The sequence below is a fragment of the Ovis canadensis genome, chromosome 23, assembly GCF_042477335.2.
Source record: "Ovis canadensis isolate MfBH-ARS-UI-01 breed Bighorn chromosome 23, ARS-UI_OviCan_v2, whole genome shotgun sequence".
Taxonomy (NCBI): domain Eukaryota; kingdom Metazoa; phylum Chordata; class Mammalia; order Artiodactyla; family Bovidae; genus Ovis; species Ovis canadensis.
Window position 1 is genome coordinate 64,090,046 of NC_091267.1, and position 131,869 is coordinate 64,221,914.

General features: G+C 43.0%; 1 protein-coding gene across 2 annotated transcripts; it reads left to right on the forward strand.

Annotated features, from left to right (window-relative positions):
• Window positions 1–16,182: 16,182 nt before the first annotated feature.
• Window positions 16,183–67,792, forward strand: SMAD4 (SMAD family member 4). Of its 2 annotated transcripts, none has more exons than XM_069568588.1 (12): window positions 16,183–16,608; window positions 36,348–36,726; window positions 37,623–37,797; window positions 38,223–38,252; window positions 43,066–43,278; window positions 46,572–46,691; window positions 46,786–46,902; window positions 48,352–48,405; window positions 54,880–55,063; window positions 56,064–56,232; window positions 64,607–64,745; window positions 66,262–67,792. In XM_069568588.1, exons 2-12 carry the CDS (start codon window positions 36,478–36,480, stop codon window positions 66,471–66,473), a joined length of 1,662 nt encoding a protein of 553 aa, XP_069424689.1. In that variant the 5' UTR covers window positions 16,183–16,608; window positions 36,348–36,477; the 3' UTR covers window positions 66,474–67,792. The 2 variants fall into 2 exon arrangements, with proteins under 2 accessions (XP_069424689.1, XP_069424690.1); XM_069568589.1 differs by lacking the exon at window positions 16,183–16,608 and adding an exon at window positions 16,676–16,909.
• The last annotated feature ends 64,077 nt before the right edge of the window (window positions 67,793–131,869 follow it).

The window sequence follows — 131,869 nt, forward strand, 5'->3', positions numbered from 1 at the left end:
GGTTGGGGAACTAAGATCCCACATGCTCTGTGGTATGGCCAATGAGTTAATAAGATAAAATAAGTAAAATTACTTAGAAATGTTTAAGACTTTATATGTGTGTATGTGTGCGCGCTTACGTGTTACCATTCTTTCATCCTTTGGGTATGTCCCACCAGGCATGTAGAGTCCAATTGTTTGTTTTAAAGTCACTTGGAATAGCACCTCCCTGTGAGTAATCAACTTGATGCACAGTTAGGTTTTGTTTCAATTTGTTTTCACTTTTTAGGGATTGCCTTTTAATATAAATTGAATTTTATTATGTTAAATGTTTACATAGTTCTACAATAAAATCTGCAGAACAGATATATTTAGAGAATTCTAGCTTCTCTATTATTGGCTCTTCCTCATAGGCAGCTTTTAAGTATTTTTTTATGATTTAGTCTATTATTTTTTAATATAAGCAAATATGTATATACGTTTGTATCTGATGGAGTGAGGGAATCACATTATGATTTCACAATTTTTAATGGTTATTTTTCTATTCAGACTTGTTTCTCCTTGTATCATTAAGTATTTTATGTTTTTCCAGCTTTGAATTCCTTTCATTTAGATTTTCCAATTTATTAGCATGCAGTAGTTCATAATCTTTCTAAAACTATTTTGACTGTAAATTATTTCCTCATTATTTTTTACATTGTTTGTATATCTTTCTACTTTTTCTTGGTCTTACTACAGAATCATCTAGTCTTTTCAACAAATTGTTTTTTATTGTTATTCATATTTATTGCTTTTCTTCCCTCTCACCCACCATCATCAAATATCACTGATTTTTTTCTCTTAGCTTTTGCACTGAACACTTAGCTCTTCGGTTTCAATATATCTTGTTTGTCAAATAAATGTGTGTGGTGCTATAAATCCCTTTTAAGTATTATCTTACACACACTTTGACACTTGGTGTTTTCATTGTATTTTGCAGTTTCCTTTATTACAATTTCTCTATTCTAGTATGTAATGGTATTTTTTACATTTTCAGATTTTTAGGAATTTTAAGCTACCCTTTTGTTATTGATTTCTAAATTTATTGCATTATGATCAGAGAGCATGGCCTACATGATGTTAATTCTCTGGAATTTATTGAAGGGCATGACTGATCTTTGTGACTATTCCTTATATTCCTTGGAAAGAATATGTATCCTTTATTTGTTGAGTATAAAGCTCTCTATTAGAGTGAACTGACTAATTGAGTTATTAAAATATATTTTATCTTCAATTTTTAAATATAAACTATTCAGTCTATCAGCTTCTAAGTTCATACACACAATTCCCGACTTATGATGGTTCAACTTGAGACTATTCAGCTATGTGGTGATGGGAAAGCGATACACTTTCAGTAGAAACTGTCCTTTGAATTTTGATCTTTGATCTTTTCCTGGGCTATCAGTATTCAGTACAGTATTCTCTCCTGACACTGGGCTGTGGCAGTGAGTCACAGTTCCTAGTCAGTCACAAGGTCACCAGGGTGCACAACTGAGGTATTAACAACTGTGCTGTACCCAAACAGCTGCTTTGCTTTTCACTTTCAGTACAGTATTCAGTGGGTTTCCAAGGTGGCGCTAGTGGTAAAGAACCCGTCTGCCAATGCAGGAGACATAAGAGACGTGGGTTCAGTCCTTGGGTTGGGAAGATCCCCTGGAGGAGGGCACGGCAACCCACTCCAGCACTCTTGCCTGGAGAACCCCATGGACAGAGGAGCCTGGTGGGCTATGGTCCACGGGGTCACACAGAGTTGGACACAACTAAAGCAACTTAGCATACACACACAGTATTTAATAAATTACATGAAATAGTCAACACTTTGTTATAAAATAGGCTTTCTGTTAGATAATCTTACCCAACTGTTGGCTAATGTAAGTATTCTGAGCATGTTTAAGGTAGGCTAGGCTAAGCCATGGTTAGTAGATCAATGTATTAAGTGTTTTCAGTGTTTTAATGTTTCAGTGTTTTCAAGATAAAACTCCTTCGTAAGTCAAAGAAGATCTCTATATTAAGTGTCCAATTATGCTTGTTGATTCTTCCATCAGTTGTTGCTTTATATTTTTTGAGGTGATATTGTTGGGTGCATATAGTTTGTAATCTTTATAGCTTCTCAGTGTTGTACTGCATATGTCCTCTTTGTCCCTTGTGAAGGTTTCTACTTTAATGCCTATTTTGAGTGATATTAAATGGTTTCTTTTGATTCATATTTATCCTGTATCTCTTTTTCCATCTGTTAATATTTGAATAATGATTCACTGGGCACTCTCTTTGGCAGTGTCACACAACAGCATGACAAACATCAGGATGCCCCCAAGTCCAAGCTCAGCTCCAAGTTGCAACAAGTAGCCTCAGCTGTCTCTGATCCTGCCCTGTACCCTGCTCATTTTCTCATCATTTTTCTCCCCTACGATGGTCTTGTTCATTATTATATTCCTATGTTGTAGCACTGTACCTGACATTTAGCAGGCACTCAGTAAATATTTGTTCAGTATGAATGCCCTCAAAGAACATACAGCCTTGTTAGGGAAATAAGATCCCTTTAAGAATAATTGATGGAGCACTTACTATCTGTGAAATCTTTCCCACACGTATCACCTCTCTGATCTCATCTCCAACCTTCCCCCTCCCTCTGACTCTGTTCCATCCGGACTGATCCTACCATTGTTGCGTTTACCAAGCTCATCTCTGCTTCAGGATCTTTATACCTGCTCTCCCTCGCCTTTTCACAGCTCACTCCTTCGCACTTCAGGTCTGCTTGGATGGCATATTCTCAGACAACCTTCCCTAATCGTCCTGTTTAAAATACTACCCTCTCTCCCAATCTAGTCATTCTCTGTGGTCGTTTTTTTCTTTTTAAGTAACAGTTATCACTGTATAATATTACATTATTTGTTTGGCTACATGCTTACTATCTCTAGAATGTAAGCTCTTTAAAGACATCTAGAGCAGTGCCTGGCAAAGAGTAGACACTCACTAAATTTTTGTTGAGAGAATTTTCAGTTAATTCTCAAGGAAAAAGCTTTAAAGAAATGCGAGGGTACCTATTTTTATGGATGAAGTAAATAAAGCTGCTGTTGCTGCTAAGTCGCTTCAGTCGTGTCCGACTCTGTGAGACCCCATGGACTGCAGCCCACCAGGCTCCTCCGTCCATGGGATTTTCCAGGCAAGAGTACTGGAGTGGGGTGCCACTGCCTTCTCCAAACATAAAGCTGAGAAGTTTCAGTAACTTGCCTAGGAACACAGCAATGGAGCAGGATGTGAACGTAGGTCCCTTTGACCCCACAGCCCATCCATAATCCCCACCACCATGTTCAGTTCAGTTTTCAGTTCAGCCGCTCAGTCGTGTCCGACTCTTTGCGACCCCATGAATCGCAGCACACCAGGCCTCCCTGTCCATCACCAACTCCCAGAGTTCACTCAGACTCATGTCCATTGAGTCCGTGATGCCATCCAGTCATCTCATCCTTGGTTGTCCCCTTCTCCTCCTGCCCCCAATCCCTCCCAGCATCAGAGTCTTTTCCAATAAGTCAACTCTTCGCATGAGGTGGCCAAAGTACTGGAGTTTCAACTTTAGCATCATTCCTTCAAAAGAAGACCCAGAGCTGATCTCCTTCAGAATGGACTGGTTGGATCTCCTCCCAGTCCAAGGGACTCTCAAGAGTCTTCTCCAACACCACAGTTCAAAAGCATCAATTCTTTGGTGCTCAGCTTTCTTCACAGTCCAACTCTCACATCCATACATGACCATTGGAAAAACCATAGCCTTGACTAGATGTACCTTTGTTGGCAAAGTAATGTCTCTGCTTTTCAACATGCTATCTAGGTTGGACAAAACTTTCCTTCCAAGGAGTAAGCGTCTTTTAATTTCATGGCTGCAATCACCATCTGCAGTGATTTTGGAGCCCCCCAAAATAAAGTCTGACACTGTTTCCACTGTTTCCCCATCTATTTCCCATGAAGTGATGGGACCAGATGCCATGATCTTCGTTTTCTGAATGTTGAGCTTTAAGCCAACTTGTTCACTCTCCTCTTTCACTTTCATCAAGAGGCTTTTTAGTTCCTCTTCACTTTCTGCCATAAGGGTGGTGTCATCTGCATATCTGAGGTTATTGATATTTCTCCCAGCAATCTTGATTCCAGCTTGTGCTTCTTCCAGCCCAGCGTTTCTCATGATGTACTCTGCATGTAAGTTAAATAAGCAGGGTGACAATATACAGCCTTGACGTACTCCTTTTCCTATTTGGAACCAGTCTGTTGATCCATGTCCAGTTCTAACTGTTGCTTCCTGACCTGCATACAGGTTTCTCAAGAGTCAGGTCAGGTGGCCTGGTATTCCCATCTCTTTCAGAATTTTCCACAGTTTATTGTGATCCACACAGTCAAAGGCTTTGGCATAGTCAATAAAGCAGAAATAGATGTTTTTCTGGAACTCTCTTGCTTTTTCCATGGTCCAGTGGATGTTGGCAATTTGGTCTCTGGTTCCTCTGCCTTTTCTAAAACCAGCTTGAATATCTCTAAGTTCGCAGTTCACGTGTTGCTGAAGCCTGGCTTGGAGAATACTGTCTCCTAATGAAGGAGATGGAAACTCACGAAACCATAGGGAATCAAGTGTGAGCTGGGGGCTTGTGGTTTTTCTGATGAGATCAGCTGGGATGAAGTCACTGCTCGGCAGAGGGCTGGGCACTTTGGATGACTGAGAGTTGGAAAGGTAGGGACGGGAGTGAGGGCAAATCCTTGGCTCAGTCCATGATTGCCCACCATAGCCTTTTCCTTGGCTGAAGAATCGGTTCTGATTTGCTCCCTGGGGTAGCAGGGAGGGTAGAGGGTAGGCTGTAGGGGAGAAGGGCATGAGCCTGCCTTCCCGGGCCTTTGGGTTAAACAGTTCAACAAAGAACCCTCACCAAGGAGCCTTGTGGACTGCGGTACAGATACGAATTCTAAGGAGTGCAGCCTCGGGTTAAGTTCAGACCAGGTCTAAACTCCCCTTAGAAGCGGATTATCTGTGTTGGGGAAAGCAGTTGTGGGGGAGGCATCCAGGCTGTAGGGGCTTCTGAGCCAGAGCTTGTGTTTGTTCATGTATTATTTTTGGCTGCGCTGGGTCCTTGTTGCTCCAGGCGCGCTTTCTCTAGTGGCGGCGAGTGGGGCTACTCTCTGGTTGCGGGGCATGGACTTCTCATTGCAGCAGCTTCTCTTGTGGAGCGCAGGCTCCAGCTGTAATGGCTTCAGCAGCTCTGGTGCACCAGCTCAGAAGCTGTGGCCCACGGGCTTAGGCATCCTGCAGCATATGGAATATTTCCAGCTCAGGGATCCAACCTGTGTCCCCTGCGTTGGCATGCAGATTCTTAACCATGGGGCCACCAGGAAAGTCCCAGGGTGTCTTATTTAGAGAGGATAGGGATTACTGTTGAACCAGGTAGGAGCTGACCTGAGAATCAGCCTCCCCCAGAAAGGATGAGGGCGAGGAAACAGCTTCGACCACGAGTGGCGTCCATGGCCTTCTCATTTCCAGTGATAGAGGTGGCTCGCTTGGCCTGGGAGGGGGCTGTGGCCCCCGGACGTCTTAGGAGCAGGCCGTGGCTCCTGCCGCACTTCCTCACTGGGGTCACCTTGCAGGCCAGGCTCCAGCCAGTTCTGGGTAACCAAGGCAAGGAGAGAGCAGAGGGCAGGAAGCGTGTAGGGACAGTTCAAAGGCAGCAGCTGGGGGCAGTTTCTGGGAAGTGAAAGTCAGCCAGGCAAAGGAAAAGGGAAGAAGCAAAAGCAGAGAGGCATCAGCTACCATCAGGAGAAAGGGAAAGAAAACTCTCAGCGGGCTCGAAGTGTTCTGGGAGCCTCAGCGAGTGAGGGTCCTGCGGGCCACTTCTCCCTCTTTTTCAAAATTGGCTACCCTGGGCCTCTGTTGCTGGGTGTAGGCTTTTCTCTAGTTGCAGAGGGCATGAGCCACGCTTCAGCTGCAGCCTGCAGGCTCCTCACTGCGATGGCTGCTCTTGCTGCAGAGCACAGGTTCTAGGGTGCAGCGGGCTCTAGCGCAGTTGTGTGCCTGGGCTCAGGTGCCCCACAGCAAGCAGAATCCTCCTGGACCAGGGATCAAACCTGTGTCCCTTGCATTGTCAGGCGGATTCCCAAACACTGGACCGCCAGGGAGGTCCCTGGCCAAAGGTTTTCTTGGAAGAATGGGACTGAAAGGCTGAGTCTTGGAACCAGGTATCCTTATCCTTTTCAGGGCTCCTTCCTGAGAGGTAGATGTGAGGTATATGTTGCTCAAATGCTCATAGCATCCTTCTTCTTCAAATTGTTGTTTAGTCGCTAAGTTGAATCCGACACTTTGCGACCCCATGGACTGTAGCCCGCCAGACTCCTCTGTCCATGGGATTTCCCAGGCAAGAATACTGGAGTGGGTTGCTATTTCCTCCTCCAGAGGATCTTTGCAACCCAGGGATCGAACCTGCATTATGGCTCCTAAATTGGCAGGCGGATTCTTTACCACTAGGGAAGATCCTGCTTCAAATGCCTCTTCCCTAAAAGGTGGCACTTGATTATCCTCAAACCTCTAAAAAGGTAGTAACTGTAATTTTGGTCCTCAGTTCAGTTCAGTTCAGTCGCTCAGTCATGTCCGACTCTTTGCGACCCCATGAATCACAGCACGCCAGGCCTCCCTGTCCATCACCAACTCCTGGAGTTCACTCAGAGTTGTGTCCATCGAGTCAGTGATGCCATCCAGCCATCTCATCCTCGGTCGTCCCCTTCTCCTCCTGCCTCCAATCCCTCCCAGCATCAAAGTCTTCTCTAATGAGTCAACTCTTCGCATGAGGTAGCCAAAGTACTGGAGTTTCAGCTTTAGCATCATTCCTTCCAAAGAAATCCCCAGGTTGATCTCCTTTAGAATGGACTGGTTGGATCTCCTTGGACTCCAAGGGACTCTCAAGAGTCTTTTCCAACACTACAGTTCAAAAGCATCAATTCTTCAGCGCTCAGCTTTCTTCACAGTCCAACTCTCACATCCATACGTGACTACTGGAAAAACCATAGCCTTGACTAGATGGACCTTAGTCAAGGTCAATTGTTTCCCTCAAGGTTGTCTCCCAAGAAAAATGCTTTAAAATAACAAAAGATGTTGGCGATGTTAAGGTAAGATACCTTGCCCCTCAGAGCTGAAAGCTGAAAGTCCTTTGTACAAACACTCATTATAAAATTCTTATGTCACTAAAATGATGCCACTGTTTTTAAAATGTTTTGTTTTTGCTTTTGGTGAAATCATCATTTACAGGGCTCCCTGCCTGCAAAGTTCTCTCTTGTGCCTGTGATGCTAAGTGAGACTGTTGGATGACAAGTTCACTTGTTGGGCTAAAAACTGTCTAGATTTAAGGCTGATTTGGAGTCTCCTAGGACAAGGAAAGGCTGGATAAATTATAACTCTTTCAGTTAATGTTAATCACCATTCAGTTATTTACTCTAAAGTATGGTGCCCCAGTAGGCTCACTCTGTGTCTTTATTGAATGACAGAATGCTTGAAAAATGAAAGCTTTTGGTTGAAAAGCATTTAAAGTACATAGAATCACAACTGTGGACCGTCTCCTAAATGTTCCTTTCTATTCCTCCCCTTCCCCATAAATTTTGCATTTTAGGCCCTAGAGTTATGGGTCCTAGAGTCTAGGGCCTCGCCTTTGGAACTCTGATCCAGGGATCAGCAGTATCTGCCTCATCTGGAAACTTGTTAGAAACATAGACACTCCATCTCCACCTTGGATCCACTGAAGAAGATTCTGCATTGTAACAAGACCTCCGAGTGATTTGTGCGCATGTTCAAAGTTGGAGAAACACTGCTGTAAGGCACCTGGGCCCCCTCCTTCCTGAGGCATCAGGTTAGGAGGCCCTGCTGGGGCCTGGCTTCAGCAAACAGCTATTAGGGTCACTGGGCAGCTCCACAAAGCACAGTGTGGGGAGGGCTGGAGGCTACAGAGGGTTCAAATCCCTGTGGTACTGCTGAAGGAACTTTATCACGTGGGCAAGTGGCTTAAAAAATTTTAATCTTACAGAAAAGTTGCAAGAATAGTACAAAGAACTTCCATATAGCCTTTATCACTATTCACTGATTATTAACATTTTGAAGAATCCGCCTGCCAATTCAGGAGATGTGAGCTCAATCCCTGGGTTGGGAAGATCCCCTGGAGAAGGCAATGGCAACCCACTCCACTATTCTTGCCTGGAGAATCCCATGGACAAAGGAGCCTGGCAAGCTATAGTCCATGGGGTTACAGAAGAGTAGGACACAACTTAGCAACTAAACAACGGCAGCACAATACAATACTACTCAACAATAAAAAGGAACTAGGTACTGATACATAGGATAATATTTTGGATCTCAAAAACAACATGCTGAGTGAAAGAACCCAGTTACCAAAAAACACATACTATAAGATTTTATTTATGTGAAATTCTAGAAAAACCAAAACCTTAGCAACAGGAGCCAATGTCAGTGGTTACCTGCGGTCTGGAGTACGGAGGTGAGGACTGACTGCAGAGGGGCAGAAGGGAACATTCTGGAGTGATGGGAGTGTTCTAAAACTAGGTCATCACGGTAATCGCACGATGTATACATTTACCTAAATTCACTCTCTATTTAAAAAAGGTTAATGTAGATTATAGTCTAATGCAGATTATACCTCAAAAAAACTGTAAACAAGACCCAAACATATCCGTCTTCCGCTGGAGTTCAACTCATTCATGAGCGTGTCTTCCTTCACAGCCTGGCTCCAAACCTATCTTCCCAGTCTTAGCTCCCACCTCTCCCCTCCGCGCATTCACTCAACAAACATTCGAACATTCCATGAATGGCCCAGCATTAGGCATTCTGCAGAGGGCCAGAAAAGAGAACCTCTGTCCTCAGGGAACTCACAGTCCAGTCTAGGAGCAGAAAGAAAGGGTGCCCAACATGGACAAACACCAGGGATCCTAGAGGATCACTGAGTCTTAAACAAGACAAAGAAGAAGATACATTCTAGTCACTCTGAATTTCAAGTTTCAATTTAATCTTTTGAACAGAGACTATGGATTCACACTCCATTCACATTCCCCTCCCTACCCCATCCCCATGCTCCACTCTGGGATTCTGATAGCTTCTGTTCACAGCTGCTCTTGTGGCCCTTGATAGATCTGGCTCTTACAGCCATTTACTAAGGAAAGAAAAAAGAGAGAGGGAGGGACGAAGGAAGGAAGGGAATGGAGCCTTTGCCCCATCCGTCTACTCTCTTCCTCATCGAGCCTGGCTTTGGCCACCTAGAAAGCTAAAAGAGGGCTTCCCTGGTGGCTCAGTGTAAAGAATTTGCCTGCAATGCAGGAGACACAGGTTCAATCCCTGGGCTGGGAAGAGACCCCAAAGAAGGAAATGGCAACCCGCTCCAATATTCTTACCTGGAAAATCCCCAAGGACAGAGGAGCCTGGTGGGCTGCAGCCCAGGGGTCACAAAAGAGACTTGACTTAGTGACTAAACAAAACAAAGCTAAAAGAACAAATCGCTTGAAAAGTCAAATGCACATCAGTCATACTTTAAGTCAAAGGAGATGACAGGGTTCACTATAGTGCTTTTAGGAATGTGAGAATCACTTCTAGTATTCAGGTTAATCAATGTCAAGTGATTTTGCAAAAGCAACTTGGATAACTGTAAAAATAAAACAAAATGCTGGGTTAACTCTAAAATCTCTATGTACTAACTCTTGCCTGGAGCTGTGAGCTGTTAACTGCTAGGCCATTTCCAGAGGAATACTGTATTATCCTATTCCCTCCTAGGTGGGCAGTGCAAGAGGTGAAAGCTCTCTGTCTCCACTTCTGGGATGAAAAGGTTAAAGCTCTGGATTCTCCTTACCCTGTCGTTGTTCATGTTAAGTTGTGTCTGACTCTTTGGTACCCTGTGGACTGCAGTAGGCCAGGGTTCCCTGTCCTTCACCATCTCCCAGAGTTTGCTCAAACTCCTGTCCATTGATTCAGTGATGCCAACCAACCATCTTGTCCTCTGTCGCCCCCTTCTCCTCCTGCCTTCAATTTTTCCCACCATCAGGGTCTTTGGGGAAGTTCCATTTCACAGGAGGTGGAGCCATCAAAAATGACAAAAGAGGAAGAAAGCTTTCAAGGCTTTGCCTGCCCAGGACAGGATGGATCTGGGAAATGAGACATGTCATTCAGGGAGGTTTCAGGAAAGTTGGCAGGTTAGCTCCTCTGGGGCTGTGGTCTTCAAAATTCCTTACTTACCTCCTAAAGGAAATTTGACAAATTATGTTTCTTCTTGTATTTTTAAAGGTCATATGTAAAATGTTCCATCCTAAGTTTAAATAATTTCTGGCATATTACAGGTGAAAGTGAAAGTGAAGTGGCTCAGACGTGTCCGACTCTGAGACCCCATGGACTCTACCCTACCAGGCTCCTCTGTCCATGGGATTTTCCAGGCAATAGTACTGGAGTGGATTGCCATTTCCTTCTCCATATTATAGGTATTGCCATTTAAAAATAGGATTGTTACATCATTCTTTAAATGTATCCAAGGGAATCTAAATACCATGATGAAACTAGCGTCCATTTAAAAAAACACGAACAAGCAATTCTTTAAGAGAAATTTAACACAATTCTTTTTCTCCTTAACTTGTATTTCTATTCCACTTGCCCCTGAACATTTTAATGTGATATTTTAGGTTGCAAAGTCTTTTATTGATCAGCCTGTTGCATTTCCTTATAAAAAATTGAAAAAAGCTCTGAGTCCCTAAGTTTAAAACGTTCATCTTGATCGTATTACCAATACAATTTTGTTATTTTTGGTTCAATTTTGAATATCTAGTTTATCTAAATTACATATCATGAATTTTGATCAACTGTGAAAATCACAGCAGAAAGGAACCCAACTTTGTAAAGCAATTATCTTCCAATTAAAAAAAAAAACTGTTAAAGTGTAAAATATTTTTGCTGGAATAAAATAGGGTTCAGAGTCAACTCTATTTCTAGTTTACACTTGTAAGGATAGAAGCATGAAACATTTTGTTCATTCATTCAACAAATTTTTATTGAGCGCCTCCTACATGGCAATAGGAACTCTAGGCACTTGGGATAAACTAGTAGACACTGCAGACAAATCTCAGCTCTCGTGGAGCCTACATTCTAGGGGAAATGACAGACAATAAGCAGTACATGTAACACATAAGGAGACAGTGCAGTCTGTTAGAAGATAAGAGCTATGGGAAGACAGAGCGGGGAAGGGGAGCCTGGGGTTTAGAGTGAGGGCTCAGGATAGGCTGTGATTTTAAAAAGGTCAGGGTGGGCCTCAGGGAGAAGATGGTATTTGACTAAAGTAGGTGAGGGAGTTAGCAGTGCAGATATCTGGGGAAGTGGGTGGCAAGAAGAGGGAACAGTTAATGCAAAGGTCCTACCTTGAGAGCTTGGCTGGTGTCTTCTGAGGTCAGGTAGGAGGTCCGTAAGGCCACAGCAGAGTCATCCAGGAGAGGAGGAACAGAAGATGAGATCAGAGAGGTAAGGATCAGAAGTGTGGCAGTGCTGCAGAGCTCATAGGACCCTGTAGACTATTGTAAGGATATAGACTTTTAGGCTGAATGAAATGAGGAGCCACAGAAGGGATTTAAGCAGACGTATATTTTAGGAGGATCACTCTGGCTGTTATGCTGAGAATAGACTCTAAGGGGCAAGCATGAATGCAGGGAGAGCTTTGAGAAGAGTAACTCTAGCATTAGGTGATGGTGGAACGGACCAGGGGCCAGTGGAGGTGGTAAGGGATACTTTGGCTCTGGACTAGACATGGGATGGATAAGAAAGAGGGAAGTCTAGCATGACTCCAGGGCTTTTGGTCTGAGCAACTTCAAGGATGGACGTGTCATCAACAGAGATAGGGAAGTGGTTGGGCTGAAGAGATCTGAGGGAGAAGACGTGTAGCAGGCTGCTGGTATCATCATCTGGAGTTCAGATGAGGAGTTGGAGATAAAGGGATAAATTTGGGAGTTGTCATCCTATATGATGATATCATGTATCTTACAGGGTACTGCAAGTCAGGAGACCTGATTAGATCACCAGTGAAATGTGAGTAGATAAAGAAAAACAGAAGAAATCCAAGGAATGAGCCCTGGGCCATTACGAGGTCTGGGAGAAGAGACAGAATCAACAAAAAAGAGAGAAGTCAGGGAATGAAGGATCTGATGAAGTGAAGAGGAGGAAAAGCAAGAGGGGGCAGTTTTGTGTTTTTTTTTAAAGAGTGAATCAAGTGGTTAGCTGTGTCAGCTGTTACAGACAGGTCAATTTAAGATGATAATTGAGAATAGGTCGTTGGACTTAGGCAATGTGAAGTTCACTGTTGACCTCAAGAAGAACAGTTTTGATAAAGTGATAAGGATAAAAGCACGAATGGAGGGAGTTTAAGAGAGTGTGGGAGACCCTCTCGGCTCAAGACATAAAATACACACATATGTAATCTCATGTGTGTTGATCTGATTCTATTACATATGTGTACAGTCGTAAGATACACATATTTGGCATGCTTTTGAGTTTTATATTAATTGTACCATATGGTATATGTTCTGTTGCCCTAGAGTGGGAGAAGAACAAGAGACAGCACAGGAAACTCTTAGGAGTTTTGTTGTATAGGAAGCAGAAAAACGGGAAGGTTATTGCTAGTGGAAGTGAATCAAATAGAAGATTTTATAGGACTGGAGAAATAAGAGCTGTTTATAAGCTTATGGGAATCAGCCAGTAGAGACGGAAACACTGATAAAAGAGGAGGGGGGACAACTGGTGGAGTCATGGTAATAATCTTGATTAAACAAGACAATATTGAGGTCTCCTGCCTTTAGCCAGGGGACTAGCTTTAGTTCAGAGCATGGAGAATTCACCTATGTAATGGAAGGGAGGGTGGAGAAGAGGTTACAGAGGCTACCATGTGGTTTATGGGTAGATGAGATAGTGAGATTCTATGGAAGTTTTTGTCTCATGGGTTCAACATTCTCAGTGGAATAGGAAGCAACGTTGTGAATCAGTGAGGATGGGAGGGAAGAGGGTACAGGTTGGAGGACAGAGGAGGTCTGACATCTAGAAGAACGGAGGAGGGAAGGAGGATTCCTGGGCAGCAAGCACTAAGGGCCCACGTGCAGTTCACGGTGATGAAATCAAAGTGAAGCCAGTTAGTGACTGTGTTCTTCTTCAGCCACACTCAGATGCACAGGGCCGACATGAAACAGATGGCAAGCGGGCTTGAATCAGGGCTATGGTTTTGCCCAGTAAGCACGATGAGGCGGGAGGAGGGGAGAGGGTTGAGTGTGTGTGCAAGAGAGTGACTGTGGGATGACTGGCCAGGAATTTAAGTTGGGTAAGGATGGGACTGGCTCAGCTGGTAAAGAATCTGCCTGCAATGCAGGAGACTTGGGTTCGATCCCTGGGTTGGGAAGACCCCCTGGAGAAGGGAACGGCTACCCACTCCACTATTCTGGCCTGGAGAATTTCATGGACTATATAGTCCATGGGGTTGCAAAGAGTCGGTCATGACTGAGCGACTCACTTTTAAGGATGGGAGAGAGTGGTAAGTGGGTTGCAGAACTGTTGGAGTTAGAGTACTACAGGGAAATATGGAAACAAGAGGCAGTGTTCAGAGTGAGGTGGTTGAAATTGTGATGATGAAGAAAGTTGCCAAGTTTGACGAGGCTCCCATGATTATGCCAAGGGAATGAGAGGTGCAGTGAGGGTAGGATAGATCCTCGGAGGAGAGGTCAAGGAACTGAGAGGTTAGGGAAGGCGGATGATCATCGGCGTATACATGCTATAGGATAACTGCCGGGGATTAGGACTGAAGTGGTGTTGGAGGGCCTGATGACAGCAAATGGTGAGAAAATGAGGGGGAATGTGAGCAAGGATGAGGACACTGGATGACAAGATTTAAAGCTGCAGGTGAATCGGGAGGAGAGAGGATGGGCTAGAAACACTGCACAGGTGCAAGCTGGACGCTCACCTCACCTCCAAGCCCAGTCTAGGAGGCTCCCGGTTGAAAAAACAGGACCTACTACTCAGAGGGGAAGGGGAAACAGTGCCCCAGGGAAGTCAGGTTTCCCTTAAACCAGGACCTGAAAGGAATCCAAAGAAATTCTGGGGAGGTTGAGCTTATAGGAACCGTCCCTTGCATGAGTAAACAGACAGACTCTAATGCGGCCCTGCAGGACCTGGCCTCCAGGAATACATGCCCCGTGTGGTCTCCTTCCCTTGGATGGGGGTGGGACTGATGATTTGCTTCCAATAGAGTACGGCAAAGGTGACAAGATGCATGTGTATAGATAACTACTAGAGATAGGAATGGAAGAGGTGAAGATTTAGCAATATTACTCAATTCTCTAAGTTCTTCCAAGTATACTGCCCAAGAATCACATGGTGATCTGTTATCAAGACACGTAAAGTTTCCTTCAATTTTGTTGATAGCAAAGAACTGGAAGCCACCTGACTTGTACAACTTATAACCCACTTGTTCTGAGTCACTTTTCAGCAGGACACCAATTTCTGAATGTTCCTCTGAATTGTCCTAGAGGTTTTTTACATCTTGCATCTATGCGTCTGAGTAATGGGTGAGTTTTTACTTGGGTTTGTATGGTGGGAGTTGAACAGTTTTGAAAGGGGATGCTGTGTCTGCAGGTGCTTTCTTAAGCTGAGCAATTAAAAAACAAAACAAAACAAAACAAAACTGTGGTCGCATGCAGGATCTTAGCTCCCTCACCAGGAATTGAACCTGTATCCTAGAGGCTTAACCACTGGATGGCCAGGGAAGTCCCAAGCTGAGCAGTTTTAGATCATAGAACACATGCTGGTGAGGCATCTGGAAATGGACACCTTAAAGCTGGTCTTGGAAAATCTTCATAAAGCCCAGGGAACACCAGTTTGCACATGACAGTTTTAAAGGCTGTTGGGCAGAAAAGGAAAGAGCACAGGATGGGGTTAGGACCCAGGGAGTAAAACCTAGTTGGGGGAGAAGACAGATTCTGAGCGACAAGACTTAAGAAGTGACTTTAGAACCTTCCCATAGAAATCTTGGTGGGACCCCCAACAGAAATATTTCCTGGTTGGTGAGAAAAAAAATATATGTATATAGTATGTATTTTCTGAAACTTTAAAAACATTGAGGAAATGCATTCATCTTGTAAATTTTTCAAATAACACAAAGTGAAAGAAAGTGAAAGTGAAGTCGCTCAGTCGTGTCTGACTCTTTGTGACCCCATGGACTGTATGTAGCCCACCAAGCTCCTCCGTCCATGGGATTTTCCAGCCAAGAATACTGAAGTAGGTTACCATTGCCTTCTCCAGGGGATCTTCCCGACCCAGGGATCAAACCCAGGTCTCCCGCATTGCGGGCAGATGCTTTAACATCTGAGCCACAGGGAAGCCCAAATGACACAAATATAAGGTCAAAAGTGGAGTTTGCACCTTTCCTTTACCCAGCAGGTAACCTACTTAACAGGTGTGCTGTAGGACCCCGAAAGTCCCTTCCAACTCCGAGGTTCCGCCTAAACCTCTTCCAACAGGAACCATTCAGGAACTACAATACCTGTCCAGGCTCTCAAATCTGTGGTTCCATAGCTGTTCTGCTCAACCTAAGAAGGCATCTCGTGAGTTGAAACACCTCTGGATCCAGGGACCCAGGAATGGCGGAGAGGGAAGGTACGGTCACCCCAGTTTCTTTCCCAAATAACCCGCTACGGCTACGTTCTCCCCAAAGCAAGCTGTTAAAAAGTCTCTCTTTTTTTTTTTTTTTTTGCGGCCACGCAGGTCCTCAAAAAACAAAAACAAAAACAACAACAAAAAAAGAGGCCCGCCTGATCGTTGTTTATAAACTTACTAGACACCCACTAACACGCCGAGCTCTCCGGCGCTGTTTGGGTACTTTGTGGCAAAGGGACGCCCACGGAGCAGCCGCTCCCCCGATCTTTGGGGGCAGCGCACTCCGCCCGGGCCCGGGACCAGGCCGGGATTCGGAGCTCCCCGCCGCCGGCGCTGGCCCGCGGGCGCCTGCGCAGAGCGACCCTCCCGTCCCTCCGGCGGGGGGTTCGGGGCGGGGGCAGCGAGAGAAAGGAAAGCAGCGCGGGGAGGGGGGCAGGGTGGGGAGAAGAGGGCCAAACCCTGAAATTACCCGGATGTGGTCTCCGCACGCGCATGCTCAGTGTCCTCCCGACAAGTTGGCAGCAACAACACGGCCCTGGTCGTCGTCGCCGCCGCCGCCGCTGCGGTAACGGAGCGGCTCGAGTGGCGGAGCCCGCGTTCGTAGCCGCCCGCTGTCCGCCGGAGGCCCCCTTCCCGCCCTCTCCTCGGCTCCGCGGCCGCCCAAGGGGGCAGGAGCGGGTGAGGGGAGCCGGGCGCCCCGCGAGAGGGGCAACCCCCCTGCCCCGGCCCTGCCGCGGGGCGGCCCGGGAGCTCGGAGGCGGCCCGGCCCGCGCGGGCAGCGGCGCGGCGCCGAGGAGCGGGCGGCCTGGCCCGGACGCCTCGGGGCGGGGGGCGAGGAGCGCGCCGACGCCCGCCGGGCGGAGGGACGAGCCGCGGCGGGAGAGCGGAAGCCCCTCGCCGTCGCCCGGGCCCAGGTAACGCGCCATGTCCCCCTCCCCTTCTCCCGGGCCGGGCCCGCGCGCCCCCGCCCGCGGCTTCCCCGCCCCGGGGCGGGCTCCGGGCGGCGGCGGGGAGCGCGCGCGGGAAGCCGGCGGGCCCGGCCCGGAGAACCGGCGCGGCCGCCTGACGGGCCGGGCCGGGCCGCGGCGCCTCGTGTCTCTCGGGCTCCGGAGTCGGTCCTGCGGCCCCGAGCTGCCCGCGGGGTCCGCGGCGGAACCGAGTGGAGCCCGCGCTGGGCGTGCTGCCGCGGCCGTCGCCACTCTTTGTTGTTCTGAGGTAGTTCCCCCGTCCCTCACGGCGGAGCGTGTCGGCCCCGGCGGGAGCGGGCTGCCTTCGGTGTGAATGAAAGTTGTCAATGGTCTCTCTTCATTTCTTTTCTCGAGCAGTTTTTTTTTTTTTTTTTCCTCTTTGTCCCTTATTTTCTCTTCCTGGTCGTGTCACTCCAGTTCGTGTTTCTGGCTTTGGTTTGTTGACTTTACTTTTTTGAGTACCGTGGGTGACGGCGGTGTGCAGGAAACATCATTAACACCTAACTGACCAGGCCGCCTCCAGCCCCCCGCCCCGCACTCGTGATGAAAAATAAGAGTCAACTTATTTTATTGCTCCGACTGCAAGTACTGAGCGTGAAATCGGTGTAGGCTGTGCAGGGCGGTGGCTCCATCTCAAGCCCCAAACTGCTCTTGTAATTTCTCAAGCTGAATTTGAGATTTTCGAAGAAGTGGGTGTGTTTCGTTAACTTGAAAGATTTTTTTTTGGGGGGGGGGCGGGGGAGTGCAATATAGAGAGGTTAAAAAAAAACTACTGAAAATTAATGATTATTAATATTTCCCCCTTGAAAACCGTAGTAAAATTTTTGAAAATAAGTATATTTGCCTGTTTCCAAATAGTTTATTTTGAATTTAGTTTCTTGATGCCTTTAGTTTGGGGGCTGTAGTTTAAGGTGAAACTGCTAGTTTATTTAGAAATTGTAAATATAATGGGGAGTCATTTAAATTAGTCTGAATTGACTTTCTAAAAGCACATTGTCCTCGCTGATTTTAACAACCTTTGACTTTTGCAAGACTTAGCATCCTTTCAGTCTCAGGGTGTTTAAAAAGTAGGTTCAGTACTTTTTTTCTGGCAGAAACTATTTAGTCCTATTAGAAAATACAGAAATAAATACGTTTACGAACTTTACTAGGTTTAGTCCATTGCATTTCAGTAAATTTTTATTGCAGTTTTCATACGTTGTCTTTGCTATGTTGTACTTAGACCAAATTTATTTCAGCTTGGGGAGTGCTAGTGTGCAGCTTTTCTTTTTCTGCTAAAGGATTTATTTTCTCTTTTGGAAAGTTCAGATATGAGTAGTATTTGACATTTCAAGTTGTAAATGATTGATATCATTACCATCTTAAAGTATGATTTTTTAAATTAATGTTTCTTCCTTAATGTTACATTTTACTTTCTTAAATGGGTTTGTTACAGTACAAATATAATACAGGTAGGCCAGGAGTTTAAAATTTGAAGTCTGTTTAGGTCTAAGGGTGGTGATGAATTATGTAGGTTTAAGTTGTTGGAGTTAAAACTAAAACTCTTTCTAGAGAAAATTGATACAAGATTTTTTGAGTGGCTTTTTCTTTGCTTTCCAGGTTTTGGGGGGAACTTGCTTTAAAGAGGTATTGCATCTTAATTTTTTAATTAAGTGCCTATGTAGAAACTTCTTTGTTTAGTTAAGTTCCTCAGTTGTATATCTTAAGCTTAGAAAAAACTGCAAATCGGTTTCAGATTTAATGAAAACCTGTGCTGAGAAAGTCACCATGAAGGTTTTTGAAATAAGTTTTATATGCATCATTGACTGTTTTCGATGGCTTTGCTGTTCGAAGCAATTCTGCTTATACTGGGAAGCAGCAAGTCTTATAAAAACTGTGCTTCACTTTCTTAAGCTACATTTTAGTTGAACTGTTTCACCATTTGTGTGAATTTATTTTTCTGCATTCCCCTTCAGATCATCCCCTCCACCCCCAACCCCCGCCCAAATGTTGAACTAATTTATGCTGTTCAGTCACACTCCAGCTCTCTGGCTTGGAAGTTTTTTTTTTTTTCCTGATTGAGCTGGTGTTGTAGTAACATCATTAGACACTATTCTAATTGAGCTGTGAATTGCTGAAGCCTCTACTAGGGCAATTAACCCTATAGGATCTGCCTCATTATATGTAAAATGCATATTTAGTCTCATCTAAAATTTTGTCCATTTTGGTGAGAACATACATTATTTTTCTTATGTGTAAACTTAGTTCTATTGTGTCCCCCTCTAGCTTATGCTGCTGCTTTCCCCCCCCCACCCCAGTTTTTTTCATTCAGTGAACATGTTAGTCATTTCAGTGCTCTTTGTACATGTTTGGATTTCCTTTATTTTTGTACCCTACAAGATTATGTAGTTAGGCAGAAATTTTTGTTTTGCTTTAGTGATGATTAAAAGTGACTGTTATGTGTAAAACTAATCTGATGGAAATGGTTTCAATTGATTTCATTGTTTTCTACACCAAAGTTAAAGGACTTGGATAAACCTAACCCAGAATTTAATACCATTTTGTTAAATTATTAAATTTTGAATTTTTTGCTCCACAGTTGATGAAGATTTAATTGTTTTAAAAAGAGAAATTTAAAAAAATCAAAAAAGAAAAGAGAAATTCAAGCGGTTGACAAATATGTCTAGATATTATTCATTTGAGCAACTTTCAGTACTGTTAGCATAGATAATATGCCAAAACATATGCTTAGTAATGAGTCATATTTAGAATTTTTGGATTTTTTTCCCCCTCTTCCTAAAATGTGTAATTTTGGTGATAGGAAATGTGGCTAAATTCCAGCTTCTCAGGAACAAAGTATTTTAGGTTGTGTCACCTTGACACTATTACGTGGTGTACTTGGCATCCAGGAAAATTTGTTTTAACCGTAAGAGTGGATAAAAACTAGGGTAGCACTTACCTATGTAGAACTGAGATGGTAGATCATTAGAATCTTGTAACTTAAGTTTTGATTATTTACTACTGCACATTATATAGGTCAGATAGCTACTACATACTGTAAAGAGTCTGTTTTTATATCTTAATTTAAAAGTGATAATTCTAAATACCTTTAAAGTCTATACTTCATTATTTACATTTTAAATGAGAATTGTTTGCATTTTGGAAAACTTGTTACTGTGTGGGGGGGTCATCTTTTTGTTGTTGTTGTTGTTTTTTACTCTCAAGGTTTAAGGCAGTGATTCTCAACCTTGGTTGTGTTTTGAAATCTCTTGGGGAGTTGTGCAAAATACTGATGGCTGGATCGCACTTCCAGAAATTGTGACTCAGTTGGCTTGGGGTGCAGCCAGATCAGAGTTCCAAAATGGTTGAGCTATAGGGTCCTCTGACTTCTTTTTTAAACTTTTTAACTGTTTCACTGTGTCACCTTTACATTCTTTAATACAGTGATATACACAATCACATGGTTCCTTGAAGGTATTGCCATATTTCTTTTGCTTCCAAGTCTGTCCCTCTGTCTCCTGTTTGAACCTTTCTTCATTTCACAGTTCATTTGAGTTGTCTGGTATCAAGTTTTAGGAAGTTGTATTTCCCCTGCTGAGAAGTTGGTTTATCATTTCTATCCTAAATAGGAAGTTGATATTTTAACATATTCTAAAATGCTTACTTGGGCTCCTTTTAAAGACTAATGACTTGGGTTAGGTGCTGAACTTTGCATCTAAACTCCCAGTGGGAATTTGGTCTTCATAGGGGGTTGATCTGTTTGGAAACCACCACATTTTGTTGGCAACAATTAACTGGTCACTTCATTGGTTCCTGAGAAGCGAGTTGCATTGAGTTAGATTTTACTGTCAGAGGTTAACTTACACACTTTAATGAGACATTTGTTCAATAAGCCCAACTTGTTCTTTTAAAAATGAATTATTTAGTTTTGGCTGCGCTGGGTCTTTGTTGCAGGGCCCAGGCCTTCTCTGGTTGTAGTGCAAGGGCTCCTCTTGGCCGGGGCTCCTCTTGTGGCTGAGCTCAGGCTCTAGGCATGGGCTTCGGTAGCAGTGGCGCCCATGTGGGATCTTCCTGCATCATGGGTCAAACCAGTGTTCCCTGCATTGCAAGGTGGATTCTTAACCACTGGGCCATCAGGGAAGCCCCATTAGCAGTTCTTTAGAGATCATCCAGGAGAGCATGATCAGTTTTCCATTTACATTACCTGAAGTAGTTCACAAGTGCTGGTTTACCAGTAGTTGCATCTGGACGAGCTATTTAAAAAAATAAAACAGAATATTCTTTGTCTCTTCTGTACGTCCCATCCCCCAAACACACCGATTCAGGATCAGAATGGAGTGGAGGAGGCATGGGAATCTGTATTGTTTAAAAAAAAATAATAAAAAGAACCTCTTGATTTTAAAGCATTTGGATATGTTAGTATGCTTATCTTTATTGCTTCATTTGTTTTGATGCAGTAAAAGCTTTATTTTGCAGTCCTTGATGCACTGGAGTAATTTACTTAAAATTCATCAAACCCCAGTCTGTGTGTTTAGAATGCAAATCTTCTTAAAAAAAAAAAAGGACTTTTAAAGGATGTTTTAAAAGGATGTTTAAAAAAAAAAGGACTTCTTCTGAATATTTGTCTTTGGTATGAGTAAGGTATAATATTTTTTAATCTTAATGTAGATGAATGTGTGTAATTCAGATCTTTTACATTTTTTCAAAATGTATTTCTGAATGTAAGACTGGGTTAAGGTTATTTATCTGTGGTTTTCACTAGTGAATTCTGGAGCATTTGATATCAGTAGGTGGCCAGTCATTGTAATAATTGAATCATCTGCTGAGAGGACACCTGAAAGTAGTGCTTAATGTGATGAGATAAAGAGGAATTACTGTTTAAAGTAACACTCCGTGCATCTATGTCATACAGGTCTACCAAAACTAGTTGAAGGGAGAATTTTATGTGTCCAGATGTTGAAATCAAGCAGCTGGCTAATAATAAAAACGGCACAATTTCTGTGTAATTAGTCTTTTTAATAGTTTCATATATCTGTGACATTGCAGTTTGTTCCACTGTCTTTCTGGTAATTTGTAAAGTGAAGCATGTAGACTGGTACAGACTACATCAGTGCTTTGTGAAATTGATAGCACCTCAGACTCTTGGTGCTTTTAAAGTTAGGGCTCCACTCAGTATAGATTTAGTGGGGCTGGTGTGACCTGCGGGGGAATTCTGGTATAGCCCCTCTTTGAAAGAATAAGCTTGATGACTTGATAGTCTTCAATTATGAGGTTTTGTGAAATGTATTTTTCAGTTTCCAGTTATTAAAATCCACCCTACTTTACAATCTTTTAAAACAGTGTTTTCCAAAGTGTGATTGACAGACTCCTGGGGATCCCCATGTCCCTTCTAGGGGTTCATGAAGCCAGAATCATTCTTATAATAAAACAGACATTATGGGCGCTGTTGCTGTGTTGGCATTTGCACTGAGAATGAGGAAGCAGTGGTGGGTAAACTACTGGCACCTTAGTTTGAATCAAGGCGGTGGTACCAAACACATGTTAAGTATTTGAAAAAAAATGTGAAAATTTGAAAAAAAATTTTTTCACTTAAAAATTTCCTTGGTAAAGCAGTAAAATGTTTTAATTTTTAAAATCTCTACCCTGGAGTGCATGTCTTTTTAGTATGATTAAATAAATGTGTGGAGACTTCCCGGGTGGTCCAGTGGTTAAAAATCTGCCTTGAAGTGCAGGGGACATGAGTTCGATTCCCTGGACAGGAAACTAAGATCCAGCGTGCTGAATGCTGTGCACAGAGCAAGTAAAACCCTCCTGCTGTGGCTGCTGAGCCCATGCGCCACGAGTCTGTTCACCTGCATGCCGCAACTAAGACCCAACACAGCCAAATAAGTGTTAAATAAGCTAATAAATAAATTGGGCTTCCCTGGTGGGTCAGTGATAAAGAATCTGCCTTCCAATGCAGGAGACCATAGAGTTCGATCCCAGGGTGGGAAAGATCCCCAGGAGAAGGAAATGGCAACCCACTCCAGTATTCTTGTTGGAGAAATCCCACGGATACAGGAGCCTGGTGGGGCTACAGTCCATGGGGTCGCAAACAGTCAGACATAACTTAGCCACTAAACAGCAACTATAAATAAATAAATATTTAAAAAATTGAGGTGTGCATAAAGTTTTTCTGCACATCTATGTACAAAGTTCATCTCTAGGAAAACCACTTGCCGCGTTTTAAATGGAACACTGCTTTTATTTTTACTTAAAAGAATAATAAACTGTCATTACTTAGACTTGGATATTTGGCAGGCGTTTTCCTTGAAAGTGAGTGAAATGAACCTGCCATTCAAGGATAATCACTGGTTGCTACCAGTGATAAGAATCTAGTCTTTCAAGTGAAAATTAGATTTCTGGAAACCGTGTACCTGTCACCGTGGGCTTGCCAGCTTCCCCGTACTTAAAGATTTTTCTGATGGTGGTGATATTTAGGAATGTGATTTTTAAAAAATACATTCTATAAGAAATGTGTCAACCCTGGGAAGGTCTGTATAACTCATTGAACCAGTATTTTTCTAGATGACCAATGCATGATGTTACAAATCATGTGTGCATAGGAGAGCCAATCAAAGTGTAATATGAACCAGTGGATTTTTGTGTAACAGAGCCAAGAAGTTCCATTGATAACAGTTTCAGATTCCACATTGCAGCTAACTTTTAGGAATTGCCATTTGTTGCATTTTGCGTTGAATGAAAGATGAACAGCCATCATTATATAAAAGGGCCATTAAATATTCTTGTCTTTTCCAATTACTTATCTGTGTGAGGTGTATTTTCTTCATAAACATTAAACATCACAGTGGATTGAATGCAGTAGCACTTATGAGAATCCAGCTGTCTTCTCTTAAGCTAGACATTAAAGAAATTTGCAAAAACAAAAATGATGTCATTCTGAATATTGACTTTTTTGTTTTCGAAAATACTTTTCATAAAATTTATATTAATATGTAATGGGTTTATTAAGTTAATTGGATAGAGTAAACATTTTTAATTTGTGATATGGTAAATATTAATAGATATAACTCACGTAAACAAAGGTTGTTTGGAATTCTCAATAATTAAGCATATAAGTAAGTGGACTGGAGACCAGTGTGGCAACTGCTATTTTAAAGTAACTCGTTATCTGTGTTACTGACAAAATTATTGTTTATTATCGTTGATATATGTGGTTTGTATTATATTACTTTTATCTCTGAGAATGTTATTAACTCAGCTTTAAAGAAAATTGAAGCATAGAGTTGATTTACAATATCGTGTTAGTTTCAAGTGTACAACACAGTGATTCAGATTACATATATGTTTTTTCAGGTCTTTTTCCCTTATAAATTATCATAAAATATTGAGTATAGTTTTCTGTGCTATACAGTAGGCCCTCAAGTCAATTTTTGTTCAGTTAATTTGGGAAATACGTTGCAGTCAAGTGAAAAGGGAATTGATTGATTTGGTCTGGAATCAGAGCTGGGCTCAGAGTGCTGGATCTGGGGTCACAAGGAGCCAGTATCATCAGGATTCTGTCTTCTGGCTGTGCTTCCCTTTTTGTTAGTCTAAGTCTCAGGCAGGGTCCCAGGTGGTGCTAGTGGTAAGGAATCCACCAGCCAGTGCAGGAGACATAAGAAACATGGGTTTGATCCCTGGATTGAGAAGATCCCCTGGAGTAGGAAATGGAAACCCGCTTCAGTATTCTTGCCTGGAGAATCCCAAGGACAGAGGAGCCTGGTGGGTTACATTCCGTGTGGTTTCAAAGAGTCAGACATGACTGCAGTGACGTAGCAGGCAGGCGGGCTCCAGACTGACTACTCCCAGTTTCAAGTTCAGGTCCAGCAAAGAAAGGCCTTTTTTTCTTTTTTCTGTCTGTGGTTCCAACACAAGTCCTAGGGCTGTCATTAGCCTGACTTGGGTCCTCTCCCATTTTTGAAACAGCTGATATGCCATGGAGGTAACTCTGGTTAGGCAGAAGTGGCATTATCCCACCTGCCCGGGTAGATTCTCTTTGGGAAACCAGAGTACTGTTAGAGAAGGGAAGATATATGCTGGCAGACAAAAAACATGTCAACTAGAGGAGTTTGTTGATTCCTCTTTTAGCAACCTTTAATATATTCATTCAGAAAAATTAATTTTACAATAAGATTATTATTAAATTATTTAGAAAATCGGTACACCAGTATGACATTTAAATCAGCCCAGAGAGTGGACAGCAAACATTTTAAAATTTGTCCCTTGTAGTTCATCTTAAAAGTTATCACAAAAAATGTTCTTTTTGTTTCTTTGTATTATTCTTATCTTAAATCTTTATAATCATTGAAAAATGTTAGTCACTCAGTTGTGTCCAACTCTTTGTGACCCATGGACTGTAGCCTGCCAGGTTCCTCTGTCCATGGGATTTTTCCAGGCAAGAATACTGGAATGGGTTGCCATGCCCTTTTTCAGGGGATCTTCCCAATGCAAGGATTGAACCTGGGTCTCCTGCATTGCAGGCAGATTCTTTACCTTCTGAGCCAATTAGTACTGTGTATATAATTCCTTGTACTCTTGGAGGTTTTCCTCCAGCTGCCCTCATTTTGATGAGGCTCAGTCTAGGCTGTAACTTGTGCTTCAGGTAACTTGTGTCTTCAGGTAATTGAATTAAGCTTGCCCCACCCCTGGTGCATGCCTGCTTAGAATTCTTCCTAATGATACTTCACCAGGCTAGGCTGGTTTTTTTTTTTTTTCCTTTGTTAAACTTAAGCAGTTTCTCAAATATTCCCATACTTGATCCTTGACTAAGATATGTATAACTTCTAGAAAATATGCCTCTGTGTTTGTTTTACAAATGTAATCATCCAAAAGTAAACAGACATCTGAGAAATTTAAAAATGGCAACATTCATTAATTACAGTTCATGAATCTCCGTGAGAGCCTCTCCAGGCAGCACTCAGCCTGTTCAGTTTTACTGAGTATTTTAATTATTGTGGCTTTATACTTCATGGAGTTGCTTTTAGATCTGTGGTCAACTTCAGGTGGCACCTTATGTTTAAGAGCAAGGCTAGGGACAAAACACAAAATAGGTGGATGTAAGAACAAACCTCTCCCATTTGGTGACTTCCTGCTTCCCATTAATTACCCCATTGCAGTGGGATTGTTGTTCTATTACCGTGACTTTATCTAGTATCTCTGTGTTAGAGACTTTCACATAGGCTTAACATATTTAATGGGGTGTTAATACAGCATATTTAAAGCTGATTTTGTTACTTAACCACTTTTAAATCTTTTATTCTTTCTCCATCTTTCAGTAGACCTATCTAGGAAATGGGCCATCTTTTGACTGTTTCTTCTTTTCACTCCTTGTATGTAGTTGACTAAAAAAATTCTCTGCCTAAAAGTGTCCTGCCTAGAAGTGTCCTGTTTTGCCTAGAAGTTTCCTTTTGGTTTCCATTGCCCATGCCTCTAGTCTGGGCACACTCATCACTGTCTCCTAACTGGTGGTCTTTTCCGCTTTGCAGAGCTCTCTTCTTGCTGTCACAAAGGTTTTCTTTCTAATGCAGATCCAGTGCTGTTTCTCCCCCCGCCCCCCACCCTTCTACCATAAACCTGCTCAAGGGGAAACATCTACACTCCTGTCCCTCTGCTTTTTCCTATGATTTTCCTTCAGCCTGGGAAATTCTTATTCACATGTGGTGGTACTATTCCGTCAATATTCTCATGGCTCTTTTGGTGCCTGGTAACATTGTACTTCTCTCTATCTCCTTCCCCAACCTTGAAATTAGCCTTGGTCCTGGGCTTGTCAGCTTCGGCACTATTGGCATTTTGGGCTTGGTAGATTTCTGTTATGGGGCACTGTGCTGTGCATTGCACGATGCTTAGCAGTAGCCCCGGTCTTGACCTAGTAGAGACCCAGTAGTACTCTGCCCTCCACCACCGCCACCGCCCCACCTCCCCCACTCCAGTTGTAGCAATCAAAAATGTCTCTAGACATTTCCAAATGTTCCTGGAAGGACAGAGTTGCTCTGGTTGAGAAGCACTGGCATGGCCATATGACTGGCTATCAAGTGTGAGCAGAAGTGATAGTCAGCCTTTAAAAGCCAGAGTATGAGTTATCCTGTCTTTTCTCCTGCTTATTTAACTTACATGAAGAGTACATCATGAGAAACGCTGGGCTGGATGAAGTGCAAGCTGGAATCAAGATTGCTGGGAGAAATATCAATAACCTCAGGTATGCAGGTGACACCACCCTTATGGCAGAAAGTGAAGAAGAACTAAAGAACCTCTTGATGAAAGTGAAAGAGGTGAGTGAAAAAGTTGGCTTAAAGCTCAACATTCAGAAAACTAAGATTATGGCATCTGGTTCCATCATTTCATGGCAAATAGATGGGGAAACAGTGACTTTATGTTTTGGGGTTCCAAAAATCACTGCAGATGGTGACTGCAGCCTTGAAATTAAAAGATGCTTACTCCTTGGAAGAAAAGTTATAAACAACCTAGACAACATATTAAAAAGCAGAGACATTACTTTGCCAACAAAGGTCCATCTAGTCAAGGTTATGGTTTTTCCAGTAATCATGTATAGATGTGAGAGTTGGACTATAAAGAAAGCTGAGCGCTGAAGAATTGATGCTTTTGAACTGTGGTGTTGAAGACTCTTGAGAGTCCCTTGGACTGCAAGGAGATCCAACCAGTCCATCCTAAAGGAAATCAGTCCTGAATATTCATTGGAAGGACTGATGCTGAAGCTGAAACTCCAATACTCTGGGCACCTGATGCGAAGAACCGACTCACTGGAAAAGACCCTGATGCTGGGAAAGATTGGAGGCGGGAGGAAAGGGGGACGACAGAGAATGAGATGGTTGGATGGCATCACCGACTCAATGGACATGAGTTTGGGTGAACTCTGGGAGTTGATAATGGACAGGGAGGCCTGGCATGCTGCAGTCTATGGGGTCGCAAAGAGTTAGACATGACTGAGCGACTGAACTGAACTGAACTGATCTTTCCCCCTGTCATTTAAGAGCATATGTAGAAATGGAGCTTTCTTAGCCTAATCTGTGAGAGATGACAAGGAGCAGTGATGAACATTGCTATTCTGGGCATAAATTTGTGATTGACGTTTAGTTTATGCAGAAAACAAAGCTTTGTTTTAAGCTGCTGATTTGGGGAAGTTGGTTGTCAGTGTGACATATACTGGTCTTGCCTGACTGATACATCATGCTAAGACTTAGCTAACTTGTGGATTTTCCATGCTTTCCTATTTCCAGATCACTTTAATTTCTACCTCTTTTAGGCATCTGTTACTTAGTATAATGATATGTTTGGATTCTCTGTCAGTCGTTCTCAGTGGAGTAAATACTGAAACTCCCAGCACTTTGGCCACCTGATGCAAAAAGCTGACTCATTTTAAAAGACCCTGATGTTGAGAAAGATTGAGGGCAGGAGAAAGGGGTGACAGAAGATGACATGGTTGAATGGACATGAATTTGAGCTAACTCCAGGAGATGATGAAGGACAGGGAAGCCTGGCGTGCTGCAGTCCATGGGGTCACAAAGAGTTGGACATGACTAAAGGACTGAACAACAGCAGCTGTTCTTTAAGAGATGTTGTGGAAGCTAGTGGGAGGAACTTTGGTGCATGGGGAATGAGCCTGACATCCTGCATGGGGGAGACTGTGAAGAATCTTTTGCTTTCCACAGTGCTTTCAAATGCCCGGAATATTCACGTAGAAGGAAAACAGTTAGTCTAGACCTTAGCTCCATCTTAATATATATTCAGTTTTGGGGAATTAAGTTTCTTTGTTTGTTTTTGTTTACTGTTTATTGGAGGATAGTCGATTTACAGTGTCATGTTTCTGCTATAGAGCAGAGTGGATCAGTTATACATGTATACACTCTCTTAGATTCTTTTCCCATATAGATCATTACAAAGTATTGCATAGAGTTCCCTGTGCTGAACAGTAAGTTCTTATTAGTTATATATTTTATATAAAATGGTGTATACATGTCAGTCCTGTTAATTCATTTTCTTAACTGAAGTTGTTTGGAACTTTATCAGCAGTCAACACTTTGGAAAATCCATGTCACCGACTACAATGCCATTGTGTCAAAACAACACCCCTGTCTTGGAAGGTCTAAATTCATAGCTGTCATATTTAGGATGATGTACCATATACGCCCTAGCATCTAACCTCTTGATTATACTTTCTAATTTTGTTGATATGCTTGAGCATTTTTCTTGAAATATATGCTGCATTATATATTAATCTTCCCCCCTTTATATTAGGGTATTGTTTATTTTAAAAATTGTAAGTAGGTTAGAACTTTGTTTCAGGATAGCTAATGAGGCGATATAAATTGTTACAGAAATGGGATGTTCTCAGTAGAGCACCGTTTTCTGACTACCTGTTACTTGTTTTTGTATCTCTGAGTGCTTTGTTCAGAGGGGATACAGTGTTTGTTGAATTGGCCAATTTATGGTCCCCAGGTTGCTGTGACCTATACACTGTTGGATTTGATTACCATAGCCAGTCTGTAAACTTGTTAAGGCAGATACTGTTTCCATTTTATAGACTAGAGAATTGAGAGAGATGTTAGCTTATAGTCGTGCTACTAGAACTTTGGTTAAAATCTATGCATTTGTTTATGCCACTTAAATGCTCTTGTCTACTGTTGCTGAGGTCCTTTAATGGACCGCAACCTGTGGAAAGTGAACTCAGAGGGCCTCTGCACTCCAAAGAAATAGCCTGAGAGAGAAAGAGAAAGAAAGACACGAGGACCAGAGCTCTGACGGAGCAAAGGTGTTTTAATCAACATAGTGTGGGCATATATACTGTCTTACAAGGTAGTTATTCTCAGCAAAGATAAAGATTAAAATTCCAGACTTACAAAACATAGGTGATCCATATTAAAGAGAGAGAATTGTAAGCAATCACTTTTACCGTATGGTTCACAGAGGAAAGAGGGTACTTATCACCATATAGAAACACTAATGAAGGAAATGCCTGGATCCTCAGTCCTGGGAGAGGCTTGCCTCTCCTCTTAATTCCTGAGTATTCAGGAATTTATAAGGAACAGAGAATTCCTGACAGATCCAAAACAGCATACAGGAAGCCTCCTGTTAAATGCTTCCTGACATACTGTCATTCCATATCACTCTTTAAAAGATTGTAATCTAGAACTGTTTAATTTAGGAGAACACCTGTATGGCCTCGCTGGTATTGTTTTTTTTATACTAGGAGCTTTTACATTATGTTTCAGACACTTGTGGTCATAGGAATATTTCTACTAGTTTTCAGAGAAATGTGCAATTAAAAAGTTTTCTGAGGTGTTGTTAGGGCCAAAAATAGCTTACATTTTAGAGGTGGTTACATCTCATAGTGAGATTGTGATGAAATAGTTACACTCAGGTGCTTTGTTGTTGTTTTTCAGTGTATCTGATGCTGCTGCCCCATTGACTGCGTCATGCGAGGTTGATCACGTCTGTGTTGTTCACTATATCCCTGAATTTGCTCAAATTCATGTCCATTGAGTCAGTGATGCCATTCAACCATCTCATCCTCTGTTCCCTTCTCCTCCTGCCCTCAATCTTCCCAGCATCAGGGTCTTTCCCAGTGAGTCTGCTCTTCACAACAGGTGACCAGATTGTTAGTGCTTCAGCTTTAGCATCTGTCCTTCCAGTCAATATTCAGGGTTGATTTCCTTTAGGATTCACTGGTTTGATCTCCTTGCAGTCCAAGGGACTCTCAAGTGTTTTCTCTAGCACCATAGTTCAAAAACATCAATTCTGGGCACTCAGCCTTCTTTATGGTCCAGCTCTCTCATCTGTACATGACTGCTGGAAAAACCATAGCTTTGACTATACAGACCTTTCTTGGTAAAGTGATGTCTCTGCTTTTTAATCTGCTGTCTAGGTTTATCATAGCCCCCCCCCCCCCCCCCCCCCCCCAAGAAACAAGCATCTTTTAATTTCATGGCTGCAGTCACTGTCCACAGTGATTTTGGAGCCTGAGAAAATAAAACCTGTCACTGTTTCCACTTTCCCCCATTTATTTGCTATGAAGTGATGGGACCAGATGCTATGATCTTCGTTTTGAGTGTTGAATTTTAAGCCAGCTTTTTACTCCTCTTTCACTCTCATCAAGGGACTCTTTAGTTCCCCTTCCCTTCTTACCATTAGAGTGGTATCATCTGCATATCTGAAGTTATTGATATTTCTCCCACCAGTCTTGATTCCAGCTTGTGCTTCATCCAGCCTGGCATTTTACATGATGTACTCTGCATATAAGTTAAATAAGCAGGGTGACATTGTATAGCCTTGATGTACTCCTTTCCCAATTTTGAACTGGTCTGTTGTTCCATGTCCAGTTCTAATTGTTGCTTCTTGAACTCCATTCAGGTTTCTCTGGAGACAGGTAAAGTGGTGTATTATTCTCACCTCTTTAAGAATTTTTCTACAGTTTGTTGTGATCCACACAGTCAAAGACTTGAGCATAGTCAGTAAAGCAGTAGCAGATGTTTCTCTGGGATTCCCTTGTTCTTTCTGTGATCCGACAGATGTTAGCAATTTGATCTCTGGTTCCTCTGTGTTTTATAAATCTAGCTTGTGCGTCTGTAAGTTCTTGGTTCATGTGCTGCTGAAGCCTAGCTTAAAGGATTTGGAGCATTACCTTCATAGCATGTGAAATGAGTGCAATTGTATGATAGTTAGAATGTTCTTTAGGATTGAAATGAACACGGACCTTTTCCAGTCCTGTGGCCAAGGCTGAGTTTGCCAAATTTGCTGACATATTGAGTACAGCATTTTAGCAGCATCATCTTTTAGGATTTGAAATAGCTCAGCTGCGATTTCATCACCTGCACTGGCTTTATTTGCAGTGATGCTTCCTAGGGCCCGCTTGACTTCACACTCCAGAATGTTTGACTCTAGGTGATTGACCACACCATCGTGGTTATCTGGGTCATTAAGATCTTTTTTATATAGTTTTTCTGTGTATTCTTGCTACCTCTTCTTAATCTCTTCTGCTTCTGTTAGGTCTTTGCTGTTTCTGTCCTTCATTGTGCCCATCTTTGCATGAAATGTTCCCTTGGTATCTCCAATTTTCTTGAGATCTCTTGTCTTTCTCATCCTGTTGTTTCCCTCTATTTCTTTGCATTGTTCACTTAAGACTTTCTGATCTTTCCTTGCTGTTCTCTGAAACTCTGCAATCAGTTGGGTATATCTTTCTCTTTGTCCTCTACCTTTCACCTCTCTTCTTTTCTCAACTATTTGTAAAGCCTTGTCAGACAACCACTTTGCCTTCTTTCATTTCTTTTTCTTTGGGGTGGTTTTGGTCACCGCCTCCTGTTACAGTGTTACAAACCTCCACCCATAGTTTTTTAGGCACTCTGTCTACCGGATCTAATCCCTTGAATCTCTTGGTCAACCTCCAATGTGATCATCAGGGATTTGATTTAGATCATACCTGAATGGCCTAGTGGTTTTCTCCACTTTCTTCTGTTTAAGTCTGAATTTTGCAATAAGGAGCTCATGAACTGAGCCATAGTCAGCTCCAGGTCTTGTTTTTTTATTACTGTGTAGAGCTTCTCCATCTTCGGCTGAAAAGAATATAATCAGTCTGATTTCGATATTGACCATCTGGTGATGTCCATGTGTAGAGTTTTCTCTTGTGGTGTTGGAAGAGTGTGTTTGCTATGACCAGTGTGTTCTCTTGGCAAAGCTCTGTTATCCTTTGCCCTGCTTCACTCTGTACTCCAAGGCCAAACTTGCCTGTTACTCCAGGTGTCTCTTGACTTCCTACTTTTGCATTCCAGTGATGAAATGGACAAGTTTTTTTTGGTGTTGGTTGTGGAATATCTTGTAGGTCTTCATAGAACCTTTCGCCTTCAGATTCTTTGGCATAAGTGATTGAGGCATAGACTTGGATTATTGTGATGTTGAATGGTTTGCCTTGGAAATGAATTGAGATCATTCTGTTGTTTCTGAGATCACACACAAGTACTGCATTTTGGACTCTTGTTGACTGTGAGGGCTATTGCATTTCTTCTAAGGGATTCTTGCCCACAGTAGTAAATATGATGGTCATCTGAATTTAATTCATCCTTAATTACATTATAAGCTGGAACAAGTCTTTTGGATATAATGTCAGAATGAATTCAGCGACATAAGTGTTTGCATTCTTCCAAATTTGTTGCAAGGTAATGATACTGAATAAAAAAACTATAGTCAACTTGTAAGCATTTGCCTACTATATGAAAGGAACAGGGCATTGTACTAGGAATTTCTAAAATGAGAAAGTACTGCCTTTTTCTGAACTTTGGCAACAGGGTGTGAAGCAAATACATAATAAAAAAACTACAATATAATGTGTTGAGTTGTAATTGGGGTGTGGTTTTGAGAGTGGTGTCAAGTAATATAATAGGCACATAGTAAACATCCCAGGGAAGTAGTTCTTCAGAATTGTGGTGAGAGGAGACAGTGTGTTAGGGGAAGCTCTTGGAGGCATTGAGACATTTACACTGCACTTTGAAAGGTGGCTAGGAATTTACCAAGTAGATAAAGTGAGACTGGATATGAGACTGTTAGGCGAAAGAAATAGCCTGGACATGAATCTTAAAACACAGGCAGAACTGCATTCGTTTAATAAGAAGAAGCACTTATATGTCCTATGGGCATATAATGATTAGTAAGACAAGTATTACTCCCTGTCCCTGAGAGCTTTCAGTCTAGAAATTAAAATTGTTATGCAGTTGGCTTTCTGAGTTTTCAAACTGATGATTCTCTTGGGACAGATTGGAGTGGAAGGTGTGTTTGGTTTGGTATTCATAGTAGTTTTTCTTTCTCATTCCTTCCTCCCCTTCCCTGCCAGTAAGTTGCCAGTACTTATTTTTGACATACAAATGGGCTTTGAAAATGTGGCAACTCAAATGCTACTTCTGCTGGGAGTATGGGCTGCTCACTTTAGATGGACGTGCACGGGCTTGCCTTAGTACTTTTCTTTACACCTGCTACATTTTATTTATTTATAAAATTTGCCTGACTCCTGTATGCCTTTGTGTTGTGAGTCCTGGATGGGTGGTTTACTGCTGTTCCTGCCCTACTAAATTTTCCTGGACAAATTTTAATAAGAAAAAATGCAGAAAAATGCATAATGTGTTGTAGGAAAATCTCTTTAAAACAAATATTCGGAAAGTTCTCCTTTTCACTCAGCATTTTGTGCTAGACACCTTTATATAGATTTTTCCACTTTGAGCTCTGTATATGCTCCTTTTAATCCAGGTTCGGAGAGAGAGCGTTTAAGTAACTTAATTTGTCCCACTATTTAGTGTGAGACTTGGGATTCTAATCCATATTTCTTAACTTCAGAACCCGCCAGGCAGGTAATCTCTGGTAATCTGAAAAGTACACCTTCAGCATGTATTTATTGAATGTGGGCAAGTGGCTCAATATTCAGAGATACACGAAAAATGTGTTTCTGTCTGCCTGGGACAGGTGTTTATATAAAATAGATAACAATAGAAGGGAGCACATGTTAAATATCAAGTAATATAAATTTAAAGGAAGCCCAGAACTACATCAGTGTCTGATAGAATAGGAATTGGTAGAAATGACCAGGGTAAAGAATCATGTAACTTTATGAGAGAATGTAGGGGAGGTCAGAGACAGGTAGGTCAGAGATGATTAACCAGGCTTTCCAGAGCTGGGTAATTGAGTGATGTTCAAGCTGTACATGGAGAAGGAAATGGCAGCCCACTCCCGTATTCTTGCCTGGACAATTGCATGGACAGAGGAACCTGGCAGGCTACAGTCCAGGGGATCGCAGAGTCGGCCACGACTGAGCACATCACGCTGTGCAAGTAAAGGTTGTCAGAAGAGGAATCGATTTTGGCAGACTGATGAGTTAGTTTTATTAATTTGGTAGTGGAGAATGAGTTTTAAAAATTCAAGTAAACAGCCAAAGAAAGTAAAAGTAAAACAAGCATGGGACGCAGCAACGTCAGCAAATGCGTGATGGCCTCTGCTCCTGCTTCATCGCCTTTGTTCTTAGGCTGATGGCCTTTTCTTAGTTCACATGAGATTTTGAGGTTAGATAAGTTAATTTGTGTTATAGATGTTGAATGGATTATTAATGAATATTTCCTATATTTTAATTTCTTTTGAAAGGAATTTACCTTGTTGCCTTTATGGGTAAAATCTTCTGAGGAATTCAGTGGTGTCTCTTTTTTAATAATAACTTTATTGATGTGTTAATTCACATACTATAAAAGTCTCCCTTTTAAGGTGTATGATTTGATGGTTTTCCCTATAGTGACAGAGTTATGCAGCCATCACAAGTATCAATTTTAGAACATTTTCATTACCCCTGAAGGACTGGTGGCTCAGTGGTGAAGAATCTGCCTGCATTGTAGGAGACACCAGAGATGTGGGTTCGATCCCTGGGCTGGAAAGATCTCCTGGAGAAGGACATGGTTACTCACTCCAGTATTCTTGCTGGAGAATTCCATGGACAGAGGAGCCTGGCACTTTATATAGTTCATGGAGTTGAAAAGAGACAGGGCTTAGCAACTGATGCAAAGGAAACGCCATACCTATTAGCAATCATTCCTCACCCTCCCCCACCTAAACCTTTGGCAACCACTAATCCACTTTTTTTTTTTTTTTTGGTGCTTTGCCTGTTCTGGATGTTTCATATAAACGGGGCTATATAGCAAGTGGCCTTCTGTGACTTTCACTTAGCGTGTTTTCCAGGTTCATCCATGTTGAAGCATGTACCAGTACTTCATTCTTATTGATGACTAGATAATATTACATTGTATATATTGATACATTCATCAGTTGATGGGAATTTGAGTTGTTTTGGCTATTAGGAATGATACTGCTGTGAACATTTATGTACATATTTTTGTGTGGGCATAGGTTTTTGGTAATTTTGGATGGAATTGCTGAGGGTATGATCCCTGGATTATATGGTAACTTTGTGTTTAACATTTTGAGGAATTGTCAGAGTCCTTTTCCAAGGTACCATTTTGCAATCCCATGTGCAGTGTATGAGGGTTCCATTTTCTCACGAATGCTTTTTGTCTGTTGTTTAGATTTATCCACCTGGTGAATGTTAAGTGGTATCTCTTTGTAGTTTTGATTTGCAGTTCAGTAATGATTAGTGATTTTGAGTATCTTTCATGTCCTTATTGGCCATTCTTCTTTGGCAAAATGAGTATTAGAATCCTTTGCCCATTTAAAAATTATTCATCTTTTTATTGTTGTCGGTGATCTCTTATAACAAAGATGGCTATTGCTGATGGATAAACAGCATTTGGTGCCAGGTGATGGCGAATTTTTCATGTGTATTAGTGGTTGACTTTTAGTTTTAGTTACTTGTTAATCAAGAATATTTTAAAGTGCTGCTCTTCAGAAGTAATCCATTTTAAAGGTTCTGTTAAGATTTTACTTTAGGGTGGCTAGTACAGTCAACAAGACTTGATTGAACATGCCTCTATAATAATAAGGTCTAACTTTAATATTTTGGGAATGTCAAAAACGGCAACATTTTAATTAAATCATTTAAAACTCTAAGCACCACATTTAATTATGTGCATTGAGTCTTTGACTTAATTGAAGCAATTCCATCTTTTCCAAAGTAATTGAATCTGCTTTATGAAATGTGTTCTGATATCTGTCTCTCTCTCTGTTTTTTTTAGATTATCCTGAATACTACATGTCTAACAGTTTTTCTTGCAACGTTAACTGTTGTTTTTTGCTGCTTCCAAAAGATCAAAATTGCTCCAGAAATTGGAGACATATTTGATTTAAAAGAAATAACTTTAACAAATGGACAATATGTCTATTACGAATACACCAACAAGTAATGATGCCTGTCTGAGCATTGTACATAGTTTGATGTGCCATAGACAAGGTGGAGAGAGTGAAACATTTGCCAAAAGAGCAATTGAAAGTTTGGTTAAAAAGCTGAAGGAGAAAAAAGATGAATTGGATTCTTTAATAACAGCTATAACTACAAATGGAGCTCACCCTAGCAAGTGTGTTACCATACAGAGAACATTGGACGGAAGGCTTCAGGTTAGTCTTGTTCCAAGGTTTCTTCTGTACTTTGTAATGGCAGGTTTTTACAAATCCTTGTTTCCTCTTAAGTTACTATGGAAATTTCATGCTTGCTCCATCTCTTTAGATACTGTAGTACATCCTATAGTACAGATATTATCAATACAGGATCCTGTACTAATACACTATATGGAAATAAATGGAAGGATGTATCTTCTTTCAATAGAGGTATAGCTTAAAAGTTTTTAATAATGTTTTGACTAAAGAAAATGTTCAGTATAGAAAATTTGGAAAATAAAAATCAGAAGAAAACCTACGTCTTTAGCCCTTTGGTATTCATCCTTGTAGCCTTTTTTTCTTTTTGGGTTAGGGTTAGATGTGTACAACTCAGCTTGCTTTCTTTCCTTTTTTTTTTTTTATAATTTAGAAATTTGGTATTGTATGTCTGGTACTTTTATGTGAAAAACAATCCAGAAGAATTCAACAATATTTCTAAAACTTATGGAGTTAACTTAAATTTACAAGTCTTTACCTTTTGTTTTCAGGGATCAAATTTTTCATGTAGAATTACATCATCTCATGTGTTTGATATTTTTAAAGAAACATATAGAAAACATAATGTTAGGTTTAAAATTTTTTATTTCTAGATTTTAGGTATTGTTTCTTCATTAAACGCATACTTTTTGTGTGTATTTTTAAAACCTGAGCCTAAGCCTTGAAATCATACTTTAAGTTTACTACTTTGTGGCCTTGTCCAATTAAGTTATTTTGCGCTTTAGTTTTCTCGTTTAAGAAATAGGAATTTTAATACTGACTTTGTAGGATTGCAAGGATTAAATGAGAATGTATCAAGTGCCTTGTATAATGTGTGATGCATAATTGATGCTCGTTAAATGGTTATTTACTTTTCTTAGGTGGCTGGTCGGAAGGGATTTCCTCATGTGATCTATGCCCGTCTCTGGAGGTGGCCTGACCTTCACAAAAATGAACTAAAACATGTTAAATATTGTCAGTATGCATTTGACTTAAAATGTGATAGTGTCTGTGTGAATCCATATCACTATGAACGAGTTGTATCACCTGGAATTGGTAAGCAGGCTTCACTTCTATGCTTAGAAGCATAAAGGGGAAAGATATCAATAGTGTTTTAATTTTTCTAAGTTAGATTGTAAATTTGGAGATAGCCCAGGATTTCAACTAATTTTAAAAATCAGACATTTTTAATGAAATACGTGTATTTAAATTTGAATTCTGAGAAAGCTTATATTTTGACTACTAAAATTAAGTGTACATACTTGGTATTTTTCCTGTGTAGAACACTGTTATTGAAAAGTAAGATGGAAAGCACTTTTGCATTGTTAGATAGCATTTATACTACTATTCTTGAATTGAAATGGTTCATGGAAATTTTGAATCTCTGGCTTAAATTTATATTCTGTAATTTTAAATATGGTGGAAATTATTTTCATTATAATGATTAATATTTTATTTTTTTTCCCCTTTAAAAATTTAAGATCTCTCAGGATTAACACTGCAGAGTAATGGTAGGTAATCCCTTTCTTTTAACTTTCTCTCTTCTTTTATCCCATGCCCTTTATTTTTTATTGACTTAGAACTAGTCTGTATGGGTGGGTGCTGGTAACATTTACGAGAAAAGTACTTACTGCTTTGAAAATGTACATTTTGCAGGGGTTGGGGGCATGCATCAGCATTTAAAACTGGATTTAGTAGGCTATTGACTCTTTGAATTTGAACTGCTATTTATGATTGCAAGTAGAATAAAAAATGTGATGGGGAACATAAAACATACACAGAAAGAGTAACTTTTGAATTGGTAAAAACTGGCCATTTTAGAAGTAAATCTCACAGAACCAGTTTCAGTAGTTATAAATAACCTGTTTGATAATTTAGAATCATGTGTAACATAGTTTAAAAACACCCAAATTCTCAGTTTTCTTTATTTCAGCTGAACTTATTTTTATGATTGATAATTTTGTGAATGACTTAAAACTGTATACTATATTAATTTTTTTTCAGTCTTGTTATATTTTGAGTAAATAAAACAAGGCTACTTTAAAGTATATGGTAATCACAGATGTTCTAGGCCTATTTTTAAAAGGAGAAAGTTTTGAGATAGGAAAATGAAACAGACAGGAGTGTGTTTTTTATTTTTCATGTAGTATTTGAGAACAGAGATCTGTTAAAACTTTAGCTCTGTTCCTTGGAACATGTTAATGAGCTAAAATTTCTGTAAGAACTAGTTACTTTGAACAGAAACTGATAAAAAGCCACTGTCACCTTAGAAGGCTTCCCTGATGGCTCAGATGGTAAAGAATCTGCCTGGAATGTGAGACCTGGGTTTGAACCCTGGGTCGGTCAGGAAGATCCTCTGGAGGAGGAAATGGCAAACCACTCCAGTGTTCTTCTCTGGAAAATGCCATGGACAGAGGAGCCTGGTGGGCTACAGTCTGGGGTCGCAAATAGTCAGACACCACTGAGCAACTAAACCAATACTATCACCTGAGAAAGGTGTGCCGTTGTTCTGAAGGGGAATTAGTGGTTCAGCAGCACTTTTGCTACAGAATCCTAGAAATGTGTCAGAAGTATCATCTGACCTTGAAATTTGGGAAGAGCATGAAAGGCTCCTTGTTTTTATTCTCCACTTCTCTTCCATGTCAATAATAATAAAGGAAGACTAGTGTCTTTTGGTATTTGTTGAGGGTTAGTTGGTTTCTGAGAACAGTGGGTTAATAATGGAAGCTGTTGTGGTCTGAAAGGGTAGCTTTAAGATTAATTGGGTAAAGCCCAGCTTATTCATCACCCAGACATTGATATCATGTCACCTCTTTTTGAAAGTTAACACCCTTTTGATATTCACTATTCTCGATCTGCATTTTTGGAGAATGAAAGCTTTTAACTCAGTGGGTGTTAGTGGTGATAACTGTATTAGAATCCCCCTAGGGAGCGGTTGTGATGGGATCTAATTCTGAAGACTCATTACACTGCTTCCTGTCCTAAACTATTGCTGTTATGAGTGCTTGTCATTGATGGACTTGTGTGGGTTGATAGCCCCTTTTCAGTTGCTCTAGCCCTGTATTCAGCCTTATGGATCCCCCTAGTGGTGGCTGTCTATAAAAAAAAGGCTGGCCTCAGTGGCTTCTTTCCTCAGAAAACGACAGGTGTTTCTCACAAGGTCCTTTCAGATTTGGACAAAGTATATAAAGCCAGGTAGCTAAAAGTTAGGCAAATGGGATAAGTCCTTCACTTTTGAGTTGGGATCTTGGTGGTAATTATTTCCAGCCTATCTCATCTCTTTTATGAAACTTTCCATGACCACATCCACTTGTGTATTGATTTTAACAAATATTTAATGAGCATGTATTGCCTGGTACTGTGTTAGGTTCCAGGGACGATAGAATAAATAAGGTATGTTTTTTTTCCATTCGAGGAAGCACATACTCTAAGGGAGGAAAGAAAAGGTAAATAAGACAGTGGCAGTACCATCAGACAGGCTGTGCCCTGCTTGCTAGTAGTGTTAAAGAGCAGAGACCTAGGACGAGCTCAGTGTCTTCAGCTCGTCTGTCCACTGTGAGTTCTCTACTCCTCATAGAGCATTTTACAATTTATATATGTGTATGACTGCTCTAAAAATATGGTTAAATCATAATGGCTAACGCTTGCTAGGTACTTATTCTGTGTCAAAATGATCTACAAATATTGTGTCATCATTTTCATAATACTCCTACATGGTAGGTGGCATTATCCACATTTTATCAGATACAAAGAAACTGGTTCCTGGAGAGGTCAGGGGACTTGCCCAAGATTAAGGCAGCTGGAAAGGGCTCACTGTTTAAACGTTTAAATACCTAAGTATCATAAAAGACTGTAAGCTCTGCTAAGGCAGTAAGCTTTCTTTTGTTTATTGATGTATCCCAAGTATTAGAACAGTACCTGGAACATAGGTGCTCAATAAATATTTTTTTCAATGAATTAATTTGTTGACTGCTAGTCCATAAAGAGAAATACTTAGTAGTTTGATGTCTGTTTCCTGGACTTTAAAAATATATACTATATGTTTTTTTAATTTTATTTTTTTGAATAGGCAATACATGGTCCATAAAATCAAAATACTATAAAAAGGTATACAGTGAAAAGAAGTGCTCCCACCCCTGTCCCCATTCCCCCCTACCTCAGGTAATCACTTTTATTAGTTTCTGGTGTTTCCTTCCAGGGTTTCTTTGCGCAAAAATACATGTATTATTTCCCTCCTTTCCTACACAAACAGCATATTGTGCGCTGTTCTGGACCTTGCTTTTTCCCTTAGAGTGTATGATTGTTTGAAATGTGAGTATGATTATAGTATACAGCAGTTTTTTAACCAACTTTTTTGCTCCTAGAAAAAATGTATTACAGACATCTGTCCTTGTTGATACCCAGTTTTACCCAAGAAGCTTGTTTTAAATTACTTGATTAAAGAGACACGTAGACTGGTGGAAGTCCCGAACTTACACTTGGGAAGGGTTAGTCAATGTGTTAGGCAAGAAAAAGTTATGAGATAACTTTTTAAAAGCAGAGTTCAATTATTTTACAGATCTTTTTTTTTTTTGGCTGCGCTGTGTGGCTTGCAGGCTCTTAGTTCCTCAACCAGGAATTGAACCTGGGCTATGGCAGTGAGAGCACCTAGTCCCAACCAGTGGACCATCAGGGAATTCCCGTAATTCAAGTGTTATGTTCCAGTGTTACGATTACACTGTGAGCCAAAATGTCAGTTGGAAAGCAGAAGCAATGAATATCAAGTTAACCAGCTGTATCTTCAAATTAGTAACTTTCTCCTTAGGTACTAGCAATACCAATATCTTGATAAAAAGATTCCAATCACTGTAAACAACAAAAGCCCTAAAGTTTCCAAAAATTAAATAGAGATATTAGAATCTTATGGAGAAAACTATAGGACTTTGTTGACAAGTGTAATTTTAAAAAAATTGAATAAATACAGTCATATCCACATGGGTTTTCCTTTGCATTTTTATAATTTGGCCAACGTTAGTGATGAATGGTTAGAGCCACTCTTTTTTTTTCTTAAACTGACATACAATGATATGTTAAGCTCCTTTTGGTTGTCTTTTTGTTTCCATATAATTTTCTAAAGAGAAACCCTTTGGAGTGGAATTTATGGGTCTTAAAAATATCAATGTCTTCATTATGATACATGACAAAGTCCTTTTAAGAGATTATATGTCGACATCTGAACAATAGATTATTCTTACCTCTTTGAAATGTTCTAATTTAATAAAAATAGCCATGTAATGAATTAATATTTATGTGTAATAGATTTTTTCAGAGATTGACATAGAGAAAGATAAGGAGCATTACATGCTGATTCTTAATGGAAAAGAGAATGGCTTTTTGTGGATCGTTGACTGCTCTAAGAACAGAACCTAGTGTTAAGAGTTCAGTAGATAGTAAAATTCTAGGGTAGTGTTAGTTCAGGTGCAGTAAAGGATTGCTTGCTAAAGATAAAAAGCAAACCCCAAAACTATTACCTAAAAGGAAGTGGGACCATTCTGGGCAGGGCCACTGATACTGTAAACGAGATTTCAGTTTTCTTTTTTTCCTCACAGTAAAGCTGACTAACTATTCCTGGTTTGTTCAAGAAAAAGTTGTTGTATCAAGTAGGGTCAGTTTACAGGGTTACATTAAGGTGTAACCATGCAGGAGAAAGATGTTGTTTATTGAGTTTTTTCACACTACATATTTATCAAGCATCATTATTTGGATTGGGTTTCTAGAAGGAAATTTCAGTTTGACTTACCATTTGAGATTTTTCTGCTCATTCTAATTTTTTAGGGGACATTTAGTATGCTTCACTTTCAAAGAATACATTACTTAATAATGCTAGATCCTGGCATTAGATAGCTGTAAGATCCCACTCATATTTTTACACTGTGAAATTGGCAAAAAGAGGAAAAAAATTAATTAGTCGATCTCCAATTTGGTCTTCTTAGTGAGGTAAACACTTTCTCTAGCTACTTGATTTTTGCCTATGTTATATATTTAAGGTGATTATTACCTTTAGATTATTAATTGGGAAGCTCAGAAATACCTTTTCAGGACCACAGCCGGAGGTGGTTGTAATTTAGTCGCCTTCAGATTTCAAGGAGTTAATCAGATTGATCTGATGCCACTATCTCTAAATAAATAGCTTTTGCTGATAAAGTAGAATGCTTTTAAAGTAGTATGAGAAAATTCTGAGTTACACTCTAGTTGACTTTAGGTGTTCTTATGTTATTTACAAGATTTTTTTCCCTGGGAATAAAAGCTTATAAGATTTTAAAATATGTTTGTTTTTCTGTATAGCTCCACCAAGTATGTTGGTGAAGGATGAATATGTTCATGACTTTGAGGGACAGCCATCATTATCCACTGAAGGGCATTCAATTCAAACCATCCAGCATCCACCAAGTAATCGTGCATCGACGGAGACATACAGCACCCCAGCTCTCTTAGCTCCATCTGAGTCTAATGCTACCAGCACCACCAATTTTCCCAACATTCCTGTGGCTTCCACAAGTGAGTTGTAGAGTCAGAATATAGTCAGCAAGATGAGTTTTCCTAACAATTGAATATTTATAGGTAGTCACTTGGAGGGGATGTCCGAGTAAGTGAATATTAAAAGTACTGTGGTTATCTTTCATGGGTTAACAAGCATCAGATAGGTTTTTGAGTTGTCCTGGAAAAAAAAAATATTTGTAATTTTAAAAAGTTTAAATGTATCTTAATCTAACACAACATAAACCGTCTTATGTTGATGTATAGTCCCTTGGAATTTAAATAATGCTTTAAATTAGTGGTCTAATTTGTACTTTATTACATGCAGAAGAAGTCTATTGAGCTTTCACATAAATTTTAGAGAAATGTTTAAGTAGAGAACAAATAGTTTTGAACCAAGATATTTATAGAAATCTGTATTAATGGAATTGCAAACTTGCCTCTAATCAGTGTTTTTATTTTGCTTTATCTGGCAGATTACTTTATAATCGTCATCTCAGTCTCCAGTTGTACAAGCTTATTAGAAAAAAGGACCTTGACAAATTTATTTGTAACATATGACCCTCAAGATAGATGTTAAGTGTTCTAGTCAGTTTTGAAATAAAGCTAAATTATATGTATCTTTTTTTTTTTCCTAACAAGAAGTGTATTTTAAAAAGATTCTTGGGATCGTATGTACACCCGTGGTGGATTCATGTCAATGTATGGCAAAACCAATACAGTATTGTAAAGTAAAATAAAGTAAAAATAAAAATTTAAAAAAAAAAAGGAAAAGATTCTTTCCAGTTTAGAGGTACTGCCTTCTCTGCTGTGTCATGGAAGCAGAGGGCTATTAGGTTCAGCTTTTCTTGGGGCCTGGTCAAGGCAATAATGACCTTATGTTGGACAGTGGAGTGGCCTTTTTTTTTAAAAAAAAAAAAGGGTACAGTTGCTTTACGGTGCTGTGTCAGTTCCTGCTGTATAGCAGAGTGAGTCAGCCACATGTATGTCTGTCTTTTTTCTTGGATTTGCTTCCCACTGAAGTCACCATAGAGCACCGAGTAGAGGCCCCTGTGCTGCGCAGTAGGTTCTCACTAGTTAGCAGCTTCATGCATCGCAGTGCATGTGTGTCAGTCCCGGTCTCCCAGTGCGTCCCCACCCTGCATCGCTCCTGTTTTATTTTTAATTACTCACAGAACAGGGTCTTGGCATTTGTATTACTGTGTTATTTGTACATCGGTGCTAAGGAGATTGTATCTCAGCCCACAACAGCAGTAAATTATTGATGCATCTGGACTGATACTTTGTATATTGATATCAAAGGAAGCATATTCTATTTATTTTAATATCAGATCAAGTTCAACATAGAAATTTGATCTTTGGAACAAATGGAGGATTTATTTCTACAGTTGAATTTCAGATAAAGTACACCAAATTTCCCCTGCTTTATTTTACCTTTTCAAATAATGTCCTTTGTATTTCCTACACAAGATGACAGTCTTCATACAGACAGCATATTCCAAATAGGTTGGACCATATAGGTTAAACACATACTGTAGAGCCTGAACCTTTAATCACTTGGTGCTTCTGTTATCTCTGTATTAACCAGTTTGGGAATATAGTTGATAAACGAGTGGGTGGGGAAGGAAAATAAAAGAAGATACATTATAGCCACTTGAGCATAGATTAATGCCACTTACCTCTATTGATACTGTCTGAGGATTGAATTGGCATGCCTTTGTTGATGATTGCTCATGCAACTTCATTTTAACCATTAATGTTACTGGGACCAAGTCCTAGTCAAAATCAGAAAAAGTGGTATGAATGAAATATGGGTAATTTTGTCTTGGTGTTTTTTTTGGATGTATTTTCACAATGAGTAGTAATTAACTGTAAGTTTTAGAATTTGTTGCAGAATGTTCCCTTAGATCTTAAAAGATATATTGATAAAATTAGAAAAAGGAAATGACTAAAATAGAGGAATTAAAAGACTTCATGAGTTGTTTAATTTCATTTTATGTTCTTGGAATTGTGTAATGAAAGTATTCAGTATAGATAACTGTAGTGGGCGTTATGTTCAGTTGGAACCTGAATATCTACAGGGATTCTTTCTAAATTAAAATAGTTCAAATTCTCCTGCATAGTGACAATTTTTGTAAGATAGCTAAGAGTATATAACATGTACAGTTGTGAATTAACCTTCAAAGATAACCTGTAAAAATTTGAGGGGGATGAGTAAGAAGGGAGGTTGCTGAAAATATCATCTTTAAAAATAAATAGTTTAGGGAGTATTGAAATAGTCTCCTTAGCTTTTAATTATATAATCTTAGCCTTACAGAAATCTGATTTGTAGCAGGAAGAAAAGTTTTCTTTTTTCTTGATACTTTGAGCTGTTCGTTGCATATTTGGACAATGGTGTCATTTACTCCCTTCTATCTGATTATACTCCTATATGGATGAGAAAAGATTAAGGTAATGCCAGTAACAATAATTATGGAATTTTAGTGCTTTCCAAGTGAGATGCACAGTTGACTTAATACTTGCTTGAAAAAATTTAGCCTTTTTCACACAAAAGATACAGCCTTAAAAATGTAAGCAATTTCATAGAATGGTTTTAAATGGAATAGTTCTCCTGTTTTATTACATACAGAGAGGGCAACTAATTTCTTGTAAATCCAGGAATATGATAGTGTTCTTAGAGGCAATTCTTGATATTTAAAAGTACATGAGAAAATATCACAATAGACTGATTTTTTTTTTTGGTTTGTTTTATTTATTAAAACTCGCAGATGCTGCGTTAACCGGACAGTGGAGCTTACCTTTTTTCCTCTTAACTTTCTCACCTTACCATTACATTCCATTTAAAATACTTGTCTGCTCTGCTTTTTTATTGAACTTTAGCATTCTGCTATTGCTACCATTGCTGATAATAATGAGCTTTCCAATTTTCAACATTTCCTTGAGCCTGGACTTTTGGAATCCTAACAGAAAGATGCAAAAGCTAGATGGAGTGGCTGTGGGTGAGCTAATGTACTTCTGAAGAAGTTATTAAAGTAGGCTAGACCTGTACTGGGGTTTTGCTAGCATTTGGAGAATATTTATGAAGAATGGGCCACTAAAATTAGCTAGATATTAGAATAATTTTGAACTTCTTCAGGTTAAGGTTTGCCTTTATAGATGACTGCAGGGTTTTTTATTTTGTAGGCCATGGGTGACTTCACTCTTTGCTCATCTTTATAGTTGTGACTTTCAGGTATAAAATCCTTCATTTACTGTATAAAGCCATAGGATTGCATCTGCAAATGTACCATATTAATGTCTTCTTGTTCCTCTAGGTCAGCCCGCCAGTATACTGGCAGGCAGCCATAGTGAAGGATTGTTGCAGATAGCTTCAGGGCCTCAGCCAGGACAGCAGCAGAATGGATTTACTGGTCAGCCAGCTACTTATCATCATAGTATGTACATGCTTTTTAAAATCTTTTAAGTAGTTGAGAAAAAATAGGCAGACTTTATAAAAGCCAATTAATCCATGTGGGCCTTAATTTTTAGACAGCACTACCACCTGGACTGGAAGTAGGACTGCACCATACACACCTAATTTGCCTCACCACCAAAACGGCCATCTTCAGCACCACCCGCCTATGCCGCCCCATCCCGGACATTACTGTAAGCTCTTGTTTTTGTTGTAAGGGCCTTTTCTTTTTTGAAGTTTGTTTTCTTTCTGTTTTTTAAAAAAATGTTTTTACATCTTTTGTTCATCTTACAGTTTAGTTTCATTACATGATTAGTGCTTTTTAGTTTTTCATAGTTATGTTATCATACCTTTGTTTTTGAGGATTGATATTTACAAAACACTTTTATTTCTTCCTTGCTGATGTTTCATTAACACCACATTGATTGCCATTCATTTGTTTGTTTTGTATATGTTCTTAGATCTCATGTGTATCTGTATATCCATCCTAAGTGGACTGAAACTCCTTGAGAGTCACGATCTCAAGGTTTCTCTCACTGTAGAGTTCAGCATACCGTAGACATACAGATGTTGAATCTGTCATTATTCTGTGCAGGCTTGATTGGGGTACCCTACTGATAACCAACCGTAGCTTGTAGTTTCAGGCAGAATAGGAACATTGTTCATTTGGCTTAATAAAATCAAGAGTATAAATCTTTCATATATATTAAACCCTTTTCCTCCATTATAAGAGTAGTAGTACCAGAGGAAACTTGGAAGATAACACAGAGGAGTACATAAGAAAATAAAAATTACCCAGAATTCTACTACCCAGAGATATCTACTCCTAATATTTTGTCACATTTTTCTTTCCAGTCATATAATTGGTATATGTGTTAATTTGGGGGGAGGAGGATATCAGACTGTGAATATGTTACTGTACTTTGCTTTTTTATAGTTATGTTACTATATTTCCTTGCCTTATGAGAGTGTAACTTTTACTGGCTGCCTGGCAGCATAGTTGTTAAGGGTGCTGAGTGTGGATGCTTAACTACCTGTGTGACCATTGGCTAGTTATTTAACCTCCCTAAGCCTTAAGGGAATTAATAGTAGTGTATGTCTCAAGGGACGCTGTAAGAAGTAAATGTATTAATTCATGTGATTCGTTTAACACAATGTCTTAACACATAATGATCTCTCAGTTATTGCCAGTTTGTAAATATTCTTAATTTAATAAATCATGAACACTTATTTTAAAATGGATCTAACAGTTTGGATTATAATTATATCTTACAGTATGAAATATACTGTATTACATGTTACATGTTACATGAATAATTTACTTAATTTGCATTGAAGTTTGCGTATATTTAAGCTATTTGCATGTATAGTTATTATAAATTAATAGTTGGCATATGGTATTAAAATGTTGGCTATTAAATGTCTACAAAAGCAATTCAAGAAAAAAGTGATTCAAGAGTATTTGCATACTACAATTTTAAAATAAACCAAGTTTTTAAGTTCTTAGACATTGTATAAACTTGATCTAAACAATTCCTAAGGTATAATAGTTATATTTAAAGGTTTATTAAAATTTTTGGCACTGGAAAACTTTTAATAAATAAAAATGGGATTTTTTTTTTTTTTTACTGTCTTTTCTTTAGGGCCACCAGTTCACAATGAGCTTGCATTCCAGCCTCCTATTTCTAATCATCCTGGTAAGTGTATTTCAAAATGAATTACCTACAGTTAGTTTTTCTTTATGACAATGAGACATATGTGCACACAGATTTTAATATAACTGCAGAATAACTTTTCAAATAAGTATGATATTCGTTATGGCATTAGTTAATTAACAGTTTATGAATAATGGATATAATCACACATAAACTGTCCATGTTTGATTTTTTTAAGCTGTCTGAAAGAAATGACAAGATTCGTGTTTTTGGCTAAAATATAAAGTACCAAAATTCTGGTTTTAAGACAGACATTTGATACATAAATGTGCAATGGAAGAAACCAAGTTTCAAAATAGAACAGCTGTAACACTGTAGCTTAAAAAGCCAGGGAGACTCTTAAGTAGATGAGGAACAGAAAAATAATTCACTGTATCTGTCTTAGGTAGGTTCAGGAATCTCTGGTTAACTGGAATTTAGAAACTATTTGCATTAAATTATGTTCAAAATAGTAGATTAAATAGCTCAATAGATTTCAATTTTGAACATAATAAAACAAAGTTTGGAAATAAAATAAAATATGTTTCTTCTTAACAGAAACATAGGATTTTGATTTGTTTTTCTTCCTCCGTCCTATTGTATCTGTTTTTCTTTGCTTAGAAAGATGCAGATACATAAGTTCAATTCATCACCGTAGTTTTTCCCCAGTTAGAAAAGTTTTGTTTAATTATGAAGAATTTCAACATATACAAAATACCAGTATAGAAAATTCTCATTCCTCAGTTTTAGCTGTTATTAACTTCTGGCCAGTCTTGTTTCTTTCATACTCTCACCTACTTTTCATACCCTTACCTGTTATTAGGGTAGAAATCCTATATAATCATTTGATACATAAATATTTCCATATTTATTTTCAGTGAAGATTTAAAAAAATATTATAGTGACCATAAGATCAAATTAAAGGGTAACTCATAGTTCCTCAAATAGATCTACATAATTTTCTTAAATAGTGCCTCAGTTATCTATTTTTTTGTTGGTTCTGACTTCTAGCTGTTAAAGCATTAAGGGTAAGCTCTTTATTCTTTAATTAGTCTCATATTTCAGTTTAGGAGATTTAAAGAATTTCTATGTCAAAAGGCCAAGTTGCTTTAGTGATCACATCAGAGTATGAGAACCATTTGTAGCTCACCAGTAGTAGATGTGATACTTTCATTAACTTTTACTGATTTTAGAGGCAAATGTTTGTTTTGATAAGGAGAAAAACATTGCTGGCGGGACAGAAGTATTTTTTAAACATGTATTTACTAGTTGAGCAAACTCCAGGAGATGGTGGAGGACAGGGGAGCTTGGAGTGCTGTAGTCCATGGGGTCACGAACAGTCAGACATGACTTGGTGACTGAAAAACAGCAATGATTTAGTAGTTACATATATACGTTTTTAACCATATATATTTATTGAATTATCCTTTTTAGTGGATTTCCGATCTTATTTGCACATTTTTGTGATTTTAAATGTTTGTTTTGTGAGTCAAGGGGTCTTGCCTTTCTATAAACATTTATAATTAAGAAATGTAATAGAGAAGTACGTAAAACCAGTATAGATATAGTCTAATGAATAATGTGGAAGCCAGCACCTGTGTAACCAGCACCCAGACTGAAAATTAAAACATTGCAGCACTACCAGAAATCTCCCTACCCTACCCGTTGCCTCAGTCAAAGGCTTTTTCTCCCCTCCTTTGGAGGTAACTGTTGTCTTGCTTTTTATGGATTTGTATTTCATTTACGATGAATGCATCCCGAGACAATCCAGTTTAGTAGTTTGGTTTTACCGCTTTTTGAAATTACATAAATGGAATCATTGTATCAGAATCTTACTTTGTGTTAATAAATATATTGTGAGAAGCCAGGAAAATATAGAGGCTTAAGAATGAGAATTTTGCTGGTTTCAGGCAGCATCACTGAGAATCAGGCGTGGCCCTGGCAGCTTGGAGGGTCTCCGTGTTCCTAGGGCTTGGTAATAGGCAGTCTAGGGAGGAAGGGTAATGAGGTCTCTGAACAGAACCAGCCTTGGAGGAGTGATGTGGGGCCGGGAACGGTGGCATGGAGCTAGTTATTTGGGTTCAATTTTGGATTCATCAATTGCTTTGGGTTCTTGATGGATTTCCTTCATTTTTCTCATTGTAAAGCTGATGTTGAGACTTAACATCTCCTGGTGATTAGGGAATAGCATTCATTAGTTACTAGGATACACATCTGTAGTACCCTGCACTGGCATTAAAGCTTCTGTTTTATGAGTAGAATGGGAAATGACCAATTAGTATTGGTCTTTACCTTGCTGTAAAGGGTTTCAAACAGGACATCTGCTTGGTGAGGTATGTGCTTTGACTTTGATGGCTAAGTTGAAGAATATTTTTGGAAAAAGCTGATCTTTCATTTCTAATTTCTTTTGACTTATGCTCTTTTCCTTTTTTATGAAACTGAGATAATACTCATTAAATATTGATTGCAAATTAAAGTGAAGAGTTTTCCTCAGTGTCTTGAGGTGGTTTTGGTCATTGATATGTGGATACAGAATTCACAGTTAAGATTTAGGTTGTATTCTAGTACTCTGGAACTACCATTTAAGAGAGTGATTTTATGTGTTCATAAAAGATTCTCACAGGACATCTCATTCAGATCGAAACAACAAAAAGTAAAATTCATAATGAGCCACTTAGGTTCTTTAACCAAATGATTAACTTTCTCTTGAATAACTTTTGTTTAAGAAATTAAAGATAATGCCTTGGAGACTTATAATTTCTATTATAATTGAACAACATTTTTTTGATAAAGCGGTGCTTTGTAATACATTTCCCCATTACAAAAAAATACTTAGCTGAGTCTTTAATATAGTGCTAAAGAAATTCATGTTGTTTAGTCAGTCTTTCCAAACCTTTCCCCTGGTCAGTGATGAGCAGCCCATAGACTTCATGAGACCAGTTCAACCTCACTAATTTAAGGAACAAGAAACTAAAAATAGCTACGTCAGCATACACTAACAGTCTCTCTCCCTTTCAGGTGAGTTGGGACATTAAGAATGCTCTCTTGGAGCTGAGTAAATTCTGTCTTGCTATTGCTGTTAGCTTTGAGAGGCTGCAGGCTCGTCACCTGTATGGCATTTGGTTCTTGGAGCAAAAGAGCACAGAGAGATCTAGAAAGGCTTAGTGCGTGTTTCCTATTACCTTCTCCTGTTTTAAAAATAAGAATGTTCCCTCTGGTTGTATAGTAGGTTTAGAGTGGACCAGAAGATGTTTTCCCGTGGTAGTTTATATCCCCACACCGCCAGATTCTCTGGATTGCCTTTTAGGTTGCTTCTAGCACCCTCCCTCCTCACAGGTAACCCCTTTCCTCTTGCTTTCCTGGGCCGTAATAATCCTGTTAATTAGGTGGTTGTTTTTATCCCTGGTCTGTGGTACAACTGATGTCAGTCTCATTTGATCCTCACAACTGCCAAAGTGAAGCTTTATTGTATGGCGTCATTGTCGTATTGAGCTCAGTTGCTTCAGTTTTGTCCATCTCTTTGCGACCCCATGGACCATAGCCCACCAGGCTCCTGGGATTCTATAGGCAAGAATACTGGAGTGGGTTGCCATGCCCTTCTCCAGGGGATCTTCCCAACCCAGGGATCAAACCCACGTCTCCTGCATTGGCAGGCAGGTTCTTTACCGCTGAGCCACTGGGAAATGTATGGTGTGAAATATTAAGCAAACAAAAATCCCTTTGGTGACTTGGAAATAATAAAGTAAGGTTTAAGTGTAGATGCAGATGTTGTAATTTATGATGATGAAAGTATATTTTTCTTATTTAAACATGAAGATAATACAACTCTCTTTTTCCCCCTCAGCTGGCTCTCATGGGAAAAATACTGCTTGCTATGGCACTTTACTTGAAATAGTGTTCTTTAGTATGAACTAGGAAATGAGTGTTCTTGGATCTCATTTTTTTAAGTATCATTGAAAACATTCATGACTTCAGGATATTATTTGTAACAAAATTTACTCTTCGAGCTGATTATTTAAAGATCTTTTTTAAGTGCTGTTACCGTTTTTTGCTGCCAAAACATTGGGTAATTTTTATGTTGTCTTAGACTACCTCTTTCGGAGAAGACAATGGCACCCCACTCCAGTACTGTTGCCTGGAAAATCCCATGGACGGAGGAGCCTGGTAGGCTGCAGTCCGCGGGGTCGCTGAGGGTCAGACATGACTGAGTGACTTCACTTTCACTTTTCACTTTCATGCATTGGAAAAGGAAATGGCAACCCACTCCAGTGTTCTTGCCTGGAGAATCCCAGGGACAGGGGAGCCTGGTGGGCTGCCGTCTGTGGGGTCGCACGGAGTCAGACATGACTGAAGCGACGCAGCAGCAGCAGCAGCAGCAGCAGCAGCAGCAGCAGCAGCAGCAGAAGCAGACTACCTCTTTAGTTTTAGCTTCAACCAGTATATCTACCTGTTAATGTTTGGTGAAGCTTCTTTGTCTATAGCATAATATAATGCCTTTAATAAATAGTTTTACTTATAAAGTAAATATTTACTATATAAATATTTATGAAGTTTCACTTTATAAATATTTCAAAACTAGCTTTTTAAGAAAACACTTTAATATATTGCTAGTTTTCCTGTTGTTATAATAAAGACTGTTTGAAGGAGTGCTTGTGACTAGTCGGCTCTTCTGTTTGGCAGAACATTTGCATTACTCAGATCTTGAATCACCCAGTTTTCATGTGGTCTTTTTTATTAATACTTCATTGGGTAGTACTTTTATTCCTTGACAGCATTTTGAAAAGCAATTAGATACTTATAGACTTGATAAGAACTTTGTTTTTAATACATTTTAAGCATTTATCACATTTCATTTTAAGATCTTTTGGTAGGTTTAAAAATGCTTTTGTTTTTTTTCATTCTGAGTATCTTTTCATATTGTTGAAAGTTTTATTGCTTCATATTCTAGTTCAGCCAAAGTTCATAAATGGCACAGTAATATGCAGGTAAATAATTGGTTTATCATAGAAAAACTTTAATCCTCTCGTTAGTGGCACCGGTCTTTTCCTGCCTTGTGTCAAGACTCCTTTCTACTCTCTAGACTTTTGCATTTGCTTTCATCTTGAGATTTACATTTGCAATCTCCGCATAGATACATGGTCTTTCAGGTGTGACTTCTTCAGATAGGGTGTACCCCTACTGTCTAGTTTGAAGGACCTGCCCACTCTTCTGTCCCATACCCTTTTTAATTTTCTTCATAGTGTTTGTCATTACCTGAGTTATCTGCTAATTTATTCACTTATTTGTCTGCTGCACCTCCATGAAAATAGGACAGTAGCTACCAATAGCTGCCTTGTTCACTGCTGTGTATGTAGTACCTACAGCAATTCCCGTGTACCCCATAAATACTTGTTATTTCAAAAAGGAAAATCAAATAATTTCCATGTATGTGGGCTCTATGTAATAATTGTATTCTAACAAAAATTAGAAATAGTTGGTTAGCTATATTTACATACCAAACCAGATAGTGGCTTTCTTTCCCCCCAGTCATTTAAAATTATTTAAAATCACTTATTGTTGTTAAATGAATACACCACACACATTCTCAAAGGTAAAATTGTAGTAGTTATGAATGGACTTCACCAGAAATACAGATGGAACAAATGGCCTTTCATCCCAGAGACAGTTGAAAATTCCTGCCCTCAGAAGCTATGTAGTTGGAGTGTAATTAACTTTGACTCTCTAGCCTTGAATGTCTAACTTGGTTATGTCCTTTCTCTCATTTGCTGCTGCTGCTGCTAAGTCGCTTCAGTCGTGTCTGACTCTGTGCAACCCCATAGATGGCAGCCCACCAGGCTCCCCCATCCCTGGGATTCTCTAGGCAAGAATACTGGAGTGGGTTGCTATTTCCTTCTCCAATGCGCGAAAGTGAAAAGTCAAAGTGAAGTCGCTCAGTCGTGTCCAACTCTTCGCGACCCCGTGGACTGCAGCCTACCAGGCTCCTCCGTCCATGGGATTTTCCAGGCAAGAGTACTGGAGTGGGGTGCCATTGGATCTATAAACGTATACCATAGATTGATTTACTGAAGAACACTTCTCTGAAATATGTATTAGAATCTGTGTGTTGTTTGTTTGTTTGTTTTTTTAAAGTTCAGACTACATAGAAAATATTATGTGGAGTCAGATGAAACATCATGGTAAAGATTTTATGATTCTAATTGTTTCCATTCTTTAAATTCCCTGTTGATTGGGTACTTTGAAGTAAGAACACAATTCTGGATTTTAAAAATGGTATTTTTTTTAAACTTTAAGAATGCTAGGTAATAAGCTGAAAAATAGAAGACCTGGCCGTGCTTACTTTGTAATGCCTTGTCAGTTCTTCTGGATGCTCTCCCCTTTCCCTTAGCCTTTAAGAAAAGCTTTGTCATATGGAGTGAAAGTGAGAGCCTTGTACCTTTCTCGCACGAGTGACTGTCTTCTCCCATTTGTCTCCTGTAGCTCCTGAGTATTGGTGTTCCATTGCTTACTTTGAGATGGATGTTCAAGTAGGAGAGACATTTAAGGTTCCTTCAAGCTGTCCTATTGTTACTGTCGACGGATATGTAGACCCTTCTGGAGGAGATCGCTTTTGCTTGGGTCAACTCTCCAATGTCCACAGGACAGAAGCCATTGAGAGAGCAAGGTATTGCAGTATAGTTAGTTCATTTTAAAAACTGAACTTCTATTTGAAGCTATATTTTTCAGTGTAGGTTATGTTTTTGAATATAAAGGAATAAAGATGATCTTAAACATTTAGAACTTGTAAGCATTTCATTTTAAGTGTAGATGTTTGTTATTTGATAAAATGCAGTCTCTTTTTAAAAGTTCATGAGGTCTCTATGTTTTGAATAGTAACTGGACCCTATGGAACCCAGTTTGAAAACTAGTTTTTGTTTCCTCTGATTGTATAGTATTTCTACAAATTTACCGAAAGGAAATAACATAAAATAAAGACATGTTTCTGCAAGTGTTATTTATAATGAAAGACTGATAAAAAAAGAAAAATGCTTAAGTAAATTTTAATAACCTTTGTTTTTATACAGTCATTAAAATATAAAAAATTTACATAATCAAATGTAAATACTTATGAAATATTACAGGAAAACTTACACAATTTTACGTATTGTGTGATGTCAACTCTTCAAGGAAATATGTTTGTGTATAAACGGACAATCTTGACTCTATCACTATTTGTGTGCCTTTGGCAAATTATATACTCTCCAAGCCAGTCTGTCTAGTAGAATTTTCTGTGATGAAGAAAGTGGTTTACCTGTGTTGTCCAGTATAGTAACTACTGGCCACACATAGCTATTGAGCATTTAAAATTTGGTTCATATGATTAACTGAATTGTAAAATTAATTTTAATTGAATGTGAAGGTTAAATGAGAATTTATATTAAATATTTATGACACATAATAAGCATCATGTGAATGCTCATCATTATTACATGTGACTAGGATACTAAAAAAAAGAAACAGAAAAATGTTAACAGTGGCTATCTATCTTTTGGCTATGGTTTATAACCAAAATATAATGTCCTTTATTTTAAAATTTTCAGTATTGGGTGTGCTGTATAGTCTGAACTAAAATTTATTTTTAAATACCTATCAAAATGAAATGTGACTCACTTTTTCTTCCTAAGGTTGCACATAGGCAAAGGTGTGCAGTTGGAATGTAAAGGTGAAGGTGATGTTTGGGTCAGGTGCCTTAGTGACCATGCAGTCTTTGTACAGAGCTACTACTTAGACAGAGAAGCTGGGCGTGCACCTGGAGATGCTGTTCATAAGATCTACCCAAGTGCATATATAAAGGTTAGTTGTAATTTTACCCAAACATTTTAGATATGGAAAGCTCTATTTGTTATTTAAGGAATTGAGATGGATCTGGGAGAAATGTAAAAATGTCTTATGTATTAAAGAAATTATGTTTGTATTAGCAAATTTGTAAAATGTTTTAGAGAAATACACAAGTTCTTGGAAATACTGAGTGAAACCTCCAAATTTGTGTTCTTTGATGTTTAAAATATGTAAAAATCAGCCTCTGAAAGTTTGTCTTAGCCAATCTTCAGGATTTTATGGAAGAAAATTCTAAAAGTAGAAGCTTTTTGACTTAACTGAGAAATGAAAAATTCTTCAAAACTATGTTTTATAAAGGTTATTTTGTTCTTTGAATGAGTTTTATTTGCTATATCATTTTGCAAATTAAACCTGAGGTATTTTTCATTAATCCATGTTCAACCCATTTCAGTTTTAATTTATAACATACACTGTTTTTGAAAGAGAAAGATAGTTGTAATTAGATAGCCTAAATATATTTCTTTAAAGAAAACAAAAACATTTACTTTTCTTTTCAATAAAGAAAACTTTCTGCATTTATTTGACTGTGCTGGATCTTTGTTGCTGCACGCTGCTTTCTCTCATTGTGGGGAGCGGGGCTGCTCTCCAGGTGCAGTGTGCAGGCTTCTCATTGTGGCGGCTTCTCTCGTTGGGGGGCGCAGGCCCTAGCCGGGCGGGCCTCACTTGTTAGAGCACACAGGCTCAGTAGGTCCAGCTCCCGGGCTCTGAGCACAGATTCAGTAGCTGTGGCACACAGGCTTTGTTGTCCCATGGCATGTGGGATCTTCCTGGACCAGGGATCCAACCAGTGTTCCCAGCATTACATGGTGGATTCTTAACCCCTGGACCACTAGGGAAGTCCTATATTTCTAACTTAGATTTTTCACATTTTTTTAAAGTCCTAAGTGTCTTTAAGGTTAGTTAAAAAGCAGTTGTAAGTTAGTGGATTTAACTCTCATTACTTAGTTCTTAGGAAATTGCTTAGCACACAAATAGAATTATCTTTATTCGCATTTTCTAATTTTTCCACAAGGAATTTTAGTTATTTGTGCTTTGTTATTATTTTTGAGTGGTGCTAGATTTCCTCATGTACTTTATAATCTATTTAGTATTTGTTGGCAAGTTTGTCTCAAGAGGTTTTGTTTTTTCCTCCTTGTCATTGTTTCTCCCTGTAGGGCAGTTCTGCCTTAGTCTGGCACGCACTGAGATACACATCTCAGAACCAATTCTTACATTTACAAGATAGAAGAATTTTGTCCCTTGAGAAAATTGAGTTAAAGTCCCCAGGTATGCTCAGGGCCCAAATCCTGTTGCATAGATTTCTCTGATGTTTACCTGTGCCCTGGACAAGAATTTTGTTCCTAGATGCATTTCTGAATTAACTGTCAGACTGTTTTACTAGCACTTGATTCGTAGTCAGGTAACCAGTGCAGGCCTCATAGAGCCTGCCTATTTTCTCTTTCCATGTCACTTCCTGTCCTGTACACCTTCTGTTTGGTGCTGGTATCTTAAGTACCTTCTGTCTTTAGACCCTGCTGTCCACTGGGGATTATGTTTATCCATAATCAGTTAATGGATCCACGGGTTGTTGCTATACTTTTTTTTGGCTAATATTATGAATGATGCAGCTGTGAATATTCATGTACAAGTTTTTAGGTAGATGTATGTTTCTGTCTTCCTGAATGTATACCTAGGGGTGGAATTCCTGAATCAAAAGATAACTCTTATGTCTGTCTACTTGAGGGACTGCCAGACTCATTTTGTAAATGACGGTGCCGTTTTACCTTTCCACCAGCAATGTACATGGAGGGGGCTGCAGTTTCTCTATATACTCATCAACACTTGTTATTATCTTTTTTATTTTAGCCGTCCTATTGGATGCGAAGTGGTATCTACCTCATTGTGGTTTTGATTTGCATTTCCCAAGCTGCTAATAACATTTGCACTTCTTTTTTGGCCATTTGTGTATCTTCTTTGGAGAAGGTCTGTTCCCATCTTTTCCCATTTTTTAATTGGGTTTTTAGTCTTTTTATTATTGTTGTGAGAGTTCTTTGTATATTCTGGGTATCAGTCCTGTATCAGATACTTGATTTGCAGATTTTTTTTTCCATTCTTTGTCTCGTCTTTCACTCTTTTTCATAATGATTTGCAGCACAAAAGTTTTAAATTTTCTTGTAGTCTATTCTTTGGTTGCTTGTGTTTTTTGTGACATGTCTAAGAAACTGTTGTCTCACCCAAGGTTATGAAGATTTACACCTGTGCTTTCTTCTGAGCGTTTTATAGTTTTAGGTCTTGCATTGGGGTCTGTGATCCATTCTGAGTGCATTTTTGTGGTGCCACTCTTGTTTTTCGTCATGAGAACCAGTTGTTTGAGTGACCATTTATTTAAAAGACTGTTTTTTTTCCCCTTACTGAATTATCTTGACACTCTTGTTGAAAATTCAGTTGATCTTAAATAGTAAAGATTTATTTCTGGGTCATCAGTTTATTTCATTGATCTATATATCTGTCCTTGGGACAGCACTACCCTGTCTTGATTGCTGTAGCTTTGTAGGGAATTTTGAAATTGGCGAGTGAGTGTTAGCCCTCCAGCTTTGTTATTTTTCAGGATTCTTTTGGCTATTGCCAGCCCCTTGGATTTCCATGTGAATTTTATGATTGGTTTGGAAGATACTTATTTTTAATAGTTGTTTTTAGCTTTTTAATCTGTTTTGTACCTTTGTGTCCATCTTGACTAGAAGTCTCTAGATTATTTGTACAATTAGAAGTCGATGGACAGAGGGCTACAGTGTTGAATATATACTTTGTGCCAGACAGTAATGATGAACTTATCAGATATGAGGTAGTATTTAAAACATTTAGGCTTTAAAAATGTAGTATCTTGTATAATTTAATTTCTAGGATTGTCAAATAATGTAATATCTCTATTCTGGTACAAATGGTGCTTGAAAAGTTCTCCAAATATAAGACTTGTCATCACTTGATAAACCAGTATATTGTGGATAGATTTTAATAGAAAACTCAGACTTTTGCCTTGAACAGTAAATAAATTATCTTCTGGTACATTTTCTTGGAGTAAAAGAAATCCCAATTTTGTTTTATTAACTAAGATTTTAAAATAATTAGTTTTAATTTACTGTTTATTAAGTATATTATTCTTTAGAAGAGTCTTATTAGCCAGAAGGAGATTCAAGTATATCCTAAATCTAGCCATTGGCGTTTTCTTCACTTACTAATTTAGGGGGCACCAGTCACCTAAAGGATCTGTATTTTCGTGTTTTAGATTGTCATGTTGACTTTTATTAGAGGTGATGTTACTGGGGTGAGTGCATATATATGAACCCGTGGAAAGAGTGCCTTTACGTGGAGGAATCCAGCCCAGGCCCAATCACACACATATACATAAACATATTTTTTCTCTTTTCAGTTAAAATGAGGAAAACATAGGTTTGGAGAGCCATTCTTTCATTTTATAAATGTAAGAAGCTAGGACTAAATTGCATTTTTTTTTTCTTCTATGATACTGATTTTTTTCCCTACTTCTCTCATGACATAGCAGTCACCTTACATTTATGAAAATTTGATGTAATGAAATGGCATTTTACAAGCTTTAAATGGAGCAGATGTTTGAATTCTTTTTAAGTGTCATTGCTCTTTTGCTTTCAAAAGTAAGGTCTGTTCTGTTTGTGTTGCTTAAACACTGGACACTCATGTTAAGAGCTTTATTGAGATACAGAGATAATTCATATACCATATAATTCTCCCATTAGAAGTGTACAGTACAGTGATTTTTAGTATATTCACAGAGCTATAACCTTCACCACAGTCAGTTTTAGAACATTTTCATTTCCCTAGAAAGAAATCTTGCACCCCTTATGTGCTACCTCCCAACCTCCTGTACCCTCCAGCCCTAGCCAGCTACTAATCTACTTTTTCTCTCTATGGATTTGCCTACTCAGAACAGTTTTTGTAAATGGAATCATCCAGTTTGGTCTTCTGTGACTTCTTTCACTAAGCCTAATGTTTTCAAGCTTCATTCATGTAACATATATCTGTACTTCATTCTTTTTAGGGCTGAATAACATTCCAAACATTGCATTTTTTTTATTCGTTCATCAGTTGATGGACATCTGAGTTTTGGCTGTATTATGAATAATACCACTGTGAACATTCATGTATAGATTTTTGTGTGAATGTACATCTTCATTCCTCTTACAAATACCAAGGAGTGGAATTTCTGGATCATAAAGTAACTATGTGTAACTTTTTAAGAGACTACCAAACTGTTTTCCAAAGTGGCTGTACCATTTGATATTTCCAGTAGCAGTGTATGAAATTTCTGATTTCTTTACAGTTTCATGAATACTCATTATTATCTGTCTTTTCCTTGTTAGCCTTCCTAAGGGCATGTGATGTGGTATCTCATGTATGGTGGGTTTTGATTTGCATTCTCTGACGCTGAGTCAGGTTTGTTGTTGCACACATATGTAAGGGACAGGGGTCAGGCAGTGCTTCTAAATCACAACTGGACTAGGTTGAAGGTTATTATGATCCACTTAAATTTATTCCCAGTCACTAGATATCATGACTCTTACATCCCCAGGTCAGATAACTTAGCAGGTCTTTAGTGCAATCTTCTGTTCAGATGCCCAGTGTACCATCAACACAGTGACCTGTTTCTCTTCTTGGATTACCGTTTCTTGGTGTTGATATAAGCAGTATACTATAATTGAGCCTTTTGAAAAAAGAATGCCAAAATTTGACTCCTGGTTGAAAGAGAATATCCTGAAGGTGTTGACAGTGATCTTTATAAGACACTTTTGTTAAGTAATGGGTTTGTAATAAACTTAGATGAGAGTAAGGAAATATGTTTAAACAGATGAAATAGGCGGTAAATTGTTGATTAACCAGGGGTGGAGAGCGGGAGTATCGTTTGGATCTGAGCCAAAAATAATATTTAAAACCTTTGGTTACTTTGACTTGTCTTTATCAATAGCTCAGATTCTGAAAGGAAGACGTTTCCTTTTGAGTGAAAGCCTTAATTTTATCATCCAGTATAACAGATGAAACCTGTTATGGTATAGACAGTGCACAGTGAGGAGGCACCCCGGGTTTCAGTTTAGCAGTGTAGTGAACAGTTAAGTCTTTTGGTGTGAGTGCTGTAATTACATAAATAACCCATGTGGAAAGGAGATTTGCTGAGGTGCTTAATGAATCATGTTTACTACATCTGTAGATAAGAGTCAGTGTTTTAAAGTTTTGTCTTTGTGGTTACCTGTGATATGTGCTTCTGGTGTTAGCATTGATCTAAAGACTATCGTAATTACGATTGTTTGTAACATATTGTAAAGAATCCGTGTCTGAAGATCTCTTGGTTAATTTTTAATTACTCTTGGTGGAGGTGGGGGTATGTTGAGAACGTGTTTGAACCCAGGAAATTATAAGTAAGTTGTATTCCCTCCTCCCAGGGAGGGAATATATAAGATTATATATGGGCCATACTGGGTTAATGATGGTTAAAAAATTTTTTTTTCAGTGGTTGTACTTAACCTAAATGTAAAATGTAAAACTCCTAGAGGATAATATAGGAGAAAATGTACATGACCTGGGGTATGGCGATGACTTTTTAGACATAACATCAAAGGCAGAATCCATGAAAGAAACAGTTGATAGACTAGACTTCATTAAGATTTAAACTGTTTGCTCCATGAAAAATGGTGTCAAGAGAATGAGAAGATTAGCCACAGACTGGGAGAATATATTTGCAAAAGACACATCTGATAAAGGACAGTTATCAAAAATATAGAAAATACTCAGCAATAAGAAAACAAACAACCTAATTAAAAAAGGAACAAAAGACCCAAATCAGTGCTTCAGGAAAGAGGATATAATGATAGCAAGTAAGCATATGAATAGATGTTCAGTTTCATATGCCATTAAGGAATTGTGAATAAAAACAGCACTGGGACACCACTGCATGCTTGGAGAATGGCCAAAGTCCAGAAAACTGACCCCACCAGCTAATTGACATTCTGAAAGAGGTAAAACAGTGGAGACAGTGAGAAGATGAGTTGTTTCCAGGCATAGAGAGGAGGGAAAAAATGGATGGATAGGCAGTGCTCAGAGGATTTTTAGGGGGGTGTGTGTGTGCGCGCGCGTGCGTGTGTGTGTGTGTGTATGTGTACTTTGCAACCCCATGGACTCTAGCCCACCAGGTTCATCTGTGTGTGTGTGTGTGCGCGCGCGCGCTTGTGTGCGTGTGTGTGTGTGTACTTTGCAACCCCATGGACTCTAGCCCACCAGGTTCATCTGTCCATGGAATTCTCCAGGCAAGAATACTGGAGTGGGTTGCCATTCTCTTCACCGAGGGATCTTCCTGACCCAAGGTTCATACCTGAGTCTCCTGCATTGCAAGCAGCAGCTTTACCATCTGAGCCACCAGGGAAGCCCACATATCACTATACATTTGTCTAAACCCGTAGAATCATAAAACCAAGAGTGAGACCTAATGTAAACTGTGACTTTTGGTGATAATGTTGTGTCAGTGTAGGCTCATTGGTAACAGTCGTGCCTCTGTGGTGTGGGATGTGGCAGTGGGAGAGGGTGTTACCTGCAAAGAAATAGAGAAAACCTAAAACTGCTCTAAAAGATAAAGTTTGTCAATTTCCTTCTTTTAAAAAAAAGTCATTGTGGAGCTAATTGGCTTTTCAGATATTTGCATCCCTATTTCGTGCTGTGCCGGGTAAGGCATTCTAAGAGGTCAGAGCACAGTGGAAAAGTTCAGACTCTAATGGACTCTTGAAAAAACAGTGGTTTTTGTTCTGGGTATTGTGGGATTTCTGATTTCCAGACCTTTGTCATGCTTCCTGTCCCTTTTAGGACTAGTAGCTTGGTTAGGTAATAAATACATCCATATTTGACAAACTTCGATCCAGAGACTGAGATAGTCTAAGTTTTGTCCATCGTTGATGCTAGAAGATAGGCACTGAGTAGAAAAATAAGTAAATAGGGATTTGGTTTGCTGTTTGGAGAGGATTCTTTTGTTTATTATTGTTGTATGCTCTTATGGTTCATGTAAAGACTGTGACTAAAGACAATCGGAATTTTTTCAGGAATCTGAAAATTACTGGCATGGGTTTCAAACCTGTACTTTATCTGATAAAGTTCTGTGTTACGCATTCTTCGATTTCTTTTATTGTCAAAGATAATTATGCTCACTCATATTTGGGTTTAGTGCATGTTTGGATTGTTTTAAATTGTGCTTTCCTTTTGTTGAAGGAGTATAGTCACATGGTTCAGAAATTACAATGCTGTTTAAAATGTGCGTTGAGCAGTCTTGCTTCTACGCTGTCCTTGTCTTCCTTTCCTACAACTAACTTCTCAAGGTGACCACTCTACGTGTGTAGCTTTCCAATGCTTTAAAAAAACGCCAGCCCTTGGTATGGTTGGTAAAAAGCATTGAAATTACTTACAAGCTTCTTAACTCTTCTTGCAAGGTTGGTGGCTACCTGGGAGACCAAAAACAAAATAAAAAATAATAAATAACGTTTATTGAGAGCTTGCAATATACTATGCCAAGTTTACAATAATATGAAAAAGCATTGCACACTTAGCATTCCCATTTTATAGATAAGAAAGTTGAGGCTTAAGAAAGGTTAAGAAATTTAACCCATGTAAGTAGCAGATATCAATGATAGGATTCAGAGCTAAGCAATTTTTAAAAAATCATGAGCATTTTTAAAATTAATGAGAAACTAGTTAATGGAATCCCGTATATCCATCACTGAGATTCAGTAGTTGTTAAGATTTTACATCTACATGATTAATTCTTACTCTTTTGTTTCTAAAGCATTTAAACAAGACCTAAATATCCTGTTAGGTTGCTTCTGTGCATCTCTGAGACATGCCCTTGTTTTGTTACATGGTGACAATGCCTTTTATTCATCCCTCCAAATAGCTAGAATGATAAAGAAAAGAAGCTGACCGTATGACCTAGGACGTCAGTTCAACCTACAGAAGACTCTTCATTTAGTTATGAAAGGGTGGGATGATTTCTTAACTTCGTTTTACATAGCGGTGTGGTTTTTCACAAAGGCAGAAATGGCTGACCCACACTGAACTCAGATAAAGGGTACAGAGGACTGTGGCAACCAGAACTGTCCTAATAGTGAGCTTTATTCAAGACGGCTTTTCTAAGAACTTACCATCTACATAAAAAAATAAACAATTCTTTAATGCTGATAGCTAAATCAAGCTGTGAGTTTTAAATAGGTTGTGCATTGGTTTTTGATATATGGACTGTTTTTGCTGGGCGCATGGTGTGAAACTTACACTTAGTGTTTATTTCAAGGTCTTTGATCTGCGTCAGTGTCACCGCCAGATGCAGCAGCAGGCAGCCACGGCGCAAGCTGCAGCGGCTGCCCAGGCGGCGGCCGTGGCGGGAAACATCCCGGGCCCAGGGTCAGTAGGTGGAATAGCCCCAGCCATCAGTAAGTATGCCTTTGACTTTTTTTGTCTTTCAAGTGTAGTAGTTGGTGCTTTATCTTGATTGACTCAGTTAATTAGTTACTTTAACCAGTAATAGAAAGTGAAGTTCTTTTTACTGGGATAAGAACGTTTTTTGAATTTGTACAAAAATTAAAAAAAAAACAAAAACAAACCTGTTCATCTGTAATAGTTGCCCTTTGTTTACAGCCCTGTATTCATTCTTTTTGTATCAAAAAAGGGACTGTGGGATGAAGACGACAGGGGGTTGTTATTGTTATATTGATCAGTCTCCCCTATTTTTGTTGATGCTTTTAATTCTTGCCTCACCAGCCAGGGTGGGTTGTAATCACCAATGTGCTTTGCTTTATTCTAGAAGGAAAGCATATTTCAGTTTCAGAATTAGACGTCTCTCCAAGTTTTTCTCTAAAGTGTACTAAGCATGGAGAGAAAACCAAGTGACAGTGGCGTTTGGATAACTTGTAGACTTTTTTTTAATTTTAGGGTAAAATTGAACTGTGTGCCAGGTTTCACACTGATGGGGAATTTTTTACTGCAGAGTTAAACTCCTGACTATAGACTTTTATGATGGAAACACGTGGCACCCATCTTCCACGTCTGAAGGCATAACTAGTGATTCATTCAACCCCTGTTCTTAACCTCTTCAGTGTGGTAAGCAAATCACACTGGCTAAGAAAACTGCAGTGGCCCTGCAGGTTTCTCTACAGTACATGCAAATTCCTCCCAGTAGTTTCATTGTAATATTGATGAATGCAGATTGACTATATGACTGTATGTTCTGACTGGAGAATTAGATACAGCGTCTCCGTTGTGATTTATGCTCAGGAGTTTACAATTTCGAGGTAGATAAGGCATACTCATTTATAGAATTTGATTTTTTTTTTTAATTTGGGCATCTAAACCATTAATTTGCTAGTTTTGATGATACACATATGCTTTTACTGAAGAATCCAGAGCTGTTAATAAATTTCTCCTTTTCATCTACTGCCCCCGGCCTCCCCAACTGAATAATTACATACTATCTCTGTTACATTGTGAAACTGAGAGACAGACATCATCTGGCTCATCCAAGAAGTCTTAGTGGAACCAGGACTATTTTCTGTCTCATTGTTAGTCATGTTTTACCCTGAACTAGACAGTTTAGACAGTAAAGTTCTTAGAACCAGCGTGTAGACATGCACTGCCTCTTAAAAACAGGTTATTTCTTATCCCTTCACCTCCACTTCTAAAGAGAAAAAACAGATGGGGTGTTGGTGGATTGTGGTAATTTATAATTAATGGCTAGAAGACCCATGTGGAATATACATTGTCTTAATCAAAAGTTTTCAGTCCCTGTTCACAAAGTATAGATCTGTACTTACTTTTTGGCACTTTGGCAGAGAAGTCTTGTGCTGGGGAGAATGCAGTAAAGAAAGCTGATCACCTTGTTAATGTAAGATTTAGGGGGGATGGGAAGGGGTCAGCCTATCCCGCTGACGTCTTCCAAATCTTTTCTGTTAGGTTTGTCAGCTGCTGCCGGAATCGGTGTGGATGACCTCCGTCGTTTATGCATACTCAGGATGAGTTTTGTGAAAGGCTGGGGACCTGATTACCCAAGACAGAGCATCAAGGAAACACCTTGTTGGATTGAGATTCACTTACACCGGGCCCTCCAGCTCCTCGATGAAGTCCTTCACACCATGCCTATTGCCGACCCACAGCCTTTAGACTGAGGTCTTTTAACTTAACGTTGGGGCCCTTACCATTATCAGGATGGTGGACTATAAGATGCAATCCTGTTTGTAACCTGAAGATATATTTCACTTTTGTTCTGCTTTATCTTTTCATAAAGGGTTGGAAAATGTGTTTGCTGCCTTGCTCCTAGCAGACAGAAACTGGATTAAAACAATTTTCTTTTTCCTACTTAGAACTTTTCAGGCATGGCTCAGAGCTTAAAGATTGGGACAAATACATTCTTATTAAATCTTCACCAGTTATGTTTGAAGGAATCATTCCAATGCTGGAAAATTTAGCCCTTTGAAATGTTTTAGAGCCTTTTATATGCAGAACATCTATATGTGTGTTATCCTACAGAATAAATTTAATATTGCTGATTTTAAAGGCAGAGAAGTTCTCAAAGTTAATTCACCTATGTTATCTTGTGTGTGAGTTGTTACTGTTGAATATACTTTACTCCGAAATATTGTGCCATGTGGGTGAGTTAATTTTACCAAGAGCAACTTTACTCTGTGTTTAAAAAAGATAGTAGTGTATTATAACCTTTTATCCAAAATATTTTTTTTCAAGTTAAACTAGTGAAAATGATTTTAACTCAGATTGTCTTGCGACTCAATTCTTCTTTTGCCAAGGCAAAACACTAATCTGTGTATATTGAGAATTCCTTAAAATTACCAGACAAAGGAGTATCATTTAAAATTACATTTGTTATTTTTGTTGGATAACTATTTATCAATAAATATACTTTTGCCCTGTTAAACAGTAGACATATTCTGTATTTCTAGGCACAGGGTTGGTTACTAAGGAGCCTAGAAGAGGAATTTCTTTCCTTCCTTAACATAGGGAAAGATTTTATATTTTTTAAAACACTAAAAGCAGTGTCACTCCATCTAATATCTTACCGTTCTGCACAAGTGGCAATGCTAAGCTAAATAATGAGTATTTTGGAAACCGCTAAATTCTGTGTTAAGTACTGTGCAGAATAATAGAAACATTACCATTCATTGATAGGTAGTTTGGATATTTTTGTACTTGATTTGATGTGTGACTTTTTTTTTTCATATACTGTTTAAATCATGTATGTTATGACAGTGTTGAAAATTCAGTTTTTGTATCTTGGGGCAAGACTGCAAACTTTTTTATACCTTTTGGTTATTCTAAGCCCTTTGCCATCAATGATCATATCAATTGGCAGTAACTTTGTATAGAAAGTTTAAGTAGAAAAGTTGCAAATGTATTGACTGTACCACAGACACAATATGTATGCTTTTTACTTAGCTAGTAGCATAAATAAAACTGAATCTCAACATGCAAAGTTGAATTCTAGGTTTGATTTTTAACTTTTTTTTTCTTTTCCACTTTTGAGTCCAACCTTAGTGGTGAGACACCTTCTAGTAAATGACAGGCAACAGCTAGTACTATTGGGCAGCTTTGGTTTTCTCCTCCCACTCTATTGGGACTCCCCATGGACGTTACGTATCAAGTGTAGGGTTGGTTATTTTTTTCACTTTTATTTTACTGTAGCAAAGCTAGGCCTGATTGTAAGATAAATAGGTTGTCTGCAGGATAAATAGTGTGAAATAAAATCAAAGATTATCTTTAAGGTGTTTTTGCTTTTTTCATGGAGGGCCTTTCTTAGTGTAATAAGATTATTTCAAGTGTGTTACAAGTTTTGAGACATGAGAAATACTTATGCATGATAGTCATCCTTATATCAGCTTAAATCAACAAGTCTTCTACTTCCTTGCTTAGGTCTTCTTAATAAGACCATCCTAGAAACCACTGAGTTTGCTTATTTCTGTGATTTAAACATATCTTGATCCAAGCTACACGTCTTTTGTTTTTTAAAATAACATTTCTACCAACTCATTTATACTCTTGAGTTCTTACGAACACTTCTGTTAAAGACCTAGTTCTAACCTGTAAAACTGTGGTGATTTTACACTTTATTGGCAGATTTTCTAAAAAGGTATCTTCATTCTCTAGAATTTTTGACTTTAGGTCTGTTTCACTGTGAATGAAGAGTAGGAGCGAGTGGAGAGAGTTTTAGAGTAACAGACTTTAAAAACTGAGTTTATTTGATTAGAACTATAAGCATGATACGGTATAATACATTGCCTCCTTTTCTACTTTAAAGAAAGTTTGCGTGTTTAATCATCTGGGGGAGGTATTGTGGAAAATATTTTCGGAGTAGTCTGTCTTTGAGGCCAGGCCACCCACCTTGGTTGCTTTTTGCAAAGAGCCATAAAAATCCTACAAGTACATAGAAGTACTTCTAGTTATTAATTGCTTTATATTTGTGCCTAGGTTCAGTCACATGCTTTTAAGAAAACATTTAGTATATTATAATCAGTTATTCCTGAGGGTCTTAGTTGTTGAACAGTATTTACATTTCTTAGAGGTAGTCATCTTTGATGAGTAAGACTAAAAGAACCACTAGGTTTAAGATTTTTTGGCTGTTTTAAGAGTAGAATAGTTTCCACATTTCTTGGAATCTGATTGTTATGAGGATAGGGTTCTGGGTGGGTTTTCTCTAGCTAGTTCATATCTCAGAAATGCTCAGAATGTTGAATTTCGGTGAGAACTGAGTGAGAGTTGAACCCAGTATGTACCTTTATAATCCAGTATGAAGCCCCTTCCACTTTTGTCTAGTGCCTTTCAGTGCGTTATCAAAGGGAAATCCTTAAATCCAAAATGGTGTTGTTGCCTTTATTTTCCAGGGGGTAGGTTCTTTTGTGGGATATAGTCTTATCTCATTTTTTATAGTATACTACCCCTGTTACACAGATAATGATAGTAAATCACTGCCATATAACCTTGTTTTTCTAGAATCATGGTTCATTTGTATTGACCTAACCACTAAATAGGTTGCCTATCCCATTCCTCTTGTAAACATTGTAGGTTTACAGTATAGGTGACCTGGCTTAAGGAGAACCATACTCAGAATATCCAGATAAACTGAACACGTATTAGTTGTGTTGCATTTCAAAGTCAAAAATCCGCTTTCATGAGGAAGGGTGTAGTGTAAAGAAGGGGTATTTGTGATAGAACATTTGACGGCAGAATAAAATGTCCTGTCTTCCAGATGATAAATATCTTTATTTTAAAAGCTTAATTGCAGTTGTCTTCTTGACCATGCCCACCTAACGAAGGGAAATTTTGCATTTTTCCCGTGCTGCTCCTTAAGTATCTGTGGAGGTTAAAGAATGTATGGTAAAGTATTTCTATTCTTGATTTGGGGTTAACTAGTTAATAGTTACTAGCGATTATACAAAATCAGATTAGTTCTGAACCTTTTTGAGAGCCTTTTGGAAGGAACAGTGTTATTCTGAGTAAGGCAGAATCCTTTTTGTTGATGTTTCTAAAGGTTGTTCGCACCATCACGGAGTCATTTTACTGGCATTGTATTTAATGACAGCAGATTGGGAAAATGGAGTGCTTAAGTTACCGGGGTAAATGAGTATATGAAAGTAATTACCTGTAAAGTCAGTTAAGAACAACTGTGGATTGGGCTTGGCTAAGACTTGCAGATGGAAGAAATGCCTTTTTTCCTTCCTAAAGGCAGGACCCTTCTTGTTGCAGATAGCTATCTGTAAAATAATTGCCTAAACCCTCCTTTGCAAGATGATAGAAAATAGGATATGAGAACCTTGTGTGCAACCTTTCCATTTTTTTCCTCGGACAACCAGATAATTTCTTTTCTCCTAAGATACGTTAGGAAGGACATAAAAAAGCTAGTGACCTTATTCACAGCATCCTCAGCCCAGCCTCGTCCCTAAGCACTTGCCCCAGTGTTGCTAGAGCGTGGATCTTACTCTTCTGCTATCACCACAGAATGGAAATGTTTGCATAATCCAAATTTACGTTATTTAAGCAGTAAAACCTTTTCTGCTGTGCTCATTTTCTGGGGTGGAGTTATTTGATATGTGTGTCAGAGAACGTATTGGATACAGTGTTTCTCTTGTGCTTCCTGGCTTGTAGACTTGAGGTGCTGCTCAGAGGTATGGAACAGTTTTACCTTCACTAAATGGTCACAGGCTGCTGTGGTTTGGAATGTTTGGTTTTGTTATACACAGACCCCCTCCCGCCCCGTTAATGACAGCAGCCACTTCCTGTGTGTTGTCGGTATGCCTCCCCTTTCTTCCTTCTCCCCTTTCTGATTGATTTTCCTGACTGCTCAGGCAAGAAAACCGGATAGCCATACTTACTAGAACTTTCTTTAAAACACGGGCAAACTGGAACAGGACCCAAGAAACTTTCCTGTAAAGTATTGAAAAGGACTTTAGGGCTTTGGCATTTGATATCGGTTTGACTACTGAGTGTGCTTCCTGATCCTTGCTGAGTTTCAGGTAGTTGAGAATAGAGAGAAGTGAATCATATTCATATTTTTTTTCCCGCCTTGAAAGGTTTTGTTGCTTCCACTTGAGTGCTGCTCAAAACAAAAACTGGGGTTACAAGTGTTGGTTGGTTACGAAATGAGTATCAATAGTCAAAGGCAGCATCACTGCCTAGAGGACACCAGCAAAAAAAAGAAAAAAAAAACGCAAAAAATGAAAGCTTGGAAAATGAGAGGGTTATTTTTGTTTTGTTTTGGTGTCCCTTTTTGAGTCCTATCTTCTGGCCTTCCTCCTTGCAGATATTTTTGACCTTTAGGTGCCTTTATGAGAATTGAGGGTCTGATAACCTGCCCCAAGGAGTAGCTAAGGTGATTGCTGATGTTTTCAGGGATTTTAACATCAGCCTTGAATGAGTGAATGAATCTTTTTTCTTCCCCTTTCATCATTTTTTTTTTTAAATGTAGGAAGAACTAAGGAGAAAACTGGTAAAGACAATCATTTCTCTCTGCTGATGTGGATAATTTTCAGTTTATCTCAGATGCTTTCTCAAATAGGTCTCAGAACCAGTGTTCTTGCTCAGCCTGAAACTGGTGGCTCTGGGCTGGGGCCAGAAGCTGCACCCTCTAGTTTGCGCTCTGCCACTGAAACTTGATGTATATGACCTTGGGCAAGTCATTTCCCTTCTTTGGGCCTCAGTTGCCTCATCTGTAAAATGAGGGAGTTGGACTAGATGAGTTCTTCCAGCTCTGAAGTTTAAGTGACCTTGCCTACCTTGCAGCAGTTTGGGAGTTCTTCCTTACTTTGGTCTGCTGTTTGAGGGGGCTTTTTACTTATTTCCACGTTATTCAAATGAGACTAGGCTTGATATTTTATTACTGTTCTGTGGACAAGAAGTTACATAATATGTCCTTAAGACTTAAATTTAACCAAAGGCCTAGTACCACCTTGGGGGCTGCAATAAATACTTTAAAAAAAAAAGAGGGAGAAAAGCCTTCATTTTATTTTCCCATCATCTGTTTTCATGGTGTATTAAGGCTTCTTTTGAGTCATGATATTTTTACTTTTTGGGTATGTGTGTGACACCATCATCTTAGGTGCTGTGTGCTGGTAAAATTTTTTAAAACTAAAATGAGTGGAAAACTTACTGTAAATGCCTAGTGATATTAGAGGTCATTGCTTTGGGTTTTTGGTTTCTTAACTCTTCTCAAAATAGGGAAATTCCCTTGAACTGTATCAATTAAAATGGTTTATATGACTCAAGAAAACAATACCAGTGGATGATTATTCACTTTATTTTTGGCTCTTGTTAGGTCCATTTTGATCAGAAAACTTGGCTGGAGCATTCCTTTCAGAGTTCTCTTCCAGCCCATCCTTGGATTAGTATAATTAATGGACTTGGCTTTTTCAAGGATCAAGCCTTCTTTGGGGGTGGGTCAAGAGTAGGGGATTGGGGAGTCCTGGTAGAGGCCAGCTCAGTGGTAGCTGGAAAGGAAGGGATTGAAACCAGCTGCTGTTGCTATAGCTGCTTGTCATTGATAGAAGGACTCAGGGCTTGGATTGGTTAAAAGGCTAAACACGGATTCAACAGACTTCTTCCAAGTATTGGATTCTGGCCAGTGCCTTGGACGTGTGATTTAAGGGAAAAGCGTGAAAGTGTGTAGATGATAAAAACCTGGTGGGCTGCAGAACCATTTGGAAGAGGTGACTAGGAGTTGGGGACAGATTTGGTGGCAGTATCTGCCAGCTCTGTCTCCTCTCCTGAAGTCAGAGGAGTCATGCCATAACTCAAGAGACGAGCCACACTTAGCTTCTGCTTTGGGGAAAACTGGTCAGCTATGGGCTCTGGTAGGTCCTTTGTGGCTTTCTGTATGCTTTTTTTGCCTGGTTGAAGTCTGTGGCTAAAAAAACAGTTGAACCTTTCCTGAGAACTCTGTAACAAAGTATGTTTTTGATTAAAAGAGAAAGCCAATTAAATCATTATGTGCTCATTCTTTTTCTTAAGCTTGTGGGTGTTTTAGATCTAAAAATAATTCCTAATCACTGAGTGAATTCTCAGACTTGAGGATAACATTTTCCTTTAATGCTTTGTGACCATTGAAATGGAAACTGAAGCATTACAAACAAGACTATGGGAGAAGAAGCCCCATTCTTATTTCTAAAAGGAGAGAGTGAAGTGGTGGTGGTGGAAGAGGTGGCTGCTAGGGAATTAGAACCAAGATGGTGAAAGTGAAAGTGAAAGTCGCTCAGCCGTGTCTTGACTCTTTGTGACCCCATGGGCTATAGTCCATGGAATTCTCCAGCCCAGAATACTGGAGTGGGTAGCCTTTCCCTTCTCCAGGGGATCTTCCCAACTCACAGATCGAACCCAGGTCTCCTGCATCACAGGTGGATTTACCAGCTGAGCCAGTAAAGAAGGGAAGCCCAAGATGCTTAAAGGAGAGACAGACATTGGGAGTCCTATCATTGCCTATCTAAAGGCAAGGAAAGCTCATCCCTTCTAGGTGCCTCCTCTATGAAATGAAGGGTCCGTGTGGGGCAGGGGGTGGTCAGGTAAGGTGATTCTTTGGCAATGACTTGTAAAAAAAAAAAGGTATGACCAAATCAGGATTTTCTTTCTGATCTTGCTGATGTAAGTTCTAGAGATATTTATCAGGATGAGAGACTTGTCCTCACCTGACCTAACGTTTACAGTATTTTAAGCCAGAACTTGAAGAGGGTTGTCAGTTGGCATTCTCTTGAGGGCAAGAAAAACATTTCTTTGTGGAACACTTCAGGAGAAAGGGCAGTTTTATGTATTCATCTCTTCCTGCCCTGTGCTCTTGACCCTTGACTCTGTGTGTTTTATGCCATCTCCTGCCTTACCACGGCTCCCCCAGAATGACAACCTGAAAAGTCCCAGCTCCTCTCAAACCCTTCTCACTCCATCTTCTGTGATAAATTGTAGTGCTCTTTACCCCTCAGCCCTTTCTGTTCGAAATGAACAATTCTTTTTGTTCTGGCTCTGCTATGGGGATGGGATTTTGATGTAGTCCTTTGGGCCATTTGGGCCATTTTGGGCCATTGCTTGGGCTGAGACAGATGGACAGAATGGGTTCAGGGAATTTTCATCAGCAAATCTACCCTAAAAGAATGGCAAAGGAGTTTCTTTAAACAGGAAATTAGAAGAAATTTAAAATATGGTAAGCAAAAAATACATACAGTAAGTAAATGTGTAAATATTGAGTTTTCTAAATTATGTTTGATAGTTGAAGCAAAATTGTACCACTATCTACTGCTAAGTCACTTCAGTCGTGTCTGACTCTGTGCGACTCCATAGATGGCAGCCCACCAGGCTCCCCCGTCCCTGGGATTCTCCAGGCAAGAACACTGGAGTGGGTTGCCATTTCCTTCTCCAATGCATGAAAGTGAAAGGTGAAAGTGAAGTCGCTTAGTCATAGCCGACTCTTAGGGACCCCATGGACTGCAGCCTACCAGGCTCCTCCATCCATAGGATTTTCCAGGCAAGAGTACTGGAGTGGGGTGCCATTGCCGTCTCCTACCACTACCTAAGGTGATTCTAAATGTATACAGAGTAAATATTTTAAATTGCTGAAAAAAACAAAACAAAAAGATGAACTCAGAGTACTATAGATAAATCAAGATGGAACTCTATGTTCAGGTAACTCACAATGAGGTGGGTGGGGGGGAGGGTGGTCAGGTGGAATGAAACAAGCAAAAACAGAACAAAGAGAAATGTTTTTTAAAAAATCAGACTTAAGCTCTAACATATTAATAAATGGTCTAAATATACCAGTTAAAAGGCAGATACTAGCAGCATGTATTAAGAAACATGACCAAACTATGTACTAGCTACAAGAGACTTCAAATATAATAATATCTGAAACAAAATCTGAAAGAAAGTTTATAGGAAAGTACATATTAGGTAAACAAAGAAAGGCAGGAATGGCTATGTTAATATCAGATACAGGATATATCCGAGCAAAGAAAAATGCCAGTGATAGGGACATTATATAATGATAAAAAGTTTGGTTCATCAAGACAGTTAATCCTAAATGTGAGGAAAATATGAGAAACAAATTTTAAAGAATTGAATGGAGAAATATAGCCACTACCATAGTTGGGGACTTCAACACAGCTTTTTAAACAGTTGATAGAACAACCAAACATAGAATCATCGAGGATATAGAAGAAGTGAACACTGCCATCAACCAATACGATTTATAGAACAAGTCATCAAACAGCATCATATCCAAATATACTATTTTGCTTTTTTAGTGCAAACAGAACATACACAAACCATATCCTGGATAGACTCAAAGCCCAACAAAGATTAAATCATGAATGTTCTTCAACCACAAGGGAATCAAACTGGAAATCAGTAGTAGAAAGAGAACAGGAAAATCTCCAAGCACTTATAAACTAAACAAAATATTTCTAAACCATGGGATTAAGAGGCAATCCCAAGGGAAATTAAAAATAATGCACTGAACTGAACAAAACAGTGGTTGTCTCAGGTGGCCTTACAAATAGCTGAGAAAAGAGAAGCGAAAGGCAAAGGAGAAAGGGAAAAATATACCCAACTGAGTGCAGAGTTCCAGAGAATAGCAAGGAGAAATAGGAAAGCCTTCTTAAGTGAACAATGCATAGAAATAGAGGGAAACAATAAAATGGGAAAGACTATAGATCGCTTCAAGAAAATTGGAGATACCAAGGAAACATTTCATGCAAAGATGAGCACAATAAAGGACAGAAACAGCAAAGACCTAACAGAAGCAGAAGAGATTACGAAGAGGTGGCAAGGATACACAGAACTGTACAAAAAAGATCTTAATGACCCAGGTAACCACAATGGTGTGGTCACTCACCTAGCGTGTCAGCCAGCCATGCTGGAGTGTGAAGTCGAGAGGGCCTTAGGCAGCATTATTATGAACAGAGTTAGTGGAGGTGATGAAATTCCAGCTGAGCTATTTCAAGTCCAAAAGATGATACTATTAAAGTGCTGCTCTCAATATGCCAGCAAATTTGGAAAACTCAGCAGTGGTCACAGGACTGGAAAAGGTCAGTTTTCATGCCAATCCCAAAGAAAGGCAATGCCAAAGAATGCTCAAACTACCGTACAGTTGTGCTCATTTCACATGTCAACAAGGTAATGCTCAAAATCCTTTAAGCTAGGCTTGAGAAATTCCAGCTGTCCAAGCTGGATTTAGAAAAGGCAGAGAATCCAGAGATCAAATCGCCAACATCCACTGGATCATAAAGAAAGCAAGGGAATTCCAAAAAACCATCTACTCTACTTTGTTGACTATGTGAAAGTCTGACTGTGTGGATCACAACAAATTGTGGAAAATTCTTAAAGAGATGGGAATACCGGACCACCTTACTTGTCTCCTGAGAAACCTGTATGCAGGTCAAGAAATAACAGAACCAAACGTGAAACAACAGACTGGTTCAAAATTGGGAAGGGAGTATGTAAAAGCTGTGCTGTCACCCTGCTTACTTACCTTCTGTGCAGAGTATATTATGCAAAATGCCAGGCTGGATGAATCACAAGCTGGAATCAAGATTGCTGGAAGAAATACCAACCTCAGATATGCAGGTGATACCAGTCTAATGGCAGAAAGCAAAGAGGAACTAAAGAACCTCTTGATGAGGGTGAAAGAGGAGAGTGAAAAAACTGGCTTAAAACTCAGCATTAAAAAAACTAAGATCGTGGCATACGGTCCCATCACTTCATGGCAAATAGAAGGGGAAAAAGTAGAAGCAGTGACAGATTTTATTTTCTTCAGTTCCAAAATCACTGTGGATGGTGACTGCAGCCATGAAGTTAAAAGATGCTTGCTCTTTGGAAGAAAAGCTGTTAGAAACCCAGACAACGCATTAAGAGACATCACTTTGCCAACAAAGGTCCGTCTAGTCAAAACTATGGTTTCTCCAGTGGTCATGTATGGATGTGAGAGTGGGACTATAAAGAAAGCTGAGTGCTGAAGAATTGATACTTTGAACTGTGATGTTGGAGAAGACCCTTGAGAGTCCTTTGGACAGCAAGGAGATGAAACCAGGCAATCCTAAAGGAAATCAGTCCTGAATATTCATTGGAAGGACTGATGCTGAAGCTCCAATACTTTGGCCACCTGATACGAAGAACCGACTCACTGGAAAAGACCCTGATGTCGGGAAAGATTGTGGGCAGGAGGAGAAGGGGACGACAGAGGATGAGATGGTTGGATGGCATCACCAACTCAATGGACATGAGTTTGAGCAAGCTCTGGGAGGTGGTGAAGGACAGGGAAGCCTGGTGTGCTGCAGTCCATGGGGTTGCAAAGAGTTGGACATGACTTAGTGACTCACCAGCAACACTGAACTGAATGAGAAATGAAACTAGAGTGTTTATATCTATCTGTAGGATTCAGCTAAAGCAGTACTGAAGGGGGGATTTATAGCACTAAATGCAAACATTAGAGAAGAAGAGGAAAAAAACTCTCAATACTCTAAAGCTTCCACATCCAACACCTAGAAAAACTCAAAGTAAGCAGAGGAAGAAAATAAAGTTGGAGCAGGAATCAATAAAATGGAAAGAAAACCAACAGAGAAAAATCAATGAAACAAAAGCCGATTCTTTGGAAAAGTCAGGAAAATCAACAAACCTCTAGCAAGACTGACAGAAAAAGAAAAGACACAAATTACCAAGATAGGGAATTGTTCAATCTTTCAGTCGTGTCTGACTCTTCACAACCCCAGGGACTGCAGCACGCCAGGCTTCCCTGTCCTTCACCATCTCCTGGGGTTTGCTCAAACTCATGTCCATTGAGTTGATGATGCCATCCAGCCATCTCATCCTCTGTCTTCCTCTTCTCCCGCCTTCAATCTTTCCCAGCATCAGGGTCTTTTCCAGTGAGTTGGCTCTTCATGTCAGGTGGCCAAAGTATTAGAGCCTCAGCATCAGTCCTTCCAATGAATATTCAGGTTGATTTCCTTTAGGATTGACTAGTTTGATCTCCTTGCTGTCCAAGGGAGTCTCAAGAGTCTTCTCCAACACTGCAGTTTGAAAGCTCTTTTTTAGGGAATAAAATGGGATATTACTGCAGCCACTATAGACATCAAAAGGATAGCAAGTGAATACTACAAACAACTTTACACTTGTAAGTTTGACAACTTAGATGAAACTGACCAATTTGCTGAAGTCACAAATTATTAGAACTCACCCAATATGAGATAGGTTATTTGACAGCTATTAAGGAAATATGATTAATTTTAAAATCCCTGAAAAGAAATCTCTAATCCCCAGAGTTTCACTGAAGATTCTACTACAGAAGAATTAATACCAATTACACAATCTTATCCAGAAAATAGAAGAGAACACTTTCTAATTCATCTTATGAAGTAAGTATTACCCCGATACAAAACCAAAGACAATACCAAAAGCAAAAGAAAATAATAGACCGATAATGACCGAGCAACTTCACTTTCACTTCTCACTTTCATGCATTGGAGAAGGAACTGGCAACCCACTCCAGTGTTCTTGCCTGGAGAATCCCAAGGATGGGGGAACCTGATGGGCTGCTGTCCATGGGGTCGGACAGAGTCAGACACGACTGAAGCGACTTAGCAGCAGCAGCAGCAACCCTCATGAATAGATACGCAATAATCCTAAACAAAATATTAGCAAATAGAATTCAGAAATATACAAAAAATTATACATAACCAAGTAGAGTTTTTTCTAGGAATTCCAGACTGGTTCAATATTTGAAATTAGTCTAACTACCACATTATCAGACTAAAGAAGAAAAGAAATGTCATCATTCTAGCAACTGATGCAGACAAAGCATGTGAGAAAATTCTACATCCATTCACAATAAACTCAGAAAATAAGCATGGAGGGGAAGTCCTCAGTGTAATAAAGCACATCTACAGAAAACCTACAGCTAGCAATATTTAATGGTGAAAAAATGAATGCTTTCCATCTTAGATCAGGAACAAGTCAAGGATGTGTACTCTCACTACTCTTATTCAACGTAGTGCTGAAAGTTTGTGCCAGTGTAATAAAGCAAGAAAAGGAGATAAAAGGCATGCAGACTGGAAAAGTGAGTGTGAAAGACAGTCGTGTCCGACTCTTTGTAACCCCATCGACTAAACAGTCCATGAAATGCGGAGTGGGTAGCCTTTCCCTTCTCCAGGGGATCTTCCCAACCCAGGGATTGAACCTAGGTCTCCCACATTGCAGGCAGTTTCTTTAACACCTGAGCCACGAGAGAAGCTCAAGTATACTGGAGTGGGTAGCCTCCTCCTTTTCCAGCAGATCTGCCCAACCCAGGAATCGAACGGGGGCCTCTGGCACTGCAGGTGGACTCTGTACCAACTGAGCTATCAGGGAAGCCTTACAGACTGGAAAGGAGGGAGCAAAACCGTCCCCATATGTAAATGACACGATTGTCTATGCAGAGATTCCCACGGGGTGTATTTAAAAACTCAGAACTAATAAGTGAGTCCAGTGAGGTCACTGAATATAAGACTTACAAAAGTCAACTGTAGTTTTATCATAAGCAATGAACATGTTGACACTGAATTTAAAATACGATACTATTTATAATCACTTGAAGAAGAAACAGATATAATCTAACAAAACATGTAAAGGACTTGTATGCTGAAAACCACAAATGCTGATGAAATAAATCAAAGAACATCTAAATATTAATAAATGGAAAAACATGCTGTGTGTTCATGGATTGGAACGCTGTACATAGTAAACATGTCAGTTCTCCCTAGACTGGTACAGATTTAATACACACCCTGTCAAAATCCAAGCAAGATTGTTTTTTGTATATGTAAACAAGATTATTCTAAAATGAACATGGGAAGGCAAACAGAAGGTAAGACAGTTTTGACAAAGAAGTAGGAAGAGCTAGTTTACTCAAATCAAGATAATATAAATATAGGATATGTGTGTGTGTGTGTGTGTGTGTGTGTGTGTGTATAGAGAGACACAGAGAGAAAGAGAGTGTGTGTGTGTGTATAGAGAGAAACAGAGAGAGAGAGAGAGAGAGAGGGCTTTCCTGGTGGCTCAGGTGGTAAAGAATCTACCTGCAATACAGGAGCCCTAGGTTCATCTCTGGGTAGGGAAGATCCCCTGTAGAAGGAAATGGCCACCCACTCTAGTAGTGTAGCCTGAAGAATTCCATGGACAGAGGAGCCTGTCAGGCTACAGTCTATGGGGTCACAAAGAGTTGGACATGATTACTGTAATCGAGACTGTGGTATTGGAGGACAGACACACAAATCAATATGATGGATGGGAATTTCCAGGTGGCACTAGCGGTAAAGCACCTGCCTGTCAATGCAGGTAACGTAAGAGACACGAGTTCGGTCCCTAGGTCGGAAAGATCCCTGAAGGAGGGCATGGCAACCCTCTGCAGGCAAGTGTTCTTGCCTGGAGAATCCCATGGACAGAGGAGCCTGGTGGGCTGCAGTCCACAGGGTCACACAGAGTTGGACATGACTGAAGTAACATAGTATGCATGCAGAGAACCCAGAAATAGACCCACAGAAATATGCACAACTGACTTTTGATGAAGGTGCAAAACCCATTCAATGGAGAAAAGGTAGTTTTTCCACCACGTGGTGATGGAGAAGTTTGGTACACACAGACAAAGAAAGAAATTTTGACTTAAGTTTTACCCTTTTACACAAATTAAGATGAATCATAGACTTACATGTGGAACCTTAAATTATAAAACTTTTAGGGAAAAAAATTTAGGATTTAAGATTAAGCAAGTTCTTAAATCCTAAAGTTTTTTTTTTTTTCCCCCTAAATGAAGTTCTTAGACTTGACACCAAAATCAAGATCCATAAGTGGAAAATTTGATACATTTGATTCTGTCAAAATTAAAAAATATTTGCTCTGTGAAAGGCCCTGTTAAGAGAATGAAATGACAATATCTAGAATAGATAAGTCTCAAAACAGTAAAAAAATAAAACAAAAACAACCCGCAAATAATCCCATTAGAAAATGGGCATAAGACAGGAAGAGACATTTCACTAAAGAATGCCACTAAAGGTGGTATTTAAGTATCAATACATGAAAACATATTCAATGTCACTAGATCTAAATTAAAACCACAATGAGATATCAGCATATACCTGTAATGGGTAAAATGAAAAAAACAGTGACATCATATGCTAAGGGAATGCAGAGAATGGCCACGCATACCTTGCTGGTGGGGATGTAAAATGTTACGGCTGGCTCTGAAAAACACTTGGGCAGTTTCTCAAACAAACAAAAACTACGCAATGATCACAGAGCTCACCAACTGCACTCCTGGGGATTTATCTCAGAGAACTGAAATCTTATGTTCACACACAAAACCTGTCATACCTGAATATTTATAGCAGCTTTATTTGTAATAGATGAAAACTGGAAACAACCCAGATGTCCTTCAACAGACGAATAGGTTAAATAAACTGGGATATAGCTGTATCATGGAATACTGTGCGTGCGGGCTAAGTCGCTTTAGTTTATGTCCAGCCCTGTGCGACCTTATGGACTGAAGCCTGCTAGGCTCCTCTGTCCATGGGGTTTTCTAGGTGTGAATACTGCAGTGTGTGGCTATGTCCTTCTCCAGGGGGTTTTTCCACCCCAGGGATCAAACCCACATCTCTTACGTCTCCTGGAGTGGCAGGCAGGTTCTTTACTGCTAGCGCCACCTGGGAAGCCCCAACTCAGCTATAAAAGCGAGCAAACAGTTGATACGTGCACGTCTGGCTGAATCTCCAGAGCATGCTGCTGAGTGAAAAAAGACAATTCCCCCAAATTACAAATTATTCCAATTATGGAACATTCCTGAAATGACAAAATTACAGAAATGGAGAGCAGAGGAGTGGTTTCCAGAGGCCAAGTTGGGAGGTTAGTGGGTAGTAAGTCGAAGGTAACAGGGATCCTTGTATTGATGGAAATGAGTACCTTGACTGTACAGTGGACCTTGAACAACTTGTGGGTGAGGGGCGACGACCCTTGAGGAGTGGAAGATTTGGGTATCACATTATAGTGCCCCTGGGTTCCACATCTGCGGGTTCAATCAACCGCATATAAGTGGACCAGCACAGGTCAACCTGTGTTGATCAACGGTCAGCTGTATTAATGTGGACAACTTGGTGTGGAATTGCTGTATCATTTAGCAAGATGTACTGTTGGGGAATCTCTCCAGGAGTCAAGAGCACACTGTCCAGTGCCTGCAACTCGTGTGTGTCCCGAGAACACACACCTTAGAACTTTGCAGACATCCCATTTGCTATAGTGCGTGTGTGCTAAGTTGCTTCAGTCATGTCCGACTCTTTGCAACCCGATGGACTGTCCCACGCTCCTCTGACCATGGGACTTGGCAGGCAAGAATACTGGAGTGGGCTGCCACTTCCTTCTCCCGGGGTTTGAAGCCACATCTCTTGCACTGGCGGGTGGATCCTCTACCACCAGCGCTGCGTGGGCAGCCCTGTTTGCTAAAGTGCTTGCCTGTAAAACTTTTAACCAAATTAAACCCACTGAAAATGAATGACCATAATACACAAGACATGTGGATTATAATGAGAAAATGAACACCCACAAACTCACTCCCCTCCTGCAGAACCAGCACACTTGTGGCAGGAACAACCTTTTACAAGTCTCATGGGGGTTTGAATGCCCAGGGCTGCTGGGACCTTGGGAGAAACCTTTCTTCGTTGAGACAACCCCACAGAACGGCCGTGGCACACAGCTGCCACCCTAGACAGCGCGGGTCACAGAAACGCAGGGTGAGGGGGGCCAGACACCTGTGAGCACCGCTGTCCCCGCTGAGGTTCCGGAGGGCACAGCTCAGGGAAGCCCACGAAGGCTGCGAGGGGCCCTTCAGTTCTCCTCTTTGCTAGAGGAGACTGTCATCCTGCGAGCCTCGGTCTCTCCAGGTCCTCACAGCTTACGCTGGATTCCGCACACGAAATGTGTGCTCAATCCAATGTGCTGATGGGAGGACTGGAAACCAGCAGCATCCCTCTCTGCTCTGTGCCGCTTACATTGGAGGCTGATCTCTAGGAGCTAGGACTTGCTTCCGTTGGGCTGTTCTCCCTAAATGATGTCATCAGCGGGTTCTCCAGGACACCCCAGAGCTACTCGGGAGTGAGCCTGGAGAAGCGCTCTTGAAGTCAACCCCAGCTCGTCACTGTCTGGCTCTGAAGAGAAAGGGGTGCTCTCATGCATCCCTCCAGACTGGAAATAATCCTGGGGAACAGAGCGTTCTGGAACCCGCAGGTCTCACAGCCCCGAGGCCCTGGGGCAGGGCACCCCTCCCTTCCCACATTATGGTGGCTCTTCCATGCCGCCATCCATGCCCTTCCCAATCCCTGAGCAATTGCCCAGGCTCTGAGCTTCTAGCTTATTCTACTCAATTTAACTTTGTATAATACTGTCTTTATTTTACTGTCTTTGTTCCCTCTTGTTTCAGGAAGACTGTGCAAACGTTTAGAGTGTGAATTTCTTAAGGACCTGGTTTATCTAGTAAGCAAAGAAACCAACTCTGGTTGAGTAGAAAATGAATGTATTAAAAGGATCTGGCTTAGTAAGTAGAATCCTAGCTAGAGAGGCTTCCCTGGTTGCTCAGGTCCATAAAGAATCTGCCTGCAACGCGGGAGACCTGGATGCCTGGGTTGGGAAGATCCCCTGGAGCATGGAATGTCAACCCCTTCCAGGATTCTTGCCAGGGAAGTCCCATGGGCAGAGGAACCTGGTGGGCTACAGTCCATGGGGTTGCAGAGTCGGACACGACAGAAGGGACTTAGCTAGAGCAGGAGATGCAAGCTTGGAGCCCACAGAGCCAGGCACTGCCCGCGTCACATGGTGGAACCGGTCTGCTGGGTCCTGAAAGGGCAGCGAGCTTTGCCTGCACTGTGCACGCTGGCCCCTAATGTTGTCGCTGCTCCTGGAGCAATCTGCCCCTGCCATAGCCCCCTGGCCAGCATGGATCGTGCACCATTCCCACGTCTACTGTGGGTGGCCCACCAAGTCTGCATCGAGATCACATGATTGGAGAGCCTAGATCACTGTGTCCACGTCTTGGCTGCAGGAGAAGCTGGGAGAGCAAGTATTTGTCAGGTTCTGATTCGACAGTGGGAGGTGGGCTCTGCCTGGCAGGTGGGAGTTCTCCAAGACTAGATAGAGCGCTTAGAGGATAAGACAGGGACCCTACCTTGCACTGCTTTGAGTGCCTAGAATGGTACCTGTCATATGTAGTCAGTAGCTTGTTCCCAACTTGTGATCAGGGCAGGACTCAACTCAACCCTTGCCCAGGAATGAGTCACAAAGTAACAGAGGGTGCGCGGCGTTTGTCACTGTTTGTGGTTTTCGACTTAATTGAACCAGCCCACCTGGAGGCACTTAAGAGTGTCAGAAGCCTAATATTTTGGCATAATGTCAAGGTTGTCTTAGGTTTTCACTATTATGCATCAGCTGCTATGAACATTGATGTACAAGGTTTTGAATGGATATCCGTTTTTATTTCTCTTGAGTGAACACCTTAGAGTGAAATTGATTGCTTGTATATAACATAATTTTTTTTTTGTTGCCTTTTTGTACTGTAAAAAAGAACAAACAAACCAAAAAACACCAGAAAACCCTGATGGGAAAAGCCAACTTATTGGAAAAAACCCTGATGTGGGGAAAGATTGAAGGCAAAGGAGAAGAGGGCGGGAGAGGATGAGATGGTTGCATGGCATCACCGACTCGGTGGAAATGAATTTGAGCAAACTCCAGGAGATGGTGGAGGACAGGGAAGCCTGGCGTGCTGCAGTCCATGGAGATGCAGAGAGTCGGACACGACTTAGAGACTGAACCACCACCACAACAATATACATAGTTTTAGAAAGTACCAAACTCTTTTTTCAAAGTGATTGCATCATTTTACTTTCCTACCAGAAAAGTATGAACATTCCAGTTGCTTCACATCCTCACCAACGTTTGGTATCATGAGTCTTTTTCATTTTACCCATGCTAGTGGGTATGGTAGGAGAAGGCAATGGCACCCCACTCCAGTACTCTTGCCTGGAAAATCCCATGGACAGAGGAGCCTGGTAGGCTGCAGTGCATGGGGTCACTAAGAGTTGGACACAACTGAGCGACTTCACTTTCACTTTTCATTTTCCTGCATTGGAGAAGGAAATGGCAACCCACTCCAGTGTTCTTGCCTGGAGACTCTCAGGGACGGGGGAGCCTGGTGGGCTGCCGTCTCTGGGGTCGCACAGAGTCGGACACTACTGAAGTGACTTAGCAGTAAGTATGGTGGTATCTCACTGTGGTTTTAGTTTGCATTTCTCTGATGACTAATGATGTTGAGCATCTTTTCATGTGCTTATTGGCCATATATATATATATATACACATACATACACATATATATTGTGGGTTTTTTTCGAGTCTGTTTAAATCTTCAGATTGTTTGCCTTCGGACTGAACTATAAGATTTTAAAATACATTCTATAGAAAGATCTAGATCAGATATATATATGGTGACTATTTTCTCTCAACCTTCTCGTGTTCTTTTTTTCCAAAGAGAATGTATTTTTTAAAATGAGTTTATCTATTTATGTTTGGCTGTTCCGGGTCTTTGTTGCTGTATCGGGCTTTTTCTCTAGTTGCGGCAAGCAGGGCTTACTCTCTGGTTGCTGTCTCGGGTTTCTTGTGATGGCTTTTCTTGTTGCAGAGCATGGGTTCTAGGGCACACGGGCTTCAGTAGTTCTGGCTCAGGATCCAGAGCACGGGCTCAATAGTCGTGGCGCACAGGGTTTGTTGATCCACGGCACGTGGGATCTTCTGGGATCAGGGACTGATCTGGTGTCTCCTGCACTGGCAGGTGTATCCTTTACCCCTGAGCCACCAGGGAAGCCCACCACGCCCTTACTAGTATCTTTCAAAGAGCATTTTAAAATTCTGATTAAGTCAAATGTATCAAGTTTTTCATTTATTATTTATGCTCTTTGCATCCTAAGAATTCTTTGCCTACCTTATCATGAAGATTTTCTCCTGCATTTTCTTACACAAGTTTCATAGTTGCAGTTTTTACATTAAGGTGTAGGATCCATTTCAAATTGATTTTTATGTGTGCTGTGAGGTAAGGGTCAAGGTTTTTTCCTATAAGAATATCCAATTGTCCAAGCACCATTTATTGAAAAGTCTTTCTGTTCCACCCATTAAATTATTTTGACGTCTTTGTAAAAAATTAATTGACTTTTACAATAGAGAAAGCTGACAAACTTTACTTCAGGCATATGATCAAAGTTCACATAAATATTGATAAAATCATGTGCCCTTGATATAATGTGATGAAAATGGGACTTTACACCTTTGATCTTCCCAGTCTCATTAAGAGAAAAACATAAAAAATCTCAGTTGAGGGACATTCTGCAAAATACCAGTACTCTGCAAAACTGTGAAGGTCACCAAAACCAAGAAAAGTCTGTAAAAGTCACAGCCAAGAGGAGCCTAAGGATACATCACAAATAAGTAGAATGTGGGATCCTGGGTGGGCGCCTGGGTGTGCTCCTGGGGCAGAAAAGGGACATTGGGTAAAAACCAAGGAGATTTGAATGGGACTTCCCTGATGGCTCAACTGGTGAAGAACCTGCCTGCAATGCAGGAGACCTGGGTTCGATCCCTGGGTTGGGAAGATCCCCTGGAGAAGGGAAGGGCTACCCACTCCAGTATTCTGGCCTGGATAATTCCAGGGACTGTATAGTCCATGGGGTTGCAAACAGTGGGACACGACTGTGATTTCACTTTCCCTGGTAGCCCAGTGGTTGGCAGTCCACCTTGCAATGCAGGGGACTCCGGTTCAATCCCTGGTCCCAGAAGATCCCACATGCCTTGGAGCAACTGAGCTCATGGGCCACAACTACCCAATGTGCCCTAGAGTCCGTGCCCCACAGCAAGAGAAGCCACTGCAACAAGGAGCCTGTGCACTGCAACCAGAGTAGCCCCTGCTCACCGCAACTAGAGCAAGCCCATGTGAGCAACGAAGGCCTAGCACAGCCCAAATAAACAGAGAATTTAAAAAAGGAAGTCTGAATAAAGTATGGGCCTTAGTTAATAATAACATATCAATATCATTAATCGCAACGGATGTACCATTCTAATATAAGATGCTAATAATAAAGGAGAGGGGGACGACAGAGGGTGGGATGGTTGGATGGCATCACCGACGCGATGGACGTGAGTGAGCAAGCTCCGGGAGTTGGTGATGGACAGGGAGGCCTGGCGTGGTGCAGTCCATGGGGTCGCCAAGAGTCAGGCACGACTGAGCGACTGAACTGAACTGAATAATAAAGCAAACTGGGGTGGAGTACATGGGAGCTCTTTGAACTAACTTCACAAACCTTTCATAAATCTAAACAAAAATTTTACCACATGCTTTCTTTTCACATTATAATTTTTCTTTTACATTTATTGGAAGAATCTTAGACTTATTTACACAAGGGTTTTTTTTTTTAATATTGTATTTCACGTTAACACCTGAAATACGTATTTTACATGAAATACATATTTTAAATATAAATAAGTTGGTTCAGGTGTCTGCTAAAATTTCTGAATGTTCAGAACCTGACTCTTTGGAATCTCTTCTGACCCGAATGGCCCATGACTATCAATACATATACTGTGTCCTCTAAACACCATCAGAAGTCTTGGATGCAGCTTTTCTTAAAAGACCACCTCACTACTGTCTCAGGGAGTTTCTTCTAAGTTGTGGACACCCATTCTGCAGATTTTGAAGCTGTCACTTTCTTAATCTTATGAGATGTTTAACAGAGTTTTCAGACAGCAGACACGTTCTTGTTTCTTTACCCAACAGTCCTTTAATGATTTAACTGAAAGAGAGCTCACGTATACTCAGGCAGTATAGGCACTGGGCCAGTAGCTCTATACATGCCATTGATTGTAAGGTGACTTCTCATTTTCAGAGGTGTTGAAAGGTGATAAAATGGGGGTCTCAGAAACAATAGAAAATATATGTCAGGATTCTGAAAGTTCCTGTTTTCATCTACTGATATATACACATCTTTTTATGTTAGTCTGTATAGACCTGCCTTATTTTAACATAATAACTGCAGTATTCCACCATGTGGATGTCCCACAATTTATCTAACCACTGTTCTATTATTGGATATTTGACTTTTCTGGATATTATGAAAATACTACAATAAATGCCGTTCACAGGCCTTTTATTATTTTTTTTTTAATTTTTAATTTTTTTTATTTTTAAAATTTTAATATCTTTAATTCTTACATGCGTTCCCAAACATGAACCCCCCTCCCACCTACCTCCCCATAACATCTCTCTGGGTCATCCCCATGCACCAGCCCCAAGCATGCTGCATCCTGCGTCAGACATAGACTGGCGATTCAATTCTTACATGATAGTATACATGTTAGAATGTCATTCTCCCAAATCATCCCACCCTCTCCCTCTCCCTCTGAGTCCAAAAGTCCGTTATACACATCTGTGTCTCTTTCCCTGTCTTGCATACAGGGTCGTCATTGCCATCTTCCTAAATTCCATATATATGTGTTAGTATACTGTATTGGTGTTTTTCTTTCTGGCTTACTTCACTCTGTATAATCGGCTCCAGTTTCATCCATCTCATCAGAACTGATTCAAATGAATTCTTTTTTATGGCTGAGTAATACTCCATTGTGTATATGTACCACAGCTTTCTTATCCATTCATCTGCTGATGGACATCTAGGTTGTTTCCATGTCCTGGCTATTATAAACAGTGCTGCGATGAACATTGGGGTACATGTGTCTCTTTCAATTCTGGTTTCCTCGGTGTGTATGCCCAGCAGTGGGATTGCTGGGTCATAAGGTATTTGCAATTTTTTAAGGAATCTCCACATTGTTCTCCATAGTGGCTGTACTAGTTTGCATTCCCCACAGGCCTTTTAAAATATTTCTCTAGGATAGACATTTAGAGTAGAATTGTTGGATTAAAGAATTTGCCGATTTAAGTTTTGAAATTGTCCCCTAGAAGGCCTTATCATTTTGTAGTCCCAACAAATGAGCATTGCTGCTGCTAAGTCACTTCAGTCGTGTCCGACTCTGTGCGACCCCACAGACGGCAGCCCACCAGGCTCCCTCGTCCCTGGGATTCTCCAGGCAAGAATACTGGAGTGGGTTGCCATTTCCTTCTCCAATGCAAGAAAGTGAAAAGTGAAAGGCAAGTCGCTCAGTCGTGTCCGACTCTTAGCGACCCCATGGACTGCAGCCTACCAGGCTCCTCCATCCATGGGACTTTCCAGGCAAGAGTACTGGAGTGGGGTGCCATTGCTTATCTGTATTCCCTCACCCTTGCTCACTTTGGATATTATCAACTTAGAAATCGTGCCAGTCACACTGGGTCAAGAGTGATGTCTTACTGTTATTTAAGTTTGGCTTTTCCTGATAACTAGTAAGTTTAGAAGCTTTTCATATGTTTTTTGACTTATTTACTTCCTTGGTGAACTGTAATTTTTAAAATTTATCAGTGTAAGCTTTTATATATTCTGGACCTAGATATTTATCCTTTGTTGCCTGCATGCTCAGTCACTCAGTCGTGTCCAGCTCTTCGCAATCTCATGGAGAGTAGCCTACCAGGCTCCTCTGTCCGTGTGACCGTCCAGGTGAGAATACTGGAGCAGGTCGCCATTTCCTCCTCCAGGAGATCTTCCCAACCCAGGGATCGGACCTCTGTCTCCTGCATCTCCTGCACTGGCCGGCAGATTCTTTACCACAGAGCCAGCTGGGAAGCCCTACTGTGTCTGTTACGTATGTATAAACGATTTCTTTCAGCGTGATTCTTGCTTTTAGTTGTGTTATTGGTCCCAGTGTCTACATGAAGGTTTGAATTGATGTAGTTAAATTTTTCAGATATTTCCTTTACAGCTTCTGTGTTTTATGTTTTGCATAGGAAAGCCTTCCTTACTCAAAGATTATAAAAATATTCTTCTACAGTTTTGTAACACTGTAGTATTTTACAGATTGTATGGTTGTTAAATTCTTTTAGTCATTTAATCCAGTTTTAATTTATACGTGATCTATGGTTGAAGGATCTAACTTAATTTTACCAAATGGATACCTTAGTGGTCCAACACCATTAATTAAACATTATTTATTCACTAACTTGGTTCAATGGATACATCAGTGATCTAACACCATTAATTAAACATTATTTATTCACTAATTTAGTTCAATGGATACATCAGTGGTCCAACAGGATTAATTAAACATTATTTATTCACTAATTTAGTTCTTAATATGCCTCTTTTATCACGAACAAAAGATTTCATATTTAGTTCTGGGTCCATCGTATTGCATGATTGGATTAATCTACCCCTATCCCCGAGCCCAATGCCAGGCAATTTTGATTCTTCTGGCTTTAAAATATACTTTAAATACCTCATAGGGCAAATGTCTCCTGATTGCTTTTCTTTTTTTAAGTTATGAGGAGAGAGTGCCTCCAGCCACTAGAGCTCCCTTCCTGCAGCGGAGTTGAGAAGCTCTGCTCTGGGAGGGGCCCAGGGGTCAGATCAGTTTTCCACTGCCGTGTGACAGATGACCTCAAACAGAACAGAGGACATGGCACCTTTTATTGGCTCATTGTTCCCACTGGTCCAGCACATTTTAGCTGGCCCTCTGCTCAGGGTCTCGAGGCTGAGACGAGGGCCTCACCAGCTGCATCCACATCTGCAGGCTCCACGAGAGAATGAGCAGCTTCCCAGCTTCCAAAGAACTAACTCTCTTGTGGCTGTAGGACTGAGGTTCCCCCGTCTTGCTAGCGGTTGGTGCGGACAGCTCTTGGCCCCCAGAGGCTGCTCTCAGCTCACTGCCACGGGGCCCCTCTGGTCTTGAGTCAGATCCGTCTCACACTTTGAGAGCTCTCAGACTTCCCATTGTGTGACCATCTGAGGAAGACTCTGCGTTTAAAGGGCTCATGTGATGAGGGCTGCCCCCACCCAGATAACTTCCCTATTTTAAGGGCAACTCTGCCATAGACCACAGCCTCATCACAGGAGTGAAAGTGGCACGTCACAGCCCTGGGGACATTCAGTGCAGGAATTTCCTGGGGGGCAGGAAATCTTGGGGGCCATCTTAGAACTCTGCTTACCACACCACCTAAAGTGAAAGCTGCTCAGTCATGTCCAACTCTTTGCAACCCCATGGACTATACAGTCCATGGAATTCTCCAGGCTGGAATACTGGAGTGGGTAGCCTTTCTCCCCTCCTGGGGATCTTCCCAACCTGGGGATCAAACCCATGTCTCCCATATTGCAGGCAGGTTCTTTACCAGCTGAGCCACAAGGGAAGCCCAAAAAAGGGGGACACAAAAGAGAGACGTCTTATATTGGGTAGGAGGTTATATTTGAGCACTGGTCTGTGCTGGACACAGGTGTGTGTGTGTGTAAAGGACCTCCAGAGAAGTCCAGGTGTAGGTTCTACAAGGATCTCATGGTCTGATAGAATCTTAGCAGCTGAAAGAAACTTGGGGCACATGACCCAGGGAAGTCTACTCTTTTCCAAGTAAAACAACAACTTCAGTTATTCCTTGTATGAAATGGTCTCTAGACACCTCTCCATGACTGCTTCGTAGGAGTAGGGGTGAGTGAAGGGAAGACATAAATTTGCTTCAAAGCAGTGCCTTAACTGAAGGCCAGCCAGGGCCTCCAGCCCTCTAAGGAGGAGCTGGAAGGTCAAGAAAGCTTCCTGGAGGAGGTAGCCTTTGAACTTGGCTTTTAAGGCTATGGGGAAGGGGACCTCCCTGATGGTCCCCTGGCTAAGACTTTGCTTTCCAGTGCAGGGTGCCCTGGTTCAATCCCTGGTCAGGGAACTAGATCCAACCTGCCACAACTGAAAAAAGATTCTGCATGCTGCAATTAAGAGCTGGTGCAGCCAAATAAATAAATAAGAATACATGCTAAATAAAAGAGAGACGAGGGGAACGTCAACAGAAAAGCTGGATATGGGAAGGGGATTCTGGGAAGGACGGCAAGACATGGATGTGGAAGCCTGAGAGGCATTTCTGGGAAGGGCGAGCAGCCATGCGCAGGGAGCTCCATCAGAGGGGAGCTGGGTCTGGACTGTGCTGAGCCTCAAGGACCAGCAGAGGCCTCCGGACTTCAGTGAGTGCCCGAGGTCAGCCTGACCTATTTTGACATCAGAATGCTTCTTGCCACGGCTGGGGAGAGAGAGGCTATATTCTAAGTCAATATTCCATTTTAACACGTAACGTGAAAGGGAAACAGGCATTTAAGCCTGGAGTAAACAGTCACTGTGCTGTGTGCTTAGTCGCTCAGTCCTGTCTGACTCTTTGTGACCCCCATGGACTGTAGCCCACCAGGCTCCTCTGTCCATGGGATTCTCCAGGCAAGAACACTGGAGTGGGTTGCCATGCCCTCCTCCAGAGGGTCTTCCCATCCCAGGGATCAAATGTCTCCCACGCTGCAGGCGGATTCTTTACCGTCTGAGCCACCAGGGAAGCCCCAACACAGTCACACTTGACCGCAAAAGCATCACAGGTGGACTAATAAAAAAGGGGAAAGAATCATGGGTGAAGCAAGTACCTCTCTGCAGTGCGCAGGGCGGCACCACCTCACGAGCACTGTGGCCTTTTACTGGCTGCGGCAAGCCAAACCCCAAGAGCTTTAGTTTTCCTGGAAAATCAGACCACAAGAAAATTGCCCTTAACACTTGTTTGGGGTTGCATTGTGCCTTCTGTAAAGGTATGCTGAAGTCCTAATCCCTTTACCCGTAGACGTGACTAAATTTGGAAATGGGGCGTTTGAGGTGGGGTGGGGGATGGTGCTCTGCAGAGACCAGCCAAGGGTCGCCCCAACCGCCCCTCCACCACTAGAAGCTGGAAGAGATGGGGAAGGACCCTCCTCCTTGGGAGGTGGGAGCATGGCTGTGCCCATACCTTGATTTTAAACTTCCAGCCCCCAGAGCCGTGAGAGAACTTTCTGCTGTTTTAAGCCACTTGGTTTGTGGCACTTTGTTACAGCAGGTCCAGGAAATTAAGGCAACATTCATTTCTTGATTCTTGAAACAGGTAACAAGTGTCCACTCATGGGGCCTGTGCTGGGGGGCCTCACAGCTCTCGGATGGGTGAGATGGGGGCAGCACAGGAGGAGTGGATTCTCCAGGAAGGAGTCAGCTGGAGGCCAGTCCAGGACAGGTAGCAGTGTCCCTAGGGGGGGTCCTCTGAGAACCGGGGACTCAGTCTGGAGGACAAAGGCTGAGAGGCAAACTGAAGGAGAGCACCTCTGCTCATCTTCCAGTTCAGGGTTAGGGCTGGGGGCGGGCGGGCTGCTGACCGCCGCCTGGGGTCCTGGAGGCGCCTTTCCTTGGTAGGCGGAGGACCCGCAAAGAGGAGCACTCAGACAGGTGTGGAGGAAGTGCCAATCTCCCGCCAAGGGTGAGAACACTCCGGCAGCGATACCCGGTACTCGGTACTCGCTGCACTCGTGGCTGGCGGACACCTGCAGGCCGGGAGGTGGTGCTTCCAGGGTCTTTGGCATCATGAGACCAGTGGTTACTCACCATCGCGCCTTTGGCAACTTCTCTAACTTAAGCTTCAGTCTCTTTATCGGTAAAACACTGACAAGCATAGTGAGAGTCTTAGGTTTGATGTGAGGATACATTGAGAAAACGTATGTGAAGTACTAACAGAGCGCCCGCTGCCAGGAAGGTGTTGCTGGAGCTTAGCCATCGCCATCGGAGAAGGCAATGGCACCCCTCTCCAGTGCTCTTGCCTGGAAAAGCCCATGGATGGAGGAGCCTGGTGGGCTGCAGTCCATGGGGTCGCTAAGTCGGACATGACTGAACAAATTCACTTTCACTTTTCACTTTCATGCATTGGAGAAGGAAATGGCAACCCACTCCAGTGTTCTTGCCTGGAGAATCCCAGGGACGGGGGAGCCTGGTGGGCTGCCGTCTATGGGGTCGCACAGAGTCGGACACGACTGAAGTGACTTAGCAGCAGCTGCAGCAGCCGCCGCCATCACCATCACCATCGCCATCATCAGAGCCTTGACGCAAAACCTGTGTCTGGGGGCTGCCCCTCACCATTGAAATGCGCGGCTCTATCACCGTGCCCGCGGGAGATGGGCTGTTGGGGGTCATCATTCGGCCCCGGGGGGCTCCTGTCCTCCCCCGCGCATGCCCTGCCATTTCGGGGGGGTGTCCCTGTTCCGGCCTCAGCTGGGTTCACAGTCCCGGGAGGCAGAATTTCGGGTCCGCAGAAGCCAGCCGACGACGTGGGGCCGAGGACACTGCGGTCCCCCCAAGGCTCTCCATCAGTCCCGCGCCGCGTGCCCAGAACGGCCACCAGGAGCCGCGCGCACCAGGAGGCCGGCAGGTGGCCGGGGACAGGCGTGCAGGGGGAGGACAGGCGTCCCGGTGCGGTGAGTCCTGGCCCGCGGGCCGTCCGGACCGGGCCGGGAGGGGCGCGAGTCTGCGGAGAAGGCGGGGCCCAGGCGGGCCGGAGCCGCAGGAGCCCGGGGCCCGGGGCCGGGAGGCCGCCTCCCGCGGTCACCACCAGGGGCCGCCATTGCCCCGCGCAGCGCCCCGCGCGGGGCCCGCTCCTCGCGGCTCCTCCCGGCTCCTCCCGGGCGGAACGCGGGGTCCCAGTCCCGAGCCGCTCGCCCGGTACGCGAGCCCGACGGCGTAGCCGGGAACCGGACTAACGCAGGCGCGCCCGCCCCTCGGTTTCGGGTATTAGGAATCTTTAATTCGATGGCGCAGGGACTCCGGGAGCCAGCGTGGGAGCCAGCGTGGGATGGCTCTCGTTTTCCTCCGCCGGAGCCTCGGTCTTGCTGGGCTTGCTTGGACCAGGCCCTGGTTCGCTGGGAAGCTGCGGTCTGAGCGCGCAGGGCACGGGCCACCTTGGAGGTCGGAGCCCCTTCCCTTTCCGGGTCCCTTACCGAATGGAGCCCCCCCCCCATCCCCCATGGTGATGGCTTGCTGGACTCTCGGACATCGGAGGGAAAGTTGGTACTCATTGGCACCCCCCAAAACGCTCCTGTTACTGAAAGGTTAGGGATTCCCACCCCCAACCCCACCCCAAGCCCAGGGAGCCAAAGAGGAAATTCTAGGGCCAGGCCCCAGAGGCACGAACATAACAACAGTAATAATAGTAATAGCTGATGACACTGAGTCAGCACTTACTACGTGCCAGGCAAAGTTCTGAGCTCCTTACCTGCAGTTACTCGTTTCATCCTGACAAGCATTTTCCGAGGGAAAGCGAGGAAAGGGAGGCCCAGAATCTTCAATCTCTCTGGGTCTCAGTTTCCTGAAACTTCAACACTTGTGAAAGAAAAGTGGCTTACCAGGTTAGTCATCAATTATTTTTACTGAAATAGCAGCCAATTCATGGTAAGTGGCAGAGAGTAGGGGTGAGACCAGGAGAATGTGTTTTCTGAATGCGCTGCTGGGGGACAATGGGGCTAGAAAAATTGCTGAAGGACCTAGAGGAGAAACGGCTTGGAAATGAGCCACCCCTAATTTTTCTCTTAAAGTGACCCCTTGGTGGAAAAGGCGGGCAAGGCCGCCACCTTGACAAGGTTCCTTGGTGGTCGGCCCTAGAAGGGATGTTGATGGAAGTAACCAGTTTTGCCCCGAGTGTGAGAGCCTCCCAGTGTGGGCAGGCTGACATGAAGCTGGAGGGGACGGTCACTGAGTCACCGTGCTGACCGATGGCCCATTGAGAGGGAGCAGCTACGGACAACCAGCTCAGGGCTGATTGGAGGACTGTGCCCCTTATTTGTGGCGTGTGAACCATGTGGTAGAGGCCGTGTCCCTGCAGAGGTGGAACTGGAGGGGCTGGTAAGCAGCGGCTTGAAGCTCCACAGCCATCCCAGAGCTGCTAACGCTGTCAGAAGCTCCAGCCCTGGAGGTGGCACAAGGCTGGGTCCCAATTTCGCCCCCCTTTGAACCTAGAAATTCTTCCTGGCGCTGAGACAAGGCTTGCCTCCCAGAAACTGCCTTGCAGACCCAGAGCCCTGCTTCCCCAGAGAGGGCATCTAATGCCCCAGGAGGGATGAGCTCATCGGATGCCTTCTAGGGTACGGCTGGGGGGACCCCTGGGACAGCGGAGAGGGGTGCTGGACCTGTTTCAGAGCTGCCTCTGTAGTTAGAGCTCAAACCCTCCCCCGCTCCTGCCTTGGGTGTGGCCGTGGGAGCGCTGTTACAGGAGTCCTCACACCCCCATCAAAGAGCTGTTGGGTCCACTTGTTGAAAAAGATTGAGGGCAGAAGGAGAAGAGGGTGTCAGAGGGTGAGATGGCTGGATGGCATCACAGATGCAATGGACGTGAACTTGGGCAAACTTCGGGAGATGGTGAGGGACAGGGAGGGCTGGCAAGGTGCAGTCCATGGGATCGCAAAGAGTTGGACACAACTGGACGACTAAACAACAATGACTTGCCCTTGAGACTGACGTACCCCCGTGGTAGGATGAAGGGACATTCAAGGCTGTTGTTGCAGAAGAGCCGGCCCCCTGATATGATTGCCAGCTCCAGGGCACAGGGGTTCCATCTCATGCTGCTGCCCTAATGGTTGGGGAATCTCTACTCAGACCACCTGGTATGGTTCTCACCCACCAGGTGTTGGCTTCAGCTTCTGCCCAGACAGAGAAGCTGCCTTGTTTGGGGCCGGTTCCCACCCTCGAAACTAGTCATCAACCGTGCAGTGTCCAGCACTGGGTGGTATTTGAAAATGTTTATTTAGTAACCTAGTTGAAAGAGCGTGAGCTTTGAAGTCAGATGTGATTGTAAATCTCACTGTTTATCAGCTAGAATATCAGAGCAAGTTTCCTCATCTATAAATAGTGGCGGTGGTGATGGGGAGGGAATGAAAACTGTCCAATGGAACGCTGAGAAGATGAAATGAACACCCGTGGGGGGATTTTGCAAACAGGAGACGGGGGCAATCCAGGTGTCTGAGTCTTCAGGGGCAGTGTCTCCCACAGAATTTTGGATTCTGCCTCCTAACAGCGCCCTCCCCTGCAGGGCTTTTGGTCTTGGAAACACTCTGGGATGCCCCATTGCTTCAGGCCTCCGCCTGACCTGGTTCCAGAACAAAGGCCCTCAGCTGTATGGGATTTACACAGGGGGCCGCGTGGGAGGCAATTTAGAGAGAAAAGAATATTTTAAAGTAGTGGCAGCTCACATAGTTGATGGAAATCTAAAAAAAGTCAGACAGTTAAGTCTGGGGAGGAAAAGACTAGGAAGAACCGAAGAAAGAGGCTGAGAGATCAAGTCAGACACAGGAGAATTTCCTGTGAATCGAAGCATCAGAGGAGGGGGTCAAGGCGCTCAGCAGTGGTCATCAGCAAGAGCTCTGCAGCCAGACTGCTTGGATCTCATCCCAGCTTTTTTTTTTTTTTTTTTAAATATGTATTTTGATGTGGACCATTTTTTTAAGGTGAAGTCTTTTAACCACTGGACCACCAGTGCTTGCGTGCTAAGTCACTTCCATCCTGTCTGACTCTGCGACCCTATGGACTGTAGCCCCTACCAAGTTACAGTCAAGAATACTAGAGTGGGTTGCTGCGCCCGCCACCAGGGGATTTTCCCCATGCGGGGATAGAACCTGCATCTCTTATGTCTCCAGCATTGGCAGGTGGGTTCTTTAACACTAGTGCCACCTGGAGGCCCTGGACCGCCAGGGAAGTCCCTAAATTTTATGTATATTTTGCCACTATTTTAGTTTTTTTTTTTAAGCTCCTCTGTCCATGGGATTTCCCAGGCAAGAATACTGAAGTGAGTCGCCATTTCCTCCTCCAGAACATCTTCCAGGTATTGAACCCTTGTCTCCTGAGTCTCTTGCATTTCAGGCCGATTCTTTACCTCTTGAGCCATCAGGGAAACCCAGGTCTCATCCCAGCTCTTGAACTTACAAGCTTGGCCTTCAAGCATCTGTACCTCAGTTTCTTCATCTGTAGAGTGGGGATGGTCATACCCCTGGGAGAGCTGTTATAAATATGAAATGAATTCATGTGTGTGAATCACGGAGCAGTGCCTGACTTGTGCTGAGGGCTCTGTGAGAGCTAGCTAGTGTTATTTTTCCTTTGGAATGAAAACTTAGAGAATTAGGGAATGTGAACAGAGCAGCCACAGAGACTCCGAGCCTAACCATCTCTTCTACAGGTGAGCAATCTGAGCCCAGAGAGCTGCTCTCCCCACGGCCCCTGTGTGGATGCTCCAGCCTCACGCCCACCACCAGCTCCTTCAGCTGAACCGCTAGGTTTGCCTCCAAGCACTCTGGGGGACTGGGTCTTGCTGAAACACAGCACCTGGGCAGGGTCACTGTGGCCTGCTGTGAATCAGTCACGGGGCTTATGACGGACACCCTGTCCGTGGGATTCTCCAGGCAAGAATACTGGAGTGGGTTGCCATTTCACCCTCCAGGGGGTCTTCCTGATACGTTTTCAAATCCAAGAGTCTCCTGCATTGGCAGGCGGGCTCTTTACTACCAGTGCCAGCTGGGAAGACTTGGGATGGAGAATCCAACTCAAAATAGGTTAAGGAAAAAAAGAAAAAGAGACGATTGCTCCTGTGCCAAGGAGTCTGAGGTGCCTTTCAGGCACAGGTGGGTCCAGGTGTGAAGAGATCCCATCGGGCTGATGTCTCTCCTTTGTGCTTCTGTAGGGGGCTTCCTCCTCAGGGGGGCTTCCTCCTCAGGGGGGCCCTCCGTATGGGAGGTATTGAGAGAGTCATTTCCTAGCCAGGTTGATAAGAAGTCTAGGGGTCCCCAAGGAGAGAGGGGTCTGGAATTCTCAAGGAGGAAGAAAGGACAAGCTTTTTTTCCTTCTCTACATTCTTTAGGATTATATAACAATAATGTATTCTGCCTGAGGACAGTCTCTGGATTAAACTTTCTGGCTAATTCTGTAAATTATGGGAGTAGACCTGCTCTTTACAAGGATTATATAACAATAATGTATTCTGCCTGAGGACAGTCTCTGGATTAAACCTTCTGGCTAATTCTGTTATCTTAAAATGTAAATTATGGGAGTAGGTCTGGTGAGGTGTTTACAACCTCCAGACATTCTCTGGACTCGTTGGCGAGTATATAAACTCATTGCTAACACTAACAAGCGGATACTCTTTCTGCCCCCTTCTGATGCCTATGTCAGAAGCTTTCTCTATCTCCTTTATACTTTAATAAACCTTTATTACACAAAAGCTCTGAGCGGTCAAGCCTCGTCTCTGGCCCCAGATTGAATTCTTCTCCTCCCCGGGGCCAAGAATCCCGGCGTCGTGATTCAACAACAACCTTTCAGTATGCGGGACCACCTCCGACTGTAAGCTCACATTGTCCTTGTGCTTAAAAGGTAGGCTTTGTTTTTTGCTTTCTGACTTACTTCACTCTGTATGACAGACTCTAGGTCCATTCATGTCTATTAACACATATATGTGGAATCTAGAAGAATGGTGCAGATGAAGGTATTTGCAGGAACAGAGATGCAGCTTTAGACAACAGACCCATGGACGTGGGGGAGGCTGGGACGGATTGGGATATTAGGACTGAACATATACACGCCTGTGTATAAAATAGCTAGCTAGTGGGAACCTGCCATAAAGCCCAGGAAACTCAGCTCGATGCTCTGCTGTGACCTAGAGGGCCGCAGAGGGCGGTATGCGAGGAAGGGAAGGGGTATGTGTATACACAGAGCTGATTCACGTCATTGTACAGCAGAAGCTAACACAACATTGTAGAGCAGTTATACTCCAATAAGAACAATAAAATATGTAGGATTTATTATTAGATGTGGGGAGGCAACAGATCCCGACACAATCCCTGTTGAAAAGATACTTTGTTTCTCACAGCTCCCCAGAGGAGCTTGCTGCACCAGAACAGGACCTCATGGGGAAGAATCATGGTGGGTCCGGAGGACACCTTTGCAGTGTCTTCCCTGTTTGTAGCCGGAAAACAAACACGAGAACAAGAGCCTGTATTCTGGTGTTTGTGGGAAGCAATGGATGACCAGGGTGAGCAAGGACTGACTCATTTGAATAACTTCAGAGGGGCTGCTCCTGGATGTCTGACACCTCTCCTTGGGGTGATTAGAAGAGGGACAGTAAGGCCCCCGAGTTTAAGAGCCGGTGAAGGAGGTGGGGGTGGGGTGGGCTCTGGTTAATTTGCATATGAAAGGCACACTGGTTTACCATCTCTTGGAACTGGCTAGCCCTGGGAGAGGCAGTAATGTCAGGGTCAGCAAGGATCCAGATGTCAAAGCATCAGAAATATGAAAAGGTAAGAAAAAAAAAACTCTAATGAGTACAGCTGACGGCTAGCCACCCCACAAAGGACTTGCTTCTCTCAACATCACTGACTGACATCTGGGAGGGTTTCTGATTGGCCCACTCTTGTGATGCGCTTAGACCCACAGCATGGGAATGACATGGAAAACCTGGGTTTCTCATCCTTTGTTGATGGGAATACAAAATAGTACAGAAGCTCTGAAAATGGTTTGGCAGTGTCTCAAAAAACTAAGCACTTAAGCTTCCCAGATTGGTTCAATGGTAAAGAATCCGCCTGCCAATGCAGGAGATGTAAGAACCAGGGGTTCAGTCCCTGGTTTAGGAAGATCCCCTGGAGAAGGAAATGGCAACCCATTCTAGAATTCTTGCCTGGAGAATCCCATGGACAGAAGAGCCTGGCAGGCTCCATGGGGTCACAAAGAGCTGGACATGACTGAGCATGCATGTAAGCAAGCACTTAGCCTATGACCCAGCAAAGGGATGTTTATCCTAGAGAAATGAAGGTGTATGCCCACACACAAACCTATACGTGAATATTCACAGCAGTTTATTTGGAATAGTCCCCAGAAGCCAGTCTCAAATATACAGTGTTCAATTTATACAACATTCTTGGATGAGAAAATTAGGGAGATAGAGAAGAGATTGCTGGTTGCCTGGGGTTGGGGATGAAGGTGGGTGAGAGTGGTATCACGAGGGAAACCTCTGTGATACTGAAGCGGTTATCTTGATGGGGTGGTGGTGATGGGAACCTGTCCACATGGGGAATGGAATCGCACAACACACATGTCTCAGTGTCAATTTCCTGGCACTGATGTATTTGATCTTCTGTAGCTATGTATTTGATCTACTATAGCTATAGCACAGACTTTATTTTCTTGGGCTCCAAAATCACTGCAGATGGTGACTCCAGCCATGAAATTTAAAGACATTTGTTCATTGGAAGAAAAGCTATAACCAACCCAGACAACATATTAAAAAGCAGAGACATTACCTTTGCCGACAAATGTCCATCTAATCAAAGCTATGACTTTTCCAGTGGTCATGTATGGATGTGAGAGTTGGACTATAAAGAAAGCTGAGCATTGAAGAATTGATGCTTTTGAACTGTGGTGTTGGAGAAGACTCTTGAGAGTCCCTTGGACTACAAGGAGATCCAACCAGTCCATCCTAAAGGAGATCAGTCCTGAATATTCATTGGAAGGACTGATGCTGAAGCTGACCTGATGTGAAGAACTGACTCCTTGGAAAAGACCTTGGTGCTGGGAAAGATTGAAGGCAGGAGGAGCAAGGAATGACAGAGGATGAGATGGTTGGATGGCATCACTGAGTCGATGGACATGAATTTGAGCAAGCTCATAAGCTCTGGGAGTTGGCGATGGACAGGGAAGCCTGGGCGTGCTGCAGTCCGTGGGGTTGCAAAGAGTTGGATACGACCGAGCGACTGAACTGAAGTGAACTGACTGATAGCTAGGTATGGATATGTATAGGGCTTCCCAGGTGGCGCTCGTGGTAAAGAACCCGCTTGCCAATGCAGGAGACATAAGAGATGCAGGTTCGATCCCTGGGTTGGGAAGATCCACTGGAGAAGGAAATGGCGACCCACTCCAGTAGTCTTGCCTGGAGAATCCCATGGACAGTGGAGCCTGGTGGGCTATGGTCCATAGGGTAGCAAAGAGTCAGAAAGGACTGAAGCGACTTAGCACATAGTTACGTAAGACATCACCGCTTGGGGGGAACTGGGTGAAGTGTACCTGGGACCTCTCTGTCTTACTTTTCCAGCTTCCTGTGAGTCTTTAATTATTTCAAAATAAAGAGTAAGCAGATTTTAAAGAGCTCTTAGCTTTGAGAGGACAAAAACAGTCTTTGTGGGGCCTCCGGTGTTAAGTCAGTGAACATTCATTGTTGCCTTGAGGGGGAGGCATGGGTCCTGGCTGTGTTTTCCTGCCTGTGTCCTGGGAGAAGAAAATCTCCGTTTTGCTCTCCCATCAACATTACATGCTTTAGTCATTTCTGACTCTTTGGGACCACGTGGACTATAGCCCACCAGACTCCTCTGTCCATGGGATTCTGCAGGCAAGAATATTGGAGAAGGTTGCCATGCCCTTCTCCAGGGGATCCTCCTGACTCGGGGATTGAACCTACGTCTTTTATGTCTCCTGCACTGGCAGATGGGTTCTTCACCACTAGCTCCATTAGCTGCAGCCATAACTGTGCCGGGTGATGAGCTTCAGAGCTAATCAACCTGGTGACCTTTAGAAATAGAGAAATAGACACCGTGGGTCTTTAGAAGCAAGAATGGTGATGGAATTTTATTTTCTTTTTTAAATAAAAATAATTTTTTTTTGCCACACCACTAGGTGTGTGGGCTCTTAGTTCCCCAACCAGGGATCAAACCCAAGCCCTTTCAGTGGAAGCCTGAGTCTTAACCACTGAACTGCCAGGGAAGTCCCAAGGTGATGGAATTTTCCATGTCCAACCCAAATGAATCCTACCTGGCAACCTGGAAAACACTGATAATGGACAGTGAGATACTTAGGAGGCAAATTTCTGAGTCTTGTGGTTGTGTCTTTATGTAAATCATAAAAGCGTGTGGATAACAGCAGGAAGGAGACAGGCACAGATGAAGCATCTGTGCTTTGACGGCAGTAGAATTAAGGGCAGGTGTCCTTCATCTGCTTTTTAAACTCCGAAGGTGTTTGTGGTGGCATTCATTTTAAATTTCATTTTATTTTCTAAACATACGATTTCAGATATATTCCTTGCACCTTGCCCCCCAGTAGCCACTTTCCTTTGCTCCTAGTGTCTCCTTCGGAGAAGGCGATGGCACCCACTCCAGTGTTCTTGCCTGGAGAGTCCCATGGACGGGGGAGCCTGGTGGGCTGCAGTCCATGGGGTCGCACAGAGTCGGACATGCCTGAGCAACTTAGCAGCAGCAGCAGCAGCAGTGTCTCTTTGCATGTTTTCCTGGGGTCAATCCAAGCAAGCCTGAGGAAGATTCTTATTTTTCTTTTCCACTTAACAATCTTTCTGAATCCCTGCATGATACCTTTTTTCAAAACAAACACACAAGGGGAACAACAAAACAAGCATAGAAGGGTCAATGCTGTGACTGCCGACACGACCAGCAGACTCGGATCGGGCCCTTCGGGGCTGCCTGATTGGCCGAGTCCAGGCCACCTGCCTCCACTCCCCAACTTTCTCCCCCTCCTTTCCTAGGGAAACGAAGGACTCCCATTCTCTGCCATTTACCTGTAGGTGTTGGGCCCCAGTCCACGGAGCTGGGCAGGTATCTGTGGCCATGTTGGTTCGTGAGGTTTGGGGACAGATGTGATTGGGTTTCCTCCAGCTGCTGGGGCCTCTCTCTGCTGTGCCCTCGTCATTACTGTCTTGCCCCCGTCCCCCCAGATTCTGAACCACAAGAGCGGACTTAATTACAACTAGCGCCCTCTTCCCCGCCCCTGCAACTTCTCCTCTCCTACTGAGGCAGCCTGCCCCCTCCTGCCTGTGCCCATGGTAAACAAATGATCCCAATCCATCACTCTCCTGGGACAGGTAAGGGCTTCCAAGCCCTTTGGTGGGGAAGCTGAGAGGCACCCCTGGCCACCCCGTTCCGGTCAGGGTGCCGACCCCACCAGCGCAGGTCTTGTTTGAATCTAGGTTCTGAGCCCTGGGGGAGTCTGGGTGTGGCTGGCCCCACACCCTGAGAGGCAGGCGTCAGCTCCAGGACGCCCAAGGCAGGATGCCATCAGGGACGGCGGCCTGATACCAGGAACGATGTTAGTCGCTCAATCGTGTCCGACTCTTTGCGACCCCATGGGTTGTAGCCCTCCAGGCTCCTCTGTCTATGGGGATTCTCCAGGCAAGAATACTGCTGCCCAAAAGCAGCAGAAATGCCAGGAGGGACAGCCTCTCTGTTGTTTCCTGACCTCAGTACCGCTGTGTCTTTCTCTTTCCTGTGCCAGGATCTGGCTCTGGGGATGAGCCTTGGGGAGGCTGACTGTACAGAATTTGCCCCTAGAGGTACATTATCTGTCCTCAGGACAGGAGGCACCTGCAGCCCGGGGTTGACAGACCCGGATAACTTGGCCTCGGAATGCTGGCGAGCTGGAAAGAAGCCCCTGCAGGGCTGGGCTCTGCAGCCAGCTCCTTGTATTCAGTTGATGGTTCCTCTGTTTCCTCCTGGAAAGTGGGTGAAACAGCCGCCTTCTCTTTTGTCCTGGGGCATAGCAGAAGTAGATCAGATCAAAAGACAAACTCATGTATTCCCACTAAGGAGGGAGGTGATGCAAATGGGGGCAATAGCCCTTAAAAAAAGATATTTTCCCCTCTGAAACATGATGCCCTCTTGATCTGGCTTTTATTTCTTCCTCTGTGGCTCAGATGGTAAAGAATCCACCTGCAAAGCAGGAGACCTGGGTTCGATCCCTGGGTCAGGGGAGATTTCCTGGAGGAAGGCATGGCAGTCCACTCCGGTATTTTTGTCTGGAGAATCCCATGGACAGAGGAGACTGGAGGTCTATAGTCCATGAGGTCACAAAGAGTCGGATGTGACTGAGTGGCTAAGCACAGTACTTTCGTCTTGTGTGCGTGCCGTCATTTCAGTCATGTGAGGCTCTGTGTGACCCCATGGACGGGAGTCCATCAGGCTCCTCTGTCCATGGAATTCTCCAGGCAAGAATACTGGCATGGGTCGCCACTCCCTTCTCCAGGGAATCTTCCCAACCCAGGGATCGGACCTGCAGTTCTTAGGTCTCTGGCACTGGCAGGCGGGTCCTTTACCACCAGTGCCACCGGGAAGCCCCACTTGCCTCTTACCTCTGCCCTAAGGAAAGTGGAGGGCACAGTGATTACAGCTGGGCCTCCAGGGGGCACGAAGACCATGGGGAATGGAGCATGTGACCCCACACCCAAGGGGGCCGCAGCTTTGGGGCTGGCAGGCGGCTGCTAAGCAGGACCACGAGCCCAGTGTCGCCAGATCTAAGTTTTTAGGTGACGTTGGAACCCACATTTCTGTTGATGTTTCCTAAAGTTGGAACGTTGGCAGATGATTTAAAAAATAGTCAAACATCGCAGGCCAATCAAAACAGGTCAGAGGGCCAGATTTAGGCCTCAGGCCGCCAGTTCATCGACTTCAGACCCAGACCTCTTCAGGCTCTGTGTGTCTGCGGGCAGGAACCCAGCCTTCTGCCCCCGGCAGTGGGCAAAGGTCCGAGGCCTAGTGCTCCCCACGCTGAGCTATGAGACACCGAAATACTGCATTTTATTTATTTATTACTATTTAAAAATTTTATTTACTTTTGTTGAAGTATAGCTGCTGGTGTACATTATATAAGCTGCTGCTGCTGCTGCTAAGTCGCTTCAGTCGTGTCCGACTCTGTGCGAACCCATAGACGGTAGCCCACCAGGCTCCCCCGTCCCTGGGATTCTCCAGGCAAGAGCCCTGGAGTGGGTTGCCATTCCCTTCTCCAATTCATGAAAGTGAAAAGTGAAAGGGAAGTCATTCAGTTGTGTCTGACTCTTCGCGACACCATGGACTGCAGCCTACCAGGCTCCTCCATCCATGGGATTTTCCAGGCAAGAGTACTGGAGTGGGGTGCCATCACCTTCTCCGATTATATAAGCTAAAGGTGTACAATACAGTAAGGTCTTCACAGTGATTCACACTTTTTAAAGGCTATGCTCCATTTATAGTTATTGTAAAGTATTGGCAATATTCCCCATGTTGTGCAGTACATCCCTGAAGCTTATGTTACACCTGACAGTTTGTGCTACTCAATCCCTGACCACTGCATTGCCCCTCCCCACTCGCATCTCCCTACGGGTAACCATTAGTTCTCCGTATCTGTGAGTTTGCCTCTTTTTTTTTTTTTGGTTATATTCGTTATATTCCCAATTTATTGTATTTTTAGATTCCACATATAAATGATATCACCCAGGGTTTGTGTTTCTCAGTCTGACTTATGAAATACTCCATTCTGAGGCGTGTGTGCTAAGTCACTTCAGTTGTGTCCAACTCTTTGTGACCCCGTAGACTATAGCCCTCTGGGCTCCTCTGTCCGTGGGATTTTTCAGGCAAGAATACTGGAGTGGGTTGCCATCACCTTCTCCAGGGGATCTTCCCGACCCAGGGATCGAGCCCGAGTCTCCTGTGTCCCCTGAGTGGCAGGCAGACTCTTCCCCGCTGAGCCATCGGGAAAGCCCTTTGAGGCACACGTGTTTAAAGGATTTTCTGGAAGGCTGGTGCCTGTCTTTCCCACGGTTTCCCAGGAACCGTTTGAAATGGCGGATGTGCTCTGCAGTGACACTTGGTGACCTCGAGCCAGGCTTGTCACTTCCCTCTAGGCCCCAGTCTCACCATCTGTAAAATGAAGGACAGACCATCACCTAGAGACTTATCCACATCAAACCTCTGTTCGCTTTAGGACTAATTTTTTTTGGTGGGGCCGGGGAGGAGAAGGAATTTTCTTTCATGATATGAAATTAAAATGCAAGAAATCTCACTCATAGTTTTACCCGAGTCCTTGAGGCTGCTATGTCCAACAGAAATATAAGGTGAACCATGGATGTAATTTAACATTTTCTAATAGCATCACTGACTCAATGGACTTGAATCTGAGTAAACACCTGGAGTTGGTAATGGACAGGAAACCCTGGCATGCTGTAGCCCATGGGGTCACAAAGAGTCAGACACGACTGAGCGACTGAACTGAACTGAATAACCACATTAAAAAATGAAAGAGTTGAAATCAACTTCAATAATACATTTTACTTAATGCAGTATAAAGACATCAGTTCAACATGTAATTAATATAGAAAATAAGATTTTTTTGTCATTTTACATTGTTAACGAGATAGTTTACACTACTTTTCATACCGAGTCATGGAGAGCCAGTACGTGTTTCACGCTTAGAGCACGTCTCATGTGCCCAGTAGCCACATGTGACCAGTGGCTGCCATGCTGGACAGTGAGGCTTTGAGGCAAGACATGCTAACTGTTCATCCCCCATTCCCAAGTGAGATGGCAGGTCACCTAAGGGAGGGGGAAAACAGTGTGTACCCTCCCCTCCTCTGACGAGATTTTTCCTTCCCAATGAAAAACCGTCTTCACAGTGCTGGGCAGACACACCATGTTCAGTCTACCCAGCATGCACTGCTCTGCAACCCAGGCAGGGGTCTGTTTCCACCATCTGTTCTGGGAAGGCAAGCCCTGCAGAGGAGAGCCGGCGTGTCCACTTCAGGGTGTTTAGCCTACCACCACCTCTAGCCTTGAGAGCCACTGGGAACCTCTCCCCCAGCCCTTACCCCATCAGTGTGAACCCTGAAGGAGCCAGAGACAGCTCTGAGTGGGAGGAGAAGAAACTTGAGATGGGGAAGAGAGAAGACCCCTACCGCACCTCCTTCCCAAAAAGCAGTATCCCAGCCAGCAGCAACCCTGGATGGGAGTTCAGTTCAGTTCAATTCAGTCGCTCAGTTGTGTCTGACTCTTTGTGACCCCACGGACAGCAGCACACCAGGCTTCCCTGTCCATCACCAACTCCCAGAGCTTGCTCAAACTCATGTCCATTGAGTTGGTGATGCCATCCAACCATCTCATACACTGTCATCCCCTTCTCCTGCCTTCAATCTTTCCCAGCATCAGGGTCTTTTCCAAGGAGTCAATTCTTTGCATCAGATGGCCAAAATATTGGAGTTTCAGGGTCAACATCAGTCTTTCCAATGAATATTCAGGTCTGATTTTCCCTTAGGATAAACTGGATAGGAGAGTGAGCTTGAAATTGAAATGGAGTTTTAAAGTCCTTGATTGTTCCACTGCACGGGGTACTGTTTCCTGAATTAAGGCTTCTTTTGTTTCTGAAAGTAATCACAGGATTTTCTTTAAATATTTCAGCAAAGACAAAATGTGTGTGTTGGCAGTGGGAGGGGTGGGGAGGGGAAATGGGAATTGATAAAGCAAGGAGGACTGTTGATAATTGTTGAAGCAGGGTGATTGGGTATATGGGGATTCATAATACCATTTTCCTTAGATTTGGAGGTGTGTGAAAATTTCCAAAATACAATTTTTTTAAAAAGTATGTATTTATTTGGTTGTATTGGGTCTTAGTTGCGGTAACGAGGGATCCTTTCATTGTGACTCACAGACTCTGGACTTGCCGCACATCATTGCCCTGAAGCATGTGGGATCTTAGTTCCCTGAGCAGCGATTGAACCCGAGTCCCCTGCCTTGCAAGGCAGATTCTCAACCACTGGGCCACCAGGGGAGTCCCTCCATAATATAAATTTTTAGAGGTGATCAGAGGACTTTTTGAAATTGGGAATGAACAGGATAGGCGCAGAATCTACTGGAGACTCACTTATGGGGTTGGATCAGAGCACGTTTCAATGGGTGAAAAATGTGAGCCAGAATCGTAAAATAATAAAATTGTTTCTTGGGCACATCTCATGGGGTCCTCTTGTCCAGTGGGCTGGTGGAATTTATAGGTCCTCGCCCTCCAACCATCCCCACTCCTGAGGCTCTGCCTTCTGGCTGACTCCCCGAGTGCTCACCCCAGCAGGCCTGGGCTCCCCAATTTTTTGGATGGTTTTGTGACACAGTAGTTCCTGTGGCAGACACTCAGATGGATGTTCCTGAAGTACAGAGGCCCTTAAGTTGTGGAAGGACAACCTCTGTGAAGATATTGAGCACAGCAGGGACCATTAGTCACCAGGGAGCATTTGACATTTTGAAATGAACTCACGCTCTCCCATAAATAAGCTCAAACACCGAATCATGCCTGGAGCAGGGAGGTGGTGGCTAGAGGTCAGCTGAAGTGCTCTGGGACGCTTGATAAAATGTGTAAATGTGTGTAAAGTGAGCAGCCTAATGCAAAAAGTCCCCCCGTTTGGAGTACCTGTCCCTGAAACCCACAGCCCGGGCCTCTGTGGATTCTCTGCCTCTCTGAGAAAGAAGCCTTTTACTTAGTGTTTGACTTTTGTTCCTGAATGTTATAACTAATACTTTGTGAAGACATCCTGAGTGTTAGGCCTTGTCCAGTGCTTTGTGTGAATTATTTCATCTGCAGAGAAGCACTGTGAGGAGGGGATTATCATTTCCCTGCTTCCCAGGGAGCACTAGTGGTAAAGAACCCACCTGGCAATGCAGGAGATATGAAAACCTCATGTTCAATCCCTGGGTCGGGAAGATCCCCTGGAGGAGGGCATGGCAACCCACTCCAGGATTCTTGCCTGGAGAATCACATGGACAGAGGAGCTGGGCTGGCTACAGTCCCTGGGCTCAGAAAGAGTCAGACACGACTGAAATGACTTTGCATGCACGCACGCTGTGTAGATGACAAATAGCGCCCAGAGGTTTCTGGTGAGTGACTTGTCCCAGGACAGAAAGGGAGTGAGTTGTGACCACACAGCCCAGCAACCACTGCGGAAGCCCCCCTTCCAGGGAGCGTCAGGAAACCAGGCTCATTACACAGACAAACCAAAAAGTGCCGGATGCGTGGGAAGACTCTGGGGTGAGGCTCCCAGCTGAGGTTGTGGAAGAGTTTAGCTGCGGGGCGTTTCTTACGGGACACTCCAATACATGTCCGGCGACGTGTGACCCCTGCCAATCAGGGGTTCTTGGGTGGCCTGCGAGAAGAACTGATTAAGGATTAATTAATTGCTTTTTAAAATTGGTTATTTATTTGTGGCTGTGCCAAATCTTCGCTGCTGCGTGTGCCCTTCTCTATAGTGAAGCAAGTAGGAGTGTGGCAGCGGCTTCTCTTGCTGTGGAGCCTGGACCCCGGGGAGCTCCAGCTCAGAAGTTTTTGCGCGTGGGCTTAGTTGCCCCAAAGCATGTGGGATTTTTGGCAGGTGGATTCTTTAACCACTGGGCCTCCAGGGAAGCCCTGAGTAAGAATGACTTGTGATGAGGTCAGATCTTTCAAAGTGGGAGAGGATGTTTTTCCGTGTAAGCCTTCTCTCCTTCCGGCCCAGGTGGCCACACCCTTCGTTGGCTCAGCAAGCCTTTCCTTCGGTGGCCCTGCACAGTCCATCAGAAGCACGAGCTTTGTTGTTCAGTCACTAAGTCGCGTCTGACTCTTTGCGACCCCATGGACTGCAGCACACCAGGCTTCCCTGTCTTTGACTATCTCCCAGAGTTTGCTCAAACTCATGTCCACTGAGTCGGTGATGCCATCCAGCCATCTCATCCTCTTGTCATCCCCTTCTCCTTTCGCCTTCAATTTTCCCAGCATCAGGGCCTTTTCCAGTGAATCATTCTTCACATCAGGTGGCAAAGTACTGGAGCTTCAACTTCAGCCTCAGTCCTTCCAATAAATATTCAAGGTTGATTTCCTTTCAGATTGACTGGTTTGATCTCCTTGCTGTTCAAGAAATTCTCAAGAGTCATCTCCAGCACACCACAGTTCAAAAGCATCAATTCTTTAGCAATCAGCTTTCTTTATGGACCAACTCTCACATCCGTGCATAACTCCTGGAGAAACCGTAGCTTTGACCATAGGGACCTTTGTTGCCAAAGTGATGCTGTCTAGGTTTGTCATCGCTTTTCTTCCAAGGGGCACGTGGCTTTTAATTTCATGGCCTCAGTCACCGTCCTCAGTGATTGTGGAGCCCAATAACATGAAGTCTGATATGTGAACTAAGAATGTCTAACACTTTTTGAGTTTACAAAATGCTTTCTAACACCGTCTTGCCTCTCTCTCCATGATACAGCCTTTCAGACCCTCTAGAGAGATTAGGAAGCAGAAGCCTGTGGTGGCCAGAGCTCCTGCCTGGCAACATAGCCAGGACTCAAACCGCAAATTCAAAATCAAACTTTCCAGTTTAAAAAAGAAAAAGGAATGGGAAAGGAGATGCCAGACTGCTGGGATTGTGTACAGCCACCCCGTGTGTCTTCAGGGTTTCTGGTCAAGCACACCTCTTCCCTCACTCCTCCCAGGCCTTCTTGCTGATGAGTACACAAAACTCTTTATCGTCAGTCACTTTGGAAAATGAGGGCAGCGTGAGAGCTGGATTCATCAGACTGTGCAAGGATCCATCTGGAAGCAGGCTTCCAGGTCCAGATTTCAGTAAAGGCAGACAAGGCCTGGCTGGATGATAATTTAGAGCTAATTAAACTGGAATTTTCTTGGAATACTTAGATCCATCACAGGAACACAGAATTCATTGTGGCCTCCTTCTTTAGAGGCCGAGGAAGATCAAAGTGGGGAGGTGGGTGGAGTGGGGAGGTGGGTAGAGTGGGGAGGGCTTGTGACTTGCCAGCCACAAGATTATCTTGGCTCCCAATGGGGGCCAGGGGCAAAGAGAAGCCCCCTTTCGAGAGGCAGGAAGCCCTGTCTGCTGCTTTCTGGGTTCTTGAAGCTTTTGGTTCTTTGACCTTTGGTTCTTTGACCCTCCTCTGCTGGGTCTCTATGGCCTCTGCTCCTCTCCTGCCCGCTGCCAGCCTGCTTGGAAACTTGGCAGTCCTCTCTCAGGGGCCTGCTTTCCTGTTCACCAGGACCTTCAGTGCAAACCTCCAAGTCTTGCTTTGCCAACCTGCTGATGAGGATGCAGAAAACAGGAACGCACTTCTCCAAGGTCACGCAGAGTAGGATGTGAACCTGCACTGTCTGAGTCCAGCGTCTTTCCTCTCCAGCCGCCCACCCTCTCTCATTCTACTGCCAGTAGTGTCTGTTTAAGATTCACCTGTCAGTGAGCAATTGTTAGATCTTTATTCACAAACGTAATCCCCAGCTGAACTCGGAGCCCTTTGAATCAGCTCAACGTATTATAAAACAAACAAACTAATAAACAGAGCCCCCCCAAACCAGAAAGTATATCTTGTCCCTGGGTAGGACCCTTTCCTTAAACCTCCTAATTCCTGCTATTCCCTTACACCCACCCCTCCCCTAACAGGGTGGGGTCTGGGCTAAGGTTTCCGTTTCCAAAAACGCCTTCTCACTGGTGTCTCATGCGGACTTGCTCATCAAGAGCTCCCCACATCTTGGGGCTGCATTTGTGCATATAAATTAGTGCTACTCAGAGGATAAAATCTAGTTGATGTGTTTCATCTATTAATTATCCTGGACGCTCGGAATTCTACTTGGCTCCTGAGTCTTTGTAGTTTCTTTTCCATCCCGTATGATAAGATAGCATCACTGACTGAATAGATATGAATTTGAGCAAACTCTGGGAGATAGTGGAGGACAGAGGAGCCTGGTGTGTTACCGTCTATGGGGTCGCAAACAGTTGGACACAACTTAGCAACTGAACAACGACAAATAGTTAATACATATTATACTCCTTTTATTTTCTCCTTTTTACTTTTAAAGTCCAATATTTTACTAGAACATGTCTTGGTATTGGTTATTTGGAGTCACTTAAGTGGTTATCCTTTTAATTCCTTTCAGACTTCTCCGAAATTTTTGGGAGAAATATGTTACCATCTCCTAACTGTAGTTACAATTTTGGATTTGCCTTTTTTTTTTTTTTAAACTTGTCAAATTTTCTTTCTACATTTTGAGGCTATTTTATCATATACATACAAATTTAGATTTGTTACTTATAGATCTTTCTGGTGAGTCAACATTTTTATTATCATGAAACACTGGGTCACTTGATTTTAAATCTGTTTTTTTCTGATATTAATATGGGTGCTCTGACTTTCTTTAGATTTTTTTGATTGCTTTATTTTTTATAGTACTTTCACTTTCAACCTTTCTATATCTTTTATTTTAGGTGTGCTTCTTATTAGCAGCTTCTATCTGGGTTTTGTTTTTATCAAGTCAGACTACCTTTTAATTGGAGCATTTAGTCTGTTTCCATTTAATATAATTACTAATTCACTTGGGCTTAAATGTTATTATTTGCTCTTGCTTTGTCCCAATTAGTCTCTATGTTTCCTTTTACTTTCTTGCCTTCTTTAGGTTTTTATAAATTTTTTTTTTTGTTCCTTTTTTAGTTTGGTAGTTCCAGTTCTTGAAAAAAATACCTGGTTTTTAGTGGTCAAACTTAGAGATTACAATACTTTTTTTGCATTATCAAATTCTAAAAGAAATTAGTACTTTTACCTTTTTTAGACAACATGAATACTTTAGAAAAACCTTAATTCCAGTTATTCCATTGCTGCTATACACTATTTTTACGGATCCCTGCCCTACAGTTTGTTCTGTGCTGTGCAAGTTGCTTCAGTCATGTCCCACTCTGTGTGACCCCATGGACTGCAGCCCACCACATTCCTCTGTCCATGGGATTCTCCAGGCAAGAATCCTAGAGGGGGCTGCCATGCCCTCCTCCAGGGGATCCCCCCAGCACAGGGATGGAACCTGGGTCTCCTGCACTCCCAGGAGTTTCTTTACTGTCTGAGCCACCAGGGTGGCCTGCCCAGCAGCCTGTAAGTTTTGAAAAGCTTTGTTCAGTCTCTCATCTGCTCTGTGGATCAGCAGATGCACCCAAGCTCTGGACGCCTCTCACCCGGGGAGTTTCTGGTCTCCATGAGCTCTTGGACCAGTAATTTTCACTCTCACGTTAGCTCTCTGATGCCTTCATTGATTTTTATATCTAATCCTGCTTTTCTAGTTGTCCTTGATGAAACAACGGTCTGATTTACTTGTTTTGTCAATAATGGCCGTGGAGGTGGTGCTGTTAACGATACTGTACTCAAAGAAGACCCACTGGGCAAGTAGGAGGGCAGGCATTGCCTATAGAGAGGCGAGCATGGCAGCCCACCCCAGGACTCTCGCCTGGGTGAACCCATGGACCGAGGAGCCTGGCAGGGCTAGTCCACGGAGTCACAAAGAGTCGGACATGACTGATTGACTAAGCATGCAGCGCACTGCCTACAGAGCAGCTTTATACACCTGTGGTGCCGGGAAAGGTGACTCACAGACCCAGCAGGGGACGCTGTTCCGGGGCGGGGGTGTATCTGCCGGTCCTAGGAGCTGCACGTAATGCTTATCTCCCTGAATAAACACAATCCAAAAGGGCGCCTGAGGTGGCAGGCGCAGTCCTGAGCATGTTTGGGCTCAGAGCCCAGGGCCCAGTGCCACGGGGGCCTCCCTGGCCTCTACAGGTCAATACAAAAATAGACTCTTTGTTCCACTTTCACAAAGATGGAAACAGCAAGCGCTCAGTGCATGTTCAAAGACCTGGGCCAAGGGTGAGAGTCAGGCTGTCCTTGCCGGGGCTGAGGCAAGGTGAGGGACAGGCCATTCCTGGAGCTCTGGCATCATCTTCTCGGGACTGAATGAAGTTGGGGGCTCTGCAGGACTCTTGCTGGCAAGGGCACAGCTCGGGTCTGATTCCACACCTCACACAAAGCCATTTCCTGGTGGTGTGAACTGAATCTGTGCATGCTAAGCCACTTTAATCGTGTCCAAATCTTTGCGACCCTATGGACTGAAGCCCGCCAGGCTCCACTGTCGTGGGATTTCCCAGGCAAGAATACTGAAGCGGGTTGCCATGCCCTCCTCCAGGGCATCTTCCCAACCCAGGGATCGAAGCTGTGTCTCCTGCCTTGCCAGGTGGGTTCTTTACTACTAGCACCATCTGGGAAGCCCACGAACCGAATGGTGTCCCCCCAAAGTTTGTATGTTGAAGTCTGAACTCCAATACCCGAGAATGCGATTATATTTGGAGATAAGGTGCAATTAAGTGAACGGGGTCGGATGGGTGGTCCCTCATCCAGTAGGACTGGGGTCCGTATGAGAAGGGGGAGAGACAGCAGAGATGCACAGAGGACAGGCGGCCTGAGGACCTGCAAGCTGAGGGGAGGGGCCTCAGACCCAGACGTGCCCATGCCTCGATCTTGGACTTCCAGCCCCCGAGGACTGGGAGCAAATTCCTACCAAGCCTCCAGGCTGTGGGTCTTTGATATGGTGGCCTTAGCCAACAAATACACTTGGGGTCACAGCCTCTCTCTGATGGGAAGGTAATGCTGAGAACCTCTGTTCTCCTGGGAAACACCCCCACCCCTACCTGGTCCTGGGGTCTTGGGCTTCCTTCCCTCTACTTGTGTCTGGGTTTGTTTGCCAAGGCTTCTTTCATCTTCCTTTACCAACCACCCGCTTCCCAGTGAGGAGACTCTAGCAAGTTCTTGTGTCAGGGGCAAAGAGCCCCGATCGCTGGAGTTTCCGACTCCAGGGGACCTGGGATCTGAGATCCTGGCTGTGCGGGGAGCACCAGCAGGACCGCTGGTTGGACGCCCTCGGGGTCACCACACCGCAGTGGCAGTGACGCAGCTGCCTCATGGCTCCTTCGTTAGCACCCCCTGCACGGCTGCATTTCTTGTTTTGCTCTTGCGAACACCAGGACTCTTGGGAGGTCTGAGAATGACCTGAGCCAAGCTGTGGGCCTGGCTCTCCTGGCCCTGACAACTGGAACTGACCCGGTAACCCTCGGCCCAGCAGCGGAGGAGGCGGAGGGAGCCCTTGAGGTTTCAGTTCCCAGGGCGGAGGCAAAGCGCTGGCTTCACCCCTGGGTGGTGACCTCACCTGCCTGCAACTGCTCTCCAGAGACTTGTGAGTGTTCAAATTGCATCGCACGTGCTTCGTTTGGTAACAACACACACAAAAAATTCACTTTTTACTCATTAACCACAAAGCGCTAGAAACTAAGATTTCAGGCCTGAGTAAGGATGATGGCAATAAACAGCTCTTGCTTAAACTGCGCTCCCAGGAAACGCACAGGTGGTCACACACCTCCTGCAGGCTCATTCTCTTAGTCGGTCCTAAACCCTAAGAGACTGTTCTGGAACTCTCCCAGCATAAACCCTTGCTTTAGGTAATTCTGGATGTCTGATTCGAACGCCAAAGTGGTGATTTTAAATTCTGAGTCAGGTACAAACTTCTTTCAAAGAAATGAAACCAAAAGTCTTATGCTCCCCCAGGGCTGATTTAAATGATTTTGCTTATAATGTTACTTAAATAAGTCTGGACACAGAATTATTTAAACTCTGTATGCTTAATAGCTCTTACGTGACTTTCAAACCCAAGCCAGCATGCAAGTGAAATACAGAAAGTCCCTATGAGGCTGCCGCGGAAATTCCTCTTAGCTCACTTTTTTTTTTTGAAGTCTTTATTGAGTTTGTAACAGTATTACTTCTGTTTTAAGTTTTGGTTTTTGGGCCTTGGGATCTCAGCTTCGACCAGGGATCGAACCTGTACCCCTTGTATTGGAAGATGAAGTCTTCACCACACACCTTTCCCTTGGGTAGGATGCCATGATGTTCATGAGGAAAAGCCTCTCTGTTCTTTTTAGAAATAGTAATTGGTCCTGAAGTCTCCAGAAATATTTAGCCACGAGATCACCTTTCATGTGAATGTGACATGGAACGTGCTGACATTAATTTTTAAGATTTTCATCCAGATGAAAGTCAAAATTCTCATATTGGGGGTCATGGAAACCCCTGAATGGGGCGGGTGCTTCTTGGATCGTTTGCAGACCCCAGTTTGAAAACTCCTGGATTTGAGGATCTGGCTGTCATGTGAGAAGCTCTCTTGCTACTGTCCCCAGCTACTCTCGAGTCCTGTGGGACCCAGCTTCCCCCTAGGGTGCAGGCCCGGCTTTTTTTTGTTCTGCCTTCCGTGGCTGGAGCCAGATAGCTTGCACATCTGAAATTCAACCAAAACGCAAATGGCTCTTAACCACTTCGGTCAGACTGGCTCCCGCTGCGCTCCGCTGGGCCCCCAGCAGTCCCTGGAGGGTCCTCAGGTCTCTGGGAGGGTCTTTCGCCACACGACTGACCCTGCCAGGGGGTGGGTGGTTGAAGGTGGGGGGCCAGCTGCTCACTGTGCCTCCCCCAGGGGGAAAAAATAGCACTTCGGTCCCTGAAAAAAAAACCAAAAACAAAAACAAAACCGAGCGACTCACACAGACCGGAATAGCAACTGGAGACGGATTTAAAAACAGAAACACCTGCCTCCGAATTGTGACAGGAAATGAGATTTCAGAAATGCCACAGCGGGGCTATGGAGGGCGGCGGCAGCGGCCCCTCCCTTGTGTCTCCCCTGCTTTGGGCGGCCGTCCCCCGGGGAAAGTGGTGCCCACCCAGGCTGGCCAGCAGCAGACCCAGCCAGGCTGGTCCCGGGGAGACTCCCGGCTCCAGGAGGGTAACAGGGTTCTGGAGGGAAGGGGGCCTGTGGCCCTGAGACCACCCGACCAACCTGCCCTTGGGGGCCTGGGCAGCTCCTAGCAGGCTCTCTTGACAGATGATGCCTCATTAGGGGCATCCACAGGCTTTGGGGGGAAGTGGAGCGTGCTATATTAAGTCTGGGGTCTCCAAAGTGGGGTACATACTCTCCAGAGGGCATGGAAGATGATTTATGGGGTGGAGGAAAGAAAAGAACAGTCCTTCTTATTTGGACTGATGGTTTACTTCAAAAGTGAAAGAGAAAGTTTGGCAATAGTGGGAAGGCTGAGTGCTGATGAACTGTGGCCTTCTGGGTTGTCGTGGTGGGCAGGGAGGGCATCCTGGAGGAGGGAGGAAGGGGCTCTGTGTGGGGAAGGGGTATCTCAGCACACTGTAACTTACATGTGTCCGCTGAGGGGAGCTAAGAGATCCTGTTATTTCTTTTGGAGTAAACAAACTCTCACGAAAATAACAAGTGGCCTCTTTCTGGGCAGCTCAGCTGATGAAGAACCCGCCTGTAATGCAGGAAACCCCAGTTCGATTCCTGGGTTGGAAAGTTCCCCTGGAGAAGGGATAGGCTACCCACTCCAGTACTCTTGCCTGGAGAATCCCCATGGACAGAGGAGCCTGGCGGGCTACAGTCCACAGGGTCGCAGAGAGTTGGACACAACTGAGCACACCCTAGGAGGGGAGGACCTGGGCAAGCATAGTGGGGGAGGACCACCTGGCTGCCTGGGGCCGTGGGGGAGCAGGGCTCTGTAGCCCACCTACTGGCCTCATCCTGAGGACCTGGGCAAGCATACTGGGGGAGGACCACCTGGCTGCCTGGGGCCGTGGGGGAGCAGGGCCCTGTAGTCTGGACTGGCCTCATCCTGAGGATCTGGCTGGGGGGCTTTACTATCAGAGAGATGTGATGGGTTCTGTGAGGCCTCACACTAGCTTTTGACCTCAGATCTTCACAGGACCCAGGCATCCTACCTACCTCCTTCTGGTGCTGCCTTCTCAGAAGGGTGGGTCTCTCTGGCTGAAGGCTCGATGAGCTGAGCTGGCCTGTGAGGAGGGGGCCGGCGAGTCCCAATGGGCTGAGCTGACCCGTGAGGAGGGGGCTGGTGAATCCTGAGGGGCTGAGCCGACCCGTGAGGAATGGGCCGGGGCAGGGGCCGGGGCAGAGGCGGCTGGGAGTGGGGGACGGGAGGAGGGAGCGCCAGACAGTGCGGGGGAGCGGGGAGAAGGGGGCCTGGGGGGCCAGGGGGCAGGCCACTCGCTGCTCCCGTGTCCCCTCCACACCCTTAGTTAGCACTAGGGTCAGGGACAGGAGGCTGGTCCTGCACCCGCGTCTGCAGCCGGCCCAAGGTGGAGCCCCTCCCGGCCCTCTGCCCCGCACCTGCCCCCTCCCACTCGTACTCACATCCAGCTTTCTTTTCTTTTTTCCCCCCGCATTTTTGCCCCCACACCATTTCTCTATGCTTGGAAGGCGGAAGCAGTAACACACCAAGGGCAGGATTTCCAGCACAGGCTGGACAGTCAGGAGTCAGGGTCTTTGACACTGGACCGCAATCATGCCATTTGCTTGAAGGAGGGAAGGCCCACTGTGCGGTCACTTTTCTGCACCCATCTACATGGGCTGCCAGTGAGAAGTGTTAACATCCCAGCCTCAGGTACCCAGGCTGTAAGGAAGGGAACAGGCTGCCCTGGGCCCCTGCCCAGCCCCGGCACACGTGTGCAGGTGCTGCCCTGCTTGGGTGAGGGGGTAGGGGGGCTGAGAGGGATGGGGTCATGGGGACCCCGGGATCCTTCCTTTCCCAGCCCTCTTCCTCTTGGGGCCTGAACTTCAGGGTGCATCATGGAGCTTCCTTGACCTGCACTCTTGGTGCCCAGAATGGGCCTGTATGGAGACAGCCAGTGAGACCAGGGTCTAGACCCTCGGGCCCCATGCTGAGCCTCAGTTGCTTGATCTGTGAAATGGGGTGATGAGGGTGCATAGTGCAGATGGCCACGGGGATGAAGCAGATGTGTGTGAAGTGCTGGGTCTTCCGACTGCTCCCTTGAATCCTTATTATGTGCTGATCCAAAATAAGTAAATTAAAAAAAATTCCTGTGGGTCATTCCACTGAGAGCTAATCATGGAGAATCTTATCCTGGTGTTCCTGGGGTATCTGAAGGTAAGAGGTATTAACTCATTCACTCCTCCACACACAAATCAATATTGAGTGCTGGTTGCATGTCAGGCAACAAAATAGTAAACAGATAAGAAGAAAATGCAATGAAAGGGATATATGGCAGACAGGTCTTGGGGCCCCCATGGGCCTCCCTGGAGACCGTGGTGCTGGGTGGGATGGGGGGGTCGAGGCAGGCAGAGGGCCCTCTAGGTGCATGGAAGCCCCCAGGCCACAGAAGAACCACAGAAGGACCCAAGTGAGAGGCAGGCTGAGGCTGGAGGCTGTACCCAAGGAGGCTGAAATGGCACCTCCTTGCTCTGGGTCAGGGCAAAGCTGCCGGTCTGCATGCATCCCTCCTCAAGTCATCCTGGAAACTGGGTCAGGGCTTTGGATTCAGACCTGCATGCAAACCGTGCGCCCCTGCTCTGCCTGGGGAAAGTCAGTTTAGTGCTCTGGGCCTCAGCTTTTCCATCTGTAAAATGGTGGTAATTACATCTCGTTTGTTCATTCCACTTAGGAGAACCAGGTGGGACTGTAAGAGGAAGCGCTTGCAGGACAATGGCATCTCATAGTTCATGTCTACCAGGGGGCAGGACAGAGTGTCAGCCCACAGCAGTGATCTCCGATGGACTTTTGTATTTTATTTTTTTTAATCAGTAACAAAAGCCCTCAAATGTAACAGTACCATGGAGCAATCTGACCTTTCAGCCTCCTCGTGGTGGGGCATGGAGCCTACAGGTGAATGTGGGGAGAGGGAAAAACCCCCAAATATCTGTGCAGCTGTGCGCCAGAGACGGGAACAACCAGCTCCCCCTCGGTGGCCAGCCGACCTCGGCATCAAAACCACCGCTCTCGTCAGCTCCCCACAGCTTCAGCTGTGATCAAGACGCAGGGCTTGCTCAGACAGGCCGGTGGGCAGCCGCCTCCTTCTAGATGGGCCCAGGGGGCTGCACCAGGACAGACAGCAGATGGCAGTGGCCTGTCCACACCAGCCCCTTCCTTGCCTGAGGCACTCAGGGGCCTCCTGCTCACTACCCGCCCCCCTACCCCTCAATCCTTTCTGCAGAACCTTGACCCACAAAGCACAGCCCTGACCGGGCGACACCTTAGAGCAAAGGTCTGGCTCTATTTTTTGCATGCTTGTGAGCTAAGAATGGTTTTCACACTTTTAAACAGTGTAAAATGCTTCTCAAAAGAAGAATAACGTTCTCTGACATGTGATAATCATATGAAATTCAAACATCAGTGTCCGTAAATAGTCATTTGTTCATTTCTTCTGCAGTCGGCAGCTGCTTTCCCTGCTGCTGTGGCAGAGTGGAATAGTTGTGACCAAGACTGTGTGGCCTGCAAAACCTAAAATATTTATACTCTGGCCCTTTCACAGAAAGTGTTTGATGATACCTGAGACCCCTTCCTTCCAGGAGCATTTGCACTTTAATTCACACTCATGCCTTAAGCAAAAGAAATGAAGCTCTAATGATGGAATTTAGGCATCTCTCTCTGACAGGTGGCTTCCTGTGACTGAACTTTCCAGGGGAGGGCGTGTCAGGGGGATTAGAGCCAGGTGCAAAGAGTCAGACACGACTGAAAGACTAACACTTCCACAAAGGCAGAGGCAGCAGGGTGTCAGACAGCAGACTGGAACTTCTAATTCCAGCTTCAACTAACTCCTTAATTATGTGATTTTGAGCAAAACGGCTTTTCACATTCTGGTGCTTTTCTCATCCATCCAAGATCTGCCCTCTCCACCTCACGCAGAAAGGTAATAGCTGTGAAATGTTTCGAGAGCGTCACTCAAATACAAAGATTGGCCAATTCCAGTGCATCCTGAGAAGGTACGTTGCTTCCCTCCAAAGCAAGGGGAGTGGAGGTGTGTGCAGGTGTTGTTGTTAAGTTGCTAAGTCGTGTCCGATTCTTTTGCTACCCCTTGAGTTATAGCCCACCAAGCTCCTCCATCCATATTTCTCAGACAAAAATACTGAAGCAGGTTGCCATCTCCTCCTCCAGGGGCATCTTCCTGATCCAGGGATTGAACCTGCGTCTCCTGCATTGCCGGCAGGTTGTGTGCAGTGTAGCCACCCTATTCTCATCCCGGATTGAGACCCTTGGTTTGATGACAAGACTGTTGAAGATCCTTGGCATTTGTACAGCTGGCCTTGTAGCCATTCCTGGAAGGTCCTCAACTGGTGTATTTGCCATTTTGCAGGGGCACAGATCTGAGTTACTCACTTGCTATGGGGTGAATCTAGTAGATGGTCTGGCAACCTAGTCCAGGAGGGCTCACTATTCTCTTGTTATAACAGACAGAGTAACTAATAAAGTGATTAAAAACTGTTCTTTGTAAATAAGTGTTCTGTATTCATGACACTGGCCCTCTCAAAAGTCTCAGGAGAGATTATGCATGAGGAACATGTGTCTCCAGTAAACTGCAACCAGGAGACTGGCCTGTGACAGCCATCACTAGAAGCTGTCCAACACAGCCTTGAAGAACAGCCCCAGGAAGTGGCTTCCTTTTATGGCTGTCATAGTTTCTGGTTCCCAGAAACAGCTGGTTCCAATGGCACCCGATGACCACACGTCACCTGAGGGGCGCTGAGGCCAGGAGTGGGTGACAGCCACATTTTCCTTGGACACCAAATAGGGTTGCAGTCTGACTTGCAACCACATGCTGCAATGACCCCAGAGCCTGTAGCAGCATCTGCACTGGTTTATTTCCATTCTACCCAGTGAACATGTGTGCTCTTAAAAATGCAGGCCACGCCCGAGTCTGTGCCAGAGGCAGTTGCAACAAATTGCATCACCTGGAGTTTTTGGTTTGTGATGGCTGTCACAGCCCAGCCTCCTGGCTGCAGTTTACTGGACCCGTTGGCGAGTTGTGTGCTATTTTGAAGCCTTCCTACTCCTTTTCCCATTGTGCCAAGAGTGCACCAAGCTGCCTGGAAGGAAGGGATTCAATCAGCATCAGAAGAATGCACTGAAGTCCTGTTTCCTGAATTCTAGGGGAGACCTGAGTGGGAGGGGAAGACCCAGCTAGTAGGACGTGGTTTGCTTTCTGTGACTTTCCGCCAGGCCAAAGGCCAGGCCCAGCTGACACATGTTAGTGGGAGGGCCATGGGCACAGGGAGGGGGTGGAGGCATTCTTCCTGAGGACTTATCCTGCCCAGAGTTTTCAGCTGCCACCTGCATAGCCCCATCTGTCTGCCTGGCCTCGTCCAATGGGCCCCAGGAACATGGCTGCAGGTGGGACCTGTCATCCCCTCCCCTTACCAGAACCCCCCAGCCCGGGTCAGAAACCTGATCGAACCGAGCTGCCCTCTTTATCTGACCCTCCATCAGGATCCCTGGTGGCTCAGATGGTAAAGAATCTGCCTGCAATAGAGGAGACCCAGATTCGATCCCTGGGTGGGGAAGATCCCCTGGAGAAGGAAATGGCAACCCACTCCAGTATTCTTGCCCAGAGAATCCCATGGACGGAGGAGCCTGGCGGGCTACGGTCCATAGTGTTGCAAAGAGTCAGACAGGGCTGAAGTGACTAACACTTGCATTTTCTTTTTTAAAAAACTAATTTATTAGTTTGAAGGTGAAGGTGAAGTTGCTCAGTTGTGTCCGACTCTGTGACCCCATGGACTGCAGTCTACCAGGCTCCTCCGTCCATGGGATTTTCCAGGCAAGAATACTGGAGTGGGGTGCCATTTCCTTCTCCAGGAGATCTTCCCGATCCAGGGATTGAACCCTGGTCTCCTGCATTGTAGGCAGATGCTTTACCATCTGAGCCACCAGGGAAGTCTAATTTATTAGTTTAATTGGAGGCTGATTACTTTACAATGTCGTGGTGGTTTTTGCCCATTGACATGAATCAGCCACGGGTGCACACGTGTCCCCATCCTGAACTTCGCCCACCTCCCTCCCCACCCCTTCCCTCAGGGTTGTCCCAGTGCCCCAGCTTTGAGTGCCCTGCTTTATGCATCGAACTTGGACTGGTCATCTATTTCACATATGGTAATATACATATTTCAATGCTATTCTCTCAAATCATCCCACTCTTGCCTTCTCCCACAGAGTCCAAAAGTCTGTTCTTTACATCTGTGTCTCTTGCTGTCTCACATATAGGTCATCGTTACCATCTTTCTAAATTCCGTACATATGTGTTAATATACTGTATTGGTGTTTTTCTTTCTGATTTACTTCACTCTGTATAATAGGCTCCAGTTTCATCCACCTCATTAGAACTGATTCAAATGCATTCTTTTTAATGGCTGAGTAATACTCCATTGTGTATATGTACCACAGCTTTCTTTTTTTATTAAAAAAATTTTTTTATTTTTACTTTATTTTACAATACTGTATTGGTTTTGCCATACATTGACATGAATCCACCACGGGTGTACATGCGTTCCCAAATATGAACCCCCCTCCCACCTCCCTCCCCCCAAGATCCCTCTGGGTCATCCCCGTGCACCAGCCCCAAGCATGCTGTATCCTGCATCGGATATAGACTGGCGATTCGATTCTTACATGATAGTATACATGTTTCAATGCCATTCTCCCAAATCATCCCACCCTCTCCCTCTCCCACAGAGTCCAAAAGTCTGTTCTAAACATCTGTGTCTCTTTTGCTGTCTTGCATACAGGGTTATCATCACCATTCTAAATTCCATATATATGTGTTAGTATACTGTATTGGTGTTTTTCTTTCTGGCTTACTTCACTCTGTATAATCGGCTCCAGTTTCACCCATCTCATCAGAACTGATTCAAATGTATTCTTTTTAATGGCTGAGTAATACTCCATTGTGTATATGTACCGCAGCTTTCTTATCCATTCATCTGCTGATGGACATCTAGGTTGTTTCCATGACCTGGCTGTTGTAAACAGTGCTGCGATGAACATTGGGGTACACGTTAACAGTTGCACTTTCTTTCCATCAAGTAACTGGACTGTGGCGCTGAAGGTCGGCTTTTTCTCTGAAGTCTCTGCCTGGGGAGTCTCAGAATGATACATTTTTCCTCTCCTCATGGCCTCCCCCTTTTGTGAAATGGCCTGTGAGTCCAGCTCCGCACTCGCACAGGGCTTGGGCTGGCCGAGCTCCCTGTGTGCTGACAGCTCCGTGTGCCCAGCCCCCTCACCACTTCACTTTCAGGGTAGAGGTCCCCGCCCAGCCTGCCTCCCAGCTCTGAACAGTGCTGCTAGGCAGGACAGGGGGTCGCCTCCGGGCCCTAGTAGGCCTCCAGGATGTCGAAAAGCACAGGGTCTCTCTTGGGGCTGGTGGGAGGGCCGTGGTGTAGGATGGAGTCCACCCTGAGCCTCCATTTCCTTCTCCAGGGGCTCTTCCCCACCCAGGGATCGAACCTGGGTCTCCTCTAGTGCTTGAGCCTGCCCAGGGAGCCAGCCCAACTCAGCAAGTGACAGAACGTCCTGTCCTGTGTGACCCGCTCCGTCCTTGCAGGGCTCGGTGACATGGAGTGACAGATGTCCGGATGTCCAGGAGAGTCTATTGCTATGAACACTGCAGAACAGGCAGGTATTTTTTTTTAATGAAGAAAACATTTCCCACCCAGGGGCTCTGTTTTACCATAATTAATATAAGCTGTGAATCCAGGGAGTGTGTAGACGCTGCAAACGTCCCGAGGAGAGGAAGGCTCTGGGTTGGCATCACGTGAGGTTGTTCCAATCAAATGGGCAGCCTGGTCTCGGCTTCCCCAAACTTTGCTTCTGGCCTCGGAGCCTCCAGCTCTCCAGTTCTGGAAGCTTCGCTGAGTCTCATTTCCTTCTCCTCTGCAGAACCTGCCTCTGGGACTGGCAGAAGGGTCAGAGATAATATATAAGGAACTCGTTCTGGAATGAATGGAAAGTGAGGCATTGAATGAGGCGCCAGAAGCTCCGCGTGTGCGGACTATGGGGCAGGAAGCCTCTCTCCCTGGCTTGGGGCTCAGTGTCCCTGGCTGTAGGGTCAGGGTTTTCCCCATCTGTGTCATCTTTCTTGGTCAAAATATATTGTTTGTCACTCAAGCAGAACTTCTTGTTCCTCTTTGACCTGTGCAGCCTCGGAAGCCCTCAAGAATCAAGAACCTGGCCCTGGGGAAGTCCAGGCACCGGTTCAAATGAGGAAAGGGGTTCCCAGAGGCCCAAGGAAGGGGGCCAACAGTCATTCATTTATCTCATGATGCAACTTCTCACACGGTAAGAGTGTGAAGGGATCGTAAAGACCTGGATCCCACCTGCCTCAGATGAAGGTATGTGATATGCGATAAAACAGCTTCCAGGCTCATCGATTTTACTCTTGGAAGTGTATGCGAGAAGTTTAGTAATTTAAGATATTTTAATATTAAATATCTGGAGGAGGAAATGGCATCCCACTCCTGTATTCTTGCTTGGAAAATCCCGTGGTCAGAGGAGCCTGGTGGGGCTACAGTCCATGGGGTTGCAAAGTCTGACTGAGTCATGACTGAGCAACTGGGCCTCAGTTATCAAATAAATATGTTTGTAAAATGCAGATTGTTCACGGATCAAGAGTAAACACAAAGCTTCAGGGAGGTTTCGGGGAACACCCCCACTCCATCGCCTCCACGCAGCCTCACCTGGCCCACCCCATAGCCATTGAATCGGGACCTTAAGGGGGAGTTGTGTCTAAAAGGGCTCCCAGGTGGCTCTAAGGTTCAGATAGAATTAGCAGTGCCGGCTCAAGGGTGTTTATTCTTCGATGGAAAGGTCTGGAAGGTACTCCCTCAGTGGTGGTTTCTGGTCTCTTTGCAGATGAGCTAGTGGTTTCTTCAAGATCTCAGTGATACACTGAAAAGTTTATTGGGAAGCTTTGCCGGATCAACGCGGTGTGAACATCACACCCTTGAGGGTGAGAATGTCCTGAGGGGTCAGCTCCAGATGGCCTCGAAGCTGCACAGTGTGCTCGAGATGCTGGGTACAGGTCTGCTGAAGAGGACCCAGGTCTCACGCCTGGGTGGCTTTTTCCATCTTTTGATAATGGAGAGCGAGTGATCTAAGGATACCTCTCAAAACCCTGGTAAAGAAAGGTAAGACAGCATCCCCCGAAGTACCCCCCTACCTCCCCCACTGAGGCCTGGAAGTGATGCTTCCTTCATGGGACCAGGGGCAGATGGGAAAACCACAGAAAAAGGAGATTTCCTAGAGAGATGCAGGTCTTAAGTTTTCAAAAAATATTCTTGGCACCCAGAACATGGATTCTTAGGCAGGCAGCTTAGCTCTTCATTGTTTGTTCCACAAAGAACATAGTGTCTTTCATCAGATTTCTGAGGCAGTTTTCTGACGAAGCTGCCAGGTTGATGGACAGCGTGTGCTTGGTGGTGAGGGCTGTCCAGGGCCAACCTGGTTAGCTCTCAGGAGAGCCCTTGGGGAACAGTCGTCTGGGGCCTGGCTGCAGAGAGACCTCCAGAGGACTGGGAAAGGGTGAGAAAGCCCTGTAAGAAGGGGGCCTGAGGCTCAGGAAGGCTGGCCGACTGTGGTGTCTCAATTAGAATGTCAGCAAGGGGGCAGAACAAAGAGGGGTGAAGACCGCGGGCGTCAGAGTCCCACCAACCTGGGCCAAATGCCAGTTCTGGCCCTTGCTGTGTGACCTTGGCAAGTACATCCATCTGAGGTGGTCTTCTCTGTAAGGGAGCGTGGTTTCTTCCCCAACAGAGTATAAGGATTAAATGTGACTGTGTATAAAATGGGGCTTCCCTGATGGCTCGGACAGTAAAGAATCTGCCTGCAGTGCGGGAGATCTGGGTTCAGTCCCTGGGTTGGAAAGATCCCCTGGAGGAGGGCATGGCTACCCACTCTAGTATTCTGGCCTGGGACATTTGGTAGCACACTTACCCTATGGAACTCAATGCGTATTTTAGCCATTAAAAAATTTTTTTTTGTCACTTGCCCATAGAATGTCATGCTCAAGTTGACTGGCTAAATGAGGGCTTGGTTGGATGTTTATTTAATAAACTCAAATATTTTCCTAAAATAGTGGTTCTCACTTTGCTGTACACCCAAAATTAACTCAGTGTTGTAAATCAACTATAATCCAATAGAATGAAATTTTATATATATATATAATTTATATATATAATTTTATATATATATAAAGCAGTGGTTCTCAATCAGGGGCAATTTTGCACCCCAGAGTACCACTGGCAATGTGTGACTGCATTTTGGATTGTCACAACTGTGTGTGTGTGTGTGTGTGTGTACAGCTGACATCTGACTGGCGGAGGGCACGGCTGCTACTCAACACTGCATGGGACAGCACCCCCACCCCCACCCCGGTCCCAGGTGCCCAGCCCCAAACATCAGTAGTGCTGAGGCTGAAAGCCCCTGACGTGAAGGGTGAAGCTGAGGCTAGCCCACTCAGATGACGGGAGTGGGGGAAGCAAATGGGACCCCCAAGTCTCGGATCTGGCAGCAAACGAAATCTCTTGAACACATCCCTGAAAATGGAACCCTCTTCTCAATTAGGACACTTTTAGTGGTTAGCACTCATAGGGTTAAGTCAGAGAAACTAGATTCAGAATTAAAACTCAGTGGACTGAGTCAAATAGGTTTTTGGGAAGCTGAAAATTGTGAAAAAGCAGTAAAAATTAGAGGGTCAGAAAGGGAAAGCAACTGGGGGTTGAAATGTGGTCCAGGAGAAAAAAAAAAAAGCATCTCACAGTAGTAAAATAGATGAGACCTCTCTCCCATTTTTAAAAATTTTCTTTCTAGGACAAAACAAATTACATCCTAAGAGAATGTAAGTAAAGGAAAGTTTCCATGATTCTGGAAAGACTAATTCCTCAGAAGGTCAACAGTTATCTGACTGGGCCAGTATCTGCTCATGGCCATGGTCTTAAAGGAGAAATTAAAAACCTAAAGTGAAAATCCTGGTTTGACTACAGTTTCAGCCAATTTTGACATTCCATTTGCTTGTCAGAGCACTTTAGTGCCCAGCCTGAGTCCACAGATCAGTTTTGAAAGACGACATGGTGGGCTTCCCTGGTGGGTCACTGGTGAAGAATCCCCAGCACAGGAGACACGGGTTCGATCCCTGGTCCGGGAAGATCCCACATGCTGCGGAGCAACTAAGCCTGTGTTCCAGAGCCCAGGAACTACTGAATCCACGTGCCGCGCTGACTGAAGCCCATGCAGCCCAGAGCCCATGTTCTAAAGCAAAGCCACTGCAATGAGCAGCTGTCACACAACTAGAGAGTAGACCCCGCGTGCTGGTAAGGGGAAAGTCCAGGTAGCAACAAAGACCTAGCACAGCCAAAATATCCACAAAAAAATTAAAAAATGTGGAGCCTTAATCCAGTCCAAGTCCTTCATGCTCATGATAGTTTGAGAATATTTACAAATGAACCCAATTATATTAAGAAGTGCTGCTGAAATTTTTTTGATTGGCATGCCCAGGAATTAGAGGACCATTGTGTTCTGTGAAAAATGCTCAGGCTGCAGTTGTAAGAAACTCATGAGACATTTCCCACGAAATCTTCCTGAAAATGCTTTTAGATCTGGGATTTATCTTTAAGTCAGTTACTTAGATTCTTAAGCTTCAGCTTTTTTTCTCCTCTGCAAAACAGAGATACTAGTTCCTACCCTTAGGGCTGTGGTCAAGATTAACTAAGATTACGCACCTGAGTTCACTCTGTACTAACTGGGTCACTCAATTAAAGGTTGAACTTTCAAATCCGAAGGTTCTTTACTTTTACTTCACGTTGCTCTCAGCAGCATCTCAACATTTTCTTTCAGGGTCATGCTGGGTGTTACAAAGAGCCCAAAGAACAGGAAGGATACTGCCAAGGAGGGAACATGATTTCACAGCGTCTCTGGGTCTTGGTTTCTTACTTGAATTTCATGTAGGTAAATCATTTCCATTTTACGGAAATAAGGAAAATGAGATTCAAAGTACATAATCTGTCAAGCATAGCAGTAGATGCCCTTTATCGAAGCCAGATAATAAGAGAACTGGAATTGAAACCGAGCCCAAAGCTGGAAAATAGGCTGTGTAGGCCCAGTCCAGGAGCAGTTCCCCACGGACCAGGAAAACATGGGAAATGACTGAAAATCAGCCATCACCAGTCAAAAATCACCTCTAAAAGGGGGCACACCCAATTCCCTTCAGTCCTTTAACTTGGATTTAAAGGCCTCTGAGAGAAACTCACAGTTCAGTTGATTCCATGTTTTAACGGAAGGTTTACCTGTGTGTGTGTGTGCGCACGCTCAGTCATGTCCAACTCATGCGACTCCAAGGTCTATAGCCCACCAGGGTCCTCTGTTCATGGGATTTTTTTCCAGGCAAGAATACTGGAGCGAGTTGCTATTTCCTCCTCCACAGGATCTTCCCGGCCCTGGGATCGAAAGCGAATTTCCCAGGTCTCCGGGACTGGCAGGCGGGCTCTTCGCTACTGAGCCGCTGGGCAGGGTTTACCTACAGGCGCCCAAACAGCAGGTGGAGTGGAAAGCATAGCAGAAGGATGCTGTTTCCTGGGGGAAGGTTAAAAAAGGGAGGCGCGAGGGCTGACGGGAGGTGACTGAAAAGGTTGAGGAAAATGGAATAGAACCTTCAGAAAGACTTGCCTACTAGTAAAGAGAGTGAAAGTAAAGGAAACATTTCTGTCATCCTTGACCACAAATAGAATCTTTGAGTGAGGGCATATTTTCCCCAAAGTACTAGGCATCACTTGCTTGGGAAGAGAAAAATATGATTCTGACTCAAGAGTGCTCACCACAGTCACATGAAAATAAGATCTCACTGGTTTTCATGCGGCTCAAGAAAAGCCACAGGGAACAGGCCAGGAAAATTAGACATGTTTGGAGTTTGTTCTTTTCACTTCCAGTGAGATGGTGGCTCTCTGAGAACTTTCATCGGTGTCCTGAAAAGACAAACTTGGGAAGGTATGTTTGGCTTCAAGATAACTGCAGCTACCAGAATTAAAAAGAAACATTCTCAGCCATGCCATTGGGTGACAATGCGCAGTTTCCAAGTTCACATTCAGCAATGTATAGAATAACAAAGGAAAGTTGCTTTTTAATCCATATACAACCAAAAACCCATTCACAGTCCATTCTTGGTTTTTATCAATATAAGGGAAAAAAGAGTCCTTAACTGAGGTGTTAAGTGTGCTAAGTCGCAGTCATGTCTGACTCTTGGGGACCACTCCATGGGCTGAGCCCACCAGCTTCCTCTGTCTGTGGGACTTTTCAGGCAAGAATACTGGAGCGGGGGGCTGGGGTTTGCCATTTTCTCCTTCAGGGGATCATCCCATTGAACCCATGTCTCTTATGTCTTCTTCATTGGGTGACAGGTTCTTTACCACTAGCAAGAAAGTAGTTTTAAGAGCCACTTTAAAAGAAAACCCACCTAATTATTTTCACACACAAAATTTTTAAAATTTATAGGAAGGTCTTGTAATAGACTCCACCAATGTGGAAGAAATTAAACAGTCCATCTCTCCAGTTTTTCTCTGTGATCTTGCTTTCAGAAAATCTTACTCTACGAAGAGTTCCAATAACAATTTCTTAAGAGTAGTAGGTTTGGCTCTTTCTTACTAGTTTTATTACCCATATTTAAAAAATTGTCACCCAATAGTGATCCTCAGAGGCTTTATATCCAGGTAATTTACAAATATTTAACATCAGTGAAGTCCATAAGCTATCAAGTATTCCCTCAACCTCTGTGGAAATCTTAGCTCTCAGTTTTAGATTTATCTTTAAAGTAACAATTTTCATACGTTTTAGCATTTTCCACCTACCACTCAAGTAGACTCGAAACCTCTACCCTACTCAGCTCTCTTGTTAAAATGCCTTTGGTAATTCCCTCAAAATTACAGTAACAGATCCTGTAAAAAATTTCCACCGTAATGTCATGGAATAGATATGAATCTCGGTGTTTTAAAATAGAGAAATACTTATAATTTGTTTTCATTTTAAATAATTATTCATATAGTTCCAGGATCACATTAAAAAAAAACCCTCATATTTTCATTTTGAATAGAGGCTATTATTGACTTCTCCAAGAACATTCCGTGGTTGCTTTAGCATAGCAGCGCATATACCAAGAAGAATATTCCACTTTAACAGAACTCATCTGTCTCGGCATAGGTCATCTCTGTATTTTGAGGTTTTGTGCATCCTTGATGGTGATTTTTCCCATCTTGGTGCTCAAAATTAATACATGCAATAAACTATGCATGACGCTGCGAGATGCTTTAGGTAAATATTGGAATGTTGCTGGTAGGCACGGAACAAGGATTTATATAATCTTGGCCTTTGTTGTCTGTTTTTTTAGTTTATTGAAATACTGAAGTACACTGATTTACAGTATTGCTACTGTCTCTTCTTAAACGAGCAAGATTAAGCCAGTTCTTTTCAGTTTTTCACTGCTGTGTTTTCAGCTGAGTGTCATAGATCTTAAGATTTTCATACTTAATAAGGTATTTTTGCATACGCTCTTGCCAAATTGAAGATTTATAATTTTAATCACAAACACAGCAAGGACTCCCTTAGGCGTCAGGTG

Bases quoted from the DNA above. Each gene is read 5' to 3' on its own strand.
- SMAD4 (XM_069568588.1), top strand. From the start codon at position 36,478: ATGGACAATATGTCTATTACGAATACACCAACAAGTAATGATGCCTGT. The intron at 37,798-38,222 runs GTAAGCAGGCTT...TAAAAATTTAAG, and splicing joins AGTTGTATCACCTGGAATTG to ATCTCTCAGGATTAACACTG. The intron at 43,279-46,571 runs GTGAGTTGTAGA...TTGTTCCTCTAG, and splicing joins CATTCCTGTGGCTTCCACAA to GTCAGCCCGCCAGTATACTG.